The sequence below is a fragment of the Coptis chinensis genome, chromosome 5 (genome assembly GCF_015680905.1).
Source record: "Coptis chinensis isolate HL-2020 chromosome 5, ASM1568090v1, whole genome shotgun sequence".
Lineage (NCBI taxonomy): Eukaryota > Viridiplantae > Streptophyta > Magnoliopsida > Ranunculales > Ranunculaceae > Coptis > Coptis chinensis.
The window spans coordinates 94418162-94562204 of record NC_141460.1 but is presented as its reverse complement, the minus strand read 5'-3'; the positions used below and the strand labels follow the sequence as shown (position 1 = coordinate 94562204).

At 35.4% G+C, this 144043-nt stretch overlaps 9 protein-coding genes, 4 long non-coding RNA genes and 2 pseudogenes across 19 annotated transcripts; 4 read left to right on the top strand and 11 right to left on the bottom strand.

Moving 5' to 3' along the window:
- Window positions 1–7194: 7194 nt before the first annotated feature.
- LOC147500336 (uncharacterized) lies at window positions 7195–9543 on the bottom strand. 2 transcript variants are annotated; one of them, XR_015194667.1, is made up of 4 exons: window positions 9082–9543; window positions 8154–8277; window positions 7666–7750; window positions 7195–7443 (listed from the first exon to the last, which is right to left on the bottom strand). It is a non-coding gene; the product is annotated as an uncharacterized LOC147500336 (long non-coding RNA). The 2 variants fall into 2 exon arrangements; XR_015194666.1 differs by lacking the exon at window positions 9082–9543 and having other exon boundaries at window positions 8154–9025.
- A 557-nt stretch (window positions 9544–10100) lies between these two features.
- On the bottom strand, window positions 10101–10673 carry LOC147500335 (protein FAR1-RELATED SEQUENCE 5-like). The gene has a single exon (XM_086563631.1). It carries the CDS (start codon window positions 10671–10673, stop codon window positions 10101–10103), a length of 573 nt encoding a protein of 190 aa, XP_086419757.1.
- A 4877-nt stretch (window positions 10674–15550) lies between these two features.
- On the bottom strand, window positions 15551–19346 carry LOC147500334 (uncharacterized). 4 transcript variants are annotated; one of them, XR_015194664.1, is made up of 6 exons: window positions 18920–19346; window positions 18659–18825; window positions 18434–18554; window positions 17491–18342; window positions 16337–16378; window positions 15551–15834 (listed from the first exon to the last, which is right to left on the bottom strand). It is a non-coding gene; the product is annotated as an uncharacterized LOC147500334 (long non-coding RNA). The 4 variants fall into 4 exon arrangements; XR_015194665.1 differs by having other exon boundaries at window positions 18073–18342; window positions 18920–19333; XR_015194663.1 differs by having other exon boundaries at window positions 18213–18342; window positions 18920–19325.
- Window positions 19347–33357: 14011 nt separating this feature from the next.
- LOC147500333 (uncharacterized) lies at window positions 33358–37470 on the bottom strand. The gene is made up of 6 exons (XM_086562004.1): window positions 36626–37470; window positions 36453–36527; window positions 35907–36127; window positions 35532–35639; window positions 34266–34487; window positions 33358–33784 (listed from the first exon to the last, which is right to left on the bottom strand). Exons 1-6 carry the CDS (start codon window positions 37144–37146, stop codon window positions 33444–33446), a joined length of 1488 nt encoding a protein of 495 aa, XP_086418130.1. The 5' UTR covers window positions 37147–37470; the 3' UTR covers window positions 33358–33443.
- Window positions 37471–39032: 1562 nt separating this feature from the next.
- Window positions 39033–49175, bottom strand: LOC147500332 (phosphate transporter PHO1-like; annotated as a pseudogene). Its single transcript, XR_015196299.1, has 15 exons — window positions 47884–49175; window positions 46077–46157; window positions 45742–45979; window positions 45195–45536; window positions 44623–44671; window positions 44323–44394; window positions 43452–43581; window positions 41893–42013; window positions 40789–41021; window positions 40545–40649; window positions 40402–40446; window positions 39816–39897; window positions 39380–39739; window positions 39155–39291; window positions 39033–39069 (listed from the first exon to the last, which is right to left on the bottom strand). The product of XR_015196299.1 is annotated as a phosphate transporter PHO1-like (transcript).
- Window positions 49176–53612: 4437 nt separating this feature from the next.
- Window positions 53613–55977, bottom strand: LOC147500331 (putative peroxygenase 3; annotated as a pseudogene). Its single transcript, XR_015196298.1, has 6 exons — window positions 55812–55977; window positions 55023–55127; window positions 54601–54742; window positions 54422–54507; window positions 54194–54288; window positions 53613–54069 (listed from the first exon to the last, which is right to left on the bottom strand). The product of XR_015196298.1 is annotated as a putative peroxygenase 3 (transcript).
- Window positions 55978–61123: 5146 nt separating this feature from the next.
- Window positions 61124–64326, bottom strand: LOC147500330 (peroxygenase-like). The gene is made up of 6 exons (XM_086563630.1): window positions 64215–64326; window positions 63903–64049; window positions 63243–63328; window positions 62994–63088; window positions 62787–62912; window positions 61124–61268 (listed from the first exon to the last, which is right to left on the bottom strand). Exons 1-6 carry the CDS (start codon window positions 64324–64326, stop codon window positions 61124–61126), a joined length of 711 nt encoding a protein of 236 aa, XP_086419756.1.
- Window positions 64327–67209: 2883 nt separating this feature from the next.
- On the bottom strand, window positions 67210–68899 carry LOC147500329 (peroxygenase-like). Its single transcript, XM_086559319.1, has 6 exons — window positions 68662–68899; window positions 68415–68564; window positions 68223–68308; window positions 67867–67961; window positions 67652–67777; window positions 67210–67488 (listed from the first exon to the last, which is right to left on the bottom strand). The coding sequence occupies exons 1-6, from the start codon at window positions 68771–68773 to the stop codon at window positions 67341–67343; spliced, it is 717 nt and encodes a 238-aa protein (XP_086415445.1). The 5' UTR covers window positions 68774–68899; the 3' UTR covers window positions 67210–67340.
- Window positions 68900–73748: 4849 nt separating this feature from the next.
- LOC147500328 (protein PHR1-LIKE 1-like) lies at window positions 73749–78205 on the top strand. Its single transcript, XM_086562002.1, is given in 9 exon segments — window positions 73749–73889; window positions 74811–75470; window positions 75603–75655; window positions 75657–75808; window positions 75897–75973; window positions 76062–76101; window positions 76386–76443; window positions 76969–77038; window positions 77569–78205. Coding segments are annotated over 8 exon segments (1503 nt in total). The 5' UTR covers window positions 73749–73889; window positions 74811–74816; the 3' UTR covers window positions 77968–78205.
- A 191-nt stretch (window positions 78206–78396) lies between these two features.
- On the top strand, window positions 78397–81623 carry LSP1 (Eukaryotic initiation factor 4E protein). Its single transcript, XM_086562003.1, has 5 exons — window positions 78397–78624; window positions 79602–79770; window positions 79872–79997; window positions 81205–81270; window positions 81348–81623. Exons 1-5 carry the CDS (start codon window positions 78449–78451, stop codon window positions 81393–81395), a joined length of 585 nt encoding a protein of 194 aa, XP_086418129.1. The 5' UTR covers window positions 78397–78448; the 3' UTR covers window positions 81396–81623.
- A 506-nt stretch (window positions 81624–82129) lies between these two features.
- LOC147500326 (uncharacterized) lies at window positions 82130–83176 on the bottom strand. The gene is made up of 2 exons (XR_015196297.1): window positions 82600–83176; window positions 82130–82411 (listed from the first exon to the last, which is right to left on the bottom strand). It is a non-coding gene; the product is annotated as an uncharacterized LOC147500326 (long non-coding RNA).
- A 5197-nt stretch (window positions 83177–88373) lies between these two features.
- Window positions 88374–90398, bottom strand: LOC147500325 (1-aminocyclopropane-1-carboxylate oxidase homolog 1-like). Its single transcript, XM_086562001.1, has 3 exons — window positions 89615–90398; window positions 89168–89489; window positions 88374–89042 (listed from the first exon to the last, which is right to left on the bottom strand). Exons 1-3 carry the CDS (start codon window positions 89827–89829, stop codon window positions 88797–88799), a joined length of 783 nt encoding a protein of 260 aa, XP_086418127.1. The 5' UTR covers window positions 89830–90398; the 3' UTR covers window positions 88374–88796.
- Window positions 90399–99770: 9372 nt separating this feature from the next.
- LOC147500324 (putative 2-oxoglutarate-dependent dioxygenase AOP1) lies at window positions 99771–101234 on the top strand. Its single transcript, XM_086562000.1, is given in 4 exon segments — window positions 99771–100290; window positions 100460–100679; window positions 100681–100782; window positions 100891–101234. Coding segments are annotated over 4 exon segments (945 nt in total). The 5' UTR covers window positions 99771–99916; the 3' UTR covers window positions 101140–101234.
- Window positions 101235–108879: 7645 nt separating this feature from the next.
- LOC147500323 (uncharacterized) lies at window positions 108880–120339 on the top strand. Its single transcript, XR_015196295.1, has 3 exons — window positions 108880–109062; window positions 109416–110221; window positions 119755–120339. It is a non-coding gene; the product is annotated as an uncharacterized LOC147500323 (long non-coding RNA).
- A 10363-nt stretch (window positions 120340–130702) lies between these two features.
- Window positions 130703–131858, bottom strand: LOC147500322 (uncharacterized). The gene is made up of 5 exons (XM_086563629.1): window positions 131636–131858; window positions 131467–131551; window positions 131259–131380; window positions 131099–131180; window positions 130703–131018 (listed from the first exon to the last, which is right to left on the bottom strand). The coding sequence occupies exons 1-5, from the start codon at window positions 131856–131858 to the stop codon at window positions 130778–130780; spliced, it is 753 nt and encodes a 250-aa protein (XP_086419755.1). The 3' UTR covers window positions 130703–130777.
- Window positions 131859–144043: the final 12185 nt, after the last annotated feature.

Here is a 144043-nt window from a genome sequence, read left to right as displayed (position 1 = left end):
TAATTATAAATTGGAAACATAATGCAAATGCGTGGAACTAATCTTAAAAACTAATTAACGGGAGATCGGAAACCGGATGCAACTGCATTGAACTAATCTCAAAATATATATTGAATGCAAAACCTCAAGAAATAATTAACGGGAAATCGGAAACTAGATACAAATGCAACTTTATCAAATAATAAATACGAGAAATCGGAAACTGGATGCAAATGTATTAAACTAATCTAACATAATAATTAACGAGAAATCGGAAACTGGATGCAAATGCATTGAACTGACCTCAAAGAACAATTAATAGAAAATTGGGAATTTGATGCAAATGTATTGAACTAACTGAAAAGAAAAATTAACGATAAATCAGAAACTGGATGCAACTGCATTGAACTGATCTCAAAAAATAAATAACGGGAATTGAAAATTGGATGCAACTGCATTGAACTAACTTTAAAATATAAATAACGAAAAATCAGAAACTATATGCAAATGCATTAAACTAACCTCAAAACATAGTTGGATTCTATGTTGTGGGAATGTCTCGATAAGTATAGTTTTGCATTTAAAATGATGTTTATCTTATCTCTCAAGTAGCTTCAATATATATGAACTTCGCCTTATTAGGCAATCTCACAAAACTTCAATCAAACTTCTATTATTAAACAAAAAAATGAAGTTGAAGGATTTTATCAAAGGTGAGTTATTTTTTTTAATGGAGAGTGAGGTTTTCATGTTATAAGAAATTTGGTTGAGTGATCAATATAATATTAATATATAATAGTTATGCATATTTACAAATATTTTTTAGAATAATTAATATAACAACACCCGTTCGTAGATAATCTTTGAAGATTCCACATAGTGAGTCATGCATAATTTAAAGAATAATTAACGAGAAATCGGAAACTGGATAATTTTCGATGATCCCACATAGTAAATTAAGCATAATTTACTTTTTATGTCATGTTTGCAAGGACATTACAGATAGATCAGTAGAAGTTGGTATTACACACCACATTGGATAATTATAATAAAATCGGAAACTGGATTCAAATACATAACTGAGCTCAAGGAGTAATTAACGGGAAATCATAAACTTTATGCAAATTGCATTAAACTAACGACACAGAGTAACTAACGTAAAATTAGAAATTGAATGCAAATCCTTGAAAAATATTTAACGAAAAATTAGAAACGGTATGCAAATACATCAAACAAACCTCAAATAATAATTAATGGAAAACTGGAAATTGGATACAAATGCATTGAACTTAACTCAAAAAATAATTAACATAAAATCAAAAACCGAATGCAACTGCATTGAACTAACCTCATAGAATAATTGGTGGGAAATCGAAAACTAATTGCAAATGCATTGAAATAACCTCAAAGAATTGTTAACGGGAAATCAGAAACCAGATATAATTATATTGAACTAATCTCAAAGCATAAATAATTAGAAACTAGAATGTATTCAACTAACCTTAAAGAGTTATTACCGGAAAATCGAAAACTGAATCCAAATGCAATGAACTAATCTCAAAGACTAATTAATGAAATATTAAAAAATGGATGAAACTACACTGAACTAACCTAAATGAATAATTAACAGAAAATTATAAATTTGATGTAACTGCATTGAACTAACCTCAAAAAATAATTAACGGGAAGTCGGAAACTTGATGCAAATGCATTGAACTAACCTCAAAGAACAATTAACATAAAATTGAAAATTATATGCAACTGTATTGAACTAACCTCAAAGAATAATTAACGAAAAACCAAAAACTGGATGCAATTGCATTAAACTAAAATCAAATATTAACTAACGGGAAATCAGAAATTGGATGCAAATGTATTGAAATAACATCAAAAAATGGTTAACTAGAAATCGGAAGTCGGATGTAACTGCATCGCACTGACCTCAAAGTATAAATATCCACTTTTTTTAGCATTCTCATATGAGTAATTACAAGTAATTAGGAACCCAAAACGAAAGTGAGTTTATACAAACAGACTCTTACATGTATGCAAACTGTATAGAAATTGTAAACTATCGAACTAACCTAGAAAAACAATTAACGGAAAATCAAAAACTGGATGCAAATATATTGAACTAACCTCAAAGAGTAATTAACGGGAGATTGGAACCTGGATGCAAATGCAATGAACTAATCTCAAAGACTAATTAACGAAACATCGAAAACTGGATGCAACTATACGTACTGAATTAACCTTAATGAATAACTAACGAGAAATCATAAAGTGGATGTAATTGCACTGAACTAACCTCAAATAATAATTAACTGAAAATCGGAAACATGATAAAACTGCATTGTACTAACCTCAAAGAATAATTAATGAGAAATTGGAAACGGAATGCAATGTACTACATTAAACTAACCTCAAAGAATAATTAATGGAAAATCAGAAACTTGATGCAAATGCATTGAACTAATAACTCGAAAACATATTTGTATTTTATGTATGGGGAATAAATGTCTCGACAAATATAGTTTTGCATTTTAAGTAGTGTTTATTCTAATTTTTTTTATTGTGATTGGGAATACATTGTTATTCAAGTAGCTTCAATATTATCTTCGCCACATTGGCTATTCTCACAAAACTTCAATCAAACTTCTATTATTAAACCTAACAATAAAAAAGAAAGTCGATTAGTTTTATCAAGGTTTGGTGCTTCCTTTTTATAGAGAGTGGTGCAAGAAATTTAAATGAGTAATTAATATAATTTTCATATATCATAACTATGCATAGTTGCTAATATTTTTTAGAATAATTTAATATAACGACACCCGTTCGTAGGACACGTGCATATGATAAATATTTTCAAGTGAGAGTAGTGTATTCTTTGAGGATAAGGAAACAATCAATCTGTTTTAGTGATTTGTACACATTAGTACGTAAGCCGAACGGTGATGATTTACCGCTAAATCACCATAAATCTAATAAAACTATTATACAAGCTAGATCGAGTTTAAAATAATTCCATTTGAAAATTACAGATTAATATTCTAAACTACAAAGTAAATATGTTATCTCAATTTGATCCCTTAGTTTCCAAGTACTTATGCCCCATAATCGCTGCTCATTAACGTATTTCGGTTTATTTTCAATAAAAATATATTCTGATTCAAAAATTTGCCGCTAAATCACTATAAATCTAAGAAAACTATTATACAAGCTAGATCGAGTTTAATATAATTCTATTTGAAAATTATGGATTAATATCCTAAACCACAAAGTGAATGGGCTATCTCAATTTGATCAATTAGTTTCCAAGTACTTATGCACCATAATCGCTGCTCATTAACGTATTTCGATTTATTTTTAATAAAAATATATTCTGATTCAAAAATTTGCCGCTAAATCACCATAAATATAATAAAACTATAATATAAGCTAGATCGAGTTTAAGATAATTCTATTTGAAAATTACGGATTAATATCCTAAACCACAAAGTGAAGAGGCTATCTCAATTTGATTCTTTAATTAGTTTCCAAGTACTTATGCACCATAATCGTTGGTTATTAACGTATTTCGGTTTATTTTCAATAAAAATATATTATGATTCGAAAATTTGTGTGAGACATTTTGTAAAGCATTTTCAGCACACAAAATATTTAATAGATCCCGGGCGTATGTCCGGGTCCAAAATCTAGTATTGATACTAATAAGGGTCCACAAATGAAGTATTAAAGAATTTAAGATATACCCGTTTCAAGTATCGCGTGCTGGGATCTTTGATAACTAGTAGACAGCGTGATGTTTCCTGGTATATCGTGATACTTTGTACTGTGCATGAACGATACACCTCTCCAATGCCATAGATACAAGTTTCGATATGCCACGCAAAGTTGTAATTGTCGTACAACTACAAAAGTGACCACTGACCAGAAGTGAAGTTCCATAACAAATCCAAAACTAACATCACAAATTCGGAGTTTACAAATCGGTAGCTGAATTTAAACTCGTACCTTCAGTCATTTATATAGCTCTTAAGTATAACTTTCTTACTAAAGAGACACTGAGCGATGTTTTTCCCTCACTGTTGCCCTTGTAGCATTCGAGCTTGTTTGGTAATAATGATGTATTGGGACTATTTGGGAGTAGAAGTACTTTCGGATTCAGCAGGAAATTAAAATTTTAGGTTGTTAAGATATTTGCATTGTCGGACACAAATTGATCTCAATATTCTGTCTAACTAATCAAATGATAGAACTGCGGATGTATAGAGGATTCTTCATATAATGGCAGAGGCCGTACAGCTTTCTGCCACTTGGTTACCATTGCTTAGTTGGTATTCTGCAAGATAAATACATGCGCACCTCTGAATTGGAATCATAGGTTATCCATAATTTAGCTAATGTGGTGTTTGCTGTGAAATTCTGAATTCATTCGAGGCATCGCAATAGTGCAAGCAATGAAGCAAGGCCTACTTTGACACGGAACTTTTATTTTTTGGTTTTAAAACCTGCATGCAATCCTTAAGTTTTCATATTAACTTTGTATTATTCAGAGTAACTTGGCAGTTTTGTGTCAGTGGATTAATTAGATATTAGAGCGAAAAATTTAGTATGTGGGCATGTGGGTCCAATAGTAGATTGTCATGTGTCCACACATATTAACCTTAGTTAATCTATAGTTAGTAAGAGATTTAGCTATAATGGAAAAATAAATATGGTGAATTTTAATTCCAAAATTTTAAGAATATCCCAACAAAAAAGGAAACAAAAATAAATGGGAGGCAAAAAATGAGTACGTGAGATTTTTTCCCTCTTTTTTGTTCTCTCTCTCTTCCCAATCCCTATTTTCCGTCCTCTTATATTAACAAAATCTAATCACTTATAAAAGAAACATTGTATATTCTGAACTTCCATGATAAGGTTTATTTATTGGCTAAAAAATAATGAAATTTTAGTACCTAAACAAACCAAAGGAAAAAAATAAATGAGAAAACAATAATGTAATGGCAAACAAACTAAATAATTGATCCATTATTAAAGTTCAACAAATTCCTGCATAGACAATATTATTATCATTTTGAAAGGAAAAAGAAAGAAAGGGATGTCTAATACTCAATTATTGTTCAAGACTAACCTGGGGAAAAAGATATGAGTCAGTAAAAGGGAGCAATGAAGTGCTTGAAGGATCACTGTGACCATAACTATTAGAAAGTCCATGGAAATTAGATTGAGTTGTATTTTCGAAAAATTGAGGTTCTCGAACAAATCCAAAAGATGATCCACTCCACCCACGTGATATAAATCCATTTGATGGCTCAGTAAGAGGTCCAAGAGTGACTTTAAAAAATATACATATCAATGAAAAAGATTAACTAAATGTTATAGTGTTCTCCAACTTAAACTTCAATAAATAAAAAGTATATATGCAAACCTGTGGAACATGGTCAAGTTTTGAAGATATTAAAGCAGAATTCTCACGTTGTTCCAAAGTCTGGCCATTTTTGCCTACAAGAAATAATGTCAAACAGACATGAACAATTGCAATAAAAAACCACATAAACTACAATACATACAAATTAAATATATTAAAACATGATGCCTCTATGCATTACTAACTTGCTACCTCCTTTTGCTTTTTTTGGTTTAGTCTTGCTATTTTTCTTCATTCTATCGGAAATACCATGGATTCTACCAGTGGGGCCTTTCAATTTTTTCTTACGTGAAGGAGCATGCACAGTTATGTTTGTACCACCATTTTCACTAGTGTTATCATTTGGATCAGTTACGGCCACAATATCTTCAGAGGGTTCTGAACAAGATTGGATATCATCAAGCACTCGCTTTAATCAACGTATGGCTATTTCACTTCGTGCTTTAGTCGACGAACCTGCTGCAACAACATTATGAAATATACTCGATATCTTACTATAGCGCAATGAAAAAGGAGGCTCCAATGTATTTATGTAAGTGTCACTGGAAACATCAGGAATTGCATCCTTGCTTCACCGCTTCAAAAAGTATCGAGAAGAGAGATTGAGAACATTTCTATTGCGGAATACTTTTAGTATGTGTGAACAAAGTATGCCTGTAAACTCAAATTTTTTGCATGAGCACGTTGCTATGTTGTCTGAAGTTACCTATTGAACTGTCTGAGACCTAGCACCGTTATAAGACGATATCTTGTATGTACATATGCCACCATCATCACTAGTTAACTCTTCCTCCAAATCCAAAGCTTTCTTCACCGATTCTTGAAAGCGATTAAATATTTTTTTGGTGTATATTTTTGATGCATGAAGTTCTACAGGCCACTTTGACAATAGAATCGGTGTTGTTGTTTTTGATGTTAGATCAACAATCGCTTCTTTTTGACGTCGATGAGACACTGCTTTATCGTATTGATCCATGAACTATCGAAGAATTTGCTTTCTCTTGAAATACTTTTTAAAGTAATTGTTCATGCTTTTGCTTCTTTGGGTACTTGCCATACCTAACAAAGTTCAAATAAACAAGAAACAGAAAAACGATATCTAATAAAGTTGAATCCATTTGAATCCACATATTAATTACAAAAATATATTAACTCAACAATAAGGGGAGGAAATTAAAGTACCTGCACAAAAATGAACACGTCCATACACTTGTGCCCAAGAACTACAACATAAAGGTTCATTTGCAGCGCCATACCACGTTGCTAATTGTATGAAAAAGCGTCGCAATTGATCAATTGCAACGCCAAACTAGGCGTCGCAAAGGCGCTGCAATAAAGTGGGTCACAAAAGATCAATTGCAACGCAAATAATGGCGTCGCAAAAAAATTTAGTCTTTTGCAACGCCTCACTACGCCGCCAATAATTTATATGCGTCGCTACTTCATTTTCCAAAATGAAATTGTTTTTGAAAATATTTCAAACTATTTGCAACGACTGGCGTCGCAAAAAACATTTTTTAGCAACACCTGATAGCGTTGCAAAATGTTGACTTTTATCAGCACCCTTGGCGTTGCTAAAAGCCAAGTTTTTAGCAACAGTTCAACTTCGTCGCAAATTGTTTAACTCTATTGATATATACATAGCGGTGCAAAGGGGTGTTTTTAATTGTCCAGTAGCGCCTTCTTAGCGTGCCTCTTATGGTCAACAATTGTATTTTACGCAATATATCTTGATTCTACTGAATTTGCAAGAGTTCTTCGAAATGCAATATAATAATAACCCCATTTCATTGCACAATGAATCTGAACAAATTATAATTAATTAACATCATCTATTACAAAAAACATATGAAACATCTACACAATTACGTACTCTTTGCCCATACATAACATCACATATTCTTCAAAGCACTCAACTAACTTATACAAGTTCTTCGAAATTAGGATTTATCAAAATGCACAAATGCCCATAGTCCGTCATTTGAACAACACCCATCCACGTTTTCTTCATTAATCTACCAACAACCAATCTGCTGGTACAACGAATATAGAAAAAAAATAAGTATACTTAACAGAGAATAATGGCTAATAGAAAGAAACAAAAAGAATAGTAAGCCATTGCAATCTATCTAGTCTGTTCATCAAATAATAAAATACGCTTGTGACTGACAATTTTCATATGTAGAACTTAATAATGCTTACTCAAAATTGTGTTAGAAACCGAATTAAAATAAGACTAAAAAGGCTCTAACCAAGGTTCAAAAGGGATTTGAAAAGCACCTACAAAAGCCAAGTCTTTCCCTCGAGGTCCAAATCTTTCACTCATTGATCTGATACCTACAAAAACCAAGCATATCAAGCATAATTGAACACACTTCTTAATTAAACATAGGTAATCTCATTCAAAACATTTATCACACACCAACTCTTTTCAAAGCCTACACTCTACCACATATTACTTAGAAACTACGGAATGAAAATGTCAAAATTCCACCAAAATTTTAAAGCCATGTACAAAACCCATAGCGTCATACCAAGAACACCATTCCTTTACAACACTTAAACTATATATGTTGCATGCATTGTTTACATCTCACACTTACTAGTTTCGAAGTAGTATGTCACAATGTTGATTTGACTTATTTAGTACTTAGTAGTAGAATTATTTTCATAAAAAGTTTCAGTAGATTTACAAATTCAAAAGTCATATAACATATGAACTTGTGGGTATTCAACTTACTGTTAACATGGGGAAGTTGCAGCAGCTACAAGGAACTTCCTAGATAATGCAACCAGCCAACCATGAGAATACTACAAAGATACAAGTGCCTCTCACTATGCACTACATCCGAAAGCCAGATATTCTAGAACACATTGAACAATAAATTCAACACTAATTGGACCAAAGCAGCAGAAAGTTCATCAACGTTCATATCAATAATGAGCAATCGAACCTTATATTTCTCAACAGTAATGCTCAATCAATGAAAATGATATAAAACAAAGAAAAATCTAGAAATCTCAACAAAATTAACTCGAAATGATATCTACTACATTCATTGCTAAAGTACATAAGTAGTTCAATTTTTTTAGGAAGGATGAACTACATAAGAGGCATCCATCTCAACATGCGCCTCAAAATCACTCACCAACACTACTCTTATAAATTGAGCATAATCTAATCACATAGCATGTACAAAGAACACGACATTTGTGCAATGGAGAACCTCATTAAGCCTTTCTAAAATTAGAAGTTATAGTAAACAAAATTCCACAAAAGGGGATAGGACTGAACGCTAAACCTTGGAGTACACAGGTTACATCAATAAATTTTGCTTTCACATCAACACTAAAATACCACAAACATGCATATGAACTAGAACAAATTGTCTAAATCATTGATCAACATATACATTTAAATAATTTAACACATACCAGTATGAAAGAAGTAAATTCTCTTTACATTACCATATCTAAAGAACAACAAAATCTAAAGAAATATGTAATTAAACATCTGTTTACATGTTTAACAGTTTCAGAACTTATAAATCATTCTCTTTCAACAAACTACTGATTTTCATACCACCCCAAAAGTTATAAGAATCTATCTGTCCAACAAAATATAAAACCCCGAACTTTAACTTTCACAGTAAAGAAAAAAGAGCTACCTCAAAAATAACCTCCTGTGATTCCTAAACCTCGAAATAGCCTTCCTTAATTTAAGTCACTGGAAAAACTCCAAACTAGCTGCCGCAGGCGACTTTGGCGAAAACAAGGTAAGGTGAATTTGGTGACAAAACTAGCCCAAACCCCAAAGGCAAATTCAGCATTACAGAATGCCCCGAAACCAAACCCATAGACAAAGGAGTAGACTCTCTAAGGTACTTCATGTAAGTTGAAAATGAGGAATCAGCTACCACATTGGATGGTTAGAAAAAGCAGTAGAGGCGAAAAAAGAGACGTCGACTGCCCACTGTTGGTAGAGATACCTCAACCGATGAAGCCTTCTTGTGGTGACCAACAGATTAAAGGAAAACCAAATTAAGAACGTTGGTCTGTTAAAACATCAAAGACAATAACTTAAATTTGTCTCAAGTGCTGTAATACGAGGTTTCAAAAGAAATCGAAATTAAAGTTTTAAACTGTAATAAAAATAGAGTCAGCGCCCCACTTATTGTCCTCTAGTCGGTATTTTCAAGTAGCTCCTTCCATTGCAAGAAAAATTCTTCCTCTGTTTCAGCTTTATAAATGCAACTCTTGAAGTCAATTCGAAATGAGTCAAATTCATTGAACACATGTGATAAGTTCCTTAAGGCATTTTGATAAATGTGCCATATGCACAAATGATGATGGATTCCCGGTAGCGCTAGTCTTATAGCTTTGCCAATTGCTAATGCTTGGTCTGTGAAAATTGTTTCCATTCTTTTTCCTTCCATTGCCTCTAAAAAAGTTTCAAATACCCACTTGAAAGTTTCAGCTGTCTCGTCACTTATTAAGGCACTAGCAAAAATGACCGTTTGTCCATGGTTATTCACACCAACAATTGGTGCAAATGGCATCTCATATTCATTTGTCTGGTATGTTGTTTCAAAGCATACTATATCGCCGAAACTTTGATAGTTGGATATGGACTTAGCATCACACCAAAAGCAACAACGAATTTGGTTATTATCATACAATGACATCTTTAAAAAAATGATTTATTATCCTTTTCCTTTTGTCTGAAGTAATCAAGTAGAAGCTGACCATCTCCTTCCTTCAAGAATTCTATACGCCTTCTCTGCACCACATTATCACAATCTGACGGTAGAAAATTGAGATTTTGAAACCCCCCTGCTTCCTTGCAAAAGTAAGAATAAATTTTAGAAGATCCCATGCCCACAACAACCATGTTGTTAATGAGGTCTTTTAGGGTTTGAGGAACACTTCGGTGTGACCTCATCATATGTGACTTACTTGGATATGCAAGCTCATGGTTGTGTTGCTCAATAAATTTTGAAACAACATAGTATTCTGCATCTTTCTCTAGTTGGATTTTTACATGAGCTTCACAATTAGTTCTTGTCTGCGCTCGTGGTTTGCTAGGTGTTCCCTTTGAATGCTTTTTACGCCCACCTTGATTTGGACAACAAAATATCCGTGAAAACATTTTTTTATCCTTCTTACTTGTAGTTCTCCAGTGCTTCCGAACACTAAACCCCACAGATCTAGCGTACAAATTGTAGAAATTATACGCTTCATCTTCTGAGTCAAATCTCATACCAATGATTGTTATATTTATTTTTTTATTACTGTGCGCCTCACTTTAATAAGGCGTGCGCCAAGACAGTAACTCAAACTCTCAGTAAAAATATAAAGGTTGCACTCATTGTGACTATTAGCTTCTGCTCAATCAATAATTGAATTCGAATGTTGTTTTAAAACTACAGATATTTTATTTAAGTATGAATGCAAGTTGCTGTTAAAGAATGTGAGTCGGCAAATAAAGTTGCACTAGGACATTTTACATACTTGATAATTCCCAAAGTATGCTTTCTAAAACCAGTTGCACACTTGCACCAAATTAATATTCCCACGTTTTGATGAATTTATTGTAGAATCCCAACATAAGAACTTTGCTGGATACAAAGAAGTTACAGAATGGTCTATGTACAGTGTTACATTGATAAGCACCCAAAAGTGTAGTTTAAACCCCTTAATAGTATTTTATTTAGGCCAATTATGTTTATAATAAGTAAGAGTTAGTAATGTTTACATGTTTTTGTGTATTTCAGGTCTTGAAGTTGTTTATGTGCTTAAAGATGCTATTTTGCATGGAAAACGAGTCAAATTGATTGCTAGAAGAGTTATATGTTTAAAGCCTAAGAATCAAGAAGAAAAAACATTTTCAAGCCTAGTCAAAGCTGGGAAGTCAAAGTCAATTCGGGTAGAAAAAAGACAAAAAGCTAACAGAACTTCAAAAGGGTGTATATTTGGACTCAGGCCTCGAAATTGGGCCTACTTTATGTCAAAACGACCGGCTCGGAATAAGCTTTCTAATGGATTTGGCTTTGCCCCAACAAGAGCTATAAAAGTAGACAAAAAGGGTACTGAAATAATTTCCAATAGAATTGACCATTTTAGACTTGACCTAATGGACTTTGGGCTCACATTAGAGGCCTAAAGTCTAGCCTCCAAGCCCATGCACAAAAATGTAACTCTAACCCTCTCCTATATAAAGAGGGTTAAGGCTAAACAAAACTAGATTACTCCCCTTTTTAGTTTAGTTGTAATTTATGGTTCTCTCTCTTTTTCCTTTTTTAGAATAGTTTAGTTTAGGTTAAGTAGTTTAGTTATAGCCACCATTAAATCCCATTCAATAAATCTTTAGTATTTAATTATCTTTATTCTTATGTTTTTAATTCATTGTTTGGTTAGTATGATTCCAATGACACAAGACTAAACCTCCATTAGAGGGGGTTTATGAAGCCCTGTGAAGATGATTAGATTTTAGTTCTTCATTGTTTTTGTAATAGAGTTTCAAGTCCTTTGTTGTGAGTTTCTTGAGATATAACTCATAACAAAGGGCTAGAGATTAGAAACCCCATCAAAGAGATTTGTAGGGGTGCTAATCTCTCATGCTAGTTAGACAATGACTATAGAGATGTAAGTTGTTTACTAGGGATCAAAGAAAAGCGATTCGATGACTAACTAATAGCCAATTGAATCGCATGGCGGATTAAATCTTCTCTATATCTTTTTCTCATTTTTAAATCACTGTTTTAATAACATAAATTTATTGTTTTAATATTACTCTCATTAGTGCAATAGTTAGTTTAGTCTAGACAAGTATTCAAATACGTGCAAGCAAGAGTGGATCGAACACGTACGACTACACCCATATATCAACATATTTGAAAGTATTATAATAACTTGATATGCATGATTTAGTACTGTAGAAACACTATTTTTACGTCTATCAAATCTTACTTGTCATACATAAGTACATAAACTCTACGCCGAAATACACAAAAACAATAATAAACAATATAACAATTTCTTTAATATATACCTCTGCTTTGCTATAAAGCTGGTTCTCCAATACCTCAATACCGTACCTTAGTGTTTGGTAGTAGTGTACTCCTATATTTTTCAGGTGCTTTACACTACACACATGATACTTCTAAAGTCCAAACATAGGTCTTTCCAACGTCTATTATAACAAAAAACAAATATATAGTAATAATAAAAAAAATTCAAATACTATATGACTAGGCCCAAAATATCGAATTCGGTGAATATTTCGGTGTATCCAAAAACCGATATATATCGGATATATCGAAGATATATTTTTTTTATTGACTAGTCAAAATTTTGTTTTGTATGTCGATATATCAGAAATATCGTCGATTATATCGGAAATAACGTCAATATATCGGTCAAAATCAACAATATTTGGTCAAAGTCAACAATATCGGTCAAAGTCAACAATTTATATCGTATATATCGGTCGATATATATTGTTATATCGAAAATTTCAATATATATCGGAAAAAAAGATTCAATATTCAGTGGATATATATCGAATATATCCATATCGGTGTACCAAAAAAACGATATATATCGGCGATATTTTGGGCCTTGCTTTTGAAGACATCAGTAAAGAAGTTACTAGGATTCTGATGGAGCCTGAAAAGAATTCAAATTGGACCTGGAATGCTATTCTAGAAAGCAATCACACCTTTTTAAGTTATTTTTCGTTTTTTGATTTTAGAACCACTTCTGTAACTGGAAACTCTTGGCCAATAAGTTTGGCTGACTGGGCTAGATCATATGGACCAAAGAACGTTTATATGTATTCTCCGGATGCTATTATGCATGTTTTAATATAAATATATCTATGAAGATTTAAAAAAAAAAAAAAAAAAAAAAAACAACAACAACGCACCCTAATTAGGTCGAGATTGCATCCCACTACTGCCTCCAGCCTCCAAAACACACAAAGCAAATCCAAAATACAAATCCATGGTGACAATCTCTCTTTCTCTTTCTCTTTCTCTTTCTCTTACACTTACACTTTTTTGTTTCTTTGTTTACAGGACCATTGGAGAGCCAGAAAAGATTCTCCAGGACAATCATCAAGGGTAAGTCTAATTGTCCCTCTTAAGTCAATAAAAACACACAACACAAATCCCATGGTGACAATCTTTCTCTGTCGAATAAAAATTATTTGAATAAAAAGTATGTATAATCCCAATAAAAAGTATTTGAATAAAACTCTTTCTCACGTATTTTTCACGCGAATAAAAAGTATTTAAATAAAAGTATTTTGAATAAAAAGTATTTGAATAAAACTCTTTCTCACTTATTTTTCACGCGAATAAAAGTATTTGAATAAAAAGTATATCTAATCCCATGGTGAATAAAAAGTATTTGAATAAAAGTATTTGAATAAAAAGTATGTCTAATTCCATGGTGAATAAAAAGTATTTGAATAAAACTCTTTCTCACGTATTTTTCATGCGAATAAAAGTATTTGAATAAAAAGTATATCTAATCCCATGGTGAATAAAAAGTATTTGAATAAAACTCTTTCTCACGTATTTTTCACGTGAATAAAAGTATTTGAATAAAAAGTATATCTAATCCCATGGTGAATAAAAAGTATTTGAATAAAAAGTATGTCTAATCCCATGATGACAATCTTTCTCTCTCTCGAGAGTATGTTTAATTTTTCCTCTTAAATCAATAAAAAGTCGACTGCCTTTATTATTTTATTTCCTAAAATAGGTTAATTTCCATCTTCATACATAAACATCTTCATCCATACGACACACTTAGCTTGATCACTACATTGTTTGCGTCTACCGGGTCAACTAAATTAATAACAAGGGAGACTTTCGATAAAAGAATCACTTTCACTGACGTAGAGGAGATTTGTGTTGACCGTTGCTTACAACAGAAAAATTTGCACAAATCTCAACAATTAGTTATTTCATATTATCATCTAATTGAAAGAAGGTCTATCACTCTGACTGAAGAATCTTGGAATGATTTTCTGAACCATGGTTGTTTTGTGTTGGCTGAGATCTGTGGTGAGGAGCCGAGGAAACCCATCATAAGTAAGAGCAATGGTCTCTATAATGAGATTCAAAATACGATTATTGAAGAACCGGAGATTGTAGCTGATCGATGTTATTTCTACACTTGATTATCTTCACCACTATTTTGAACTGGAGATTGTCTATTGTGACATAAAGCCAAGCAATGTTCTTCTCGATGATGACACGACTGCTCATGTCGCTAATTTTGGAAGAGCAAAGATGTTTTCTATTACTGGTGATGATTCTTCTCAAAGCTAAATTAGCTCATTTGCAATCAGCAAAGGATCAATTGGTTATGTTGCTCAAGGTAATTGTGAATTCATTATGGGATTTTTTGGGATATTTAATTAGGCTTTGGTCCTATTTATAATAGCGATATCAGACTTTGGTCATAAAATTAATCAAACGTGTAAGACGCAGTGTAAGGGTATTCTAAGTATTAAACAAAATACAAGACAGTCAACGAGTTTGTCTACCAAAAGTTGGACTAAAGTCTAATTTCCAACTATAAATGTATCAAAGCCTAATATCGCTACTATAAATAGGACCAAAACCTAAATACCCCTATTTATAATAAAGAAGCTGCTCTTCTATTGAAGTAGTTCGCAAATGTTAGCAAGTTATTTTTATTCGAAGGCCTTGTGAGTAGATGTGATAACCCCGAAGAAATTAGGAGGGAAGATTTGTTGTATAAAACACTTTTTCTTATAAGCAAAACCAATTTTTTTTTATACCTCGACTTGGATTCCAAAATAAAACACATTTCAACACGATAGGGAACAAAGACTCTAACAAGAAATTCATAAAACCAGTTATTAGACAAATTCACACATTCTGGTTTTTCAGTTACTGACGTGAAAATCCATAAAGCTGCATTCCAAACCTCATTCATCAATTTCACAGAAATAAGGAAGCCTCCATCATTTCCTCATGGGCAATAATGGACAATAGGAAGACAAAAGAGCAACAACACCATTTAAGAGCTGCACCTCGACATACTCCGAAAATAATAGTTATCAAATTCGTTCATCACAACTCAAACCAAAGGGTTAAATAACCTCAAACATCCATATGATAATATAAAACTTCAAAGTATAGACACATTTCTTCTAAAAACTTATAACAAAATTAAACTTGAGATCCGGAACTGGAGAAAACAAACATAATCATCTAACAGAGGACGAAAATATCCCAATAGGTCCAAAGCTAGGCAAAACTAAGAAACAACAAAATCCCTATTAAAACCCTTCAACACTCGGACAATAACATTGGCAGCACTTGCAATCCTTGGCCACAAGTCAGCACATTCCTTCCCGATAGGATCAGTTATAGCAGATACTGCAATAAAATCCCAAAGGAGAACATGAGTAACATCATTCCTAACCCAATAACAAATAAAATTCATGTTAAACATGCCATTACAACACAAGTCTGTATGATTTTTAGGAGAAAAGGGTACCAGATTGGGACCCTAAACAACCAGGATATACACATAAATAATAAGTAATAACGCACTCTAGAGGGACTATTTCTGTATGGTACTAATTGCATGCATCAATGCAATCCTTCAAGTTGTTCCTTTGTTTTATTGAAACAGCTCATAAAGAGTCACAAACCCAAGTTTTAGTGACTTACTCCTCTTCATAATATTATTTTTGCATAACTAAGTTGGATATTTCAGCATTAATACATGCAACCATGGAAGAAATCTTGCAGTGACTTGAATACCTCAACAAAAACTATGTTTTCATTCAGATGTACATCTTATATTCTTATGCTATAATCTAAGAGCTACCAATTAATTGGGCAAGAATCATATCTTCCAAAAAAACCAACACACCTTTTATTTCACCCTTTGGATTCACAATCTCTCCAGCATTGTCTGTAAACAAAACAAAACAGTGAAGAAATGAAAAAAATTCCAACTGTCTCACAAGAAATGCCTGTGTCGCAACTATTTTATACACTGCCGATTTGAAAACCAGTTCAACCACAATTTGATAATTAGATATAATCCGCCAGATTGACTCTTTTTCCCCACCATACAAAACAAAATATAGCATTATTTACTTATCCTTTTATTGCATTGTTAAAATATTGAACTAAATAACATACCATTTTGAACATATATTGTTAATAATATAAATTGTAGCGGTGGAAGCAACACTTAATCAAAATGTACACTGCAAAATCCTAAAAGTCTCACTTTTTATTGAATCTCACTCAATAATTTATAAACACAAAAACAACTAAAACAACTCACTCAAAACCTAAATACAAGTCCTTATTTATAACAACCCTAATGCCAAAGCAAACCAATAGTAACACGCCACGTGGGCAACAACCAAAATTGAATAACTAAATTAGTGGACTCTCGACCCATTGGGCTTGGCCTTGAGTTATAGGCGCACGCCTATAATATGAGAAGAAAACATGGTCGCACGCCTATGTCTTCAAAACGTACAACGAGCTAACCATGGCTACCTGCAGGTTTTCTTTTAGTTCTGCCCTTCCAACTTATCAACTTAACTGAAAGACAACTTCACACATCTATCTTTACAAACTATATTTAATAAAACAGTGTAACAAATTGGAAGGGTAAATGCACACACATAATACTTCTAAAGTGCATTTAAAGGCATTATTTTACAATGAATTCAAAAATTACCAATTATTCACTACAGGAATTCAATCCGTTCAATGTTATGCTCTCTCCTACACCTAGATACTTCCCTAAAAACAGGGTAAAATCAACACTAAAGAGTCGATGAATAACATTAAAAACCATGTCATACGAGAATCCTCGGTCAAACAAAGTACAGACAGGTTTCCAAATCATGATTAACAAAAAAGATGAAGAGCAGCTGTGCACTACTACTATGTCAGATGGTTTGCATACTGACATATTACATATCACCAAATCAACTCAACTGGGAATCCCGAAACAAAATCAACCTCGAGTCCCCTTTTTAAACAAGATTTTAGGCCGCCAACCTTGTGGCGGAAGATTCTGAACAGGAATTTTTCTTGTAGCTTGACTTCGTCAGCTTAATGTATCACCAGAAACAAGCAGCACCATCAATCAACGACTACACCCTGGGTTGCGTGTGCAGATTGGTACTTCAAGGATTGGGGTAGCATGCAATTTATTTGAGTGCCCTCCCCCTACCACACCCACTCCCCGGCCAGTAGTTCAAAGAGGCCTCTCACTGGAGATATTATATTTTTTTTGGCAGAGTGAAGTGTTTGAATCATCATTATTTTCATGTGTCAACACAACAACAGGTGGAACTCAGTTTAAAGTCCTAAAAGACTAAATCAGCAGACAGCAGGTATCAAACTTTTTTAACCTAAAAATGAACGTGCAAGCCACTCTAACTAGATCCAACAAATGGCCAATGCTAAACAAACCATCACCCCCACCCATCCATGCACACTAAACTCCAATCAACACAGCTTATATATCCTAGGGTACACTACTACATTCCTCTCATACCACAAAACTCCACACATTAAGGAACACGTATGAAAGTATGAAATATTAAACCAGGGAACTCCACATATTAAAGAACATACATATTAAAAGAGTAGCAATATTGCACAGATTGATGAATTGCTTTTCTCCAGTAGGGAAGAGTGGCACAATACTAGCTAACAAGTCTGGGATTAAATTAAAGGCACTCTGGCAGGGTTTTATTTGTTGTACGATGACAAACCGGGATTTATCATGCTTTCTTGATAAGGAGTGACAAGTTCAGGCCTTCCCAAAGCCATGCAGATGGAATATTTTTCACCGTCATGACGAGGCCTTCATCAAACAAAGTTCCAAAAGAAGCTTCTGCCAACCTGAACCCAAAAAAAAAACGGGGGGAATGATTAATAGTTCGAGCAAAATAAATATCAAACTCAAGCAAGTAGGCGAATAAAAGATACGTACACTTCAAAACGATCACAAAACGGATGGGTCTTCTCAATACCCGGTGGGCCAAAATTGAAAGCTTGGAAAGAATGCCTGACATTTCGTACTCAAAATCATATCGAGAATAGTTGCTCCCAGTCTGCAAAGGACCAACAACTTTATATTTGAGCTATTATGTCCACAGAAGTAATAATAATAATAATACGTTCATCATAAACTGAAGAGGAAATTAAGATGACTTACCACCAGGGAATGATATCCAGTGTGAGGAGCTCCATTGGGATTTGGTATGGGCGTGAGTATAAGCGTGAATTTGTCACCAATAAGAAGCGGATAAGTCTCAGTGTTGAGTTCAAGCTGCAATAACGTGTCTTGCCAACGCTGTTGACCTCTTGCATAAATGCGGGTGACTGGTCACCGCAAAGAACATAACATTGATTATTACTATCTAGCACAAGCAAAGGGGTATGTAAAAATAGAAGAAGGAATAATAATAATAATTACCGTTGTCAAGAACAGGAGTCAACTCGGTCACTTCGAAAGGACAACAAAAATAAGAAGGTTGTTTACTCTCGAAGGACACAATAAGATATCTTTCGCATCTGGGAAACAACAAAGATAATTTGATTATATCTAGTCGAACGAAAAGAAGAAGAAGAAGAAGACTACTTACCATCTTCCGGTGGAACAATTTCAAAAGAACAATATATTAATCCAGCAGACACTCTTGCGAAAAACGCTTTATCTTCCTCTAGATCTCTAGGTTCGGGACCACCATTCGGCGACTACGGCGGCGGCGACGATTTTTTTGCATGGCTTTAGTTTCCTATTTGTTTAATACTCATCTTCCCTTTTTCATCTCTGGCGGTCTCTACGGACTCGCTATACTCTAGTCGCTTAAAAAATGGGTAGACCGACTAGGTGCATATAGGTGTACCGATTAGGCGGGCTAGGCGACTTTAGGCAGTCCGGTCTATATATATATATATATATATATATTTTATTTTTTTTAATGATTAAAACCCAAAAATAAAAAGGCATGTGTATTTAAGATTTGAATGAGTTTAAAAACCTCAAGTCTAATGTAAATTATATGCCATTATAACAAAGAGTATGTTTTTATGTGAATTTCAATATTCCTCAACTAATACACATTTTTGTAATAATTTAGTATTTTGTTTGTGTTTATTTTTCAGTTATGGTAAATAATTTTATATATTTATATATATAAATAAATATGTATTATTATATATATTAGGAAAAAAAAAACATATATATATTTATAAAATGAATCAAAATAAGCCCATCTAACATATATATTTAGAAATTGCCTAGGGCGCTTTAAACATATATATTTCCCAATCAACTCAATATAGCGTTTTTAGAACACTTTAGTATTTATACAAAAGTAGTTGAGATGATAAGATGAGATCTTAAAAATATTTAAACCCATTTTAAATAGAAAACATATCACGGTTATAGAGGCTTTGGGTTGATGACCCGGCCCATGGGTCGGTTATAACTATCATGTAATATTCGGGTCACGTGTTAGGAGAGCAAACCCAAACCCGACTCAATTACTAATCGTGCCGAATTTGTCAAACTCAAATGACCCAAAAACATTTATAATCCAAACCCATTAATCCACCGGGTCAATTTCGGATCAAATTCACAGATAACCTGTATGCAAAATATTTAGTATTTCACGATTATATATATATATATATATATTAATTCTCAAAAACCATATATAATTCAATTATATTTCAAGAAAAATTGAATAACGAAATATATATTTATGAAATGAATTAATATGACGACCAATCTTTCTCATTTTAGTCGTTTATATTCTTAAGTAGTTGGGATGATGAGATCTTAAAAAATAATGAAACCTATTTTAAAACAGGTTATACAGGTCACAAGTTGATGACCTGACCCATATTTAGACCCGAGAACTAATCGGATCTACTAACGGATTACTCAGGTTAATATATGTGACTTTAACCCAAGCTATTAATTTGACGGGTTCGGGGGGTCATCCCTTAAATGACCCAAAAACATTTTTTTACAATCCAAACCCATTAATTTAGGTACCAATTAGCTCCGATCCACATCAAATTGCCAAATTTAATCACAATCAAGAGTGTGAGCATTATTCTACGCTCGGCAAACCGATTGGTACATTGGTGTACTCTTCTGAATGTCATTCCCAATCCTATTGTCTTGTCTTATGTAAAACACATACAAAACTACTTGGTATAAAGTCTAATTAACTTGTACAGACAAATCCATTATTTTATGTGACCTAATGGCCTATACATAAAGTTGGTAATTTCCATAGCTAATAATATATACTCCGTTTATACACGTCTTTTAATAATCAAGTGAGTGCAAACGTTCTGGGCTGGGAGGGATATGTGGCCCAAAATGTAGTTTTGTTGGTTTATGTTTGTCTGTCCTAATTTTTCTCCACTTTTTCTTCTCTTAGTCAGTAACTCCTCTCTTTTCCTCTCCACTCTCAACGCCCTTTCAATCTCCTTCTCCAATTCTCCATCTCTTGAAATCCCATCTCCAACCCTTTGTCTCCACTTCTCCATCTCTTTAAAAAAAAAAAAAAAAATGGTGGGATGTTTCATCTCTTAGAGTCTATACTAGATCAGCCTCCTTCAATCTAGCCACCCTAAGTAAAAATCGTGGAATAATAGAGCACAATTTTCCTGCAAATTCGTGGTTTATAAGTTTAATAGAGCACGATTTTTAAGTACTAAAAACGTGTTCTTATGCCTCAAGTAAAAAACCACACCATGGTAGAACACAGTTTTAATTTGACTTCAAAGGTGTGCTCTATTACATTTTATCACAGTTTAAAAATGTGATCTACTAGTTTTTATGTAGTAGTGTATGAATGATTTTAGGAACTTGTTTGGGGTAGAAACTATAAACATAATTGCATCTTTGTTAGGGCAAGATAATTTAGTTTGTCTAAAATTTGTATAGTGTTTGCGCAAATCTAGAGAGGAAGAAAAAGTAGGATTTTCATAAATCTTGTTTTGGGAGTTTTATACAAATCCAGAGAAATATGCACACAACAAGTACACTTGTTTGTATCATTTTAGGCACAGAGTTGGTAGACTTTGTTACCGGATCGGTAAGAAAGATTTAGTGTTTAAAAAGAGCGATGTTGCTTTGATTATGGGTCTCAGTGTGAAACCTATTTCAAACTCATTCTACACAATAGGCGTGAAGAAGAAATCAACTGATTTTCGTTCGCGGTTTTTAAAAAGAACTAGAGCTGGTGAGAAAAAAATATTAGCTTGCATGTTCCATTCTGCGACGAGGAATGTGTGGAACTTTTTAGAGCTGTTCTAAGCACTGTGCTCAGGTGTAATATGTTCTTCCTTTATAATTTGTTGCATTTATTTTTAAACATACATTATTTACCCATCCTCCAATTCTTTAATGATGTAACATACTAACATTCATTAAGACATTATTCACAATTCCAGCTTGAGACGACACTAGAATATTTTTCGTTTCTCGACTACAAAGCAATCAAGGCATTGCTTTACCTTCCCGCTATATTGAGAATTGTTGGTGTGTGAACTGTGAAGTGAGTTTGTATTCTTCAATATTTGTAGATTCTAGTATTCTACTCCTATTTTAGTCTACCTGAGTATATCTAATTGGAAACTGTTCGGCTTTTCAGGTGTGTAGCACAGCAAAAGGGGTTGGTGCCCTTAAGGCCTTAACGTGATTGGGACTATCATTCCCTTTACCCTGCTGAATGGGTATGTTGTAGTTTCTTATATGTTTATCGAACTAAATCATGTTTTTTAATTCCTTAGTTGAAAATGCTAAGACAAAGCACATCCATCTGGATTATTACATTCAAAAAGCCTTTTCTGGATAAGAGTTTCAGCAAACGGTTAAACAACAAGCCTTTTTTCCATTTCTCCTCTCAAATCCTCGATCAGAGTTTAGGCCTAAGCTTAGGATCTCATGGTTGCTGGGTGCAGTGTATGAGTATCAATTATAGTTTCATACATTGTCATCATCACAGTGCTCTTTATTCTAATTGTGACACGTGGTTCACCAACAAGTAGGATGCTACAACGTTTCTTCTTCTTCTCTTGCAAAAGAAACTAAATCAATATGGCTAATTGAAATCCACTCCTTACGCTTTCAGGGGTTCGAAAGAAAATAGGAAAAGCTTCGTATGCGTACAGCGATAAAGGAGCGAGAAAGAAAGGTTGTAAGTGACTGTATGTATTCAATCTAAAAGGTTGGCTAAGTGACCGTCGGTGCTGTTATCTTCTAGTAAGAATGCATTCAGTCTTTTAAAGTTGCTTCAAAAGTAAATTCTTGCCACCTTCCATTTTTTTTAGTAAAATTACAAAAACATCAAATATGTCCGATGTATTACGATATTTGATGGAATTCAAAGTATTCAGTTTAGATATTTGATGGAATTCAAAGTATTCAGTTTAGAAAGTTGTGCTGAATATGTGAAGACGGCCTCTGCTCAGCAGAATCATAATAATTTGGCTAAGGCCCAGATGACAACAACTTCATGATAATGAAGAATAGTTTTCTAATATGGATCCTATTTCCATTACGACTAACATGTAACCCCAATAAGGTAGGTAGACAGATGGAACTAGAACAGGGGACTAAGAAATCCTTCAACATATATCCAAAGTGTGCATTGGTCCAAGGACGCAATATTTTTAAAAAAAAACACACGAATACTAACAAATCCTCTAGTGGAAAGGATAGGACAAGTGATTTAATCCCGAAATGGTGTTCAACCAATTTCGTATTTGTTGGTAACTTAAAATACATTATGACTTCATTTACATGCATTAAAAAATGTCACAAGCTGCTCAAGCTCCGATCCCAATATTGTGAATGCTTTATACATTTCAGGGGTCAAAACTTCATTTAGCCTCTCCAAATACAGCTTAAATGCTGCAACAGTTTTCGCTAGCGACGAAGACAATTCCACTTGTTTCATAAAAAACACACGGAGTTGCAGATGCACAGTTGACCCATCATATATCCTTTCGCAGAGGTCAATAATTTCTAAATATCTTGTCTTCTCTTGCTTCAAAACAAACTTCATCTCTCTTATATAAGACACCATGTAAAGCTAGCATCATAGGACAAGGTATCAAGATGAACCATTTCTCCTGAAAAGATATGCCATTTCAGTTTTAGTTGCTAAATTAGAGTTCCAAATGGTTACAATCTTTTACAGAATAAATCCAATACTCAAACTAAATAGAAGTTTAGCATAAAATATTTAACCATGAAGTTTAGGTGTAATATAAATTCAGAATTAAAAAATAAGTTCAATCTCTTTAGTATAAATAATTAAACATAAAAATAGATTAAAGGGTATCTACCCTTTGCATAGATGTATGCGTTTCTCCGACTCATTTTATATTATAAAATCTCAGGGCTGTCCGAATATAAATAAGTGTATTGATTTTTATAAGTTAAAACAACCAGTAAATAATAAGAGGTTTTGTTGTCCTACTTCATTTAGGTAACATGTAAGTTCAATGGTTGAACTGATTCTCATTCTCTAAAGTATAATATGAGACCTAAACATTTAATAAAAAATGCATGGAAACTAAGCAATTATGTAAGTGTAGGCACTCTACCGTTAGTTATCCGGATTCGGACTGGTTTTCAGCGGGTTCGGTTCGGAGTTGGGTATTTTGTTGAGAAGTGTGACCAAATTCTATCCTAACCCTATATTTCGGGTACCCATCGGGCTTGGATTCGGGTATGATAAAACCCAGTATAAATGAAGAAAGAAGACAATAAGAAACCTCATCATTTGAAATATATATCTACATTTTATTCCTTCTTCGGCTATCCACCAATCCTTCAAACAAAATAAAACTTCTAATGAACTTGGAAGTAATTATCACTTATACTCGGACATAATTATTTCATATGCTTTAAAAATAGATTGACTCGGAAGGAACTAGACACATAATCACGTGCAATTGCCAAAAAAATTGAAAATCCCGACATAAAATTTTTCATAATCCAATATATTAAATAACTCATCATTGTAAACATAAATGAGATCATAATCCAAATATTTTGCTAACTCATTCTTTTATATGAGATTAGTTGTAGGCAATTGAAATCGGATTATATGAACGCCCCCAAAAAAAAAAGTCAGCTATACGCCTATATATGGACGCCAAAAAAAGTTACAAAAAAAAAAAAAAAACTATATGCCTATATATGAACGCCAGCTAGTTCGATCGGCCGCCTTATTTTACGTCCAATTTTCGATCTTTAAAAAAAAACACGTTCAATTTTCGATTTGTGCAGTTTGTTGTATCATAGTGCGCCACCTTTCTAGTTAACACATAGGTACATCATGTGTCTTGAGTTATTCTTGACATCTCTCGTGTCTTTGAACAATGAAATATTTGACAGAAGACACTGTAAGCTGGTTATTACTTATTAGTAGTTTGCCCATAAGGATCTACCGCCACCATATTAGGCCTCAAGGGAAAAATTGCAAACTACTAATTTTTTTTTAATAGTATGGTTTGATCACCTGCTTATATTAGGCAGACTTGATTAATGATTTTTAGCCACCAGATATAAGATACTTTTTTTGAGTATTCATTTGGGGTGGGGGTGGGGGTGGGGGTGTGTTTTAAGTTAAAGTAGATCAAGCCCCTATAAACTTTTAGAACATTGAGAAATTGTACGTACCCTTCACCTTCAATGAAATACACGCCACAAAGTAGAGCGTCTATTTCAATCGTATGAATTGAAGGAGGTTCCAACCATCCTGCTTCAATTCCTGCCGTAGGATATCAGTGATCGACGTTTACTTTGGGTATAATTTCTGGCAGTGGTCCAGGTGTAGTACTGGTTGAGCCCATAGTGTTCGGTTTAGAGAAGCCCAATTTTGGCCTTGGACACTAGTTCATACTTCATACTTCATAAGATCACAAGTTCATAGAACCATTGGGGAGGAAAAATGTGGCATTGACAAATGACAAATTTTAAGTAATGCAGGTTAGCCCTTAATCTGATAATGGAAAATTTTAAGTGAAAATCAGGGTTCTGCTTGAAAAACTCTGTCAATAGTCAAAACTGTATCCTATAATTATACGTGTAATGTATTTATTCTTAATTTATCCAGGAGCCTAATCTCTGGCAGTTTAGGTTGATGTCCATGAACTAGATATGCTCTGTTTCAAAAATACAAATTCTTTTCTACTTTCTAATAAAACAATGTAATCTATATTAGCATGAGGTTCTCCATCTGATGATTAAACATGCACTACAGAATGCTTGAACAACACTTGGACAATTAAAACTAAGGACAAGCACGGCCTAAATCCAACCGCAAATAATGGAATATGTATGTATGTAGCTAGCTAGTAGTTTGTTCTTGAAACATTCTTGTTTAACAATGCATGTGGTACGTACTTTCACTTGTTAGTGGACAACTCGGCATTTTTTGTTTATCAATGATTAAAAGAATATTTTCCCTGTGCTCCAATTTGGATGTTGTTTAGAATCTTTTTAGCATGTTTCATTAATTCAGTTTTTTAACAACAGAGAAAGCTAGTAGTAATTTGTTTTTATTAATTTTTCAAAAAAAAGAAAAAAAAGAAAAAGAGGGGGCGATTTTAAGAAGGATGATCTTGGACAGACCTACAAAAATACTCCCGTACCCCAACTTTAAAATAAATAAATAAAATTATTTTAGACATTTATGTTCCTAAATCACCATTTTTTTGTTATGTTATGTGTACCAAAAACAAAATAAATTATTTATTTAATATACATCTATTGTGGGACCCCATATTAAACCCTATATATTATACGTTCAAACTGAAAAAGAACATGTTCTTCTTCTTCTTCTTTAAACAAAAAGTGATATTGGGGTTTTTTTTTTTTTCCAAAAGAAGGGTTATTTAGGCTTTGGTCATACTATTAATAGCGAAATTAGGCTTTGGTCCTACTTTTCAAATTTATTAGGCTTTGGTTCTATTTCTGTTTGTTGACTGTGAGTCAAAATAGTTAACCTTGGTCAATCTGCTTCAATCTATTTGTATTTTCAAAATGGCAACATTACCCTTCAGTGAATACGGTGACAACGAATTCAAATAATTACAAGTTATTGGAAGAGGTTGGATATGGTGACAGTGCTACTACTATTTTCAGAGCGATCTACCTCCTTTCTAATCAACTCGTTGCTGTCAAGTGCTTGGACCTCGAACGATGCCGCACCAATCTGGTCTCTTTTTACTCTCTCCCATTTATTACTGAATTTTTAATATCAAACGCTGTCAATCAAGTGTTCGTTTGATTTGATCATTGACTTATTAGGGTTTTAAGAGGGGTTATTTAGGTTTTGGTCATACTATTAATAGCGAAATTAGGCTTTGGTCCTACTTTTCAAATTTACTCTCGTTATTCACTAATTCCTTGAGATACGCACAACAACAAATTGACGGTCTGATTTTTTAATTCTTTGTAACCAAACCCTATATCGACATGTGGCGAACTGAAAACGTCAACATAAAAGCACGTGACATGCACAAGGAGGGGTATTCTGGCCATTTTGAAATAACAAGTAGCTTGACCAGGGTCAACTATATTAACTCACAATCAATGAAAAAAGTAGGACCAAAGCCTAATTTTGCTATTAATAGTATGACCAAAGCCTAAATAACCCCCAAAAGAACGGCTACCCAAAAGACATGTTTTTTTTAAAAAAATCTTTTTGCCCCTATTGGAAATAACCTAAATTAATTTGGGAGATATTATTGGATTGAAGCGGTTATTGGGGTATGACAAAAACTTAAGTTAGTTATGGGGTACGGGAGTGTTTTAATGGGTGTGTCCAAGATCACCCTTTAAGAATGGATATATAAAGAGAAAAAAATCGCAATTCTTAATAGAAATTGTGAACTATCTGTCTATGAAATAGACCACCTTTTTCATTATCAATTGGAATAATAGAGCACAATTTTCCTGCAAAATCGTGGTTTATAGGCTTAATAGAGCACGATTTTTAAGTACTAAAAACGTGTTCTTATGCCTCAAGTAAAAAACCACACCAGGGTAGAACATGGTTTTAATTTGACTTCAAAAGTGTGCTCTATTACATTTGATCACAGTTTAAAAATGTGATCTACTAGCTTTTATGTAGTAGTGTATGAATGATTTTAGCAACTTGTTTGGGGTAGAAACTATAAACATAATTGCATCTTTGTTAGGGCAAAATAATTTAGTTTGTCTAAAATTTGTTCAGTGATGCGCAAATCTAGGGAGAAAGAAAAAGAGGATTTTTCAGAAATCTTGCTTTGGGAGTTTTATACAAATCCAGAGAAATATGCATGCAACAAGTACACTTGTTTGTGTCATTTCTAGGCACATAGTTGGTAGACTTTGTTATTGGATCGGTAAGAAAGATTTGGTGTTTAAAAAGAGCGATGTTGCTTTGATTATGGGTCTCAGTGTGAAACCTGTTGCAAACTCATTCTACACAATAGACGTGAAGAAGAAATCATCTGATTTTCGTTCGCGGTTTTTAAAAGGAACTAGAACTGGTGAGAAAGAAATATTAGCTTGCATGTTGCATTCTGCAACGAGGAATGTGTGGAACGTTTTTGAGCTGTTCTAAGCACGGTGCTCAGGTGTAATATGTTCTTCCTTTACAATTTGTTGCATTTATTTTTAAACATACATTATTTACCCATCCTCCAATTCTTTAATGATGTAACATACTAACATTCATTAAGACATTATTCACAATTCCAGCTTGAGACGGCACTAGAATATTTTTCGTTTCTCGACTACAAAGCAATCAAGGCATTGCTTTACCTTCCCGCTATATTGAGAATTGTTGGTGTGTGAACTGTGAAGTGAGTTTGTATTCTTCAATATTTGTAGATTCTACTCCTATTTTAGTCTACCTGAGCAAAGGCTCAACTTTATTTTTGTTAGGAATATACAACTTAATTGTACTTACTCTTTACCAATTACCAAACTATACAAACCTTTTGTCTTGTAAGTGTCTTGTACTTCTTAATTAAATCCGAGCCTAGTGTAGATACACTATGTCCTTAAGACAGATTTTCCCCCTCACGGTGCTTGAAGGTTGATGGGAAACTATCTCCCAAGATAGAACGGATTTCCTTCTATAGAAAGCTAGCACTTCAATTCTATAGACTCAGTGAACACAACATAGTATTTGACTAAGAACAGAGGGAGAAGAGAAAGATCAGAACTCTGTGTGATCTGGTGTCTTTTTCTCCAAATTCATCCACTATTTATAGGTGAGTGGTGCCTCTTCGAAAGAACACAGTGACTCTTGGGAAAAAGTAAGCAACTCTTTGAAAAGTCACATGTTTCGAAAAGACACACCATTTCGGCATAAAGCACTGTTTCGAACCAGTGCCTATTTCGAAAGGTCACACCTTTTCGGCATGATGCACTGTTTCGAACCAGTGCACATTTCGAAAAGTCGCACCTTTTCGGCATGATGCACTGTTTCGAACTAGTGCACCATTTCGAAAAGGTTTTTCTCACTTTACGTACTGTTTCAAGATAAAACCCATTTCATCTTAAGTGGGGTAACTTGGGAGACAAACTACTCATTCATATTTAAATGGATTTGAGCAAATCATTTTTCTAACAATCCCCCACATGAATGAAAATTTGGCTTCTTTTATCATAAACATTGGATTTCTGTTCTTTTACAAATGAAAATATACCGCATCAGATCAAGTAGCATGGGAGGCCTTGAACTTGCCTTAGTGAAAGACGATCGGATTTAATTGGACGATCAGTAGACTTCTATTAATGTCCTTGAACGGCCGTTTGTATAAACCTAGACAATCATCTTCACGCAATACCTTCTCGAATACTGTTGGTTCTCACGTTTGTGTTCATTTTGGCCTTGAACACTTCTTGGTTTCAGATAGTGCTTTTGAGACATTTGTCTTTAAAATTCTCATAGAAGCGGCCCCACTTCGCACTAACATAGGTGATTTCTATAAAGAGTATCCTGCAATACTCCACTTGGATAACATAACTTTCCAAGATATAGTAAATCATTAAAAGCTTGACTTATCCTGGTTCTCGCGGCAGATATGCACTGTCTTATATAAGAATGGGTTAGAGTATAATATTACTCTCCAGTGCTAACTGAGTCACAAACATAATTCAGTTGGCCCATTGAACCTAGATCTTGGGATCTCTCCGAATAACTAGGTTGGTTTTTCCATTATGATGACTCTTAGTTGATTATCTCAAAAGCTTTAAGCCCATTCCCCTTGATAATCTTTCTACTTGCTCTCTTGTTAAACCTTTTGTAAGCGGATCCGCAATGTTAACTTTTGACCTTACATAGTCGATTGAGATAACTCCATTTGAGAGCAATTGTCTAACGGTATTATGTCTACGACGATATGTTGAGACTTCCGTTATACATGCTACTACAATTGGCTCTACCAAGATGCTTGATTAGGTCACACGGTGTATACACACCGGCCGGGCGAGTTTTAGCCCAATTTGGAATATCCTCTAAGAAATTTCAAGCCACTCGCTTCTTTCTCCAAATTGTCCAATGCTATGAATTCTGATTCCATAGTGGACCTCGCTATGCACGTTTGTTTTGAGGATTTCCAAGAAATTTATGCATCTCTCCTAGAGTAAAACACCACATGTGATGTCTTTTGAGTAATGCTTCAACAAATTTCCAATTTTTAATTAATTAATTCAAGAAGATACATAATCCCCCACATTTTTCCAATTTCTCATGACAAAGTCAATAAATTGGAAAACCATTTAGATATATGTTTTTCAAGTGAGGCTTCTTGTTAAAGAATGTCATATATCATTCATATAGTGTCGAAAACACTTCTAAGACCTCAATTTTGCTTACAAGTATGCTTATAAAACAATATCTTAAGCAATCTTCTTTATTGACACTCTTTGGCGCAATAGTAAAACACATATATCTTACAAATAATACAATATTTTTAGAACCCTTTTAGCACCCTCCATTCCTAACATCTGGAATGAAGCAAGGATTCTCGGAATCTTGGATCATAATTCCCCCCAAGTGTGGCATTACCACCACCTTGTTTGCTTTCAAGAAGTCCATTCCAAGAATGACTTGAAAATGGTCTAAGCGAGCTACCATTAGGTCTACCTTTCCTCGCCAGGTTCTTAATCTTAATGTCAACTTCCAAAGCGAGTCCTTTCACGGGTTTCGGCTTCTTGGTTCAAGCCTCTCATGAGCCTCAGACATTCTGCTAGTTTCAATCCAATAGCCTCATATACATACTTTCGAGAGATTAACGTATGAGTTGAACCAAGATCTACCATTGCTAGTATACACCAGAGTTATTGAGTTCCACCTACGAACATAAGCAAGGTCGCCATCGGGGGACCAAAATGTTCATACCATTCAACGAACTAGTAGGTCTAACAAATGAAATAGGAACGGCATGAATAGGAGAACACGGTGGTGTTGTCATTTCTATTCTAAAATAGAAACACACCTTCGTTATTTCCTTAAACTAAAAAAGAAAAAGAAAAACAAAACAAATTCGTTGGGTAAAGAAGAAGAAGAAAAAAGGAAATCGCTTTTAAGTTGTTAGGAATATACAACTTAATTGTACTTACTCTTTACCAATTACCAAACTATACAAACCTTTTGTCTTGTAAAGTGTCTTGTACTTTTAATTAAATCCGAGCCTAGTGTAGATACACTATGTCCTTAAGACAGATTTTCCCTCACGGTGCTTGAAGGTTGATGGGAAACTATCTCCCAAGATAGAACGGATTTCCTTCTATGAAAGCTAGCACTTCAATTCTATGGACTCAAAATACAACATAAAGTATTTGACTAAGAACGAGGGAGAAGAGAAAGAACTCGTGTGATCCGGTGTCTTTTTCTCTCAAAATTCATCCACTATTTATAGGTGAGTGGTGCCTCTTGAAAGAACACACGGTGACTCTTGGGAAAAAGTAAGCAACTCTTTGAAAAGTCACATGTTTTGAAAAAGACACACCATTTCGCATAAAGCAATCGTTTCGAACCGGTGCCTATTTCGAAGGTCACACCTTTTCGCATGATGCACCGCTTTTGAACCGGTGCATTTTCGAAAAAAGTCGCACCTTTTTCGCATGATGCAACCGTTTCAACTAGTGCATCATTTCGAAAAAGGTTTTTCTCACTTTACGTAGTGTTTCAAGATAAAACCCATTTCATTTTAAGTGGGGTAACTTGGGAGACAAACTACTCATTCATATTTAAATGGATTTGAGCAAATCATTTTTCTAACAATTTTATCTTAAGTGAGTATATCTGACTGGAAACTGTTCGCCTTTTCAGGTGTGTAGCACAGCAAAAGGGGTTGGTGCCCTTAACGTGATTGAGATATACTATCGTTCCCTTTACCCTGCTGAATGGGTATGATTTTTTGGATGATTATAGATTATTGCAGTTTTCAGAATTGTTTTGAATGCACAATTGCACATGTAGCACTATGTTGTAGTGTCCTATATGTTTGTCGAACTAAATCACGTTTTTTAATTTCTAAGACAATCAAGCATGGCCCAAAATATTGCCGAGATATCCGATATCTCACCGAGATATTTCGGTAAATTGGTACACCGATATCGATATTTCCGATATATATCCACCGAATATTGAACTCTTTTTTTTCCGAGATATATCGGAATTTCCGATATAAAAGTTTATATCGCCGATATAATCGATATTTCCGAAATAATCGATATATATCAGTTGACTTTTTGACTAATTGTTAATAACTTAATATTGAAATTTCCGAAATATCCGAAATATCTGAGATATATCGGTGAGATATCTGAGATATATCGATGAGATATCCGATATTTTAGAAATTTTGGACTGGTCACCAAAAAAACCGAGATATCCGATATATCCAATATATCTCGATTTTTGGGTACACCGATATATTAACCGATATCGAAATTTTGAGCCTTGCAATCAAGCACATCCATCTGGATTATTACATTCGAAAAGCCTTTTCTGGATAAGAGTTTCAGCAAACGGTTAAACAGCAAGCCTTTTTTCCATTTCTCCTCTCAAATCCTGGATCAGGGTTTAGGCCCAAGCTTAAAATCTCATGGTTGCTCGATCAGGGTTTAGGCCCAAGCTTAAAATCTCATGGTTGCTGGGTGTATGAGAGTATCAATTCCAGTTTCATACATTGTCATCATCACAGTGTTCTTTATTCTAATTGTGACATGTGGTTCACCAACAACTAGGATGCTACAACGTTTCTTCTTCTCTTGAAATAGAAACTAAATCAATATGGCTAATTGAAATCCACTCCTTACGCTTTCAGGGGTTGGAAAAAAAATCGGAAAAGCTTGGTATGCTTACAGCGATATAGGAGCGAGAAAGAAAGGTTGTAAGTGACTCTATGTATTCAATCTAAAAGGTTGGCTAAGTGACCGTCAGTGCTGTTACCTTCTAGTAAGAATGCATTCGGTCTTTTAAAGCTGCATCAAAATTCATGCCACCTTTCCATTTTTTTTAGTAAAATTACAAAAACATCAAATTTGTCCGATGTATTACGATATTTGATGGAATTCAAGGTGTTCAGATTAGAAAGTTGAGCTGAATATGAGACCAATAGTATCCCTGTGGACGGACATCACCTTTACCCTGTTGTGATACTGTACTTGGTTTCATGTAAAGACGGCCTCTGCTCAGCAGAATCATAATAATTTGGCTAAGGCCCAGATGACAACAACTTGTTCATGATAATGAAGAATAGTTTTCTAACATGGATCCTATTTCCATTACGGACTAACATGTAACCCCAATAATGGTACGAGAACAGGGGACTAAAAATCCTTCAACATATATCCAAACTGTGCACTGGCCAAGAACGCAATATTTAAAAAAAAAACACACACACACATACGAATACTAACAAATCCTCTAGTGGAAAGATACATTATGAATTCATTCATCTGCATTAAAAAATGTGACAAGCTGCTCAAGCTCCGATCCCAACATTGCGAATGCTTTAGATGATTCAGGGGTCAAAACTTTATTTGGCCTCTCCAAATACAGCTTAAATGCTGCAACAGTTTTTGCTAGCGACAAAGACAATTCAACTTGTTTCATTAAAAACACACGGAGTTGCGGATGCACAGTTGACCCATCATATATCCTTTCGCTGAGGTCAATAATTTCTAAATATCTTGCCTTCTCTTGCTTCAAAAAAAACTTCATCTCTCTTATATAAGACACTATGTAAAGCATAGCATCATAGGACAAGGTATCAAGATGAACCATTTCTCCTGAAAAGATATGCCATTTTAGTTTTAGTTGCTAAATTAGAGTTCCAAATGCTTACAATCTTTTACAGAATGATTAAATCCAATACTCAAACTAAATAGAAGTTTAGCATAAAATATTTAACCATGAAGTTTAGGTGTAATATAAATTCAAAATTAAAAAATAAGTTCGATCTCTTTAGTATAAATAATGAAACATAAAAATAGAATAAAGGGTATCTACCCTTTGCATAGATGTACGCATTTCTCCGACTCATTTTATATTACAAAATCTCAGGGTTGTTCGAATATAAATAAGTGTATTGATTTTTATAAGTTAAAACAACCAGTAAATAATAAGAGGTTTTGTTGTCCTACTTCATTTAGGTAACATGTAAGTTCAATGGTTGAACTGATTCTCATTCTCTAAAGTATAATATGAGACCTAAACATTTAATAAAAAATGCATGGAAACTAAGCAATTATGTAAGTGTAGGCACTCTACCGTTAGTTATGAGCTCCTGCCAAGAAGTTTGAAACTTTGACTTTATCCATTTGTGATGCTCAACAAGGCTGAGTAGCGTTTTCCTTAACACATACTCACATTTAGGAAAGGCTTCACCACCTGCAACCAACTCAGCAGAAAAAACACAGGAAATCCAGTTTATCTTTTCATCTATCTTTGCATTTTCATCTTTGGTCACGATCTTCACATACTCAGGACGAGCTGCTCAAAATAGAAAAAGACGGATCAGAAACAAGTTGAAAAATACAAACATACTGTATAATACAACACGGGGGTATATATTAAAGTTCACAACTTTGAAATTAATATGATAAATACAGAGAGCATACACTATGGGTGCGAACGGATAGCTTTCGGATCATATGTACCATTTACCATACCCGAATCCAAAACATTTGATTCATATCTGACTCCGCATCTGACAAATATCAGGTATATATATTTCGAATTCAAAATCGGTTATCCTATCGGATATCAGATATTATCCGATCTGATTTCTCATCTTCCCACAACTAAAACTAGTTCTTGTTTCCACTGAATTCATTGAAACATCATTACTATTCAACTTCAAAATCACAAAAGCATGAAAACAGGAAAACAGTAAGTTACTAAAAGTTAAGTGCTGCATTGATGGCTCTTAAGCTCTCAAAATAACCATAAATCTTCATCAAAATCATCTTCATCACTTTTTTTCAATAAAAAAATCATGTTTGTGCACCGATTCAAGAGTGACTTGCTTTTTAGAAATCATGAAAAGGTGAGGAAAATGGCACTTTCAAATCTGTTGAAATCATGTTAATAGACTGTTGATTCATAACTATTTAATGGAGTCATGGACCGAAATTAAAGAAAAAGAAAAAAGAAAGAGACAGCTGACAAAGTGACAAGTCTAAGAAATGAAATGGAAATAGGGTTTCTATATATATATAAGTCAACCTTAAATATTTTAAAATGACTATTTTGGCTGTTCAACTTCTAACTATTCACTACATGATACATTGATTTTGGATCGGGTATTATACGGTCAAATACCTTAATATTCGAATTTGTATACGAAATCAAACTGGATAGAAAAAAGTATCCGAAACCGAATCAATATCCAAAATATTTGGGTAATATCCGATTTTTAAATACAAATTAAATCGAATTCGGATTTTCAACTATCCGCTTGCACCCTAGCATACATGTAACTAGATGATATTTCTCTACTTGCTTTCTAAAACAGGTTATACAAAATGAACTCACTTAATCCAATTTCAGATATCGTAGACGGGGTATCCGTTCTGAGTTGTGTCACTATTTCCTCCAGGATGAGCAAAACCCAATTGATGTCCTTGAAAGGTGAGTTTTCCCCTGCAAGGTTTAACGTAATACTCAGTCGAAAAGAATAAATATAAAAGCTAAAGGCCTTACTTCCAAAAACAAAGTAACAAAATAAAAACTGTTTTTTAACCCCAAAGACTCCATTGGGGAGGGGAGTTTGACAAATCCTTAACAGTTTATTAATCATAATAAGTCCCTGAGTAGCTACTTGAATATTGAATTAACTGCTTGGAAAAAAAAAATAGATGTAATAAAAAAAGGTTTTGATTTCATCAATATCAATGATCTATGGATTACCTAGTAGATAAAATTGGTTCTGACACTTCAGAGTCGAGTAGCTGCTTGAACCATCAGCCAATCCATCAATAAGGCAATCAGTAACAATATCATCATTTACATAGTTCACCAGCTCATCTTCCAAAGGCTTAAACTCGGGATAATAATGTAACATCTCAGCAATGGTATTCACTTCTACTATCGAGTGACTAAATAAAGAACCCTTGACTTTGGAGCATAACCTGCATGACAGTGGAAAACCTTAGAAAAGTCATATAAAGGTTTTCAAAAATAGCATAAGAAGCAAGACAAACATTCACTAGCAACGTACGTACTGGTTTTTTCATTCAAGCACAAGGCAATAAAACAAAGTTTAAAACTCAACATCAATACAAATAAATGATATATACAACATGTCATGCATCAAACTAGAACATAAATAAAGTTCCATACTTCTAGCGTCTTATATTGCTTAGTACGAGTTTTATAAGAGCTAGGGTACGTGTGACAATCAATAAGAAATTCAGACACAAGGAAATTAAACAACCAAATAAACGGTTAACTCACCTATCAATTAGTTCATCATTGTAATCATCAGTAATATCGCAATTCCCAGCTTGGTCAAACAGCTCTTCAATGGACCTGAACAGTAAGTAAAGGAGTAAGAAAACACACAAAGGCATATGTATTAGTTAAACTTTGTATTGAACCTATATTATGAGTAACCATTATTGACTAACCTCCTTAATTTCAGAAACTTAGGATCAACAACAACTTCAACTTTACTTTTACTTTTATGCCGTAGCCGACGTTCAAAACAAGTTCTCGCCCGTTTGTGAAAATTTTGAAAATCAGCCTCATCTCGGCTAGATATATCTTGAATAATAGAGAGAAGACGTTCGGCGATATCACTTCCATATAAGTCACGTATGTAATTAACATCTCCAATCATTACATCCATTAGGCACGATCGTCTCTTCCACTTCAGATTGTGAGGTGAAATATCTAGCAGAAAGTCATGAAAAATTTCGATACATGCTAAAGTTTCACTAACAGTTGTCAAACATTCTGCTAGTTGAAGAAATAAACCCAAACAACCGCGATCAATAACTTGGGGTTTAGCAAAGGTTTGATGAAATGCTTTAGCAAAGGTTTCACAAGTAAAATTTGACAAATCAACTTTCTCAATTTTAGCACACTCATTCAACGCTGCTTTATACTGATCCAACACTGCTATATCTAACTCTTTCTCAGCATCCATGACAATTTCTTCGTTTTTTTTTTTCTGGAGAAACCCTAACCCTATTCAAGTAGAAGACGATAATACTTTGAAGTCGGACTGCCAAAATGAGAGAAAAATATAGCGGTCGGCCGTAATAGCCTTGGGCTTTTTAACAACGTCCTTATCTCTATTCCCTTTTAGCAGTGTTCTAAAAAAACGATAGGCGGTAGTCTGGCGGTGGTAGAGCGCCTAGGCAGTGCCTAGACCGGGCGTTAGGGCGGTTTTTTCCCCTAATATATAATACAAGTTTTTTCAAGGCTTTAAACTCGTCGCTCTAACCTATGTCTCGATAGTATGATTTTTTTGAATTTTAGTTTTAATCTAAAAAATAATATAAAAATATTAGGAGGAATTGAATATAATTTCATGAAAGAGATTTTTTAAATTATTTTAAATAATATGAAACTAATTCTAATTTTAGTAAAGTGGGGGAGTTTTTTGCAAATTGTTTAAAAAGAAAATAACTAATTACAAATTTAAAATAATTAAGGGAGATGGCTCTAAAATCTTAAAATAGAGAAATTAGAAAATACACTATTCGGTTGAGAAGTGGGACTCCTAAACACCCTGCTACTATCATATAGTGTAGAGATATATAATAATACACCCATATATTATAAGAAACAAGAAATGAAAAAAATCAATCATTTTGTATTTACAATGTACATTTACATATGGAAATTTAAATTTACACAATATTTTTCGCAATGAAGAAATCTGTAAAATTATATGAGTTAACTAGTATTATCCTCCTATTAGGTTGACCGTGTTTTTTTTTGTGTGTACTCAGAGGGAGACCCTAATTTCTCCATCTACTTAGGGGAAATTCTAATTGACTCATTTAGTATGGGATAATACTAGTTAACCCAAATTATATTTACATAGTTGTTTTGAATAAATTTAAATTTCCACAGGTAAACTTAAATTTACATTGTTGACATCCGCATGTGTTTTTGTTCTAAATCCGTAATTCAAAATTCAGAGCTGACTTGGGAAAAAAATATGGGTACCCAAAAATATTGGAAAATTGGGCTCTCAGCCCAATTACCTGTTCACACGCAACAGTTGGCGCATAATATGGGCCCTCGAAACCAATGTTTAAATAGCATTTTTTAGAGCGATTTTTGATGTGAAGTCATGTTTCCCCAACTCCATTTTAGAAATATTTGGCTGCAAGTTTGCAAATCACAAAAACCAATTTTTAACCTAATTGGCTAATTTTAAGATGTTTCTACTTCCATTCTAGAAATACTTATACCTGATTTTTACTGCAATCGATCATGACGGTCAAATAAAGTGACTCCGGGGCTGTGTTTCTTTTGAGTTTTTGTATCACCGCAACTTTTACGGGGAGCTTTTGTCACATTGGACTATAGCACACTAACATCCTCAAACACCTTAGACTTATATTAGAAATCAACACCAATTACTGAGATGTGGTTTGACAAAATATTCATCTTATTAATATATCAACTCCAATTAGAGCAACATAATATGACAAACCGATATTAGCTTTACGTGGAGTTGGGATGGGAAATAGGATACATTGAGCCAAACCGACGTGACGGAGGTACAGAGGAGATTATAAATTTGATCATCAGTTTGCTAGGCTAGATTTCTTTGCCAAAATCAAGTTACAATTGGTGGCTCATTTAATCAATCAGAATCTAATATTCAGATTCAGGGGTCCTCCATTTTTTAATGCGTTCCGAACCTTGCAGTTCGTCATTGCAGACCATCGACGATGACTGAGGGCTCATGCATTGCTAGAGAACAATTTACACTCTCTCGCCAGCATTGCGCCTAATATTGCTTTCTTCTCCATGTTGCAATTATGTATACATTATTCAACAACTACTTAGTCGTCAGTGTCCAACATTGTTTAAGTGCTCATTCTCCACCCTGTTTGATTACATTGGATTATTGTCACAAGAATGGCACTCTGGCTAATACTCAAAAGAAATAAATGAACTTTAAAAAAATTCACTTGTAAAAATTCCAATGCCCGCGTCGAATTATTTCCAATGAAGCCATGAAAAAGTCAAGCACTCGATACTCAACTGTCCCCATATTAAAATGCATGACTGTTTGCACCCAAACAAGTCTAAGAACAAAGTTGAAAGCCTACAATAACAAGTATTTTTTGTTCATCGTTTAGATATAGTAAATACTCACAATGGAAAATAAGTCGAGTTCTTAGGGAAAAACTCACAATGGAAACATAGTAAATGCTCTTTAGATTAGATCATCTCCAAGCAAAGAATTCTTGGATTTTGTGTTCAGGACTCCCCAGTCTTTAACAAAATCCCAGTATAACTGATACACAATTGCAATTGAGGATGTAATAACCACTATAGCCTGCCCTCGGGCTGCATAGCAAACGTCAACCTTGCACCTGCTGCTAGCATAGTGGAAACATACTTCCCCATGTTAGCCAGATGATCGTTCTCGCCATCATCAAACCATCTTCTTGCACACTTTGTACAGGAAAACAAACACGTAAAATGTTAGTCACCTATCGGCTAGAGGTTACTGAAGGCCTTAACTTACATACGAAGCAAAGTTGAATATTCTTTTAAACGTATAATATGGTTGCCCCTAACTGGCCGAGTTCCACAGTAGTTGATCACAAAATACAATTATAGAACTTGAAGCTTCATATTGGTGTGTCTTGAAACTTCCGGCTAAGAAGTAACAGGCTGTAGACTCCATATGCCTCAGCAAAGGAATCTTTAAGAAAAAGGAAAACCGAAATCAAAATTGTATGTATCAAAAGATATGTACCACGTGAATATAAGATTACATTTCACATCTCCTCTTGATGATATGAGTCAGTTTTGCGTTTAAAGTAATACTACTGGTTCATTTTTTTACACTAACATTTTAGTTAGGGTTAACTAATATTACCTCCCCCCCCCCACTAGATGGGAAATTAGGGTCTCCCTCCTAAATACACACACAAAAAAAGTCAAATTGGGTTGACCGTGTTTTTTTGTGTGTGTATTTGGGGGGAGACCCTAATTTCCCATCTAGTGGGGGGGGGGGGGAGGGGAATCCTCATCTAGTGTGGGGGTAATACTAGTTCACCCTTTAGTTATGCCAAAAGATCGAGAATAGTAGAACTTGTTTACATTAAAAGTAGCATAAGTTTTACCAAGTATCAACTTAATTGGCAAAATGTTCTTTGAGGTTAAATGGAAGTTTATACTGCGTTGCACAGTAAGGGTAGATTACCTGGCTGGTTAACCGATCAGCCATGAAAAAGTCCACCAACACTACCTGGAATATACAATTTTAGATGCATTAGGTTTGTTTGGCTATATGGCTTGTGTCAGCCACAGTCCAGGATATACAGCAGCCTGGAAAAAGAAAATTACCTTGTAAAATGGAGAACAAGCGATGTGACGGATAACCTGAAGGAAACAATAGTGAGTCGACCGATAAAAGATATTGAATGGGCAAATGAGCAATCCTATAGAGACCTGCAAATGGTTCAGGTATGTTAGCTTTTCAAGCCCTAGAAATTGCGTTAATCTGAAAAATGAATACGACATAAATTCAGTTATATCCTTTGTGCCTAATTATACTAAATTATAGGATACTAAGACAAGACTAAATTACCACAAGGAGAATCCCTGGACTGGCATCAACATGATGCGGCACAATATGACTAGATCTCAAGATAAGGTGAATGACTATGGCTCCTACAACTGCTGTCATGAAGGAGGTGCATATTAAGAAAACATCCCTGTACAGAGAATTCAAATATGAAATTGTAGTTGATCCTGGTGCTCTTCCACGTGAAGAGGTTGCATCCATATAAGAACAAGTGCAAGCCAAGCAAAGCAAACATGCTACAAAACAACAGGAAATGGTTATATTAACCATCTGAGAATCTTTATCGTATCCCTTTGTTAATATAATGTACTATTATCTGAAGGATCAACAAACAGGGTAATTTTCTCACATAGCTTATTCCTGGTCTGCTTGTGCCTTTGTAGTAATGAGACATTGTATTTTTGTGGATCAAATTAAGGATTATCAAAGATGTTCCAAATACTTTTTTTAGTCTGAACTTATTTATTTATTTATTATTATTATTTCAATAAGTGGAAATTTTATTGATAATGATAACGAGTTTTACAAATAATTAGGACAGGCGTGCAACAAGCTGTGCCGCAAGTGAGCCCATTAGGCATTAGCCCATATAACTATATAAGTCCCCTTGTTTTCAAACCAGGAATTGTCCTAGTAGCGGGCCTTATGGTGCATGCATGCCTTGGAGGCTTGGAATATTTGAATATGTTTGTTAGGGCGTGCAAGCACTTCTAACTCTCAGTCCTTAAAAAAAACTCAACTCTGATCAGCCTTAATCATTCCTTGTACAATTAAGATTCCAAGAAAGGAGAGGATAAGGTTAGGCACTTTGATTATTGTATGTTGGAAGCATGCCGTTGGCTTTTGAGTTTGTAAACACGAAGGTCTAAGGCAAAGACGGTTCAATGGCCTGTTTGAGGCATCAAATCATCAATAGACGGACCCTTTAAAACAAAGCCAACTCATGTGTCAATGTGTCATTAAATCACTTTAAAGCTGTTTTTTTTAAAAAAGAGTTGAATATGGGACCCATTGACTAAAAAGGCGTAAAGCAAATGCATGAAGTTCTAGAAATGGATTGAACTTTCGAAGTATAAGGTGGTATGAAAATTTTGAAGAGAGTAGTACCTGAAAACAGGGTAAACAGTCTCCATATATCCAACTTCAAATGAGGCTGAGAACATACCAGAAACATGTGCTAACATTGCGTATACGCTGAAAAGTGTTAGAACACAACCTGTGAACAGATCTGCAACATTCCATTCCCTCAAAATATAAATCATGTCTGACCATCAATTCTCTCACCAAAATATAGCATATAATATTGTCTCATCTCAATAATTAGGAAGAGGGCCAGAGGGGACAAGAAGGTTGTTTGGAACTCAGTTGGCAAATATATATGAAAGCCATTTGCAGAAGGTTTTTTACTCTGATGATTTCAGAAGTTATGAATAAAAACTTTTCAGATCAAATGGTTTTGATATGTGAACTAGTTAATGACTAGGTTTCAATCAGGTGAATAATGGACTGATTTTTCAACAATTTCTACTAATATACGATCTTGTAAAAGACACGTTATACAAAAATTTGAGGGGGAGATCAAAGTTTCCAATCAAAACATAGCGTTCAACAAAACAAATCCCTCACCATGCAAGACAAGGGATTATTTGTCCTCACTCCTCGCGACTCTAAATGATGGAGACAGCACTTATCATACTCTGTGGTACTTAGTGACAACAATAAACACCTAAACAGAGTAACCACCACCAAAATATATGGTCTATTTTCCTTCAACACTCCACAGATTTAGCAAGCAGTCCTTACATACTCCTCTAGGTTTTGTATCAATCTATCAAAGTGACTCATCAAGCATAATTTACGCTATACCATATAATAGAAAACGCATTTTGTCCACCATTTATGAAAAGGCTAGTGCTCATTGGTTGGAAATCACTAAAATGCCAATGTGTCTATCCTACCACTGCCCACTAACTCTATTCCAGCTCTGTATAAAATATAGTTAATAGATCAAACTAGATCTTATTCAGAAGACATAGTATTAATTGTTGTATACTCTGCAGATATAGATACTATATACAGTTACAAGACATAATAAGTTTATGAAAATCCCTGTCAACAAATTTCTGAAATATTGCTTCGATCATTTTTAGCACAAGATCATATCTCATCTACAAAAATATCATTGGAAACTATTTTCAAATTAAGAGTGTCTGTTAAAGCAGTACTAAAATGATTATCGAATAACTGAGGGTATTTAACATGGCTCGGTCCCACATCAAAGTACCACTAATCAGCTACCTATTGGACTGTGGGTGTGATCCAGCTTATTTCTCCATATGTATCATGAGTCAATGGCACTACCACTAGCTCTAGCTGATTTGTAATCACAAGAGGGTAGGATTGATGCATTAACAAATGACTCTGGTGCTCATGAGCACAAAGTTCATTTTTGTGGATCCTAACTCAACACATAGGAGAGCGTTTTGATCACCACATAGATAAGGAACCAAAAATAATGTGTTGTCGTCGATTCTTTTGATAATAAGGGTGAGACCCTTTTGAAGGGCCTTTCTGAAATCTTTTTAAAAGAAAAAAAAAGAATATATTGTGATGTTGCAAGTAGCAAATAAAAACCAGCAAAGACAACACATTATTCCTGTCATTGATCACAAGGAAAGTGATCATGTGAGAAGCCTTGTGTGGTTGTGGCCTTAGGTACTTCATCGCCTTTTTCCTGTCATTGTTGGCAAAGTGCTTTGTGAAAATGGACTCCACTTCATCCCCCAGCTTTACCACCTTCATCAGTTATAGACATCAAACAAACATTGCACAGTGCCATTAATAGTATAAAACCATATGAATCTGAGATAACTTATTTTTTTCTTATGTGCTTGTCAAGTTATAGTCCCCCAACCCATCAGCCGATTATGAACTACTTTCAGGTATAAATGGATCTGTAATTGAAGACTCCCATAAACTTTGTTGCTGGTTTTTATATAGAGATAGATAATGTTACTATGTATACATATCTTGGAAAAGCATTGCTCCCCTGGCTCGTATGCTTCACAAAATGTTTAGTAGATATACACCTTGCATTGATATATATTGAGCTTTGTTCATATTCGAAGTCAATCTTGTTCAAAAGGAAACATAAAGCACTTCTCCACTTTCCGACAACTTGAGATACTCTCATGAATATAAATCATTTAATATACGCGTCTCTACAGCAAATCATCGCCTCACAGTACAGCTTCCTTAACTAAATGAATCCAAGAAAACTACCACCTGTCTAAGACTCATGATACTGATTCCTGATCGAGAGCCCTAGAACATCACATTTGGTGCTCTTGTAGGACAGTCAGTCACTTAGTTGTACTGGAATGTGCATATATGCTAACATCCTAAGTTACAACACAGAATATATGCTTTTCTATTTTTTCCGGTTTGTGCTAATACGGAACATATATGTTTGATGGAACATAGTTACATAGAAGGCATCTTATTCTACACACCATATATAGATATATGCAATAATACCTTGTCGGAACTAATGAAATGAGACCTCTTCACAACCTTCAAATAACTTCCTGAAGCTTGCTGTTTTGCAGCCTGTAAGGATAACGTACTTTCAAATTAATAATCTAATTGAAAATAGATAGTTATTAATACAAGAAATCTTAGGAATGATATTGATGTTTGATTCTCTTTCTGGAAATTGTTCATTTTTATTTTTTTACACTATATGTCTGTACATTCACATAACAAAATTTCAAACCAATCAAATGTGAAGATATCATTTTGGACACATCGAATAAAGTACGTACATGATGACTTTACCTTGTCAAACTTTTTAAGTATCTTTGTGAAAGTCACCATATTCAGTGAGCTGTTAGAAAATGTAAAAATGTATCAGTAGTCTCTAACACACACAAAAACAAAGAAAATAAGAAAAATCACAAATGAATTGCAGTTAAAAAAATAATACAAGAAGACAGAACAGTCATTCAACATGCCAAGCCCTTAAACAACTGCTTTGTCCTCAGGGAGACTGATTTCAGTTTACCGTGACTGGAACCCTCAACAAGTTTCATACACCTTTTAAATACTTATCCATGTACAACCATAGCAAAAAGCCTCAATGACCAACTTATCCCTTCTTACGCAACAAACTATCATATCAATATCATTTAAAAGGGCAAAACTAGTCATTTGTACTTCAGCTCTTGATTGTTTTCTGGTATCTATGAAAAGATAGATGAGCAAAGAAACAATAACTTGCAGGACAATTCAAATGAATTATAGTGGAAGAAAGTTCATGGCATGCATTAATTGCAAATTCATAATGCATGCATATTCCATTATCGATCAGAATCACTATGTGAGAAAAATAAACGCGGTTGTAAATTAACCTGTAAGTTTTTAGTAGACCAAAGCCTCGGTAGAGTTCAACAAAAGCGGCTTTAATCATCTTCTCTGCACATTGGATTTTTTCCTGGTAATGCAATCATTTGGAGCATCTTTCTTTGGATTATTTACTAAATCTTCCCAAAGCATGGATGTGACCGAAGTTATAGTTTGGGTTGGATTCGTCGTAGGAATATCAATTCTCATGCACATTTTTGGTTTCCTACTTTTAGTTTTCATTCTCGCCGATCCAATGAAATTTACACCGTTCCTCTCTAGTGCTGCAATCATGTCCTGCTGGTTTGATGATATGTTGGAATTCGTCTCATCGGCATCACTAATACACTCTGCATTATAACCAATCAAGATTAAAAAAAATATATTAGTGATAACGTTCTGTCTATATTGAGCTGATTAAAAATAGTGATAGATGCAAATTATTATGGGTTTTGCATACATATGAACATCACTAAACGTGCACCTCATGCACTGCTAACTATACTAACATGCGAAAGCCGAAAAATAAATGTGAAGGTAATTAATAAGCCCAACCTGAATAGTCAGAGCCCCGAAGCGATGATGAATTCGAACAAGGAAATGATTCTCTACTGTCAGTTCTTAAGAGATGATTTTTTCGTCGACATTCATTTATAATTTGCTTGAGATCAAGCAAAATTTCAAGCTGTTTATTGAGAGTTTCACCTCTATTAAGAAATTCACTCTCTCTCACCCTATAGAAATGATTTACTTTGTTTAGTTCTTCATCCAATTTCTCAAAAAACTCCTTCACCTATATTTTAATTCACAAATAAACATAAACTTGGATCAGATTAAAAAAATTGAATACCAAAGGCCACTTCAATAAATACTATTCATATTCTTTTTACCTCATCTATTTTTGAAAACAACTGACCAAGTTCAGTTTGATATATGTCCTCTTCATTTTCTCCAACAATTGTGCTATTCACCTGTCGTAACAAAGTGAACAAAATTAATAGTAAGCACATGCACTAATACAATTCCTTTCCAAAACATCCAATCTCAAAGTGGCAATCGACTTATTATTTACCTTCTTAATCATCCAAAATTTCACTCAAAATGTGTCTTATACAAAATTACATAAAAAATGTTGTAGACCACTAGAGTACATACATACTACAAACGTTTTGATAAATTTTATATCAGTTCAGTTACAAGTTTTTTTTCTATAAATTTACCAAGTACCCTACTAATGTAAACACATTTTTTTTTTCATTATTTCAAACTCTCGGACCCTTTTATTGGTGCACATTCACGATGGTTTCGTGAATAAAACGACAACCACTTTTCATGAAAAATATAAAATAAATATCATATTATAAGTAAAATTTTGGGGAAAAGAAATAAACCCTAGATCTAAAAACTAGCTATACACATTCAATTATATCTTCATATATAATCAAATTCAAACGAAAAGAAAGAAAAATCACCCGAAAAGAACTTACGATCTTGCGATGGAACAATTTCAATAGGTCCCGAAGATATTATTGCAGCAGACATTCTTGCCAAAAACGCTTTATCGTCCTCTAGATCTCTAGGCGGGGTCAGTTCGGGACTACCAATCGGCGAATACGAGGACGACGACGGCGAAGAAGATTGTTTTTGCATGGCTTTAGTTTCCTCTTTTTTTAATACTCATCTTCCCTTTTTCATCTCTACTAGTTTAACAACAAATCTTAAACCTACAAAATAAATCTAAAACTTGAGCAGCTCATAAGCTGGTCTGGCAAATAGAAAAAGAATCAAATTACTGAGAAGTGACAACCTCATAAAGGGGAACAAACAGAAACAATCCATGATTCATGCATGTCCATGCATAACTATCATGAAAATAAGATGGAAAAGTATAAACCATGTATGTTATATATCATTCTTTCAGATCTGAATGTAACTTACAGAGTTACAGAAGTAGAAAAATGAAAAATGAAAAATGAAAAAAAATGAAAGTGAAAAAGATAAAGCTGCCTAGCAGAATCTTAAATGAATGAAATAGAAATCAAGTGTTTCTTCAGGCCAATAATACCCACTGTCGAAGTGTTGCGGAAGAGCACTTTTGAACGGACATCATTCAGGATGTCCATAATCACTTCAGACTTACTACTAAATTGCTGCAGAAGTTTTCAGTATCTAACCTTTCAAAGCATTCACAACTATATCTTCATTAAATAGACCAAACCATACAAATGGACATTACTGTAGCTATCAATGGTGTGTCATTCCTATATTCCTCTGAATGCATCAATTACTCATTTGTATTGTTAAAGCTTCTCATTCAACATTCACATAACTGCAATGTCGGCAATTCAACTTGTTCATAAAATCCAAATAATACTCGTGGTGTGCTTGTAAGCTTTCCTACTCAATTAACTAAGGTCAGTGATATTATTAATAGATAATATCAAACCATGTAGGCAATGCCACCTGAAGAAGGTGCTTTGCGCACAGTTTTTTGTACCTGAGAAGTATTCTTGAAGTCAAATGAATCATACACAAAATTCTAATTTTTCTCAAGGATTTTAGTTGCCCTCAACTCCACACTATCCGCTTAGGAACTTTCAGTCACACACACACACACAGCACAATTGATTAATTGATGTGGTTGGTACTTGATAGTATCACATATTCAAATACAGGATCACAATGGGAATGTATTACCTTTGCCTTAGTCTTCTGGCAAGAACTCACGAAACATCTCTGCACTTCGTAATTTGGTTCCTCTTTTGCAAGAAGCTCCTCTAACATAGACGTAGTTGCTGCAGTCACCGAAAAATCCCTCCCAACCATTTCGTTTAGAAATTGCGCTGCTTTAGGAATATCTCTTTCCTTGAGAAATCCTTGAATAATGATATTATATGTGAGAACGTCTGGAGCAACACCCTTTTCATCCATCTCTATAAACAAACTTTGAGCCTCATCTAGCAACCGTCTCTTGCAAAAACCATTGATCAACGAGTTAAAGATTATGGTGTCAGGCTGCACATTTTGGGTAGATAAGCTGCAACATATTGTCGATAATGCTATTAAGAATCACAACATTGGCTTTCAATCCATTCTTCTCCATCTTATGAAATAGTTCCATAGCTTCTGAAAAACAATCATTAGCAAACATATGAGATCACATTTGGACTGTTCCCACGAACTCGGATATCCCTAAAAAGTTTCCGTGCATCCTCAACTCTCCCAACCATGCATAACCCAGCAATAATGGTGTTATATGCACAGTTGTCAGGCATCAAGCTCTTTGATCTCATATCTTCAAAAAGTTGCATAGCCTCATCTACTCTCTTAACTTTGCAATAACCATTAATCAAAATATTATATATAACAACATCAGGATGCTCACCTCTCAAAAACCTTAAATGCGTCATCCATCCTCCCCTCTTTACAAAGAGCATCGACTAAAACATTATAAGTCACAACATCTTCAACATCTCATTAAACAAACTCACAGCTCCCATTCGCTTCCCAATACTACACAATCCTCTAGTCAAAGAAGCATAAGTATATACACTCTCCCAACCATTTCTTGAAACAAACTCATTGCTTCACTAACCCGGTCTTCCTTACAAAGTCCGTCGATAATCATATTATACTTGTCAACATCAATCTTAAATCTCTTCCTAAGTGCAGCATCAGCATTCATATCTTTACTTAACCCATTAATAACAGTCCCATAAGTAATATGATCAAATCAATACAATTTTCTCAAGTAAGTAAATTGCCTCCACTGTTTTTCCTTTCAAAGTAAGTCCCTTAAATAAAGTAGTCAACGTAATTTCATCTGCCTCTAACCCAATTTTTAAAACTGCAAAACCATAATCTACACGGCCCATGTGGCAGTAACAATTTATAATGATAGAAATCATACAATGTGTAGCTATATTCGGGTGGACCCCAGCAAAATCCATTTTTTTTTTTAATGAAACTACTCTAGTGTAGTGTTTCATTCTAGTTGAGCGAATGCGTGGTTAGTGTTATTTAAGACAGATTTTCCCCCTCACGGTGCTTGAAGGTTGATGGAAAACTATCTCCCAAGATAGAACGGATTTCTTTCTATAGAAAGCTAGCACTTCAATTCTATAGACTCAGCGAACACAACATAGTATTTGACTAAAAACAGAGGGAGAAGAGAAAGATCAGAACTCTGTGTGATCTGGTGTCTCTTTCTCTCCAAATTCATCCACTATTTATATGTGAGTGGTGCCTTTTCGAAACAACACAGTGACTCTTAGGAAAAAGTAAGCAACTCTTTGAAAAGTCACATGTTTCGAAAGGACACACCATTTCGGCATATAGCATTGTTTCAACCGGTTGCCTATTTCGAAGGTTGCACCTTTTCATGATGATACAATTTCAAACCAAAAGCACATTTCGAAAGGTCGACCTTTTCGGCATAATGCACTGCTTCAAACAAATGCATCATTTTGAAAAGGTTTTTCTCACATTACGCATCTTGTTTTTGAAAAACCCATTTCATCTTAAGTAGGGTAACTTGGGGAGACAAACTACTCATTCATATTTAAATGGATTTGAGCAAATCATTTTTCTAACAAGTTTTTTCGATGGAGGCAAGATTCAGTCCCAAAGACATGATTGGATTGGGAAACAACAAAGATTGTGAGGAGTGGTTCTTTGATCGTAAGCGAATGAAATTCTTATCTGGACCTTTGTTATGTTTAGCTCTAGGCTTTAGACCTCTTTGCTTGAGTAACTTCATTTTTAAGATTGTTACGAAGATCTTAGCAAATAGACTTAATTCTATTGCTAAGAATATCATCAGCTGTGAGCAGCACAGATTCTTGAAGGGTCGAACAGGCAGTACATCCATTGCTATGGCTTCTGAACTTGCAAATGATTTGCACATCAAAAGAAGATGAGGGAATGTAATGCTAAAGCTGGACATCTCACAGGCATTCGACTCACTTAGTTGGGAATTTCTCTTTGATGTTTTGGATAGATTTGGTTTTAGTTCCAATTGGTGTGACATGATAAAATCTATTCTTAGTAGTGCCAAAATCTATATTATAATCGATGGCGGTCCATGTGGCTTCTTTGGTGTTGGCCGAGGTCTTAGACAAGGTGACCCTTTGTCACCTTCACTCTTTGCCATTGCAGAAGATGCCCCGAGTAGAAGCATCAATTGGTTACACTACTGTGGACATGCATGTCACTCTTATGGCATTTGCAGGTGCTGCCCATCTCCATCTCACCTACTTTTTGCGGATGATATTGTCTTATTTATGAATGGAGGAATCAAAGGACTCAGAATCATGAAGGACTTACTAAATTCTTATCAACAAGCAGCAGACCAAATCATCAACAAGAGCAAGAGCAAGCTTCTTCTGGGCAGCATGACTAATACTCGCAAGAAGCGAGTTGAAGATTTGCTTGATATCAAAGAAGGTGACCTGCCAAAGAAGTACTTGGGAGTTCCACTATTCAAAGGCAAAGTTACTAAATCTCATATTCAATCATTGGTGGACAAGATTAAGAAGAGGGCCAGTGGCTGGGCAGGCAAACTCCTTTCGTTTCAAGGGTGAGTGGTGTTGGCACAATCAATTCTTAATAGTATCCCCGTTTACAACATGGGGATTTATAAGTGGCCTAAAAAATGCATTAAAGAAGAGGAGGCAATTATAAGAAACTTCATTTGGTCTGGTAATCCCACTGTGCGGAAAGTCATCACTTTAAAGTGGGAAAAGTCTGTAAACCAAAATTGGAAGGGGGACTTGGTCTGCGATCACTCAAAGAACTCAATCTCTCACACCTCGTGAAACTTGCATGGCAACTGATCACACAGGACAACCCATGGTCAAGGTACATGCTCAATAAGTACAAGAAGAAAAATGGGGACTGGCTGTCTTACTTCAAATGTTCTTCCATCTGGTCAGGTCTCAAATGGGCTCTTAACGAGATGAAACCTCATCTGAAATGGCATATTGGCAATGGCAGTAGTATCGATCTATGAAGGGATGCATGGGTAGGAAATCATTTAGTTTCTGAATTATTACCTAACATAAATTGGAAGGGATTCAAGGCCAGAGTGGCAGACATTATCAATAATGAGCAATGGTCTATACCTAGCCTCCCCAAGTTCTAAATATTTTTGCACATCTTGGAATGGAGTTCACTTCTCTTGAACTGCCGAATCAAGAATTGAAAAACCAATAAAGTTTGGAAACCCGATAGAGAGGGTCTTCTCTTAGTTTTCTCAGCTCATGACACTATAAGAAGAAGGTAAAATAAGGTTCGGTGGCATAAGAAAATATGGAACAACTTTGTTCATCCTAGAGTTGCTGGGTTGGCATGGAAAATACTTCACATGGTGGTTCCCACGGATGACAAAGTCAGAAAAAGAGGAGTTAAAGTTGTCTCAAGATGCTCAGGTTGCAAAGAAGATGAAGAATCTCATATACACTTGTTCTGGTCATGCTCTAACTCTAGGGCACTATGGAGATGGCTTCTCGATCTTTTTCAACTGAGAGTTGATCTGATCACTGAAGACTTGGACATCAAAGCACTTTTCAAAGCAACAAATCACTTGAGTTCGATCATCAATGAACTGTGGATTTTTGCGGTACTGAACATGTTGGTGGCCATATGGAAAATGAGAAATGCTCAGGTTTTCAGAAGTAACAAATTTAGCCCAAATGTCGTAAAAAGGCAAGTTCGGCAAGGCATCCTCACCACAAGCAGGCTAAGTAAGGGCACCATGAATAATTCTGTTTATGGTCTCGTCATTCTTAAACAGCTTGGAATTGAAGGAAGACCAAAACTAGCCACTACCATCAAACAAGTCACTTGGATCCCACCTGACAGAGACACAATCAAGATAAATTGCGACGGTTCGGCTTTGGGAAACCCGGGCAATGGTGGACTCGGTTTAATTTTCTGAGATGAATTCTTGAATCTTAAAGGAATCTACACTCAAGGTCTGGGCATAGTTACAAACTATGAAGCGGGATGCAACGCAGTAGTAAAAGCAGTGGAGTTAGCTATCACTAAGAACTGGCTAAACATTTGGCTTGAAACTGATTCCAAATCAGTCACCCAAGCTTTTAACAATAATGACGCCATCCCATGGAACCTGAAACAAAGATGGATTAGAGCCGCCTCCAAGCTACACCAGTAGAAGCTATCACATAATTGGAGGTAGGCGAATTTCAGCGCGGATTCTGCCGCTAAACATGGTGCTACTCTAAACCAAGGGGAGCATGTATGGAGCGAATGTAGACAATCATTTGCTCCTAGACTAGAAAACCCAAACCAGATCTATTATAGGTTTGTTTAAAACACGTATTTCTTCTGTGTCCATGATGTAAATCAACTTGTATCACATGTACTCTATTTATATTTAATATTATTCACATTTTTCCTGCAAAAAAAGAAGCGTGGTTTTGGGTAAGCACTATCATCTTTCGTCAACGCCATTATAATCTTCATTGTTTTAGTGTGTTCTGATTATATAGTTATGCTTATTGTTGATGGCCTTGTGGCTAGTGCATAATGTGAGACGATCCATTTGATATTTTATTATTGGTTCATATATAATTTGGTGATTTTCAAATTACAGGGGTGAAAAGTTGAACAAGACTTCTTTAGAAGCATGGATGAAAGAAGGCAAGGCCCCAGCTATTTGTCAAACAAGATCTTTTTAATGAGATAAAAGGGAGAGGATTGAAGATATTCTTGATCTCATCAAGAGGGGAGCTACTTGGGGATGCAACCACTGATAACCCTATTAAGGTTGGATAATATTATGGATGAACTGGCCTTCTGTTAAGGTCTGTAACTTTCAGAGTTTCATGTGTTTTTCCTTTATTTTCTAAACTTCAGTTTTTGTTAAAAGTTGATCTCATATTGTGACTTTCTGGTAGAGGGCAAGAGGATGACGGTAAAAATGTGCAAAGTTCCAAGGCAGAGCAGCGAAACGACTGACAGATGGAGGTTATCGCATTTGGGGAATCATCAGAGATCACTGGAGCAGCTTGGAAGGACTTCCTAGTGCCAAAAGAACATTCAAGCTTCCCAATTCTCTATACTATGTTGCATAACTTGTCCATGTCATCAAGGTTTTCTTCTGCTATATAAAATACTTCCATCTCATTTTTTATATTTGTTGTCAACTTGCTTGCAGTATGATTTATTCAACTAAAATGCGTCTGAATACTGGGGCCATTATTAGCGTTCACATATAAACCTTGAATCTGGACTATGAATGATATGATTTTGCTCTCCAGAAAGGTTGACTTATTTTCAAAATCCAGAAAAATGGGTTCTTTGCGGGGAAAGTAAGAAACGCATATGGTGGTGTTTTTAGTTTTTACCAAATAGGTCTCAGTGATATGAGCTGAGTTTACATTAACAACAAAATCCACAATCTGTATGTAGAAGAAACTTTCATAGCTAGGCATATAAGATTTAAGCAGGCTGTCTACACAAGTTCATACAAATAATCAATACATGTACTTGGTTTATCAAACTACATTGATAGGGAGTATATGAAATTAGAGATTCTACGTTCGTTCTTGGAGCCTCCACTTAGCAGTGGCTAGTAGCCTTAGCACCACTTACTGGAAATGTTCACGTCGTACCTTGGCATAATACTCAAACAGGCTACCATCGAAACATCGTCTTACAGCTTCTTTAGACAAGAAACCATCTTCGTCTTTTGCAAGAACATACAGAAATCCCCATTCCATCTTAGCAACAAACCACCCAAAGAAGTCATACGCATTTCGATTGCCTTCAGTCATGTTCCAAAGCTCTATTAGTGTCAGCTTGTCAGGTACGGCACAAGCATATTTACTAAACATATTTTCAAGATTCACCGGAACAAACCTGAAATTAAGAAAGAGAAATACCTAATTGCTACAAGTAATTTTGAATTATGTTCTCTCAAGTACTATACTAATCGTGAAAGATAGATGCTGAGTTTAGCTCCAAAATGAGATGTAGCCCCTACCTTCCCTCAGTATCGTAAATGTCAGTGTCGCTCCCATGTTTACCTTTGTGAACGTTCTCTATGTATATGGGAAACAGAAGAGAAGGTATCCACCCCTGCAAGATTACACACCAATCATACTATATCCACTTTCTATGTTTTCCTCATTGTGTGCGTGTGTTTATGAGCATGCCCTACATCGTGAGGACAAAATTTATGGGATCTGATCCAGTGTAAAGAAAAACTCACAGGCAGACTGGAATAACTGAAGGCTACATTGATAAAGATGGCTGCAATTACGGAAACAATGATGCTGAAACCAACTGAGCGAAATCCTGAAAAAAATAAGTTCAATGAATATGACTAGGTATATTCATGATAAATCTTTGTTACTGTCTTACTGAAGTGATCTTTTGAGGCTTAGTTACCTTTGTAAGTTTCCCAAGGATAAACGATACCATTATTATCCTGATCACACATGCTGCTGAAGAACACTCATGTTCGTATGCTTGTGGCCTTCTGTGCCATTAGGATGCTTTGTATCTGGCGCGACCAAAGCTCTATCCAAATCTGTTGTTAAAGAAACAAGAAAAGAAAATCAAGAAATTAATCATCATCATATTAAACTTCAAGTTCCAAAGAACAAGGCAGGTTTGGACAAACTAAAAATTATTTCTCTGATGAAATCAGATAGCCGGCTGGAGTGCTGGACCCTTGGAGCGAGGGTGTTCCAAGAGGTCTTGCATCTTCGCTCATGCATGAGGTAATAGGGGACCATAGAATAAGACAATTGTCCAGGTTAAGATCAGCGGCCAATTTGGTATTAAAAAAAAATGAAGTGAACACTTACAAGGCTTGGGAAGTGATGTCTCCAAGTCGTTTCGAATTATCCGTTTAGCAGTAACTGGAGCTTTTATGGCTGTTGTGGCTGTTGCATCATCGTTCTTACTTGAATCTGCCATTTGACACTTCTCACGTACTATTGTTACAATATAAACTACGTCTAACACACAACACCAGACAGTAAAAGATCGATAACAGAACAGCTGCTTATATAGAAAATATTCATTCACTTAGTAATAAGATGCAAATTGTGGCTTATGATATGTCTATGCGAGTAAGAAAGTAATAATATATTCCGTCTGAAGTTATACTAAAAATTTTCTTTGTCAAGATTCATCACATCAAGGTAGGCGAATTTTACCATAATCTCTACACATACCTCTGGCTTTTGAGTAAGTGGTCTTCAAGATGGTTAACTACTTGCTAAAAATTAGCATGGAAGAATTCAAGACGTAATTGGAAGAAAAAAAAAATGCAATAACTTAGCTTGGACACCAACCTAAATTTGTTTTTAACTTTATACTGTTTATCAGATTGGTTATCATCATTTCCCTTTATGGTTGATGAAAGAGTAGTACACATTCCTACGTTCTCAAAGTTCAAAAGAACTATCTTGTTTTTGTTTTTTTTTGTTTTTTTGTTTTTTTTTGATAAGTTAATTTTATTGAGGAAAGTGCATAAACACAAAAGAAACTTTCAGATGGTGAGATAGAACAACAGCAGTGAGTGAGATCCTCAGACAAGACTACATACCTACCCAATACATAAAGAAACCCCTTACATCAAACTCACTCACCCAAAATCACCTCAGACCAATGCAAAACAAGATCCCTAAAATGATAATTCCTTCTATCTATATAGGATGACATCCAATACCACACCAAACCCTTCACTTCGAGTATCGCTTCCTTCATGGAGGATGCTTTGCGCTTAAAGATTAGTTTGTTCCTCATCTTCCACAACACCCATATTATAACACCCCGTGTTTTTATTTAATATTTTTCTAGTACAATAAATAATATAAATAATAAAAATAATAATAAGAGATAAAATAAAATAAAATGATAAATATTAGAAAGAGATAAGATAAAGAGGATAAACTTCATTCCCTATTTTTAAAGGGTTTTTGAAGAAAAAAAAAGTATTTACACGGAGAGTTTTAAAACAGTGGAGAGGTAGAATTTTACTTAAAGAAGAAAATGGAGGTTTCTTACTGGGGTGGTTGCGGGATAAAGATTAACCCAGAGATTATTACATCTTTAGACGTGCGGAGCACTCTGGGTAAAGAGTTATCTCTTTACAAACTATCCTTGGTACTGCATCTATCGATATTTACCGTAATAAAAGAACTGGCAGCCAATATTTGAGTCAGGTGCTTAAAGCTAATTTTATCTCTCTCCTCTGTTGCGGTGAGTCTTTTTTTATTTCTATCCTTTTTACTTAGCTTAATAGAAAGGCTCAGCAAATTAAAAATGAACTTGTTCTTGTTTCTATTTACTTTGATTTCCAAAAATTATGATTGTTACCTGAATTACTGAGTGCTGATGTATTATGATTTTGGTTTCAAGGCCATTTCCCATTCAGATCACTTAGATAATATGCGTGCATTTTCTAGCTTGATTATTTTGAAAGTGGCACAAGGAGGTAATTAGAGTACACTCTTGCAAATGTTGGACAATTCATAGACTTACTATGTCACTTGCCTAATGTGGAACTTCTTCTCTTTTAAAATGTAAGTCGCCAAATAAAGTATAAATCAGTTTCCCTTTTGTTGCTGATTAATATTTGATCACTATTTATAAATATTTGACGGTACTATGTTTACATTGTCCTGTTGAATCTCTTTAAGTGTTAGTTCTCTTTTGTATAATGATCCTACTGAGCATGGCCCTTCTATTGATTATGTAAGTACTCATATCCATGGGCACACACTTTGTTGCAAACGGGTGTTTTGCTCATGTTCATGTTCTGAATTTTGTCTTATTTGGAGATGAATTACAGCATATTTAGAGATTGATATAGGTTTTCATTAAAACATGTTAAGTGAGTTTTGTATGTCCTCTTTCAAACGCAAAAAGCCCCATAACATTTCGATTTATGTAGAAGGAGTTACACCCTTCGGAAGCTGGCACATCAGAATTTTCTGATTGTAGAAATCCGGTCTGTGCCTGGTTTGGAATCGAGTTTTCACATAGTTAGAGTCAGATTCAAACTCTCGCGAAAACATGAAAAAATAAGTTTTATGTGTCTGCTTTCCAACTCAATTGGCTTCGTCGTATTCCGAGGTCTGTGGTGGTAGATATGATGTCTGGAAGTTTGGTTGACAGAAAATAGTGCGACAGAAATCAATTTCTGCGCACTGTGTTCAAGTCCAGTTTTAATTTAGTTAGAGTTTGAACTAGATTTTTTTTGAAAACATGAAAAAGTAATATTTGGAAGTCTTCTTTCTATTCCAATTGGCCTCATCGCATTCCAAAGCCTGTGGAATTAATTATGGTGTTTGGAAGTTTGACTGGCAGAAGATAGTGCGTCAGAAATCAGTTTCTGCGCACTGTGTTCGAGCTTAGTTATTGAACATTTAGAATGAGATTGAGTATTTTTGTAAAATATAAGAAAGTAAGTTCTGTGTGTTAGCTTTTCAACGCAAAAAGCCTCGTTGGATTTGGACACCTATAGAAAGCGTTGTGTCATTCGGAAGATAGTCCGTCAGAAATTCTAGTTTGCTGAAAAATTAGGATTTTTACCGTTTTCGACCTAAGTTTTTTTCTAGATGGGCTGAGGTTGGGACTTCGAATTCTACATGAAAAAGTATATTTATATACCTTAGTTTCTAAATAATTAAGTTACATGTCATTTGGATGAATATAGGAAAAATTATAGCATTGACTATGTGGCTGGTAAGAACTACGAAGGCTTGATTCCAATCTTAAAAGATTTGGATATGTAGGCAGCTTTGAGCAAAAGTGCAGCCACTACACTACACTATATCTATAATATATATATTAGTTTGTGTGATAACTATGTGATTGTGTTAGAAATTACTGTTGTTTTAAGACTACATAAATATGTATGCGTGAGATAGAAGTTATCTATGAATATAGACTTTGGTATATGTGGATCTGTTTTGGACATTAGTGTGTGTGGACTTGAATTTGGGCTAATGAACTATTTGTTTATGATATTGTGTAGATATTGTGTGGTTATGTAAATTGTATTTGTTTGATTATAAGTCTGTTTACATTCAATGATATTTAAGTGTTTGATTTGCTTTGACGCACGAAAATGACTCTCTGCATGTGTGGTCTGTTTTGACATGAGTAATGCTAGTATAATTATAAGTGATAATAATGTTTTAATGTGTCGCCCACATCTTTAGAACTCTCCACGCCTCAGGATTTGGTAATGAGATATTATGACTTGTGATGTCATGTGATAGATGGGTATTCATTGAATGTGCCATGAATGACCCAATAGTTTGACCATTTTAGAGAGGAACTAAGGTATTCGCCTTGCGGGTTGGTCGTATTCCTTGAATGTACGGGAATGTAGGTTTGGGTATTCCTTGAATGTGGCGGGAATGACTCAGGGCATTTATTGAATGTGCTATGAATGGCCCGTTAGTGTTATGATGGGTATTCCTTGAATGTGACAGGATGACCCAAGGTATTCATTGAATGTGCCATGAATGACCTGATATTTTGTTATGTCCAAAAGAGGCTTTGTGATTATGTGTATGGAAAGCCCAAAGATGGCTGTGACTCACAAGTTACGAGTTTACAAGATGAAAGTATGTTTTCTGGAGGCGATATCCCGCTTGGGACATATGTCTTGTAGTGGTACTCAGTGTGAGTGAGGCACACAGATATGTGTGATTTGGCAAATGTATGTAATGCAAATCGTGGAGTAGGAACTAAAGATTGGGCTGTGTCTTTTAATAAATGAGTCAACGAGATAATTAATAAGCAAAGTAAAATATTGATTTTTATGTGTGACTGAGTTATTGCATATGAATATTTATGTATTATGATGTACATGATATCTTATGAGAAATGTATACGTGGTTTGTGTGAGTTAATACTCACGAGGGATGAATGTACTCCCTAGTTGTGATATATTTCCTCGTTCTCATAAGTAGACGAGTGTTTTTTAAGAAAAATATTGGCTTTAAGTATGAGCGAGTTGTTGGACTTGAATGTTAATATTGATGATATATTATGTCAGATTGTATATTCTCATGGGTATTATAAGAGAAGTAGATATATGAATTAAATGTTTTGGTTTGGGAAACCTAACTTTGTTTTACAAGAGGGTAGGACTTAATGATATTTTGTGCAAGGATGCTGTCCTACCCTCATACAGAAGGGGATATCGGTAAGATTTAATTCAATTACTAAGTTATTAAAATGAGTTATTATCATGAGTTAATAGAATGGATGTCTTGCTTGGGAAGAAACTATGCCAGTTGAAATGACAGAACTACCTGTCTTCCAAGCTGAGAATGGTTAAGTTATGGGTACATATAAAGTGTTTGTTTGGATAATTAAAGTATGGAATTGTTTTTTTGTTGTTAGTCTACTCATACCAACAAATTCAATTTGTTGACCCATGTTTACTTTGTTTTGCAACGTGGGTGTGTTCTTGGGAACATAGATGGTGGAGTGCAGTGGATGAAGACACGTGACTTGGATTTGCTTTTGGAGTCTTCTGGTTTAAGTTTTTCTAAAGTGTACGGTTTTGAATTGAAACAGATATAATAGAGTTAGTTAGTAAAAAAATTTATTTGTAAATAAAGCGTTGTTCTTTCAATTTTAATTTGATTTCAGATTTTAATATCGTAGTTGATAATATGTTAGTAGGTTTTGTTTCACTCCGGGTTTCCAAATGATTGAATATCAGTTTTTAATTTTTCTGGAAAGTTGGAGTGTGACACATATCACCGCATATGGTAATAGGCGCCATAACTTTGCACCAAAACTGTCACCCCTCCTCTATGGCCATCTAGTCAACAATTCTTCCACCGATTCAACTTGTGCCAACAAAGGAAAAGCCACTTGTATCGGCTGCATCATAAGAGTCCAGAAAAGAAAAGCCAACAAAGGAAAAAAACTATCTCGTTAATTTGTCAAAACAACTAAGTTCATGTTAGTTTTTTGTCTGCTGAGTTTCAATGTTTTGAAAAGGGACCTTATAAGCTACCTTGTATATCCCTTAGATCGGTCATTTAGTACAACAATGTATTTCGAGACAATAAAGCACGTGTTATTAACACTAGCAGGGAAGATTTTCGTGTTCATCTTGCGAAATATGTATTGGGTAGATAGGGAAAGAGAAGTTAGCTCACCTGCCGATCAGAAGACTATTTGAAAAATATTGATCTTGATCTATCTAGTAGACATTACACATAAACTGTTTTAAGTAGAATTGTATCATGTTTTAAGTTATGAGTTCATAGTACAGAATATCATTGAAATCAGATTCTGTGACCAAATCAATCCATACCTAAGAAACAAACCATTCCATCCTAGAAGGCTAGAACTACAAAGCTGGACAGATCCAGCCATCCAGGTTTTGACAGGATCAATCCATCCGATGAACTTAATTGTTCACCTGGAATATCACATAGATCAAAACGAAGAACATTAATTCCAACTTTGCATCATTATAAACTAATCAATGAAGTGCTGTATGCTTTCCCTGTAAATATCTATGCTTATTACATTGCCTTGACATGAAGGGGCTACTATACGTACGTCTGACCCTAAGAATCACCATGTATAGTTTCCCAAAAATCGGCGGCACCCATACAACCTAGATTTACCTTCGGCGTTTTATTGGTAGACAGAAAATTAAAGAAATGGTGTTCCATGCTATTGTGCTTCATGGTAAGGTGTGTCTTTATTAATTTTCTTCTTTCAAAGCAAAGATCTGAAACTTAAAAAATCAGAACTATGGAAGTCATTAAAATATAAAAATGCTCCAGACGAGTGGATGACTACAGAATTGTCTTGTTGAAGTCTTGAGGGTCGCACATATCTCCACATTAACTCACAAATTTACGTACTCCATAGTCCATACAGAGCAGCAGACTACAGCCAGCACTGGCACATATTACTCAAAGTGATTGCTTCGTTTATTTGCAATATACTCGAACAACGTACCATCGTAACATCTCCTTATATCTTCTTTACTTACAAAACCGTCTTCATCCTTTGCAATGAAGTATAACAATGTCCATTCGAACTTAGCAATTACCCTGTTAGCATTAGAATAAGGCAAACCAAAATTAAGCAAATTAACTAAAATTCAGTGTGGGCTTGGTGTAAGTGCACCCTTGGGCCAGATTGTTTTTAAACGTGAAAGCGTGGGGGCGAGCCGGCGAGGCGTTTGACCAATGACCAGCTCATGACGCGAAGGCTAAGCCTCAAGGCCTAAGGGCGTATGGCATTTTCTTAATCCTAAAATTTTCCATTTATGTAAGTATAAAGTTCTAAGTCGTACAAATCAAAAGTGAACAAACAAAAATCAATACAACGAAGTAAACTTTGTGACACACTGATACATCATTATATGCAACAATTTATTCATAAACTTGAGATTTATTTAGAGTTTCATATCATTAAGAGTTTACAATTATACTCCGTTTTGCAAGACGAGAGAATACATAGATAGATTGATTAAAGTTTACAAGTTAAAGTACTTACTACTAAATGTTAAGTATGGATTAGTTTGGTACATCAATTTACTATTTAAAGTTGATGTCTACTTATACTAAAAATTAAAAATCAAAAAAGAAAAGAAAAATGATGGTCTAAATGTTTTGGCGATGGAGGCTTACTGAGGCGTACGCTTCATCAACGCCTCACACACTGAAGAGTACACTTCCATTGCATAAACGCTTTACTCAATGCTTCTAGGGCGTTTTCGTACTCCTCGAGGCGTATACCTCAAATACATTTTAAAACAATCGGCTGCCAGTACCAATAGCTACACGGCTACACTAATACCACCTTAGAGCATCTCTAGGTCGAAGTATCACCTGCACATAGAGCGATCCACAATTCGGAATTTCGCGAAAAACCATCTCTAGGTGGAGGCAAATGTGGAGGTATCACTTGTCTAGCCGTATCTGTGGATGAAAATTTGCGGTTTTGGATGGGGATGCGACGCGACAGTGGTAGTGTTGCGCTGCGCTCCATTGCCAATGTCGCGTGGATTTTTTTTTAATTTTTTTAATTTAGCGTGACAGTGAGAATGTCGCATGAGTTTCTTTTTTTTTTACTTTTTTCAACTTGGGGGGGACATTGGGACCGCGGGTGGTAGGTCCTACTTCAAATTTGTGGCTGTTATTTGCCTCCACCTAGAGTTGGTCAAAATTTGCGGATACTTGCCTCAAATTTCAGCCTCAAACATTGCAGATGATACTACCACCGCCTAAAGATGTTCTTAGCAAGAAAAACTTTAAACTTACACATATCCACAACCACATATCACTTGTAGAAAGTGTGAGAACAGTTAAACTAGCAGTCGGCTCTTTCAAATCATGTAAAACGTAATACTGAAAAGGAGTTCATTGATACATGTTTTAGTTTGTTTCATAAAGGTTTAATTAGTTGATCAACGAATTAATGTTTTGAAAAATAAAAAATGTTTTGAACATTTTGAAGATGTTGATTTCGATCACGAGTTTTGTGATTATATTGCCAAGCACAAACAAAAATTAATTAATGGAAACGGTTGATCAAGCAAGATCGATCGTCAGTTTGAAACATACGCTCCAATGATGTCAAACGCAGAGCGATCCCCTTCAGTCAAGTTCCAAAGCTCCCACGCGGTGAACCTATCTGGAAGATTATGAGCATACTTACTGAACATGTTCTCAAAATTTGATGGAACAAACCTGCACTTGGTGAAGAAGAAAAATAGCCATAATTATATGATGGAAGTTAAAAAGCCAGGCCGGAGGGAACATCATGTATACCTTCCTTCTGTATCGTAGACGCCAGTGTCACTCCCATGTTTACCTTTGTGGACGTTTTTAATGTAAATTGGGAAGAGCAGAGAAGGTATCCACCCCTGCAAAATCATTACATTAACACTCCGTTAACAGTTACATACATACATATACACATAATAATATATCAGGCATCATAAGTTCATGACTAGAATTCAACAGTAAAAGAAAAAAGAGTTGTTTATCTCCGATGGGAGAAATTAACTTAAAACTTACAGGCGAAGTACTGTAACTGAGGCTTGCATTGATTGCAATGCTTATGAGAAGAGAGACAATAGGACAAAAACCAACTGCGCGCATTCCTGCAAAATAAACAAAATATTAAGAAAAATAATTTTAATATCCTTAAGGTCAGTTCTTAGGTTCTGATTAGCATACTTCCATAAGTTTGGTTTTTTTTTTTTTTTTTTTATAGAGGGTCAAGGCCTCACACCGGTTACATCGAAAGACCCTAGCCCGAAAGCTCATCAACCCCAGAGGGACACTAGCCCAAAGGCTTACATTGCCTGAAAGCTCATCCCGAAAAGAACCTAGCCCAAAAGCTCTCGCCGATGCACCATTTTTAATAGACCCAAAATTTTTGTAATTTTCATAAGGTAATTTTCAATCCACTCGATCTTCCCAATTACAAGTTTGAATTATCATGAGAACTCTATGATTTTTGGATTGATTAATTAGTTAGGTGTTAATACTTGATAATTGTTACAAATTTTGAGCACCCGTCACTCCATATTTCTGTTGTTAGCTGCAGAAAAAAAAGGTACCAACAAACAAGAAAAAAATGTTCACTTATGTAGACTGGTGAATAATAACACCCAAGAAAAACTTTCTGTACTTAGTCACTGATTTAATGGAACAAAAGAAAACACAATATACCTTGATAGGTTTCCCAAGGATAAACAATGCCATCATCGTTTCGATCAAAGAAGGCCACATGTTGCTGAAGGACAGTCATGTCATGTTTGAGGGGTTGAGTACCATTAGGGTGCTTTATGTCTGGACAAACTGAGGCTCTTGCCAAATCTAATATGAAGAACACGAAATGAATATCACAAAATTAAATTGAGCTGTATGGGCAGGCGAATAGAGTACATTGCAAACCATGAAAGGTTCCTCTTTAAAAAAAATTGAATTGCAAATAACTTCAGTAAGAAATATCATTTCAAAAGGACAGGACACGTTAATTACAGGGCTTGGGAATAAAGGATTCCAAGTCACTTCGAATTCTGCGCGCTGTTGTAACTGGAGCTTCAGAAGCCACCGTTGCCAAAGGGTCGTCATTCTTCCCTGAACTGTCCATCTCAGTGTACTAAAATGTGCGTTTTATGTTTAGTTTATATATACAATACTACAAGTGCAGTTTTACATTAGTACTTATATAAACGTCTGGAATTTCACATTGGTATTACTAGACCACATGGTTTGGCTGAGTGATAATTTTTCCGTCTAAAACATTGAAATAACCCTAGAAATATTAACAAACATTTGAGGTGAGAAAGATGTGTTACTAAATCTATACACACACAATCCCCATGATACAAACTGTTATCATTGTGCGGTTCGTTGTGCCATGAAAAGTGAACACTCAACACTAGGAAAATAAAACACTAGGAAAAAATGAACGAAAGAAATAAAGTAAATTGCATATACAAAAATAGATTTTAGAGGACCATTTTCGAGAAAAATTTATCTAGAGGATACAGTTTTTTTTAGTAACTCATAAGAACAAATTCCAGTATTAAGTAACCTACGAATTTACAATTTCAATTTTAGTAACCCTCAAGGACAAAATAAGTTGGCACGATTTTTTTACTTTTTTTAAAATACCAGTTTTACCCCTCCGTGTTATTATAGATATAAAGCATATAAATTTTTATTTTTTTTAAATACCAATTTCACCCCGTTACGTTTATAAATCAAAGAAATTTGGTAATTGTTCGTATCCAAATAGGTGAACATATCTCATATACTATGTTGCTACATGAACAATGATTGTTCATACCTAAAATATGTATGAACATTGATTATTCACACTCTAATAGGTGTTCTTACTAATTATACATTATGTTAAGGTATGAACAGTAATTGTGCATAGCTCATATTGAGATATGAACAATGATTGTTCATAGCTCATGTTAAGGTATTTGTTCATATCCCAAATATGTATGAACATTAATTGTTCATAGGTCATGTTTTAGGTATGAACAATGTTGATGTATGAACAATGATTGTTCAAACTCCAAATAGATATTCTTATTGATCATACATTATGTTGAGGTATGAACAATGATTGTTCATAGCTTATGTTGAGACATGAACAATGATTATCCATAGCTTATGTTGAGGTATATACATTAAGTTGTTTCAGTTGGGCTGTGCCATTTATTATTTCGTGTCAGGGGTATACTTGACCTTTCATCTACCCGAACCATTTTTTATTTCGCATTAAGGGTATATTTGACCTCTCATCTATCCCGTCGTCTTTGTAAGTAATTAAAAAAAAAATGTGGTATTGAGAGTTACTTTTTCGGTTGTTTTGTCCTTGAGAGTCACTCCCTGTTGCAGATATGAGTATAATAATTAATTTGGACTTATGTTTGACAAATAATAAGCATTATCATCCCTAACGCAATATTATGCAACGTTAAAACAGATCGCAACAAAGAGCATGGGGAATTTTGGCCTTTTTACATGTTTTTGGCCAACTTTCAAATAAGCCATACCACTCATTTTAATTAAAATGGCCTAAATCCATTTTCATTTAAGTAACCATGACATATCTACATCCCTGAATGTTAAGAAAACAAAGAGAAACAAAAAGAGAGTGTAACACCGAATGTTGATCCATTTTTTAAGATAAAATTTGTAAGTTTTTGGTTTATTATGTGGGAAACAAAAAGAATTACTATTTTAGAGTCAAATTCTCTGTTGGTATGGAAGTTTTGTTTCATAAGAGAAAATTTTCATTTTTAAGTCTTAAACATGCATCGGGTATCTACAAATAGATGCATTAGACTTGCTTTCATCCCCAAGTGTGCATAAAATTCTTTACTTGTACACTTCTTTTATTTGATTGTGGGTGCACTTTTTAGAGTGATTTTTTGCTGCCAGTGATATTGCTCCAAGGCCTCCAAAGGGACTCTAGAGCCAACCACCTGTCCATCATAACTAGAAATCCAGCTTAGCAGTAACCGACTTTCTTTCCAACTTCCTAATTTGTCCCTTACCTTATATCAAAATAAAAATAGAATTTCTCTTCATCTTCTCCACCTGAGTACGTGATTCCGCCATCGAAGTTAGTTTGGCTCTACCTTGTATTCATCATCAAGTTCTGCTCATTCACAACTAAAATCAAACCTTGATTCAGTTTGGTAATTGTGATATTGATATCATATATATTTTTTACTAAATTAAAATTTGTAGTGTTTACTCAAAACAGTGAACAATGCTGTTTCCTCTGGAAAAAAGTAAGGAGGAGGCGAGAAGCCCATCCCCGCACTTTTTCTCTTTTTCATTTTATATTTTATAGGGATAAAATAGGAAGTCAAGATTTTTGATGGTTTTTGGCTATCTGGCTTTCTTATTTTACTGACAGGTAGTTGGCTCTAGAGTCCGCTTGGAGGCCTTGGAGCAATATAGCTGGGAGCAAAAAATCACTCCACTTTTTAGGCTTAATTCCCTTACTTTACAATATAGAGAAGCCGCACATAGCTTTGCAGACTTTGCAGTTCGAACGACAATTAGAGACATGACATTGGTCCAATTCTCTGCAAAATTGATGCCAAGGGCATGCATCACCAATGCCTCCAAATTTGATTATCCCCGGCCTTATAACAACTCATTTGGGTGCTGCAGCGCTTGGCAACACGACGTTTCAGTAACTTTATTGAACTTATAATAAATCATGGCGTTGAGATCTAAGTTCACATTGCAATGTTGCCCGGGACAGAACCAGGATTCAATTTCTAGCTGAGTATACGTCCCCCCCACCAGATTCGTGGCTCCGTCCCTGAATAGAGCTCCTGTAAAAATCTTGAAGGTGCGAATCCTTACAGTCTAGCCATTTCACATTATGTAACCGTACTTTTCCAAATCTTCCGCAACCTTTGTTTTGTCTAGGAATATGGCATCACAGACTGCTCACAAAAATGATAAATTGTAGTAGAAAAGGAAATCAGAGGAATTTTTTGGTAATAAAGATCTTTATTTGATGTCTTCCATTAATACATAATATCTATACATGAAGTCACAAAGCTTAGTTCTGATCATTGAAATCTCAGTCCATAGCAGCCAAATATAGTCCATTAGCGCATCTCACTGACCATGCTGCTTATGTCGCTGGCTTGCAATATTTTCGAACAATGTACCATCATAACATCTTCTTATGTCTTCTTTGCTTACAAAACCATCCTCGTCCTTTACAAGGAAATATAGCAGAGCCCATTCCATCTTATTTCCTAGCCTGTTAGCGTAGAAGTAAAGCAGCACGTTACATAACACAAACAATATAAATCCCAGAGTAAGAAGTACTGGTGAATGTAGGAAGTAATTAAGATTACAAAATCTACGAATAATGAAAAAAGAAGTAATTGAAGATGGTTGATCATGATCAGTTTGAAACAAACCCGCCTATAAAGTCGTATGCTCTTCGATTCCCCTCAGTCATGTTCCATAGCTCTACTGCCGTGAACTTGTCTGGAAATGTACGAGCATACTTACTGAAGATGTTCTCAAAATTTGCGGGAATAAACCTGAATTTCATGGAGTAGGTAATTATCCTTAAATTTGTTAAAGGTTTTTTTTTTTTTAAAGGCCATCTTTTATGAGTATATCCGCTTACCTTCCCTCCATGTCGATTGTCCCAGTGTCACTCCCGTGTATACTTTTGTGTACGTTTTTAATGTAAATAGGAAAGTAAAGAGAAGGCATCCACCCCTACAAAATTATGGCAAACCAAAAATATGCAAAAAATATATAAATACGTCTTCTCGAGACCTATAAAATTTTGCATGAAGTGAATATTAACATCGTCATCCTAGTTAAGACCTATAAAATTCATGGAGATATTGTTTAGATATTAGTTCTTGCTGTATGAGGGAATATATATCTCAAACTCTTTATTGTTTAGCCAGAAAGAAAAAGGTAATTGATTTTTTATCTCGACGTACGTACATGGGAAATTACCCTAAAACTTACAGGCAAAGTTGGGTAACCGAAGACTGGATTCACTATAATGGCCGAAATAGAAGAAATTATAAAACCAAAACCAAGTTTGCGCAATCCTGAAAAATCAAACGCAAATGCAGCAAAGAATAGTTAAGAAAATAACATAATTTTCGACAGGTTTACATGGCTGATATTATGAATGAATTAAACTGATGTACATACCTTCATAGGTTTCCCAAGGATAGATAATGCCATCCCCATCTTGATCAAAGTAGGCCACATGTCGCTGGAGGACACTCATATCAGGATGCTTGAGGGGTGTAGTACCATTAGGATGATCTATATCTGGACAAACCAATGCTCTGGCCAAATCTATGCACAACATAGAATGAAAAAACAACAACAATTAAGTATTGCAACCATTGCAACTTTTTATATCAAAACTTCAAAAGTATAAGACATTAATTACAAGGCTTGGGGATTTTGGATTCCAAGTCACTTCGAACCCTGCGTTCAGCGGTAACTCTAGCTTGAGGAGCCACCGTGGCCATGGCATCCTCTTTCTTTACTGTATCCTCCATCTCCTAGCTTGTACGTACAAAATTGACTTTGCAATATTGAATGTAATCTTGAATTTGTAAATATTGACTAGTTGTACGGTTTGGCTTACATATATATATTAACTAGTAGTTAATTAATCATACTATTTGGCTGAGTGAAATTTTTTGCGTCTAAAACAAAGAAATCCTAACAAACTTTTGAAGTAAGCAAGATGTGTTATACATGTATACGACCCACAATATACATGTGATCGAAACAGTCGTCTTCAAGACTTGAAAATGAAATACATTACGTGCCATGCACTATAATGTCAACTGCAGAAGCAAAACATCTTAAATTTGAAATTTGCATCATTTCTGAAGATCAAACATGTGGCACGCCCGATTTGGTCAAACTAACTGATCAAACATATCTGAAATTTGCATCAGGCATTATAAAAATACTAGAAATTGAACTCCAGACACTATACGTATGTAGTGTGCTTTTTGTATAAGGAAACGCAAACATTTTTCTTTGAATCTACTACAACTTTAGAGCATCTTTAGCAGAGCTACCAAAAAAACACCAAAATTTTGAAAGCAAAAACACCAAACCAAAAAACACCAAGCAATTTTAGGAGTAACATCAAAATTTCACTAAATAACTACACGGTTTTGGCAAAACCGCCTTATATAGCCCACGCAGTTTTGCCAAAACCGCGCCACTAAAGCCCAACTGATAGGCCCAAGCCTACGCTTTTTTCAAAAACCGCCATGTATGTATCGCATAAGTGGGTGTTTGGTTCTCATTTTTCAAAAAGTATTTTTTTTTAAAACACTTTTATGAAAAAGTATTTATTCTAAAAACAGTTTTTCAATAAACATGTTTGGTTGTGACTTTTCTTAAAAGCTATTTTTTTATCAAATCAGATTTCACACTATGTTTCTCGATATATTTTGGCATATATCAAATAAATCACTAAAGTCTAAAACATCCGGGAGTTCATTTGCCTTTAGCTCCAAAAGTGTTTCCTTCAAAGAAAAATAGTTTTTAACTTAAAAACAAGTTTTACCTAATTATCATAAAACAAGTTTTGGGACCAAAAAGTGTTTTTGGATGAAAAACTATTTTTTTTTAATAGAAACCAAACACATTTATTTTTTTCAAAAATGTTTTTCACTAATAAACACTTTTTTTAGAATAAATAAATAGGATCCAAACACCCCTAAACTTTTTTTTTTTTTTTTTTCTTTTTAAATTTCTACAAGCTAGCTTTTGTGAAAACCGGCCATATAAGCCCAATTAGAAGCCCAGCCCACGCGGTGTTGGGAAAACACGTGAAATGATTTGATACAAAGATCAAACCTAGAACCAAATATTGGCCAATTTGGTGTTTGGTTTGGTATTTTTTTTGTTTTCATCAACACGTAGCTCTCCCGAAGTTGAAAAACACCAAATTGTTAGAAATTTGTGTTTTGGTGCTAGGTTTATATCACTCCTAAAGATGCTCTTAGTTACACATAAGTATTGGGCTTGTTGTTTATGGAAAAAAAAGTATTGGGGTTGTTAACTGTTTCAGAAAATTTCTTATTTCTCTATTTTCCCCTTTTTTATTTTCTAACCGCCCAGCTTTTCCACCCAAAAACACAAAAACTATATCCGTAAATACAATTTTTCCCCTCCCAAAATAAATTGAAACGAAAATTTCAAATTTGGCAGTTCAATATTTCATTTTATTGCTGGAGTTTCATAAAAAATCATCTCTTTTTTATATCAATTAATTCGTGATTTTTTTTTTAGATTGTTCATAAACGAACTAATTGCAGTAGCAAAAAATGGAGGTAAACTTATCTACTAACGACAATATCAATCTTTGTGGATTTAAAGCACCGTCTGTTATCATCATCATCATTATCATCTTCTACAGTTCTATGATATAGGGTTGGTTGGTAAGATACTCGATGAAAACAAAAACAGATTTCTTGAGTAAATTAAACTAGCAAAGCGGAGATGATCGACAATGTCTAGCGCGCCATATTTTGGATACACGTTGATTGGGTCAGGTTTTGGTTAGTAGATGAAAGTAGACCCATATTCAAGTTGGGCTGACGTTACGACGATCCATAACTAATTAAGCTTGTAGTTTAGTTGTCCAATTTATAAATTTCATGGTCAATTTGAGACCTCGTCGTTTAAAGCAATGTTTTGAAAACTGAACCGGTAATCGAACCGATTTTTTATTAAAATGGTTCAATCAGGTTCAATCATGGTTCGACTCGATCGGACCGATTGATGTTTATTTAGCAATTTTTTTAATAATTACAATAATAAAATGAATAAATACATGTTTTAATTCAATATTAATTGGTATTATATATCAAAATAAATTTCTTATACAAGAAATACATAGTAATATGTTAGTTTGGAGTTTGGATTATCTTGTTTAGGTGTTAGGTTCAACTCCCCACATTATCAATTTTTCAAAAAAAGAAAAAAGAAAAAATTATATAAGGGTGGTCCGGTTTAGAGCTGAACCGGTTCACCGGTTCAACCACGGTTTAAGCTTAGACCGAGGGTCCAACCATAAACTCAAGTTTTAACTGAACCGAATCGAAAATTTACCGGTTCCGATTGGACCCCGGTTCAACCACCGGTCCGGTCCGGTTTTCTAAACACTAGTTTAAAGTGAAGATGTTTGAAAAATGTGCCTAAAAGAAGAGCCTAGTTTAGTTATATTAGTTAGTGTTTAGTTATATTGGTACTAGTTTAGTTATATTAGTTAGTGTTTAGTTATATTGGTTCCTCAAAATCTTTTGATTTATGAGAAAGTTAGAAGAAGGACGGCAGAGGTCCTCAAAGCTGTGTTTGAAGAACCAAATCATTCCGAAACCAACCTTGAGTGGCCTAGTGTTTAGCTTTTCTGAAAATAGCATAGGAGATGTTTCTTATCATGATTGGTATAAGACTTTTTTTTATGGTGCTTATGACAAGATTATTAGAAGGGGAGCTACTACAGCTGTGTGTTAGGACAAATAAGGGAATTTGATAGGGGACGCATATAGAAGATTCAAGACAACAAATGCTTTGGAGTCAGAATGTGTTGGAGCTAAGATAGCAGCTGAAATGCTTAAGGGTCTGTTGATAGATCGTGTGATTATTTTGGGAGATATTAAATACCTGATGCAAATGCTCAGAAGTAAAGGAGTTGGAGCGGGATGACAATGCAAGGACTCTATAGTAGGAGTGTTTCGTCTCTAAATTATATTTTTTTTGGATACTAATGTACAGTCTATGACTCAATCAAACCTTTAGCAAACATCTAATATAAGTAGGGTTGGGAGATATTCTTCTCCCGCCACTAAAGAACTCTTACAATCTCATTTGCATTTAAAGTTCCATCATGATTCACATCAAACACATGAAGTTTATTGCTCAAAATGTTACACTCGAAAATGTTTAAATGTAAGACTTTAAATAATGTTTCAACATCTCCTAAGCTATTTCGAACCAATATAAAGTTACTAATTCTTAATCCAATTGAAAGTCATAAATCCGCCCATGCATTCCAATATGAGAAGTTACTAAACGGTCAGATGGAAAAGAAACACAAGAGAGAAATAGAATAGATGAGTGCATAAACTTATTAAGTTAGATAGTGAAATAGTGAAAGAAGATGTGGAACAACATAATCAATAGAGTGAAAGACGAGTAAGTTCATGAGAGAGAGAGAGTTTAACAAAAAGTCAAAAAGGACATTGAGAGAGAGAGTCACGAAAGTGGAACAAAAATAAGAAAGATTTGATTTGGCTGTTTTTTACTCACGTGAGATTCCTTTTATAAAGATTTGGCTGTTTTTATTCACGCTATTCTTTTTTTCACTGAAATTTAATGATCAATAGAGGGGTCAAACAGTCATAAAAGAAAATTAGGGCAAAACAATAATTAAAAAAAAAAAAAAAAAAAAAAACTAGGAGCAAAATCGTCACAAAAAGTGAACCACGAATCACACGTAAAAAAAATATTATAGCCGGAATTTGGAAAGTAGTTAAGATATTTGTTAAGGTTTCAACTGCGATATATGATAAGATTTGAAATTTCAATTACAATATATATATGTTAATATTTCATACTTACATCAAAATTTGTTCATCATCAAAATCGATTTTTAAACATATTCCCGGCCATTATAACTCACGGGCAATTATACACATTTGTGGGTAAGAACTTTACTGTGTCTCTTAGTTATTGGTAAGCATACCCATAATCTCATTTACTTCGTAGAATAGACCAAGGCCCAAAATATCGATATCGGTTAATATATCGATATACTCAAAAACCGAGATATATCGGATATATCGGAAATATCGGTTTTTTAATGACCAGTCCAAACTATTTAAAATATCGGATATATCGGAAATATAATATCGGAAATATATCGAAAATATATTGGAAATATCGGATTTATATTTAAAAATAGTCAAAAAATCAACCGATATATATCAATTATATCGAAAATATCGATTATATCGGCGATATAAAGTTTCATATCGAAAATTCCGATATATATCGGAAAAAAGGGGTTCAATATTCGGTGGATATATATCGGAAATATCGATATCAGTGTACCAATTTACCGAGATATATAGGCGAGATATCGGATATCTCGGTGATATTTTGGGCCATGGAATAGACCACAGATATTTTGCACACAACTTTACCCAAATTTTGTCATGTTACATTGTTACCTTATAATCGATACACGGCATCAAAATTCAAAAACAAAACAAATAGAAAAAAAAAAAAAAAAAAAAGATACTTACGGATTGCACGTGTGTCCCAACATAGGAATACGTGAACACTAAATCTAAAGATTCATTAAACATATCAACGGTCCCCATCTTCTAATCTCCCAACATTACGAAACTCGAGGAAGATCCACTTAACAAACTTAACTAACAGTTGTTTACTGAAAAAAAAAACATAATTGAAAGCTGATGTGGAATTGAGAACAACGCCACCCGGCTTTGTCTTCTTCAAAAAAGTAATCTTTTTTATCTCTTACATGCCACTACACAACACACATGCTACAAACAACATCTCTAATTCATCCATTTTGGTGCTTCTGAGGTGTAATTCTTCATACCCTTTGTGTTTTAGGTACCAATATGCAATACCCATGTGTTGAATTTTGTTTCAAGTGTTTAATTCTGTTGTTTGCTTATGTAGTTTGTTGTTGTTGTTTAATTTTGATGCCCATGTTTAGTTTTTTTTTGTCTGTTGAGCTTGAATTTGAGTTGGGCTATTTTATTATGATGGAATATTTTGAGAATATTTCTGTTTGACTTTTTTTTTTGTTGGTTTATTAGATCTTATTCTCAATGGTGAAATATGAAGTAGGGGACTGTTTTTGTGTGTTAGAATAGGTTGTGCACTTTACCATGAAGAATCTTATGTTGGGAATTTTAATTTTGCTCCTAATACATTCTATTTATAGTTGGGAATTTTGTCGAAGCATGTGTTCTAGGATCGAGGAAGAACGTCTGTTTGAATTTACAGATTATGTGGATTTTGCAGCTATTACGAGTTGCTTATGTTTAGGAATTAGGATCTGTATGAGAAGAAATTTAGTGGTGAGAGCGAAAAGTAAACATTGGTTTATTGCTCTTATTAATTTGAAGTAGGACGATGGATTATGATAATTAGAATAATCTTTTAGTTATGTTCATATTATGCAACTGGGATTACAAATTACTGAAGAGGATTCATGCCAAGATTGAAAAACCCTTTGGACATACAATTGATAAGTAACAATTATCCTCCTGCTAGTAGTCTTCTGATGCCGCTGTGGGTTGGTCCAATTTTGTGTACAAACATTTAGAATTTCTGGTTGTCTGTTGTTTCCTTTCTTTCAATCATTTGTTGATCCATTGAGCTGTTGTATTCTTAGTTCCCCCAAATGTGATACAATTTAGTATTTAGGTTAATGATGTTTTCTGAGTAATATGAGTGATCAGAGGTTACACCCTGTTGTTATATAAGTGGTAAAGACTAATACTGGTTGTCATTCTTGGTACATAGAAAGAGATGGAGGCTCACCCTTCTTTAACTATACAGAGATCGGTGACAAAACAGGCCAGGAGCATGGGAGTGTCTGGATTTATGTCGTCATCTTTACCTGTTCTGCCTACTCCTCTGGAAGAGAAGTATCCCAAATTATCACACTCCCAAAAAGTTTGCTTTGATAGAGAATTGACGGCAGACCCTGTAGCTTTACACAGTACTCCATCAGCTTACAACGGTGGGGTTGTAGGCCACTTGCTATCATCAACTTCAGGATTCTCTACAGATCTCCATTCATCTTCTGCTTCAACCCATGAGAGATATTTGACAAAATCACCATTTATTTCACAGTCATCGCAGGATTGTGCATCTTATCCCTTAACCCATTCTTCTCAGTCAGGAATAGTTCAATGTACATCGTCAAGTAATTTTGGCAAAGAAAACAACAATGTATCTTGGAGTTCAGTTACACCACAAAGTGTTCATGACTTCAATGGCAACATCCCAGATCAGAACAGTCAAAATGAAAGTAGTGATCATGCAATACCAACTGAGGATCATAGCTCACAGAGCGATTGGCAGCAATGGGCAGACCAGCTAATAACAGATGAGGATACTTCGCCTCCAGACTGGAATGAGCTTCTCGTTGACACACATATTGTGGATACTCTACCAAAGGTTCGTTCTTGTTGTTTTTAGTTTTAAGAAATCTTCCTATATTGATATGTTTATCTCCTAATTTGATATTACTAACTTATTAGTAAGATACAGTTCATAACTTATATGCAGTTTAAATAACTTTTCACTCAGATGGCACACCAGACACCCAAAAGATCTTCAAAAATCTCTGTCGCCAGCCTGAAATCATCAGCAGCTATCTGTTTCTGAAGAATTATGTGCCGTTGCTTGTCCCTTGTCCTCGATTAGTGGTTCTTCGATCAAGCCATTATCACGGTGGACGCCTGAACTCCATGAATGCTTTGTACAAGCTGTCTCTCAGCTTGGTGGAAGTGAAAGTGGGTAACCCTCTAGACGTTACTTCTGGCCCTAATTTTACCCAGAGAATCACAGGGCTTCTTGTATTTCTATAATTTTGATTTACAGGAGCTACCCCTAAGGGTGTGCTGAAGCTCATGAATGTTAAAGGATTGACCATTTACCATGTCAAAAGCCACCTGCAGGTCTGCTCTATGGTGTTTGCTTAAGAATATTTTAATTAGTGCTTACAGGTTTAATGGTATTTTAACCGAGCTTATGATTGTATTGCAGAAATACAGAACAGCAAGGTACAGGCCCGAGTCATCAGAAGGCGAGTAACAATTTATTCCTTCTTTTGTGTTGGTTGTGCTTACTTCTGTTATATTGGCGGTGGAGAAGTTATTATTATGACCAAAGTAACACATCACCATTATTGATTACTAAAAATTCATTTGACTTATTCCTGAGGCATCTGTCTATATTTTGAATTTTATGTGTATTTCGGAACTTGTTTACTTGTAAACCCTGGTATACGTCATACAATGACTTTTCAACAATTTTTTTTTCCGTTAATCAATTTGGTTCTAAATATGCTTTCTCCTCTTCTTTATACAGGAACATCAGAGAAGAAGACGTCTGCTGCTGAAGAAATGTCATCTGTGCACTCAAAAACGTAAGTTGATTCATGTACTTGAAAGGAACTAAGTTTCGTTTTTCGTTTTAGAGTAGTGTTTCGATGCCCAACAAGAACAAAATTATGGAATTTTTTTTGTCCAACCATAAAAATATGTACAACCAAATTCATCAAATGAAAGTTGTATTTGTTTGTTTCTTTTCTGATTGTTGACTACCAAAGGGTGTAAAAATGGCATCATACTAGGTTAGTAGGCCCTTCTTGAAGTTTGACAGAACACAGGCCAGGAGCGATCCATTTACATTTGTAGAATTAACCCACTTAAAAACTTCTGGAATAGTGAAACAGATAAGTACCTAGTCTTGAAGGGTTGAGTCACACTTCTCTTCTTATTGAACTGCTTAAAACTCGAGTATTTCTTGTTAAAATGAGACGTACTTATATATTTTTTTGGACTTCTTAGCTACGCATGCAAGTCAGTGTAAGATATCTCTATCTTTGTTTGATGAACTTGGTTTGGACTTCGGAGTTGCTAGCTTCATCCATCTGCTTTGGTTTTACCAGGGGTATTGAGATCTCCGAAGCCTTGCGACTCCAAATGGAAGTTCAGAAACGGCTGCATGAACAACTTGAGGTATTCTTTCTTGTAACATAGAGTAGTAGCTCTTTGCAGTTATTTCTCCTCAAGTCATGATAATGGCCTATATTTTGATGCTCTTCGCAGTTATTCCTCCTCTAGTCATAATATGGCCTACATTTTGACATGATTAGGTAGAAATATATTTCTCCTCAAACCAATAAGAAAAGGTCACTGTATATATATTCGTAGTTATGGCATATCAGCTTGATCTTTATTGTGAAAGGCCAGCTGTCGAGTACTCCGGTTTAACTCATAGCCCCATCCATGTTAAACATCAAGTGGTTGAACCTGTTAAAATTAAATTAAGATATAGAATAAAGAAAACCTTTGAATAGATATGATTCTGATTCATCTATAAAAAGTTCAGCATGTATCAAACATATGACTAGTGTTATTTATTGTTCTTAATATGAGCTGTGGTAAGACATGACATAATTATTGAAGTGAAATATTTTTGTTACAAAATGAGGAACTTTTGTAAGAAAAAATTAAAAACAGTATCTTCTTGTCAATTTTTTTAACAGATCCAGAGAAATCTACAGTTGAGAATAGAAGAACAAGGGAAGGTTCTTCAAATGATTTTCGAGCAGCAGTGCAAGGCAGCTGATGACAAGCTCAAGACATCGACGTTGATTCGTGAGGACCCCTCTTCTCTAAATTTGGAGCCGACACAACAACTTCCTAGCACCAAAACTGAAGCAGAAGTCGTTGAGAAGGATCATGATACAGAACATGGCACTGTTGATGTCAAAGACAAGGCCAATGAAAACTCCTCGACATGCACAGAGAAGCAAAAGACACTCACGAGTGAAGTTATTGAGGTCTTTGAACCAGACGTGGATGAAGGGTCTGATGCCCCACCCAAGAAGCGCGCCAAAACAGATGATACAGCCTCACCATCTGCTAAGTTAGGATCAGACTGACATGTCTATACAGTTAGAATTGCAGCTCTCCCAAAGGACCTAGTTGGTAACAAAGATTTAAGCGTGAAGGAAAGAAACTAGCAAAGTTGGAGAGTGTTGGCTATGTGTGAATTCAGCTGTCTGAGTCGAGGATAGAAACTGTGTAAAACAGTAGTTCATTTATAGTATTCTGTGTCTGTAACACCCACACCCATTCCTGAATCTAGTATTGATTATTGAAATTATCCCATTTCATGTCTATCCGCTGTCACAATCTTACATTTTGTCTGAAATTTATCCAACCAAATTATCGTAAAATTTCGAACGTTTTTAATTAGCAAATAAACCGCTACTAAGTGAACTCGTCCGATTTAATCCAGACTCGACTCATACTGGGTCAACTCAAACCGAGTTCTTCAAACTTGTTTTCTTTTCTCAAAAACGAGTGCAAGACTCTTTATTTTTTCTCACTTTGCTAAAAAAAAAAACAGAAGAAGAAAGAATGGCGGAAGAAGTAATCGAAGGAGGAGAAGCAGTGGAGACGAAGGTGCCACATCAGCTAGCACGCAGATGGACATTCTGGTTTGACAACCAATCAAAACAAACGAAACAAGGTGCTGCTTGGGGTTCTTCTCTTCGCAAGATCTATACTTTTGACACTGTTGAAGATTTCTGGTGGTGAGTATCTTTTTTTTTGTTTTTGTTTTATTTAACATGGGTATGTGTTCAAAGATTTAATTTTTACTTATTTGTTTTGCCACTGGTTTCGTTTCTGATGATGGGTGTTTTTCAATTAATGTTAGTTCCTCAAAGTTTCCATCTTTATTGTACTTATACGTTGTTATTATTGTTATTTTCCGAACATATTACTGTTTGATGCATATACAACTATGCTTCTGTTGAATTATGTGTTTGCTAGTGTTGTGGGTAGAATCTATTTTGGCAAATTAACTGATATGTCTAAGACTAAGGGAGTAGATAGGTAGAGGGAAAGAGAGGTTCCCAACCATTGAAGGAATGGGGGTTTTGGAAGCTGTGGGCTGTGCTTGCTGTGTCTTCAGCTTGGATGGCGATAGCTCTGTGTTTGGTGGAGACTAGGAGAGGGAAAGAAGTGTAGTAAGAGTCTTAGGGAGACTGAATTTTACCCTTTACTCACCCTCGCGTCGTCACTTTCTTATGGTTCGATTAACTAGAGACCGCATCTTAATTTTCATTTGTATTCTTTTTGACGATTGTTGAATTAGGTAGTGCCTCCAAAAATGAATTGACCTGCAAATAAATATTACAATTCTCTTAACTGCCTTTATGCTTCTTTTTTCCACACTTATGTAGTCCTTACTCGCATTACCCAATCTGTAAGACTGAAATCTGGGTAAAAGTGTTAATTTTCTTTGGGCTTGGAGCGGTGTCTGGTAGCAAATTTTGATGGCTGATGGTTTTCGTAATTGTACATTTTTTTTTGTTATTTTCTGTATCCTTCACATGACTAATGGTGAATTACTGAATCACCATCTACACATTGGTGTTATGTCCTTTCTCTTAAATGTATTTGGTGCCGTTTCTATCCGTCTCTTTTTTATCTTTTATTTGATTAAAACCTGGTTTCTACTGTGATCTTTTTAGTCTCATGTGCGCTTAAATTTTCTTTCCTGCAGTTTGTATGATCAGATTTTTCGCCCTAGCAAGCTGGTGGCTAATGCTGATTTTCACATGTTCAAAGCTGGGATTGAACCTAAGTGGGAGGATCCTGAGTGTGCTAATGGAGGCAAGTGGACTGTTACTAGCGGCAGAAAGGCCACCCTTGACACAATGTGGCTGGAAACGGTAGACATTTTGTTATAATTATTTCTTTGGATCTCGTGTGGTGTCGTTTAAGAAATCTACTCCTATTTGCTCTAACTAAAGCTAGTCACCTTTGCATATAGCTGATGGCACTTATTGGAGAACAATTTGATGAGAGTGATGAGATCTGTGGTGTGGTGGCAAGTGTGCGTCAGAGGCAGGACAAGCTTGCATTATGGACCAAGAATGCACCAAATGAGGCTGCTCAGGTTCTTTTTAACTCTATAGAAATTAAGTCCCTTGCTTGACTTAAAAGAATAGATACATTCAATGCTTATAGGACAGCCTGATTTAGTCTATCAACTTTCACTGCTTAATAACAGATTGTTCTTTTGGAAATAATACTAGAGAAATCATGTTTCTGTGATTTAATAGACTATATAGATCTTAAAAAAGTGATTTAGATTTTCTCATTGAATTTTTATCTGCATTCTGTTGGAAGCCTTGAGCAGTATCCTCAACTACAGCAGCTTCTTACGAACTAGTCAAGGTTGAAGTCCTCTTGAGTTGCTAGACCCATAGAATCTAGTTATGGCTGTAGACCTTGTCTCTAAGATGTAATCCTCTCACATTTGAAAGTACAAACTCCAAGATGTTTGATGAGACTTAGTTATCGAGCAAACATGTAATTTGAAGTTTGTGAAATCTTGTACACTACTCCACTCCCATGTTATTGTTCAGTAACCCAAAAGCACTAGAGGGCTCTTCAGTTTTGTAAAACATGAGCCTTACAGACATGCGGTTTCCAGTTCAACACAAGTAATAGGCTATAGTTATGAAAATTTAGCAGTTCTAAAATCTCTAGGAATAAAAAGATCATTCTATTTCATACCCACTAGGGAGGTGGACTGTGTACACTTTCACTTGCATTTTTATTTTCTTAACTGGCTTGGTATCGAAAGATTAACTAGGGATTCTTTAAGTAAAAAGGTTGAACGTCGCCAAGCAGAAATTGGTAGCTATCCTCACTGCACATTAAAGATTATAACTTGTTGTTTTGTGAGAAGCATGGTATTTACTTATCCAAAATGGGAAATTTTTTGTGGGTAGATTGTATCCGCATACTTTTCTGACACGGCCCTGCTTGAGAAGTATTTTGAAGAGTTAACAGTAATTTTTCTTTTAGTTTTTTGTTTACCTACTTTATTAAAGTCCAGTAATATGATTTCTTAAGTTGGTCTAATGTTATTATGCAGTGAAATAAGAGACATGTATTTGTAAATTAATAATAAAAAATCTAGGAAATACCAATCTTTGGGTACTTCTGTGAGATGCTTTCACTAGTTCTAGTAGCGTATACTCGGGAAGATTAAAGAGAACGCCGCTAGTAAATGACTAGGAAGAATATTATATTTTTTCCTATATTCTGCTTTTGTGGATTGATGTTTTGTGCGTTTGTACCTTGACATTATTCAGATGAGCATTGGGAGGAAATGGAAAGAAGTCATTGATATTACTGATCGGATCACATACAGCTTCCATGTAAGTATCATTCAATTGATGAACTCAGTGGTTTGTTTATCTCTGAACCTCACTATTTGTTACCTATCTTGTCACAGGATGATTCAAAGAAAGACAAATCAACTAGAAGTCGATACAATGTATGAGGAAGTTTAGATTACATCATTTGGGGAAAAGGCAGCTACTCAATTGGTTTTACAAATTGCAACAATGTTCTGATTATCTTTTATCCTCAAAAACTCCAGCCCTGAGCCAGTACTGAGTACATGAGATACAATCTTGGATGTAACAGGTTTATTAAGAGGAAAGCGATATTGATCGGTTTTGCTATTCACAGTTTTGCGATTGTTAGCATTAAATATTTTATGTGTTCAGTCTTCTTGTTTTGCTGAAATTGCTCTTATTTATATTTTTACCCTTATATTTTACACTGCAAAGGTCGAACTATACAGAAACATAGGTTGTCTGATTTAAATACAGGAGGAATTGACGACTGTTCCAGCGTTTACGTTGAATTTGTCCAATGGTTTCGGATCTGTATGATCGTTTAGTGTTTCTGTTTTAAGTAAGATGGGCTTTTTAGAAAATGGAAAGAAATTTTTTTAGAGCCAAAACCGATTAAAGAATCCTTAATTGCAACATTATACAGTAGTTAGTATCACCCGTGAAGCAAAACTGATTTTTTAAGGACACGAGCTGTGCTAAAAATGTGGTATACAGCTCTTTGCATGCAAGCTGAGCGCTTATGTGATGCTTGGTGTGTGGTGCTCCAAAATCTTTGCCACCGGAAATCATCTGTCAGGTTAGCTGAAAGCCCCAAAGAACTATATAACACATTGTCCAAGAAGGTTTGAGATGCCTAGCCTATGATTCTTCTGAATTAGAAGATAAAATTGACTGATATAATCAAAACAAATTCAGATAGAAGCAGTATATTGGACATACAGAATTTCCCAGTTTACATTTTCTCATCGAAACCCAGACACTGTATATACATCTGAATTCCTTGAAGAAACTAAAATCCATGCATTTCTCATGAATGAATGAAACTATTTCGTCAAGCAAGGAATCCAAGTCTTTCTCCATTCTTCTTCGCTAATCGAATCAGTCCTTGCCTTTGCTTTGCATCAGCTCCAATTGATTTGCAAAATTCAGTAATTACCTATGACAAGGTTGAATCCACCAATATCAACTATCATGAAATCTCTTGCATTTACGTGTGTGTGTGCTGCTCTGTTCTTATATTGCTCTTAGAAAGATATAGAGATTGTAACTTTCATCACGCATCACCAGACTGAAATGTATGTTTAGCTACTGAATGAAGAAAAAAAATGGAGTAAGTAGTTGTACCTGTGAGTGAAGGGCAATTGCCTTGCCTCTAAGTTGATTGAACCGTTTTTTGCCAACAATATCACGAGTGACAACAACTATAGGCGCAAAGAGACCTTTTCCTTCATTAACATTTTTCATCATGGGACTAGACCTTGTTGGTTTGGCAACTCGATTCCATTTTGGAACTGAATTGGCTAACATGATTTGATCTTCTCCATGTACAGAAGTTCCCCAGCTACCACGAAAGGAAGAACATAGCCCTCCTTTTAACACAGTTGCTGACAGTGTAGCCATTGAAGTACACTGAGTAGCAGTTCTTCAGCTCTCCGGATGCAGAGTTCAAATATCTGTTAGAGATGCGTTGCTTTTCAGCTTGTTTCTTTTTTTGCTTATTATTTAGTGTAATATTGATAGCCTTTGGTGTGTATAAGTTTGTAGAAGCAAACTAAGCCACACATTGTTGGCTTGGTTTCTCTAAAAATCTTTTATGGGATTGGAATATTGGATAGTGTAATTTTCTTTAGATACGCATAAAGTTTTGGATCTTGAATCTTACAGAACCATCTAGATGCATAATAAGAAAAACTACAATCACAGAGAACCATACAAGATTTAGGGTGACAACAGACATATCTAAAAGAGTACAGAATTTTGTTTTTCGTAAATACAGAAAAAAACTTGGTTCTTTATGCTATTTTCTAAAAATGCTTAATAGACCTTGCAAGTCGCAACAACAGAGACCTATAAAAAAATCATTCACACAAAAGAAAGGGCATAGTTTAGCACACAATTGTTGGGAGATTTCACTAGAAGGTCACACCTCAATCTAGCTACTTTCTATCCCAAATGATTTCAACTTGGAGATCACACCAAGAAAATCACCCACCCAAGTCTTTGGTAGTTATCACAACAACCTCAACAAAGCAAAACCACTCTTCAGATCATCACAATTCATAAAGAACAATAATAATGGAAGAAATATCTGAAAGAGACAAAAGATTTAGGTGGTTTAGTAAATGTTACCTACATCCACACACAAGAGCCGAAGTTTCCTTTATAACAAAGATTGGAGAGTTTACAAGAGATCAAGAATCAATAAGAAGGGCCTCACTAAAACCCCACAGCTCAATAGAGCTCCCACAATACCCTAGAAATGAATCTCTCAAAGTTCTATATCAAAACCCTAATCTATTACCTTTATATAGGTGTACATAGACAAAGGGGAGAAAAAAATGGGCTTGGGCCGCAATTCTGGAGCATGAGCCTTGGCCCTCTTCATCGAGCATGGTAGCGAGAAAGTGCGCTGTGGATGAGCCGATCAGCGCCCTCTTCATCAGGTTCAGGAGTCGAGAGTGGCAAACGGACACCGGAGCAAAGCTCGACGGTTCCAACAACCCAACAATCTCCCACTTGGAACCTTCGAGATTCTTCATGCACATCACATCTCAATTGTAACAACTCAATCCAAATCCAATATACTAAAGAAAAACACTTTGGCCGTCCATCATGGTCTTCAAGCAAGAAGACCCACCGGTTGAACACAACTTCAACTTCTCGATGAGGGCACGGTCTTGGTCAACATATCCGGCCGGATTCTCACTCCCTCGATCTTCTCAAGTGCGAAAACCTCATCCTCCAACAGATCGGATAAAATGATATCGGAGACCAATGTGCTTGGTCCTAGAATGAAAGGCGGAATTCTTGGCAAGATGTATAGCACTCGACCGTCACCGTGTAACACACTTCTCTCTGCTTCATCCCAAGCTCTTCCATCAATCCCCTCAGAACGGATCATCTCTTTGCTTGCCTCAGTAACGAATCACATACATACTGCTTCTATGGTAGACAAAGCAACAATCTTCAGAATCGAAAATCCAACTCATCGCGGTAGCACCCATCGTAAAGACATAACCAAAGTAGTGCTTCTTCCGCGATCTACTTCTCCCAAAAATCGGCATCCACATACCCCTTGCGGGTTCACAACACCCTTCCATAACATAGGCATTTCTCTCAGTAGTACCTCCTCGGATATCTCAATATCCACTTCACGGCTTCCCAATGTTGCTTGCCGGATTAGACATAAATCTACCGGCTCCCAATCGCTTGGGCTATATCCGACGTGTGCAAACCATGACATACATAAGACTTCCAATGGCGAGGCGCGATGGTACCTTAGCCATGAAGTTTCTTTCCTCAACAGCCTTGGGAGAGTGTTCCTTGGATAACTTGAAGTGGATCGCCAAGGTGTGCAAACCGGTTTCGCGACTACCCATGCCAAACCTCTTCAATACCTTCTCAATATACTTTCGGAGGCAACTCTCGAATACCTTTACGCCTATCTCTTCCGATCCTCATCCCTAGAATCGTTTTCACGCACCCAAGTCCTTCATAGAGAACTCACTTGCTAACTTCTTTCAATCTCCCACTTCGACATATCGAACTCGCTACTAACATATCATCAACATATAGCAACAGATGACGTAGGCTGGAGTCGAACTTCTTGAAGTAGCAACAATGGTCGTTGCACTTATAGTAGCCATTTCCTTGCATGAAGTTATCAAACTTCCCGCACTAACGCCTTTAGGGGCTTGTTTCAAACCATACAAGCTCTTTCCTCGGAGCCCCGCATACCATATTCTCTTTACCTTTCTTGATGAAACCCTCCTGGTTCTTTGATATAAATTTCCTTAACTAGGTTACCATGGAGGAAGGCGGTTTTAACATCCAACCGCCAAGATACAAATCTTCCACAGAACAATACTCAACACCGACCGAATAGTATTCGGTTTCACCACCGGGAGAATATCTCTCGTGGAAGTCAACCGCTTCTTTCTGCTGAAAACCCTTGACTACTAGCCTTGCTTTGTATCTCCGAACCATCATGTTCCTCTTTGACTCTAAACACCCATTTGTTCTCAGAGCCTTCTTGCCCGTGGGTAGTTTGGCTAACTCCCACGCGCCACAAGAGATGAGGGACTTCATCTCATCTTGCATAGCAAGCTCCCACTTGCTTGCATCACTCACCTCCAATGCTTCATCATAGCATTGAGGCTCGCCACCATCGATGAAGTAGCAAGTAATTCCACATAGGTGGAGGGCGGATATCTTGAACTTCGGTACATGTGGCCCGGATGTCTTCCTTGGAGCCGCGAGGTGGAGATGGACTTCGGTGGTGTAGTATCCTCATTATTCTCCGAGTCACTACTATCATCATCATCCTCCGACCGGGGCTCCCACTATACCACGACTTACATCGAAGTCTTCCAACTCAACATATTCTCGTCGCCGCCTCATCACCCGATTCCTTGGTTTGTGCTTCATCTCTCCCTCCCTATACATCACCTTCTCATTAAACACAACATCTCTACTACGAATGATTTTCCGATTTTGATCATCCCGTCAGCGATACCCAAAATCATCACCGCCATAGCCAATGAAGGTGCACTTTAGTGACTTAGCATCAAGCTTGCTTCTAGCTTGGTCACTTATGTGGACATAGGACACACAACCAAACACCTTCAAATGGGAAAGGTTCACATCCTTCCCGCCCACACTTCCTCCCGGAATCTTAAAATCCAAAGGCACCGATGGTCCTCTATCGATCGTAAGCTGCCAGTGCTAACACTTTCTGCCCGTGAACTGCTTGGGCAAGCCCTCTTTAGCTAGTGTCGCGATACACCTAGCTCTCTCTCGCCGTTGTTCTATTCATCCGCTCTGCAACCCCATTCTGGCGAGGTGTCCCCCCTCGCAAAGTCTTTTCCATCTTGATGCCATTGTCGACAAGATTTTAAAACCTGAATCCTCATACTTTCCACCGTTGTCGGATCTCAGCCTTCTTTACTTTCAAGCTTGTCTCATTCTCAACCATGGCCTTCCAAGTCTTGAACACTTCAAATACTTCGACTTGTGTCTCAAGAAATAGACCCACACCTTCCTAGTATGGTCATCAATGAAAGTCACAAAATATGACTTTCCGCCAAGTGAAGAGACATTAGTTGGCCCCGGACATCTCAGATGTATCAACTCAAGCCTTCTAGCTTTGAGTCCGACCCATTCTCTCAAAACTCACCCGCTTCGCTTCCAATACACAGCTTCTCCGAAGTCAATTTCAATCGACCAGAAACTTTGGGAGTTTACCGTAAGAGTGAAGGATTTTCATTCCTTTCACTCATGTGACCAAGTTCGCGGTGCCAAACATTCGATCCTCTTTGCCATGTGCCATGGCAATCGACTCACAACCATGTGCGTCATGTAGAGAGTACCATCTTTCTTACCATTTGCAACAATCAATGAACCCCCGAGACCTTCCAAGTATCACCAAGAAAGATCGTAACAAATCCTTCACTTGCCAATTGCCCCACTGAAATCAAATTCTTCCTCAAATTCGGAACGTGTCTGACGTCCCTCAATAACCATGACGAGCCATTCATCTTGACATGCATGTCACCCTTGCCGACAATGTCACAAGGTTGGTCATCACCGAAAGACCGTTCCAAGGTCACCTTTCGTGTAGTTCTCAAGGAACTCTCGATGTGAGGTAGCATGGAATGATGCGCGAATCAAGTACCCAAGACTCCTTCAGGCTCCAACGAACATATCAAAGCATCTACCATCTCAACAACATTAGCTTCTTGATTCTTTTTCTTGTTCTTATTAATGTTGTTGTTGTTTCTTGGTGCCGCAATTGGGGCTATAGTGCCGGCCTACCACAATTATAGCACACCACTTCACTTATGTCTCGAGGTTTGTGTTCAACGCTTTGCAATTGGGAGGCTTGAGATTTCGATCTCCCCCTCCACTTTTTCTTACTACGACTCCTGTTTGACTTTCTTCCCCTACTTTCAGTGCTCAATGCCGACCACTCGGTTGATCCCGAAGATGACGGACAATCCTCGCCTCCGGATTTCCTCGCTTAGTACCATACTAACAACGTGCTCAAACTTCAACTTGGTCATTCCCCACTAGAGCCACTAATAGCCGCCATAGTCGCCTTCCAACTTGGAGGTAATTGTCCAAGTATCGCCAAAGTTAGCACCTCATCACTAAATGTAATCTCAACCGACTCCAATTGGTCCTTAGTTTGGTTGAATTCATTTAGGTGATCCTCAAGGAGGTCCCTCCAACATTTTCATACTAAATAGCTTGGTGATCAAATAGACTTTGTTCGCGGCGAGGGTTGTTCATACATCGTAGTAAAGTGCCTCCATGAGAGACTTCGCCGTCTTCTCAGTCTTAATATTGAAGGCTACCGACTTCGAAAGACTCAATCGGATTGTGGCCAAGGCCTTTCTATCTTGCAAATCCCATTTATCTTGCGGAATCTCCTCAGGCTTCTCACTTATCAACGTTTCCATCAAATCCTTTTGATAGAGAACATCCTCAATTTGCATCTTCCAATAGCCGAAGTTTGTGCCATCAAACTTCTCTATCTTGTAGCTTTCTTTGTCGGTCATCATGACTTTACTGAATCAAAAAACCACGGTGGAGAACCTCTCAGAGGAATTTCCTCAAACACCCTCATAGCTCGACACGCCCCGATGCTCGATACCACTTTGTTGAGATTTCACTAGAAGGTCACACCTCAATCTAGCTACTTTCTATCCCAAATGATTTCAACTTGAGATTACACCAAGGAAATCACCCACCCAAGTCTTTTTGGTAGTTATCACAACAACCTCAACAAAGCAAAACCACTCATCAGATCATCACAATTCATAAGAACAATAATAATGGAAGTAAATATGCAAAGAGACACAAAGATTTAGGTGGTTCGGTAAAAGTTACCTACATCCACACACAAGAGCCGAGTTTCCTTTATAACAAAGATTGGAGAGTTTACAAGAGATCAAGAATCAATAAGAAGAGGCCTCACTCAAACCCTAGCTCAATAGAGCTCCCACAATACCCTAGAAATGAATCTCTCAAAGTTCTACCTCAAAACCCTAATCTATTACCTTTATATAGGTGTACATAGACAAAGGGGAGAAAAAATGGGCTTGGGCCGCAATTCTGGAGCATGAGCGCGAGCGCGCCTATAGGTGAGCGCGAGCGCCCTCTTCATCAGAGCATGAGCGCGAGTGCGCCTGTGGATGAGCGCGATCGCGCCCTCTTCATCAGGTTCAGGAGTCGAGAGTGGCAAACGGACACCGGAGCAAAGCTCGACGGTTCCAACAACCCAACAACAATTGCCATTTTAACTGTTAAAATCTCACTAGTCACACTTTGAAATTTTCGAGGCCGATCTTTCCATCAAGTCCTTCAGAGAAGAAAAATTGAACATACTCTTTCATAGAGAAATCTCTGTATAGAGGGCCACTTTCGTCTGAAATCAATTCCTTGAATGGTCCACGAGGTTTTGTATCAAAATGATATTTAAAAAAGCATGAAGCTGATATTCTTGGTCCGAGACGGTTGGCTAGTACCCTATGCTCTATGCTTTTAAGCTTGTCATTGGAGGCAATCTGCATGAAAATGAAACCATTAGAGTTAGAGATAGTACAATCTTAAAATTTTAAACCCAAAAAACAACCTTAAAGTCTACTACAGGGATCAGATATAGTACCAATTAATGCCACACTAAATATACCTGGAGAAGATCACCGATGTTCACCACCAGAGATCCTGGAAGAGGATGCACATCAACCCAATGATCTTTATGACGAACTTGGAGGCCGTCAATGTCATTTTGGAGAAGAATAGCGAAAAAAGCAGGATCTGTATGCTTTGCATTTCCTAATACTAGTTCTGGCTCCGGACATGCTGGGTAGTAATGAGAGACTAAGGTGCATGCTTCACCACAATTCATATTCTTCAGATGATCTGCTTTGAGCCCAAGACTCTCTGAAAATAACTGAAACAATGTATCTCCTAAGATAGCAAGTTGCTTTCCGAATTCGATGATTATGTCTCTACAAATTTAAAATGTATGCAACCGTCAACGTAACATATAAGACAATGACCAAAGCTTAATAGGATATACTGATATAACCTGTGTACAATAGAAAATGTCTCCGAAGCTAGTAAATCTCAATACCTGCAAACGGCTGGCAATTCGTCGTGATCTTTAGAAAGGTCAGAAAGATCTGCCGGCGAGGTCTCATAGAGCAAACTGTCTCTCCACTGAGCAGCTTTAGATTTAAATAGATCAAAATTACTATTATAATACAATTTTCTGTTTGTATCACGAGTGTAGTAACGTTTTTTGACCTCGACATCTTGGTCATAAAATCTAATCACCCCTTTAATCATCTCATCCAACACACTTGAAGGCACTCCATGATTCACAACTATAAAGATCCCCCATGTCTCTGATGCTTGTTTTATTTCATCGACAACTTCTGATGTTCACCTCGAAGGTCTATGACTGGAACTTGGAACTGGGGTACATTGTGATCTGATTTGTAATTAACTTCATTTGGTGGCCTGATGAACATTTTTGGCACTTTCAGTATGCCAGAGTCAATTAGCCCTTTAACACCAGCTTTTGTATCATCAAAGGCTTTGAGTTCTTCAACTCTGTTGTATTCTAACTCGTTTCTTGTAGAACTCATGGCCTCTATTTTCCTTTTTTCTTGTTTATGTGTAGAGATTGGAATATTGACTACCAATCAATTGAGATTAGAGAGCAATGCTATATATGAACCAAGAAGTTTGTAGCGAAAAAAATAATAATATATGAACCAACAACTTACTATAGGCTAAGAGTTGCATTATGCATATCGTTTAATATACTTGCTCAATTCAATGGAGCACATGATGCTGAATTATTGAAATCCCTAGCTAACATAAAATGAATGAGATATTTTTTTTATAGTTTGTGGCTTGAATTAATTTTATGCCTGCTAATACGTTTTTAAAGGCAAAGACTTGCTTAATATATATTTAATAACTTTGTCTATGTCAGTGGAACACAAGATGCTGAGTTATTTTAAGGGGAGAAAAAGTCTGATGAACATTTTTGGTGCTTTTAATATACCAAAGTCAACTAGTAGAAGACTCGAAGCTAGGGGGATCAGCTCTGTTGTGATATGACTCAGTTGTTATACCAACAAAATAAATAAATAAAAACTCGTACGTGGATACATTCATGCGACGTCATTGTACTTTAGTAATGGTGTGATTTTGATCAAACAGATAGATTGATCAAAAGTTTTTACGCACGTGGATACACGCTGTGATTCATGTGGTCATCCATTAATATAATTTGACTCTTCTCGCGGGTTGATCTCAAATATATGTGCAATTGCATTGTGATTTGTGAGGACCAGTTTATACTTAGGTCCCTATACTTGTTAGCTCACAAGTTAAAGATGACTCACAATATATGTACAATTTCATTGTGAGGAATTCACAGTTCATTTCTTGAGATGTTCATTCAGTAATCACGGATATCAAATAGCTACTAGCAGCAAACATAAGTTTTAAACTTAACTGGAGCTATAGAGTAATTTTGTGGCTGATAAGTTTGCAAAAATTGGTTCAGATGGATGATAATTGGTGGACAAATCCTATTCCTATTTGGGAGAGATTACCTAAAGCTTTGTCTCAACTGTCGTTGGGATATATATCGTTATGGTGTAATACAACACCTATCACTGTGTCTACTTTACTGCTTAATCTCAAATATATTGCTCTACATATATAAATGCAAAAATTCAAAATTACGCTGTTAATCAAACAATACAAACTAAATGTCTAAATCTCACTAGATCTGAGGTAGGATTATGTATCGGCCTAATTCGTGACCATCAAGATGACATGTCTTCGGGACCGAGACAGCGTAAGGTAGAAGAAAGAGGGAGCACGCGGATCCAAATCCCCCGAATCATGTAAGGGGCACGGAATCCGAGGGGCATAGGGACCAGGTGTGGTTTTCAATGACCCAAAGGGAGGCGTAGATAGTGAAGGGCATAACGGAGAACGATAACAAAGCCGATATATATCAAGAGATAGTTGGACAATTAGTGGTCGTGGAACTAGAAAGAAGATCGTGGGATAAAGGAGCGGTTAGCGGTTAGAGAGAGGGGTGGTTAGAAGATATATAAAAGAGGAAAGAACCAGAGGAGAGAGAGAGAGAGAGGGAGAATCCAAGAGTGGAGAGAGAGAGAATTACGGCACAACTTGATCCTCCCTGAAGGGGGTACGTAGGCAGCCCTAAATGGGTTCAGTTGAAAGGTTCAAAAGAGGGAGTCTCATCTTTGAGAAGAGACAGAGGAGAGTGGAGGTGTGAAGTTAAAGGGTACTAACTGGGTTCACACAAATGGCGCCGTCTGTGGGGACCGATGAGTAGAAAGAGGTGGGTGAAAAAAAAAAATGTGGCCGCCAACGCTATTTGAAAAACCAGAGAAAGGGCTATGAGGAGGTGGATTCACCTAAAGGTATCGACTTTGAAGGGAAACAAGATTGGAGATGTGAAGATAATCATTTTGGGTTGGGTTCTAAGCAGTTTAGAGGGAATAATAGTGAATTGGATTGCGAAAATGGTATGGAAGAGGAGGTGTGTACTACTGAAGCAAATGTTTCATCAATTTTTACTATCCAGCAGTGGGTTTTCTACTGTCAAATGATAAAAAGAAATGATTTTTTGATCGTTAGGAGTGATGGGTATTAGTTTATTTCATTTGTAATGGAGTTTTGAGATCACGCACCATAGGCAGTTATTTAACCAATACGCCCTTCCTAGTTGATCAGCAATTGGTAAAAGATGCATTTGTAAGATGGGTGATCAACGCAAAATACGGAACTGTGATGGACCAAAAAAGTGTCTCAATCTCATGGATGCGGTATGTGATTGCATCTTGAGTGCTCTTCCTTGCTTTATAGATGGAATTACTTGCAGTGTGGGCAGTGGTAGCCAGGTCCGCTTCGGGATGGATGGATTATTGGAAGGGCGACACCTCATTGTATGAAAGATTACCACTGGGTTTTCAGGCTTCTACTCCAAGAAACTGCCTTGTATCTGAGATTGGCGCTAGAAGAAGGGGAGAGAATCAAATGGAATCTTCATCTTAGAAGACCAAGTAATGACTGGGAGTTGCGTTGAACCGGTTGATATTGCTGTGAAAGCGTGTCTCTTAACAAAGAAAATGATTTTCGCTCCAAATGATTGCATTACTAGGAAAAAATCCAATGTGCAGAGAAGATGATTAAAGCCACTTTTGTTGAACTCTACCGAGGCTTTGGTCTACTAAAAACTTACAGCTCACTGAATATGGTGACTTTCACAAAGATACTTAAAAAGTTTGACAAGCCTGCAAAACAGCAAGCTTCAGGAAGTTATTTGAAGGTTGTGAAGAGGTTTCATTTCATTAGTTCCGACAAGGTGGTAAAGCTGGGGGATGAAGTGGAGTCCATTTTCACAAAGCACTTTGCCAACAATGACAGGAAAAAGGCGATGAAGTACCTAAGGCCACAACCACACAAGGCTTCTCACATGATCACTTTCCTTGTTGATCTGTTCACAGGTTGTGTTCTAACACTTTTCAGCGTATACGCAATGTTAGCACATGTTTCTGGTATGTTCTCAGCCTCATTTGAAGTTGGATATATGGAGACTGTTTACCCTGTTTTCAGCATGTTTGCTTTGCTTGGCTTGCACTTGTTCCTATATGGATGCAACCTCTTCACGTGGAAGAGCACCAGGATCAACTACAATTTCATATTTGAATTCTCTGTACAGGGATGTTTTCTTAATATGCACCTCCTTCACAACAGCAGCTGTAGGAGCCATGGTCATTCACCTTATCTTGAGATCTAGTCATATTGTGCCGCATCATGTTGATGCCAGTCCAGGGATTCTCCTTGTGGTCTCTATAGGATTGCTCATTTGCCCATTCAATATCTTTTATCGGTCGACTCACTATTGTTTCCTTCAGGTTATCCGTAACATCGCAGTTCTCGCATTTTACCACTCCTAGCGGTGCTCTTGCGTACTAGTATGCTTATCAGTGATGGTATTTTGGCCCCATCAATCTCTGTCCTTTCTACAGCTGATATTATATGGAACAAATAGTCGTCAACTCGATTGCCGCGATAGTGTTGATGGTGTCTACCCAACTTTTAGAAATAAGTTTTACTACAGCAAGAAGTGATTGCTGAGTTATGCATTGTTTCGAGGCAGAGGAACAAGGAGATCCAGAGTTTAAGACTGAGATCGACAGATTAGAGCATCCGAATACGAATGGTAAGATAAATGGTAATATAATTACAGAAGAGAGGCATAGACATACCGCGGCAGGTAACTTCTTATTTTGCTGTCATGAACATAATAGACGGATGAGTGGTGACTCAGTCGTAGACCAGTGTTGCACTGGGGGCAGACAAGTCTTGTCCCTATCTTTGATAGAGATATATGTGGGGATAAAGTTGGGTTATCCCCGGAACCTCGTGATATTCCGCAGACCTGGTAGCGCTAAGTTTTCTAGGTGTTCGCGGACCGGATGGGTAATATGGCCGTACACCTCAGGACAAGATGGATTATACATAGGATCGAGCATATGATCGTTGTTATTTCTTGTATACATACACTTCTGCTGAATATTTTCATTAAAACTCACGTGTTCTATGTGCAAAACTCAAATATGAAAGTTTCAGGTTGCAGAGAAAGAGAAAGAATTGCACTACCGTGGAACCGAGCGGAGTTTGAGCTGGTATTAGGAGATGGATCCATCTCACCTCATTTACTACCTTATTTGCTTACACTATATTATCATCAAAGAGTTTACTATCTGCATTAAATATATATTGCATGTTATAACATTGAGTAAGACCAGAGTCGAGCCCCGTACTAGCTATACGGGGAACCTCGGAGTTTTTGTTTAGTTTTTCAATTAAAAGGGAGGAAGCTTGTTTTTAGATATTGCTAAATGAGCTGAGGAATGATAGTTTGTGTTAAATGTTGTATCAATGAAATAGAGAGCATACTTCTTCAAATTGTTTAATGAGTATTGGACTATGAACGAAAAATAACGTGGGGGCAAACTGAGCTGCCCTCATCAGGCTTCACAGCTGACCAAAGACAGCTAGGGGGAATGAGCCCTTCGTGGACTAGATGTCCGAGTCAAACTTAGGGGCAAATTGAAATGCCTAAGCCGGAGCGGGGGATGAGCCGCCTTCGTGGACCGCAGATGGCCGAAGTCAAACTTAGGGGCAAATTGAGCTGCCTCTAAGCCAGAGAGCGGGGGGGATGAGCCCTTCGTGGACCGCAGATGTCCGAGTCAAACTTAGGGGCAAATTGAGCTGCCTCTAAGCCGAGAGCCGGGGATGAGCCGCCGTGGACCGCAGATGTCCGAATCAAGCTTGGGGCAAAATGAGCCTATATAAGCGAGAGCGGGGATGAGCCCCCGTGGACTAGATGTCCGAATCAAACTTAGGGGCAAATTGAAACCTTCTAAGCCGAGAGCGGGGGATGAGCCCTTCGTGGACCGCAGATGTCCGAATCAAACTTAGGGGCAAATTGAGCTGCCTCTAAGCCAGAGAGCGGGGGGGATGAGCCCTTCGTGGACCGCAGATGTCCGAATCAAGCTTGGGGCAAAATGAGCTGCCTATAAGCCAGAGAGCGGGGGGGATGAGCCCTTCGCGGACTAGATGTCCGAATCAAACTTGGGGGCAACCCTAACAAGCTTCACAGCTGATCAAAGAAAGCGGGGGGGATGAGCCCTTCGCGACTAGATGTCCCAATCAAACTTGGGGCAACCCGCCTAACAAGCTTCACAAAACGATCAAAGACAAATGGGGGATGAGCCCTTCATGGATCAGATGTCCGAATCAACTTATGCAGTGAGTTCTTTGAAAGAGAGTTGATGGCGGGGATGAGACATATCACGGACATAGTAGTGAGCTATGTGAAGGAGAGTTGATGGCTGAGATGAGACACATCACAAAGATAGTAGTGAGTTATGTGAAGGAGAGTTGATGGTTGGGTTGAGACACATCGCGGACATGCTAGTGAGTTCAATAAAGGAGAGCAGGGGCAAGTAACGGTAACGCGAGAGCAAACCGAGTCACTGTTGATGACACCGCCTAGTTCAAGGCCATGGAAAAACAAATCGGGGGCAAGCTATCTGAGTATATTCCTTGCTATATGAGTGGAGCAAGTGGGAGGAGCCATCCGTGGACCCTCTTGTCCAAAACAAGCGTTGGTTGAACACACCCTTAAACTAGTAGGGGCGAAAACTTTAAGAGATGAGCTGAGAAAATATCAATATGAGCCAGAATGACATAAATGGAGACATATTCAAACTATTAGATAATTCGAGATGGCACAGAGCTAGTGCTAGAGGATTACACAAAATTATGAGATCACGTCATGATACTGCGAAGGTTTGGAATTCAAGTACGTATACATGGGACGTCAAGGTCTTCTCGGGTCCACCGTCTTCGTCGACGGACCCGGAGGGGCATCTATGTATCGCCTAATTCGCGGACCATCAAGATGACATGTCTTCGGAACCGAGACAGCGTAAGGTAGAAGAAAGAGGGAGCACGTGATCCAGTCCCCGAATCATGTAAGGGGCACGGAATCTGGAGGGGCATAGGGACCAGTGTGGTTTCAATGACCCAAAGGGAGGCAGAATAGTGAAGGGGCATACGGGAGTACGATAACAAAGCCGCGATATATCAAGAGATAGTTGGACAATTAGTGGTCGTGGAACTAGAAAGAAGATCGTGGGATAAAGGAGCGGTTAGCGGTTAGAGAGAGGGGGTGGTTAGAAGATATATAAAAGAGGAAAGAACCAGAGGAGAGAGAGAGAGAGAGGGAGAATCCAAGAGTGGAGAGAGAGAGAACTACGGCACAACTTGATCCTCCCTGAAGGGGGTACGTAGGCAGCCCTAAATGGGTTCAGTTGAAAGGTTCAAAAGAGGGGAGTCTCATCTTTGAGAAGAGACAGAGGAGAGTGGAGGTGTGAAGTTAAAGGGTACTAACTGGGTTCACACAGATTACTTGCCCTTCTTTTTGGCAAGAATTCTTTCTACTTGTGTTTGTCCTAAAATGATTATTTTCAAATTAGAATTATTACTTATTAAAAATTTGAAATATTTGATATTTTCTATTTAGAATTTAATTAGATTTAGAATATAAGATAAATATATATCATTATGATAAAGCTTTAGGTGTTGTATAAGATAAAGCTTCCTATTCGGGAGGGATTACCTAAAGCTTTGTCTCAACTGTCGCTTCGTTATGGTGTAATACAACACCTACCACTGTGTCTACTTTACGCTTAATGATATAACTGCTGTATATACATTTAGAAATATAAGATAAATAAATTGCAGTTACAAAAACAATCTCAAATATATTACTCTATAGATATAAATGCAAAAATTCAAAATTACGCTATTAATCAAACAATACAAACTAAATGTCTAAATCTCACCAGAAAAGAGTTACATTAATTATATAATTTTGTAAGAAATTTGAGGTAGGATTACTAGCCCTTCTTTTTTGGCAAGAATTCCTTCTACTTGTGTTTGTGCTAAAATGATTATTTTCAAATTAGAATTATTATTTATTAGGAATTGAAATATTTGATATTTTCTATTTAGAGTTTAATTAGATTTAGAAGTATATGTTAGATTTAGAAGTTCAGGTATCTTAGTTATCAAGTACATATGGTTTATCTATATAAGGAGATCACTAGCTTTCGAACCCGTCCTATGAACGGGTGCCATTATATTAAATTATTGTAAAAATATTAGCAAACTATACATAGCTACTTAGATATGAAAATTATATTAATCACCATTCAAATTTATTGCACCACTATCTATAAAAAGAAAGCATCAAACCTTGATAAAACTCATTGACTTCTTTTTGTTGTTAGATTTAATAATAGAAGTTTGATTGAAGTTTTGTGAGAATTCTCAATGTGACGAAGATAATATTGAAGCTACTTGAATAACATGACATTCTTAATCATAATAACAAAATTATGATAAACACTACTTAAAATGCAAAACTATATTTGTCGAGACATTTATTCCCCCTACATATAATACAAACATGTTTTAAGGTTATTAGTTTAATGTATTTGCATCAAGTTTATGATTTTCCATTAATTATTCTTTGAGGTTAGTTCAATGTAGTACATTGCATTCAGTTTTCAATTTCTCATTAATTATTCTTTCAGGTTAGTTCAATGCAGTTACATCAAGTTTCCAATTTTCCATTAATTATTATTTGAGATTAGTTCAGTGCAATTGCATCCACTTTATAATTTCCCGTTAGTTATTCATTAAGGTTAATTCAGTACAGTTGCATCCAGTTTTTGATGTTTCATTAATTAGTATTTGAGATTATGCATTTGTATCCAGGTTCCAATCTCCCGTTAATTACTCTTTGAGATTAGTTCAATACATCTGCATCCAGTTTCTGATTTTCCGTTATTTATATTTTGAGGTTAGTTGAATGCAGTTGTATCCAATTTCCAATTCCCGTTATTTAATTTTTGAGGTTAGTTCAATGCAGTTGCATCCAGCTTCCGATTTCTTATTAATTATTATTTGTGGTTAGTTCAATACATTTGCATCCAATTTTCAATTTCATGTTAATTGTTCTTTGAGATAAGTTCAATGCATTTGCATCCAGTTTATGATTTCCGATTAATTATTCTGTGAGATTAGTTTAATGCATTTGCATCAAGTTTCCGATTTATCGTTTATTATTTGATGAGATTGCATTTGTATCTAGTTCCCGATTTCCAGTTAATTATTGTTTGATGTTAGTTCAATAAATTTGCATCCAGTTTCTAATTTTCCGCTAATTATTTCTTGAGGTTAGTTCAATGCATTTGTATCCAATTTATTATTTATGCTTTGAGGTTAGTTCGATGCAATTACATCCAGTTTCTGATTTCCTGTTAACTATTCTTTGAGGTTATTTTAATGCATATTTGCATTTAGTTTCTGATTTCCTACCAATTATTCTATGAGGTTAGTTCAATGCAGTTATCTTCGATTTTTGATTTTCTCAAATTATTTTTTTGAGTTTAATTCAATGCATTTGCATCCAGTTTTGGTTTCCTATTAATTATTATTTGAGGTTTATTTAATATATTTGCATACCGTTTAAGATTTTCCATTAAATATTTTTCAAGGATTTGCATCCAATTTCTAATTTTCCGTTAGTTATTATCTGACGTTAGTTTAATGCAATTGTATCTAGTTTTCGATTTCTAGTTAATTACTTTTTGAGTTTAGTTTATTGCATTTGCATAAAATTTTCGATTTCCTGTTAATTACTCTTTTAGCTTAGTTATGTATTTGAATCTAGTTTTCGATTTCCTTTTAATTATCCAGTGTGGTGTGTAATACAAACTTATATTGATCCATTTGTAGTGTTCTTGCAAACATGACATAAAAAATAAATTATGTTTGATTTACTATATTGGATCATCAAAGATTATCCAGTTCCCGATTTCCCGTTAATTATTCTTTAAATTATGCATGACTTACTATGTGAAATCTGCAAAGATTATCTACGAACGGGTGTTGTTATATTAATTATTCTAAAAAATATTTGGAAATATGCAGAACTATTATATTGATCACTCATCCAAATTTCTTATAATGTGAAAACCTCACTTTCTATTAAAGAAAAACTCACATTTGATAAAACCTTTCAACTTCATTTGGTTGTTTAATAATAGAAGTTTGATTGAAGTTTTGTGAGATTGCCTAATAAGGCGAAGTTCATATATATTGCAGTTTTTTTTTTTTTTTTTTTTTTTTTTTTTTTTTTTTTTTTTTTTTTAATTTTTATCAAAAAATATAAGTCAGAAAAAAAGAAAATTTTAGTACAAGCCATTTTTTATTTCTTCTTCTAGAAAAAAAACGTAAAACTTTGATCGCCATGAAAGAATATACAAAACAATGTCAACTTTGATCCCCATGAAACATTTGTTGTTGTTAATAGTGGATATTACAATTGTTCCATCCAGAAATTGCTCGTACGTCCATAAGGCTGTCTTACGAAACACAAGTCCAAAAATCAATCATATCACCGATACGTACTAGCTAGTCATTAGTCAACGATATGCATATATTCAAAACCATGCACTTGGTGAATGAATGAGTCCGCTATTGTCTCTTATTTACTTGTCTTTTGCTCACTACTAACTTGCCCCAACATTAAACTACTTGCTTAAACCTCCCAATTTGGCGTAATCGAAGGCTTGGTCAGTTATGAAAGTGTAAAAACCGTTCTGAAGCATCAGGTGAACTATATAAAGGGGTCATTCAAGATATCTCCAACCACAATAAACTGCTACGTACTCGACCTTTATAGAGACAAGTCTTCCTAAAAATTTCTAGTCAAGTATACGTACTAAGAAAAATGGGCTCTGAATCTCCTCTTAGACTTCCCACAATAGATTTCTCTAATGTAGATTTGAAACCTGGAACTATTGTGTGGAACTCAGTGAAGCTGCAAGTTAAGGAAGCATTAGAAGAGTTTGGTTGCTTTGAGGCAGTGTATAACCAAGTCCCTGCCGAGCTTCACAAGGCACTATTTAGCTCATTAGAAGAGTTATTTGATCTACCTTTACAAACCAAGCTCCAAAACAGGTCTTCAAAGCCTTTCCACGGTTACGTCGGACAGTATCCAATGATCCCTCTCTATGAAAGCATGGGTATCGAGGACGCGCCAACCCTTGAAATAGCTGAAAACTTCACGAATATGATGTGGCCGGAAGGAAATGCTAACTTCTGGTATGATATACACTTCATACATATGTGCCTAATGTAGCACTTTCATCGTTTCATTGGCATGACGGCCCAATGAGTTTCTCAATCCCAGTCTGTATTAGCATAGTATTCTGGGCTTTGTAGGTATGGAGGTCCAAGAATATTTTAATTCATGTTTGTTCTTGTTTTGCAGCAAAACCGTGTACTCTTATTCAAAGCAAGTAGCAGAGTTGGATCAAGTGGTCAGGAGGATGGTGTTGGAGAGCTTGGGCGTCGAAAAGTACTATGACGAACACGTCGAGTCTACGACCTATCTTCTTCGTGTTATGAAGTACAAAGGACCTCAGACTAATGAGACCAAACTTGGTCTAAATTCTCATACTGATAAAAACATTGTAACAATATTGTCGCAAAAATCAAGTTCATGGACTAGAAGTCCAGACAAAGGATGGCGAATGGATAGATGTCAAAGTCTCTCCCAACTCTTTCGTTGTTGTGATTGGAGATTCTTTCTTGGTAGGCTACTTCCTCTCCTAAATTCTAGTCATATCTAATTCGTATCAAATTTGCATTAAGTAGCACTTCAAGTGAAATATGTTATGTATTAACTTTGATGTTTTATAGGCATGGACTAATGGTAGACTACATTCACCGCATCATCGAGTAATGATGACTGGAAATGAAGCAAGATACTCGACAGGGCTGTTTTCGTTTCCTAAGGCTGGCTACATAGTGAAGGCCCCAGAAGAGCTAGTAGATGAAGATCACCCATTGCTCTTTAAACCATTTGACCATGTTGAATTCTTTAGTTTTTATTACACAGAAGAGGGTCAAATGTGCAAATCAGCCTTGAAGACTTACTGTGGTGTTTGAGTCCAATGCAGATAATGGTGGCATGGGGACATCGTGTGTACTGTTTCTCAAGGTTTTTCGTTTTTTGTATACGTATTAGCTTCTTTATTGCGAAATCTACTATCTATATACTAAAGCAGAGACCTTTAAAGAAGGATTTTCTCTCTCCTATGTGGCACTCTAATATGAGAGTTAGCTTTTTTTTCTATCTTATGTGGCACTCTAATACGAAAGATAATATTTTCTAATAGTCCCACGCATACGGGAACTCTTTTGAGAGTTTGAGTGTATTTCTAATTCTTATATTTTGAGAGTTTAAGTGTATTTTCAATTCTTATATATTTGATCAAATAAAAAAAAATTACTAAAAAAAATAGGTGATTTGTAGAAATACGAATCAAACACTTTTAGTGTTCCAATTCTTATATATTTGATCAAATAAAAAAAAATGCTAAAAAATAGGTGATTTGTATAAATTAATTTCCTATTACAAATCATACAATTTTAGTATCTATGATAAAACACCAACTTATTTCGAATATATCCTTAACATGGCTTCAAAACATAGTTAAAAACAATTATACAAAATATATAATAGAAAATGAAAAAAAAATAATGGCAAAGCAATAATGATAAATATTTTAAAATATATATAATATTGAATGAAACTAACGACAAAAAACAATTAATGGGGAACGGAAAACTGGATACAAATGCATCGAACTAACCTCAAATAATATTTAACGGGAAATCGAAAACTGGATGCAAATGCAAGCATTAAACTAATCTTAAAAAGTAATTAATAGAAAATCAAAATATGGATACAACTGCATTAAACTAATCTCAAAGAATAATTAACAGAAAATCAAAACTTGGATACAAATACATCAAACTAACATCAAAAAATAATTGTCGGAAAATCGAAACCGGATGCAAATGCATTGAGCTAACCCTCAAAGATTAAATTAACGGAAATCGAAAAAACCGATGAAATCAGATTGAACTAACCTCAAAGAAAAATTAATTATAAATTGGGAACATAATGCAAATGCGTGGAACTAATCTTAAAAATAATTAACGGAAATCGAAAATCGGATGCAACCGCATTGAACTAATCTCAAAAATATATTGGATGCAAAACCTCAAGAAATAATTAACGGAAATCGAAACCTGGATGCAAACTCATTGAACAAACCTCAAACAATAATTAACGGAAATCGAAAACTAAATGCAAATGCAACTTTATCAAATAATAAACACGAAATCGAAAACTTGATGCAAATACATTAAACTAATCTCACGTATAATTAACGGAAATCGAAACCTGGATGCAAATGCATTGAATCCGACCTCAAAGAACAATTAATTGAAAATTGGGAATTTGATGCAAATGTATTGAACTAACCGAAAAAGAATAATTAACGATCAATCGAACCGATGCAACCAGAATGAACCGATCTCAAAAAATAAATAATGGGAATTGAAAATTGGATGCAACTGCATTGAACTAACCTCAAAATATAAATAACGAAAAATCAGAAACTAGATGCAAATGCATTAAACTAACCTCAAAACATAGTTGGGTTATATGTTGTGGGAATGTCTCGATAAGTATAGTTTTGCATTTAAAATGATGTTTATCTTATCTCTTTCCGTATGATTAGGAACTCCTTGCGCGCTATTCAAGTAGCTTCAATATATATGAACTTCGCCTTATTAGGCAATCTCACAAAAATTCAATTAAACTTTTATTATTAAACAAAACAAATGAAGTTGAAGAATTTTATCAAAGGTGAGTTTTTGTTTTAATGGAGAGTGAGGTTTTCACGTTGTAAGAAATTTGGTTGAGTGATCAATATAATATTAATATATAATAGTTATGCATATTTGCAAATATTTTTTAGAATAATTAATATAACAACACCCATTCGTTGATAATCTTTAAAGATTCCACATAGTGAGTCCTGCATAATTTAAAGAATAATTAACGAGAAATCGGAAACTAGATAATCTTCGATGATCCCACATAGTAAATTAAGCATAATTTACTTTTTATGTCATGTTTTCAAGGACACTACAGATGGATCAATAGAAGTTGGTATTACACACCACATTGGATAATTATAAGGAAATTGGAAATTTGATTCAAATACATAACTGAGCTCAAGGAGTAATTAATGGGAAATCATAAAGTTTATGCAAATTGCATTAAACTAATGACAGAGAGTAACTAACGGATAATTAGAAATTGAATGCAAATCCTTGAAAAATATTTATCGGAAAATTGGAAACGGTATGCAAATACATCAAACAAACCTCAAATAATAATTAATGAGAAACTGAAACCAATGCTAATGCATTGAACTTTACTCAAAAAATAATTAACATAAAATCAAAACCGAATGCAACCGCATTGAACTAACCTCATAAAAATAATTGGTGGAAATCGAAAACTAAATGCAAATGCATTGAAATAACCTCAAAGAATAGTTAACGGAAAATAAAAACTGGATATAATTATATCGAACTAACCTCAAAGCATAAATAATCGAAACTAGATGCATGTATTAAGCTAACCTTAAAGAGTTATTAACGGAAATCGAAACTGGATCCAAATGCAATGAACTAATCTCAAAGACTAATTAATGAAACATTAAAAAATGGATGAAACTGCACTGAACTAACCTAAATGAATAATTAACGGAAAATTATAAATTTGATGTAACTGCATTGAACTAACCTAAAAAAATAATTAACTGGAAATCAGAAACTTGATGCAAATGCATTGAACTAACCTCAAAGAACAATTAACATAAAATCTAAAATTATATGCAACTGCATTGAACTAATATAAAAGAATAATTAACGGAAAACTAAAACTTGATGCAACCGCATTAAACTAAAATCGATATTAACTAACGGAAATCAAAAATTGATGCAAATGCATTGAAATAACATAAAAAATGGTTAACTAGAAATCGAAGTCGGATGTAATCAGATCGCACCGACCTCAAGGCATAAATATCCACTTTTTTAGCCTTCTCATATGAATAATTACAAGTAATTATGAACCCAAAATAAAAGTGAGTTTATAAAAACAGACTCTTACATGTATGCAAACTGTATAGAAATTGTAAACTATCGAACTAACCTAGAAAAACAATTAACAGGAAATTAGAAATTGGATGCAAATATATTGAACTAACCTCAAAGAGTAATTAACGGGAGATTGGAACCTGGATGCAAATGCAATGAACTAATCTCAAAGACTAATTAACGAAACATCAAAAACTGGATGCAACTGTACGTACTAAAATTAACTTTAATGAATAACTAATGGGAAATCATAAAGTGGATGTAATTGCACTGTACTAACCTCAAATAATAATTAACGGGAAATCGAAAACTTGATGCATTCGCATTGTACTAACTTCAAAGAATAATTAATGAGAAATTAGAAACGGGATGCAACATACTATATTAAACTAACCTCAAAGAATAATTAATGGAAAATCATAAACTTGGTGCAAATGCATTGAATTAATAACCCTAAAACATATTTGTATTTTATGTAGGGGGAGTAAATGTCTCGACAAATATAGTTTTGCATTTTAAGCAGTGTTTATTATAATTATTTTTATTGTGATTGGGAATACCTTGCTATTCAAGTATCTTCAATATTATCTTCGCCGCATTGGGCATTCTCACAAAACTTTAATTATTAAACCTAACAATAAAAATAAAAAAAAAAATCGATTAGTTTTATCAAGATTTGGTGCTTCCTTTTTATAGAGAGTGGTGCAAGAAATTTAAATGAGTAATTAATATAATTTTCATATCTCATAACTATGCATAGTTGCTAATATTTTTTTATAATAATTTAATATAACGGCACCCGCTCAGAGGGACACGCTCATATGATAAATCTTTTCAAGTGGGAGTAGTGTATTATTTGAGGATATGGAAATAATCAATCTGTTTTAGTGATTTGTACACATTAGTACGTAAGCCGAACGGTGATGATTTACCGCTAAATCACCATAAATCTAATAAAACTATTATACAAGCTAGATCGAGTTTAAAATAATTTTATTTGAAAATTACAGATTAATATTATAAACCACAAAGTGAATAGACTATCTCAATTTGATCCCTTAGTTTCCAAGTACTTATGCACCATAATCGCTGTTCATTAACGTATTTCGGTTTATTTTCAATAAAAATATATTCTGATTCAAAAATTTGCCGCTAAATCACCATAAATCTAAGAAAACTATTATACAAGCTAGATTGAATTTAATATAATTCTATTTGAAAATTATGGATTAATATCCTAAACCACAAAGTGAATAGGCTATCTCAATTTGATCCCTTAGTTTCCAAGTACTTATGTATCATAATCATTTGCTCATTAACGTATTTCGGTTTATTTTTAATAAAAATATATTATGATTCAAAAATTTGCCGCTAAATCACCATAAATATAATAAAACTATTATACAAGATAGATCGAGTTTAAGATAATTCTATTTGAAAATTACGAATTAATATCCTAAACCACAAAGTGATAAGACTATCTTAATTTGATCTCTTAATTAGTTTCCAAGTACTTATGTACCATAATCGTTGGTCATTAATGTATTTCGGTTTATTTTCAATAAAAATATATTCTTATTCGAAAATGTGTGTGAGGCATTTTGTAAAGCATTTTCAGCCCACAAAATATTTAATAGATCCCGGGCGTATGTCCGGGTCCAAAATCTAGTCTATGCTATTACAAGAGAAACTGCTTGGGCATTGGTTTCAATTACTATCATGCTCTATTTACCTAATATTCTAAAATAGACAAAAACCTCCAAAACCTATTTAGCTAATACTAAAGTGTCTGCTTGAAGAGTCCTATTTACATAATACTCTAAAATAGGTAAAAACATCCAAATTATATTAAACCTCCAAAACCCGACTAAAAACCTCCAAAACCCCTTTTTTTCATGCAAACTCCTATTTTTTTCAGGCAAACAGGTGTAGTTATTTCACATATTAAATTATATAATTGTTTCATTGTTTAAATACCTCTATAGCTTCTTCTACCGTTTGAGAAATGTGTATAAACTCAATATGGATTACACAAGGAATTAACAGTTAAAGTTGTCTACGTACACTCCACTTCTGGATAAACAAATTGTTCTCAATACAAATACTTGGCTAAGATGATTTTCTAACGCATATTCAGTTAAGGGTATCACAATGACACTAACAAGTTCAATTTATATGTCAAAGAAAAAAAAATGATAATTCTACTGTAAAAGTTAAATTTACGTGTATTCATTTAATTATGACTCGAGTGGAGTCCTATTTACCTAATACTCTAAAATAGACAAAAACCTCCAAAACCTATTTACCTAATACTAAAGTGTCTGCTTGAAGAGTCTTATTTACCCAATACTCTAAAATAGGCAAAAACCTCCAAAACATACTAAACCTCCAGAACCCCGACTAAAAACCTCCAAAACCCACCCCTTTTCTTCACGCAAACTCCCCTTTTCTTCACACAAACAGGTGTAGTAATACAAAACAACTCCGTTTTTAAATAAGTTATAAGGACTTAAGTGGTGGTCCTGATTTTCTCGGGATTTGTGCTAATGTTTGAAGAGTGCTATTTACCTAATACTAAAGAGTCTGTTTGAAGAGTCCTATTTACCTAATACTAAAGTGTCTGCTTGAAGAGTCCTATTTACCTAATACTCTCAAATAGACAAAAACATCTAAAACCTATTTTCTTCACGCAAACTCCTCTTTTCTTCACACAAACAGGTGTAGTTATTTCACATATTAAATTATATAATTGTTTCATTGTTTAAATACCCCTATATCTTTTCCTACTGAGAAACGTGTATAAATTGAATATGGATTACACAAGAAATGAACATTTAAAGTTGTCTACGTACACTCCGCTTCTGGATGAACACATTGTTCTCAATATATATACTCGGCTAAGACGATTTTCTAAGGCATATTCAGTTAAGGGTATCACAATGACACTACCAAGTTCAATTTAAATGTCAAAGAAAAAAAAATGATAATTATACTGTAAAAGTTAAATTTACGTGTATTCATTTAATTATGACTCAAGTGGCGCAGCCACGGGTTAAATTCTAGTCTATAATACAAAACAACTCAGTTTTTAACCAGAGTTATAAGGGCTTAAGTGGTGGTCCTGATTTTCTCGGGATTTGTGCTAAAAATACTTTAAATATCCCACAAATGTTTCTAAGGAATTTGTGAATGTTTAGAGGTGTCTTTGAGGCAAGAGTGGCGTAGCCACGTGTTATAGCCAATATATGTATATGTCAAATCCAATTAAATTTTGTTGTTTGGACTTCGGAGTAAATAGGGGAGTTAGCTCCATTTTAGACTCTCTTTGATAGAGATTATGGAGAGGGACAAGCTGGACAACTTATCTAGGCTATACAATTCCTTTCAACCAAACAATATACCTAGAGATGAACATGGAACATGAGGATGTGTATTGGTGCACCGTGCACCAGGTTGACGCTGAACTTTCCCGTATCAAAGTACTGCTCATACATTACAAGCTACGACAAGTGAGCTTTCAGTACGTCTAAATTCCATTTCTAAACTATTACTACTACTAAAATTAACCTATCTGATTAAAGATTTAATAAGCAAATTGATTGATTGCTTTGACTAACAATTGACTATTGATTTGATTGCAAAAAGGAATAAAGAAATCAACCACGTGGGCTGCAAAGAAATGACTGATTGACTGAATCACACACTCTTCCTTTGACTCTTCATCACTCTCGGTTTCACATTAACAAAAGTTTGCAAGCTGGTCATCACTCTCTCTCACCAAATCACCATCATCTTTAATAAAAACGACTTTTTTTTTTTTTTTCAAAAATATAAGTCAGAAAAAAAAAAAATTTTAGTACAAGCCATTTTTTATTTCTTCTTCTAGAAAAAAAACGTCAAACTTTGATCGCCATGAAAGAATATACAAAACAGCTCAGTTTTTAACCAGAGTTATAAGGGCTTAAGTGGTGGTCCTGATTTTTTCGGAATTTGTGCTAAAAATACTTTAAATATCCCACAAATGTTTCTAAGAAATTTGTGGATGTTTAGAGGTGTCTTTGAGACAAGAGTGGCGTAGCCACGGGTTATAGCTAGTATATGTATATGTCAAATCCAATTAAATTTTGTTGTTTGGACTTCGGAGTAAATAGGGGAGTTAGCTCCATTTTAGACTATCTTTGATAGAGATTATGGAGAGGGACAAGCTGGACAACTTATCTAGGCTATAAAATTCCTTTCAACCAAACAATATACCTCGAGATGAACATGCAACATGAGGATGTGTATTGGTGCACCGTGCACCAGGTTGGCGCTGAACTTTCCCGTATCAAAGTACTGCTCATGCATTACAAGCTACGACAAGTGAGCTTTCAGTACGTCTAAATTCCATTTCTAAACTATTACTACTACTAAAATTAACCTATCTGATTAAGGATTTAATAATCAAATTGACTGATTACTTCGACTAACAATTGACTATTGATTTGATTGCAAAAGGAATCAAGAAATCAACCACGTGGGCTGCAAAGAAATGACTGATTGACTGAATCACACACTCTTCCTTTGACTCTTCATCACTCCCGGTTTCACATATATTAACAAAAGTTTGCAAGCTGGTCATCAGTCTCTCTCACCAAATCACCATCATCTTTAATAAAAAAAACGACTTTTTTTTTTTGATCAAAAAATATAAGTCAGAACAAAAAAAAAAATTTAGTACAAGCCATTTTTTATTTCTTCTTCTAGAAAAAAAGCGTCAAACTTTGATCGCCGCCATGAAAGAATATCCTTTCAAACTTTGCACTTGAATCTTGCACTCTCTCTCTTCCATCGCCTCATTTCCAGCTGGTAACTTAACTTCTTTCCACTGAAGACTCATTCTTTATATACCACTTTCATTGACTATATATCTATAGATTAAAATTTTTGATGTTTTTAACTTCATTTTGAGCTAAATCTAAGATGGGATTTATGTTTCAACACTATTCATGCTATAGTTAGTTTCGTTAACTTGTCGTTTAATATACTTGCTCAATTCAATGGAGCACATGATGCTGAATTATTGAAATCCCTAGCTAACATAAAATGAATGAGATATTTTTTTTTTATAGTTTGTGGCTTGAATTAATTTTATGCCTGGTAATACGTTTTTAAAGGCAAAGACTTGCTTACTATATATTTAATAACTTTGTCTATGTCAGTGGAACACAAGATGCTGAGTTATTTTAAGGGGAGAAAAAGTCTGATGAACATTTTTGGTGCTTTTAATATACCAAAGTCAACTAGTAGAAGACTCGAAGCTAGGGGGATCAGCTCTGTTGTGATCTGACTCAGTTGTTATACCAACAAAATAAATAAAAACTCGTACTACACCCTTGTGTGAATAAATTCATGCGACGTCATTATATTTTAGTAATGGTGTGATTTTGATCAAACAGATAGATTGATCAAAAGTTTTTACGCACGTGGATACACGCTGTGATTCATGTGGTCATCCATTAATATAATTTGACTCTTCTCGCGGGTTGATCTCAAATATATGTACAATTGCATTGTGATTTGTGCGGACCAGTTTATACTTAGGTCCCTATACTTATTAGCTCACAAGTTAAAGATGACTCACAATATATGTACAATTTCGTTGTGAGGAATTCACAGTTCATTTCTTGAGATGTTCATTCAGTAATCACGGATATCAAAGAGCTACTAGCAGCAAACATAAGTTTTAAACTTAACTTGAGCTATCGCTGGGATATATATCGTTATGGTGTAATACAACACCTATCACTGTGTCTACTTTACTGCTTAATGATATATCTTCTGTATGTATATTTAGAAATAAAAGATAAATAAATTGCAGTTACCAAAAAAAATCTCAAATATATTGCTCTACATATATAAATGCAAAAATTCAAAATTACGCTGTTAATCAAACAATACAAACTAAATGTCTAAATCTCACTAGAAAAGAGTTACATTAATTATATAATTTGGTAAGAAATCTGAGGTAGGATTACTACCCCTTTTTTTTGGCATGAATTCCTTCTACTTGTGTTTGTGCTAAAATGATTATTTTCAAATTAGAATTATTACTTATTAGGAATTTGAAATATTTAATATTTTCTATTTAGAATTTAATTAGATTTAGAATATAAGATAAATATATATCGTTATGATAAAGCTTTAGGTGTTGTATAAGATAAAGCTTCCTATTCAGGAGGGATTACCTAAAGCTTTGTCTCAACTGTCGCTGGGATATATATCGTTATGGTGTAATACAACACCTATCACTGTGTGTACTTTACGCTTAATGATATAACTGCTGTATGTACATTTAGAAATATAAGATAAATAAATTGCAGTTACCAAAAAAAATCTCAAAGATATTGTTCTACAGATATAAATGCAAAAATTCAAAATTACGCTATTAATCAAACAATACAAACTAAATGTCTAAATCTCACCAGAAAAGAGTTACATTAATTATACTAGTAAACGGGCACGTGCGTTGCACGTGCTAGGAAAGAAAATTAGAGTGGAAAAAATTGGAATGTACCTCACCACAGACAATAATCATCCTCATCAGGGAATAAAATAAACATACTCAGGTGAAATTGTATTCTGTAATACATATAAGAGTACCAATCTGGTAAAGATATAAGTATCTTTGATAATATAACGATCCAATGGAATTATCTCCCCTCAATTTGTTTGCGGATGTAGTCGCGATTCAATAAAAATTCATCAGTTGAATGATAAAAACTCTAATTCTCTAGTCTCAATTATGTCTATATTGTGATACACGACAATAAAGGTAATCAAATCCTATAATACATGCCATACTTTTCCAGAGACGCATTTCCTAATACATGTTCAAATCATATAATAACAGTGACTCTCCTATTCTGTACTTTTTTCTTTTTGGAAAGGTACTAAGGTGGATTTTTAATAAGGTTTTGTAGTTCACTCTATCTCATGTTGAAGAGGTCTTTGTATTATCGAAGAATGTACACCCATTTTATTTTCTACGTATAGACCAACTCATCAGTCTGGCTAAACTTCCATCCCATTATATGTTTCATAATAATAAAGTTCTTGATTCCAAAACTTTATTGGTCTTACTTTTAGCTAAAAAAAAAAAAAAAAAAAAAAAACACAACTAATACAATATCCACCAGCAACCATCTCCATGGTTAATGGGTCAAAATCTATTATGCCACTTTCACCACAATTACCTTTCATCTATTTACAACATTTTTTACATTATCAAAACTTAGCAATTTAGCATGCAAACTATAGAATTTTCACCTGCTACCTATAGGGAATTTACAGTTTACAATCATATTATTAAAAAACAATGGTACCCCGCCACCAATACAGCTCACAACACACTTATATACACACAGACAACCAATAGGAACACCACTACCTATACAACAAAAGCAAAAGATAACGTAATACACTTTGTCGTACTATGCGAGGTTATTTTGTTACGTGTATACGGCACGAATAAAATCTATAAACATTGAATCCATCTCTGAGCAAGAATGAAAAGTATACGGACAAATAAATCCGATTAAATGATGAACTTTTAAGTTCCATGGAAAAGAAAAAGTTGTTATCCTAATGAATCATGAATATGTGATGTCATATTGAATCGGACAGAGCAAGTTTGTTTGGATAACTTCCACAATATTGTGTTGACCCAAACATAATGATGCAAAAAAATAGACTGTATTTCCGTTTTTCGAAACTCTAAAACAAATAACAGTACCATGCCACTTCCAATACAGTTGAGTAGATGATATAAAGCAAACCAAACCACACATGCATCATCTTTGTTTCCAGTCTTTGTTTTTACTCAACTACTTGTATCTGTGGATCTACTCAACTACAATGTCCAATCTCCTGCAAACTCATAAAAACTAACAAATCCTAGCACAATAGGGTACCAACCGGGATTCACATGTATATTCTCGTCTGACTCATAATATAGTTGTATCCTTGACAATGAGATAATCTAAGTATACCCTAGCTCTTCCAAAGAATGGTAGTCATGCAAAAACAATATGATTCCAAGTCCCAACTTTATCACGGTGAAGGCAAACAAATGCCAACAAAATATTTGTTGAGCACATTCAAATCTTCAACTTCCTAGCAACCAAGGGAAGACAAATCAATACTGCCGCAATAATGACACGGACTGATGCATTCATGCGCCTAAACAAAATACACGATTCTTTGATTGGGCTAGAGTCTAAAATGGTTTTTTCACCAAACTTTGCTTCTTTGAGTTGGAGGGCTTTGGGTCATTCTGTTTGGGTACATTGTGTCTTTTTGATCCCATCTATTTAGATCCCGCGAAGAATTACACCTTGTGATAACATCATTTGATGGAAACCCGATCATCCAGTTATTCCTGTATTTTCCGAGAGGCTTCTTTATGAAGGAGCGTGTTCAAATCTTGAGGAAATGCGGTGGCGCTTTAGTATAATATGTTTCATTCTAGAGGGTCTTATCGCTTGCAATGATTTTGTTGTACCACCGAGGAACTTCTCTTATTCCGGCTCTCAGAGTTTGGTGCGGGTCTTCACTCATCACCCCAAATGCCTCATCCATGGGTTCATTTGTCGGGTAGTCGGGCTAGCATGGATTCATAATGCAAAGTCGGAAGTGTGTAAAAAGCCAGGGCAGTTTTGCACCAATCAGTAGCAACAAAGAAGATTACTCATCCGCCTCGCAGAAGTATAGGACATAGCAAAGGCTACGGAAGCCACGAAAATACAGCAATAAATCCTGCCTCGGTCACTCCACCACCACCCCCCAAGGACAACATCTTAATCAAAGGGGTATCTTTGGGAAGACGCAGAGCTCCTCAAGCAAATGGCCTAGAACCAACACCTCAAGCCCTTTGTCTTCCACGATTGTATATTACCCTGTTTCAAAAAATAGGTTTAAAAATTGCATCTTTGCACACATATAAATGACTTCATTGAACCAGTCTCTCGTTAATCAGTGAAGCACTTTGACTAAAACCACTAATTATTGTATATGACAATAGGGTATGGTGTATTTTGTTCCTACCATCTGTGTTGAAACTCAACTTATTTTTCCTTTTTGTTTGAGAAGACCTTGTGACTTTGGAGAACAGTGCCATCTGAAGAACAGCAGAAACATATTTTGTACTTAAAGGCTTCAGGTTAGTTGGGTCTGAGACAACAATCAATTATCAAAAAAGACTATAACAGTATACCACCGCTCATATGTTATGGCAGTAAATTCTTAAGATGTATTTTCTCAATGGAAGATGAAAAGGAAATAAAAATAGAAAGGAGTGTGCTTGTTTATGAAGAAGGATTGCCTGCAAATTGGAAACAAAGACTAACAAATTAGGAATTCAGTGAATTAGCGAAATCACTGAATGCACCTAAAAATATCTTATGAGCAAAATACAAATGTACTGCTCTTCTGTTTTCAGGCTCGGATTCTAGATTCTTGCAGTGATTAATAGGAGCTAACGTCAGATGTTAAACATCTGCTGAAATCAGTGGATATCTATAATGAGTAAGCTCCCCCTGGAGCTTAGCCGGGCCGTCCTGCAACAAACCAAGTGGCGCCACTATTTGACCAACCTGGAACAAAACGCTTAGGGTATTTGGAGATTAACTTCAGTGATGTCCATATTTGATCCTTTTTTAAACTTACTTCCATTCTATCATTATCGCATTGATAATATTCTGGATCAGGGATGTCAACCGGCCAAATTTCTTGGTTTTTCTTGTGATTAAGCATGATTTTTTATGCGAAATGTGCTTCAGTGATAACATATTTACCTACAGCTGTTGAGGATGTGTCCGTTCCATAGACTTCAAAGTCTCTTGGCGAGTCATAATCAAAGTCCTTGGAAGAGCTGAACGCTGATCCATTTCCACAGTCAACTTTCCATCTCTCTGGCACTGGTGTCAGTACTCTGTCATTGAAATTCGCAGACTCCTTAAAGAGCTTAGCAAAGTGAGGCTTGCGATCTGAAAACCCGCTTCCTAGAGAGTTTTATTGGTTCCCTGGCTCAACTCCTATTTTATGTTTGGCTTATACTCATCAGATACAGATCACAACAACAAAAACAGCAAAAAACATAACATTCTCTGTATAGAGCTCAGATATGGTTATTTACAGGGTTTCCTGCTCAAAGTAAAATATAGTTTCTCTACATTAGCTGGAGCACAGGAGAGCTATGGAATACATAACAATTATATCATTTCCCCTAATCTTCGAAAACCAGTCAAACTAATAATATCGTCAGCGATTTAGCAACAGTCCAACACCATATTCATTAAAAATTATATACTGGTGACCAAACCAATAGCAGGAGATGATACAATAGAATATAGATTACCAAAACGAACAACCCCAGTTAATTTTTTTTTTATCAAGCTAGAACATTAGGTAGAACATCTAGCACATAAGTCATGTTAGACATATAGCCAAAACTATATTGAAGCAAAAAATAGCCAAAAGTAGGAGGTAGGTTCTACGCACTTTTTATCGTCCTATATATCATAGATGCAGTTATAGCTATTTTAGTAAAATCGAAGTATATATATATAATATATGGATATTGTCCCCACTGATTTCGATGAAAAGGATGAAGCATTCTAGCATTCCATCTTTGCATGAGCTTCCTTAGTCATGCAACATTGAAATATCACCATTTGAAAGTGGATTTCATAATTGAAAAAACAAAACCTTCAAAGTGTTAAAACTCAACCTGATGAGTCGTATTGAAGGTCCTTCTTCGAGCTATAGCCACTTTGACCTCTAGAGGTAAACACATACAAACAAAATGATAAATATATGTACACATAAAATTAAATATGGAGAAGATGGCCAAATTAAGCAAGAACGGGAATTAGGGAGGAACTTATAGTGAAATGACATTGGACTTATGGAGAATCTACACTGGAATACAAATGTACATTACATGATTGGAGAACGTCTTTGTAGACAACATTTCTTGTAAATGCGCCTTCGAAACCACTTAAGACTCCTTTCTACACCTGAAAGGGCAAAGTAGAAAAAAAAAAATCAGAGAATTAACATAGAATAAATTAAACATCAAATGAAACAACAAATCATAAGAGCTGATACTACAGGAGGGAAAAGCCGGGTTTTTTTTTTATAGAAAACCACTTTCAATAGCATGAATTCAGACTACTAATTGATCCATAAATCTAGAAATTTTGGAAAGGAAAAATATAAAGTTGATTTGCGACTTACGGTTGGAACCCTTGATCCAGATAACCAGAGCAATCGAATCTTTCAATCTTCAAGAACTTCTCGCAAGTTTATTGGGAAGAATCGAAGAAACTGGACGGAAATTGTGATTTGAGTATTTGGGAATACGGAGGAGACGCACTGTTTGGATTAGCAAAAAATTGTTGTACATAAAATGACCAACATACGCGGCACTTCTGATTTGAACTTTCAAACTTAACGGCTTTTAATTGGGAATATCAGGAACGGAGAGAAGAAACCGGATGAAAATAGTGAGTTGGGAAAATGAAAACAGGGTTTAAATTTATGTTTCGTTGGTTGGCAAAGTGTTTGTATCTACTACTATTCCTAAAATAACCTTATCATTGAATCAATTCCCCAACACATAATCAGCCTAAAAGAAGCATTGCACGTTAGGATGGTTAGATGGTGTTATAAAGAAATGTGGCCAATATAACTTGTCTATATACAACTCTTCGGAAACAAAGACCTGTGTTAATTCATAGGTGAGGGAGGGGTGGTAGACGGCTGAGGTTTTGCGCTTTAAGGATTTACATCAGCTAAAATTTGGAATGGAATCCAATACTCACCCCTACTTTGTGTACGTACAAATGACACACCACATAACCCTCTTTGCAATCAATTACCGGTCACCCGCAGGCTGGACTTGGTATACTCTGGTTCCATGATAGAAACATACTTTTATTATATTTTTCAAAACATAAGAAATGTTTCACTCATTGAAAATTTTATCTACAAAAGAAGGTCAACAGGCATATACTAAAGTAGCGCTCACTGACACCTGCTTCTACGTAAGGTTCTGGCCAAAGTTCAAACGGATTCTTTTTGTTAAAAAATAAGCATGGTCAAATTAAAACCTGCTGTTGGGGGATAAAGGATAGATGCTTTACATTATGGGCAATTTTTTAGTAACGTGCAGACAATCTAATGCTCTGATTCTAAAGGAGAGCGCCATTTTTACTATGGTCCAAAATAATAGTGCATGTTGAGTGGATGTGGGAATCATCATATAGTTCAACCCCCTCCCCCCTCCCCCCTCCCCCACCCTAAAGACCCTGTCAAGTGATAATATATGAGCTCTTCTTCTATTTGTATTGGTGTTGGATAGTACCTCTGAAATGGCAAAGTTCCAAAGATTTGCATATGTGTAGGTCTTTCCATTACAATATAGGGCAGCTGTTTGGGATGAAAGCATGTAATCATCAGAAAGAACGGCAAGAAATGCCGAGCCAACAATTAATGCTGCGCAGAGCATTCCATTGATCGACCCATATCATACCACCTGCAAGTTGGTAAGAATCTGGAGGTCTTGAGAACAATGTTGTACATATTCCTCCTAATCATTCTTGGTTTATATGTAAAAACAGTTCTTAGCTCAATAGCCAATAACAAACTACGAATGGACATGTTAGCTGGATTATAACTGACGAAATTTCCTTAATAAATGAATTGGTCTATGTTTGGACATGTAAAAGATTACCACCGCTTACGTTACGGTGAGGCTAGGGGAATCGGTAGAAAGTGCACATGAGAGCCTCGGTTATTATACATACATTTGGAGTCCGATGCTATCGACATCTGAAATCTCTTTTCCACCAAAGAAACTTACCCCGACACGGTAGAACCTACTCCAAAATTGCAGATTTACGTGATTGTTACAGATTATTCCTTAAGCGTTATCAACACCTACAACAACTCTCTGCTTTATAAGGTGAGGTATTCTTTTTTGTTTTTTAACTGTTTTTTATAGTTAATTATTTTTACAAATATGTTTAAATTGTTAAGAGTCTTATCAGTAGGTGTAGAGATTTAATGTTCCTTTATAACACATTACTTTTGAATATCTGAGAAATGACTACGGAATTATTAGGTGTAAATTACTTTCGTTTTATTGAAACTCAAGATGTTGTTATTAGTAGTAGCCGTTGTACATATATGTCACTATGTAGTAAGAGAAGTCAGTTGACTAACATGATCAGATGAAAATTAAATGCAAAGTGTTTACAGTATATCTTGCATTTGGCAATAACACGTATACGAGTTCCAAATGCTTGCTATCCCAACTAAACCATGTTGGATTGCCCCGATGTTGGCAAATTCTTTTCCATTTTCCCCTATCGGATACTTGAGACATGAATTTTCCCTTGTCGCATGGTAGAGGCAAGAAGCGGCCCACGAAGTTCATCTCCATATCCCGTAGAGTTGTAGTAAGTTTGAACTTTGGGGATACTAACACCTTGTAAGAGCCTCTATAGGTATCGTTGAAAGTGAAAATCTGTTATGCATGCTTAAGAAGCATACATGAATATGTTGAGTTGATTTTCTTAAAGACCAGTGAAGCCGATGACAGCGTCACTGGTGTTTCTTCAGCAACCTCTGTCCCTGGAAAAGACACAGCTGAATGTTGCGATATGATTTTTAATTGTTAAGCTTTCATGCATGTAATAAGGTGCCAATTTTCCATTTACCAACAACTAACTTAAAACAACATTTGAAACTAAAAAACTACAAAAGTTTCCCTTCAAACCTATTTTAGATACTTAATTACGCCGTCATGGATGTCATCGAATACGAATCTGAAATTCAAAGTACGATACTCAAAATGCAGACCTATATTCAGGAATGATCATCGAAACAAAGACATAAAAAGTTGCGAGCTGCGTGAATGGTACTTCTAGTACTCTTTGCTTTGGCATGAATTAAAATTAGGAAAATTGTGCTTGGTATTAACTTATTATTGATAGAAAATGTGTGAAAGCGGAGGGGGGGGGGGGGTGTATGTTATGTCATCAATTCTACGTGACTCGTTCGTATGCTTTTCCCTTTTCTTAAACTTGTAAGGCCAATGAGTACACAGTATTTGCAGAGAACACAAATGATTCCAAAATACTGATTAGCGAACAGAGAGAATGTGAAACTATAATCTAAGAAAAAGAAGAATTAAGAGGGGGGAAAACAAACAATCAGAAAGATGTGAAAGATGTGAAATAAGTCCATCACTTACCAGACCTGGCATGAGAAACATAGGGCCACCATAATCCCCTAGCCAATGCCCATCATGTCCCTGGATAGTTGAGTAATAGCTCAAATCCCTTCTTAAAGTGGTCCCTTCTTAAAGTGGTTGTTACTGCCTCGTCTGTAACTTCTTTTGTATCATGTCCCTGGATACTGAGGAGAGTGATTTAAAATGCATAAACGAATGTAAAATGCAAACCACTAAAACATATGTTACCCAGTTGTTTCTAAATTCCTTGTGAACATCAAGAGTCGGTTCCATTATGTACAATAAAAAAGACTACATTGCGGCCAAAGAGAAACTGTACAACTAATCCGATTTCAAAAGGCAAGCAAGATGAGGGGTTCGAAGAGCAATATGTGGACCAAGTGATGAAAACTGTTGTTGCCAGAACCAAAATATGAAAAAATTCCATATAAAAACCCACATGCTAAAATTCAATGGAGGAACATAATTCACTCGTCTAACTCTCAAACATTTGGTCGAAAGCATTATTAGTCATTGTCAATGTTCTGAGATAATCAAAACTTAATAATTGAGTACTACCAAAACAAAGCTTAGTACTGGTATTTTATTTTTTTCTTGCAGAAACACAAAATCCACTTCAATTCAATTCTACTTAATACCATGTCCAAATAAACGAGTTTGCGAAAGTACCTGAAGCCTCATAAGTAGATCTGAACTATGTTTCTTCTCAAACCGATAACCTATAACCTTGGAAACAGAGAATTGTATCGAAGAATAATCTGATTGTTTGTAAAATCTGGAAATGGTGTTGAAACGGTGCAAAAAATTAGTGTGGTTTCCTACAAATTGGAAACAGAGAATTGTATCGAAGAGTTTTATTTACTCACTTGCATCTATAGCGAAGCAAAGAATCCCACAGGAATAATCGACTGGTTTCAGAATTTTTCTGATCGACTGGTTGCAAAGTGTTTGAAACGGGTTTTAATTGGGAAGGAACGGAGAAGACGAACTAACGGGTTTTTTTTTTGTTGGGAAACCGCGAAACGGTGTCTCTATCTGTTTTCACGTTGAGTTTTATAGTCATGGGAAATGATTTAGATTACCAATTTACCCTTCGAACGTGAAGTATAGAAAATTTGGTGGGTGAAACTTTTGGGTACCCTTTTGGACCAAAACATTGGGTTAAAACCGAGAATACAGGGACTAATAAACGGCGGCTAGTTTTCCCATTATATATAAGATAATTTTGTAAGAAATCTGAGGTAGGATTACTAGTCCCTCTTTTTGGCAAGAATTCCTTCGTGCTAAAATGATTATTTTCAAATTAGAATTACTAGTAAACGGGCACGTACGTTGCACGTGCTAGGAATGAAAAATGGGGCGGAAAAAATGAAAGGAAAGAATTATGTATTATGTATAATGTAAAATATTACATATTAAATTTGTCTGAATGAAACTTCAATAAGCGAAAAAAAAAAAACACTTGAATACGTTAGTTTTATTTTTGCTGTTTTGCCATGCTGCGAATAAATATATTTGAAGAGGTATTTAACCGCCTTTAATTTAGTTAGTATGTAATTAGTATTGTATATGCCACAAACTAATTTACCTAAAAAATGGATATTATGTTGAGGAAATTCACCTTTGTGCTGCTAGTTGTGTAATTCTCTTGTCGAGCATTTATATGTGATGGAGGAACATTGTTGGATTCATATGAGTGTACTACCTGTAAGATATAAGAATACTACATCATGTTGTGCAACATAATGTGTATTCTTAACTGAAGATTAAAATATCTAAAGAAAAATGCAAGAAGAATAACCTTTTTCTTATTATTGTCTTCAAAATGATCTAGCGAATCCATTAGCAATTGTTTTTTTGTCGTTGAATATTTTGGTATGATTAAATAAGTACGTAGGTTGGATAGAGAAAGAAAATGTTGCTAGCTAAAAAAAGCCATTTTTTTTTAAAATTTAGAAACGTTCACATTTAAGTCGGATATAATATGTGGACTGAATTGAATGTGTAAATAATAGCTTTCGATAAGATGACTATGTGGTAAGATGGCTATGTGGCAAGATTGAATGATTCAAATGATGGAGGGTTGAATTTTTTCAATCCATTTGTATGGAGGCACACAGAAATAAGAAATTATGGATTCTAGCTGCTTCGTTGAATTACATCTAGAGTAAGCGGCATATCACTGGGACTGATTCCAAATATTTCAAGTTAGTACTCAATATCTGTATCAGCAGCAGTGGTTTCAAAATAAATTTAGCAAGATCTTGCCATCTTTGGAACCCTCGTTGTCGATCGCCATTTGGCGGTGACGTTGTGACTTGGTTGGCGACATGGGTTTGTACTTGGTAGTGTGTTTTGGTTTTCCGAGGAGCATTGTGTATTGATTGCATTGGATGAATGGTCGTTTTATGCAACATTGATTTTAGATATTGAGTACTAACTAATTAACCTACGAATAATCTCTTGACATGGGCTGACAGTAGCATGGACAATGGTAATGATGCAGAGAATTATATAAATATTGAGCCAAATGGTAGTCTCGTTGAACAGTTTCGTCAAGAGAATGGAGGCAAAATATTAACTTTTCCATTAACATTACCATTACGTTGTTCCCTATTTGGTAATCGTTTGGTTTCATGCCATTTATGAGTATCTAATCCTTCATTCCTGAAACTTTTTAATTTTTCTTAGCCATTTTGCTTTGAGCTACCAAGGCATGACACACCCAACAAAAACTTGAACTGCAAGTTGATTGTGAATTAGGTTAAACTATATGATTCCTCACATACGGAAAAATTGCAATATGCATTATATTTTGTTTGTTTTATGTAATATATGTTTCCTAGGGGAAATGGGAAAAAGTTATTCATAACTGTCAATATTTCATAGACGTCAGGATAAAAAAATTCATAGTGCTCCTCACGACTGGTGAACCTCCGTATTCGTTCAGACAAAGCAGGAGCATCCAATCCACACACGTGGTATAGTCTATATATGCACTGGAGGAAAAGTGGGAATACTATGATAGTGGGTGCACATTTGTTATTGGCACTGTGTTGCTCTCCTCGTACTACATGGGATGATGGGAAATGGAGTTTGAATCTTGATGGCATGATGATGATTGCGTTTATAACGACCTGAGGAGACACCAATGGTTGGACACTAATTAGGAATTCGATAGTCACTTCCCAAGTTCTAATTAAAAGGTCGAGAACATGCTATAAGGGCATAAGTTAAAACAGATTTAAGGCTCTGATTATGTGCGGCAGAAAGCGGCTATTCAGAGAGGAAACACTCATACCTGCGCAGAGATACACTGCATGATAATAAAATGAAACAATAAAAAACATGATATTAACTCAAACAATGATTTTGAACAAAATTTTCAGCTGTGTGCAGTCAAAGAAGCTAGATAGAAACGAGCTCTAACGCAAAGCGAATGGACTAATTTCCCCAATATTATCTAAGTTAAAGGATTCAGCCAAAGGGAGCATCTAAAGCACAGCTGAAGTGCATCTTCGTATTAAAGCGTTGCAATGGTAGACTGTTCCTTGCATTTTGTTCAGTCTGAAGCACAATCCATATCCCATACTTTGCGACACCAATGATTCTATTGGCCTCGTCAGAGTCGCAATCCATTGTAAGCAGGTCAGGCGGACTGACCTGCTTATTTTGAACAAACTGCGCAAAGTTTAAAAGAAAGAGGTTAAGACGTGGAGAATATAAGGAAAGCTGGTCAGATGATGTGCCAATAGAACTATACTAATTTGGGCTCCAAAAGAGGTCAGTCCACATTTCGCAGGGAATCTGCATAGATCAATTTAAAAAAAAAGTCTTGTACAGAGTTAAATTCTTAATTAAAATTTGATCAAAGGGTAAAGGGTTTTCTCTTTCCTCCTCTGTGAACTCCTTAGTTGAGTTATTTTTACCCCCAATTACTCTATATTATCGAAGCAAAATCTGAATATTTGTTGCTCCACCATTAAACAATGTTGATAACTTAAGGCAATATATTTTGATATATTCAATAGAACAGTAACAGACTACGAAGTGCATCCCCCAAACTTGAAAAAATTTATATATGTAGCCCAAGTATCTAGAAGAAGAGGCAATAATGTGAAAAAACAATACATGCACATGCAGAACATACATAGACAAAGAAATTGTAATCCGAAAGATGCATAGGCAGAACAAATACAAACCAATGTATTTATTATGCATCTATTCCAAAAATACAAAAACACAAACAAATTTTATTTTAAAATGAAAGACACTTAGTATTACAAAAAGCATGACCCTTGGAGTCTATAAACAAAAGGTTAAAAAGAGCAACAAAGAACATCACCAAAATGAGCAACTAATAGAACCCAATATTTTTCATGCTCATTAGTAAACATCCATAGAAACCAAAGACGATTGGGATTTAGTAAAACCTTAAGAAGGTGCTGCAGAAGAAATCATCCCAGTCTTCCTAGCATAAGTTTAAAATCCCACCAAAGATCAATAATAGACCCCGTGATCTCCGATAGGCTTCAACTTATATTCCTTTCCAAAGAGTATGATTAATCGGAAGGTTCTCCGCAAGCTCAACAAGAACAACATCACCAATAGAACACTCATCACACAACCTCCCCTCGATTCCAAAAGAGTAGAACACTCATCGCAAATCTGAATTCTTAAAGAATATCCTTGCATAAGACTCCTCCACAAACCGCCTTGACCCCTGCAGCACCAAGTGCAACAGGGCATGTTCCCTCGATGACCCACAACCAAAATTCTCTCGGCCCAATTTAGATTTGAATTAACCTTGTTTCAATGAATCGAAGTTTCATAAGTAAAGGGAAGACCAATGAGGGCATGAGATCCAAGCTTGCGACATCGCGATGGTTCTTTCGGTGCTTATTTGAAGTTAATCTTTGGATTGAAAACTGAAACCGGTCGAGTAGTCGCCATCGATTGATCGCTTGACAACGAAATGAACTTTTCTTTCACTCGTCTACAAACCTTTTGAAAAAATTAAGTATAAAAAGCAATGCTCAAGGAACAATGTTAGCTTTGTTAGACAAACAAAAAAGAAAAACATAATACATGCCCAATATGCATCGAATACATTGCCCCAAACTTTGTCAACAAAGTTATGTGGAAATATATGGAAAAAGAAAGGCATGCACAACGCCTTAACTTTTAAGCATATTCTCTAAAGCTTACCAAAACTGCTACACAAAAGTTTTAGTACCTATTACACCTATACATTAGCATATCGATATGGTAGGTGGGATCGACCAATTCAATATTGAATTGAATTTAAGTAGTCACTACTTACTCATTTTTCTTTCTTAATAATCTAGTGATTCAGTCTTCACATGGGCAAGATACCCTTGAATTTGTTTAGGAAATGAAAAAAAAAACCAATAAGGTAAACCAAGTATTGATAAGGTGAGAAAATTTGTACTTTGTACTTGATCATCGACAATGTATTGATAGGTTCTTCTTTAATAGTGATTATCCCCTATGATTCTGTTCTTGTTGAGCATCATGCATCGCTCATTATCGACGCCTGCTTTTGCTTATTATTTCTCGTTCTCTGGTACTGCTAATAAGAAAGCCAAACCTTTATGAGAACGAATTCAAAGCACGACAAAACTAATACCAAAAAACTAATTGCAACCAATATATTAGAATAGAACAGTAAGACTTGATTTAATATATAAGACTTGATATATAAGACTTGATTGCAACCAAGTTAAGAAGCAAGTATCGGCTTTATACATAAGACTTGATTTAATTCTTCTTAGCTTCATAATCTAGTCACAACAAATTGCAAAGATATTGTATGGATATTGTGCTCATTGAATGTCTTTCAAAGAAAATGTAGCATTATTTAAATTGAAACAATCCCTTAAAAACTAAACTCACCTTGGAGTATGATATCGAAAATGAAGCGCGAACCACACAGTAACCCTCAGAACATGCGAGTAGCGATATTAGCGAATACTTAAGATGGGAAAAGAAGCAAAAAATAAAACCAAAAAGAAAAAAAAAAAAAAAAAATCAGAGCAGTGAAATACCTGTATGAGGAAAGCGAGATTATAACACCCGGCTATTTCTATTTATTATTTTTATAATATATGATTAATATTAATAATAAGAATAAATAAAATAAAATAAAAATGATAATTATTAGAAGGAGATAGGGTAAAGAGGATAAACCCAATTCCCTATTTTTCAGGGGTTTTGAAAAAAAAGGGAGGAGGAGTTTTACTGAGAGAGAAAAAGGGAGGCTTTTTACTGGAGATACGGAGAGCGTATAACGGTTTTTCGATGATTTGTTGGGTTGAAGGGTGTTTACACGAAGTGGCTAGATTGTTGGACTTGGGATCGGCTTCATAAGCGTTACTGGTTCTTCGTGGCATATATTCCACGTACAAGTGATATAGCGATACACTGTCATAGATGTTACAGATCTTCTATTAATTTTGGCTCTCAAGGTGCAAGGCAAATATCTAGTGAATTGTCACAAAGGAATTTAACGTTGTTTCGTGATGTTATACCCCGTTGGCAAAATATTCACCTGATTCGATTTTCGATTTTAGTGATTGGTTCTAACCCGGCTGATGCATTGACTCATGTTTACTGAGTTACAGTGTTAAAGCTTCCATTTGCAAGTTGTATATAAATCACGAATCACTGTAGAGATTCTTTGGTTTAAACTTTACCTTGTGAGCATTCATCATCTTTGACGGTCCAGATACTTAAATGATTAGCTAATCAAAGTATAGGTGTATGTGTGCCATCCACATATGATTAGTTGTTTTGAATTTTGCTGAAAACGTAAGAAGAAAACTGAGTTCCAAACAACCAACCTGCTATTGAAGTCAACATCACATGCCTTAGGAAGGTGAACAGATTCGGACCATGATTTTACTTCTAAGTTCCAAGTTAACGAATTGCCACCACTGCTCATATGTTATACTTTATGTTGATGGTCTCCGAGTTTACAAGTCATTGTTTCATTGAAACATACATGGAGTTTGGTACTCAATGGATTTTCGTCTCACTTATGGGTTTCCTGCTAACCGTGTGATTGGGTCGGGTACAAATTTTGATTCTTCGAGGTTTCGTTTTCTTATTGTTGGTCAGCTTGATGTTAATGCCCAGGATGTTCAGGTACGTTTTAAATTTATTATATTTAGTTGATTACTTTTTTCTAAGTGCAAGATAGTGATTATTGAAATTAGTTAAAAGTATATATTACTGCTGAATGTGGCCTTCGCTTTAGGTTGACTATGCTATGTAGTCCGTATATCAATTTGCCATATGCTCAGCACAACGAAACGTATTGGTGACAATTCTATACGTCAGAAATTCTATTCGTCAGAAAACAGTTTTCTGTATAGGGTTTGATCACAAATTGCATAAAGCTAGGGGGAGAGTTAGAGTTTTTGTAAAACATAAAAAAGTGAGTTTTATGAGTCTTCTTTCTAACTCAATTAGCCTTGTCAAATTCCGAGTCCTATGGAGACAGCTATAATGTCTGGAAGTTTGGTTGACAGAAAACAGTGTGGCAGAATTCAGTTTCTGCACAGTGTGTTCGAGTCCAGTTTTCATATAGTTAGAGTGAGAGTTAGTATTTTTGTAAAACATGAAAGAGTAATTTCTGAAAGTCTTCCTTTCAACGCAAAAAGCCTTGTAACGTTTGGACACTTGTAGAAAGAGTTGTGGTCTTCGGAAGATAGTCCGTCAGAAATCTCGTTTGCTGAAAAAAAATTAGGATTTTTACCGTTTTCAACTTAAGTTTTCTTCTAGATGGGCTGAGGTTGGGACTTCGAGTTCTACATGAAAAAGTATGTCTACATACCCTAGTTTCTAAATAATTAAGTTACATGTCCTTTGGATGAATGTAGGAAAAACTATAGCATTGACTATGTGGCTGGTAAGAACTACGAAGGCTTGATTCCAATCTTAAAAGATTTGGATACGTAGGCAGCTTTGAGCAAAAGTGCAGCCACTACACTACACTATATCTATAATATATATATTAGTTTGTGTGATAACTATGTGATTGTGTTAGAAATTATTGTTGTTTTGAGACTACATAAATATATATGTGTGAGATAGAAGTTGTATATGAATATAGACTTTAGTATATGTGGATATGTTTTGGACATTAGTGTGTGTGGACTTGAATTTAGGCTAATGAACTATTTGTTTACGATATTGTGTATATGAGTGTGGTTATGTAAATTGTATTTGTTTGATTATAAGTCTGTTTACATTCAATGATATTTAAGTGTTTGATTTGCCTTGACGCGCGAAAATGACTCTCTGCATGTGTGGTCTGTTTTGACATGAGTAATGGTAGTATAATTATAAGTGATAATAATGTTTTAATGTGTCGCCCACATCTTTAAAACTCTCCACGCCTCAGGATTTGGTAATGAGATATTATGACTTGTGATGTCATGTGATAGATGAGTATTCATTGAATGTGTCATGAATGACCCGGGTATTCATTGAATGTGTCATGGATAAGCAAAATGAAATATTGATTTTACGTGTGATGGAGTTATTGCATATGAGGTATATGATTTCTTATGAGAAATGTTTACGTGGTTTGTATGAGTTGATACTCACAAGGGATGAATGTACTCCTTAGGTGTGATATTTTTCCATTCTCATAATTAGACGAGTGGATTTTAAGTAAAAGTATATGAATTGTGTAATGTTATGGATGTGAGGTGTGACTGTGAATAATATTAGTAAATGATTGTAATTTCTATGTGACTGCGAAATGACTATAACTTGATATGTTATTACAAAAATATTAATGACTTGTGATAGTCTGAGATCTATGGTTATGCAAGCAGAAACCTTATGATGTAATGATGTCATATGAATGACTACCCTGGATATAGGATTATGATAAGTGGTATTCTCCGAATATGCGGGACGAACCAAGTTATATCAATTAGAATTAAATGTCTTAAATGAGGTTTGGTTATGAAATGGAAATTTGACTGGCTGAGATAAATCATTTTATTTTGATGTCTAACTCTGTTTTGCAGGAGGGTAGGATCTATTAATTCTTTTTGCAGGGACGTAAACATCCTACCCTAAGACGACGTGTTGGCTTAAAGGTAAGGTGTATCAAACTCGTATTTAATTAGGTTATTATATGTGTATTTAATAAGTGGAATATAAGTGGTATTTATGGTGTAAGTTATTTTGGGAAAGTGAGAATGATGAGTACTGTTATATGAGTTAATCTTGGAAAATGGGAATGTATATTGGGATTGAAATCTTACTTGGTAAGAAACTACCTGCCGTTTTGAGAAAATGGAACTAACTTGTCTTCCAAGTCGAAATGATGGTAATATTTTTATATGTGAATTAAGAGTGGTTCTTTTGGTTTTAATTTGATCTCATATTTTAATATCGTGGTTGATAATGAGTTATTAGGGTTTGGTTTCATCCTGAATTTTCAGAAGATGGAATAGGGTGTGAATAATTCCCTATTTTAAATTTTCTGGAAAATTTGGGACAAATGTAGATGATTACCTAGATCCTTGCAGTGATTAATAGAGTCGATGTAAGATCCCATCTAAACTCGAAACCAAATCGGAACCCCGACTAAACATCTGCTGAAATTAGTGGACTTCAACAATGAGAAAGCTCCCATCGCCTCCTTGATCCGGTCCGTCGACCCGACTGACATGAATAGAACGCCGGGTACTAAGAGGCTCGATAGAGCAAAGACGAAGATATTGCAACATGTCTTGTCTAAGAATTCGAATACAAATTGGGTTGCCTCCATAATATCTCCTACCACCTTTTCTTGCAAGTGGGGAAGTGTGCACATTCTCGCATATGAGGCATGACATAGTGGAAGCATTTGTGTCCCTTCTAGCATGTCGAAATTGGAAAACTTGTCCGCCAAGTATCTTGGATCTTTATCACTTAAATCTTGAGTGGAATTCGTGGTGAAGTCAGTAGTTATTTTTAATCACATTATACCGTGAACTTGTAGTTCTTGCTACTGCCATGGTGTCCGTGAACTCGGATAGTTGAGACGGTGTTAGAATATTGGAACTGCCATGGATCCACAGAGATATGTATGAAAGCGTTGCAATGGTAGACTGTTCCTTGCATTTTGTTCAGTCTGAAAGCACAATCCATATCCCATACTCTGCGACACCAATGATTCTATTGGCCTCGTCAGAGTCGCAATTCATTGTTAAGGGAAAAAAAGTCAGGCGGACTGACCTGCTTATTTTGAACAAACTGCGCAAAGTTTAAAAGAAAGAGGTTAAGACGTGGAGAATATATGGAAAGCTGGTCAGATGATGTGACAATAGAACTATACTAATTCAGTAGTGCAACACACGGTGTTCATATGCATGGTACATCACTGTGGCCCACATGCAAATTGACTTTAAACCGTAGTTATTGCTGCATTTAGAGATCTTTTGTGCCAATAGATAGGCTTTTGGAAGACTGGAGACGTCGGGTCCTCCAAAATCCTTCAACACTGCCAGTGAGATTGCTAGATTAATTAAAGTTGTGCGATGAGTTCGACAATCGCATACCTTGATAAACAACTACCTCTGCCGCAATAGTGCCTCCAGTGACTCTAATGATTCAAAGAAAGAACATGGCTATTTTGGAATCATCTCTCGATGGGGTTTGATACAAAATAAAATGAACCATTGAACCCCCTTTTATTAATAAAATTGGCATACAACAATAACACAACAATAATCTTTTTTGTTATAAATCTAAACAAGCATTACACAAAGACACATATATCGTAATAAAAGAACATCAACCATCAAAGGAGTTTTTGTAGTCTAATCTAATAAGTAAATATTAGGATGTAAAATTAAATAAAATGGAAAACGGACGATGTCGCTATTGATCCTAATCTTAATCGGTAATTGCCTAAGAATTATTTGATCGACTTCAATCTTCATCCTATAAACAAAGTGAATTTGGATATTGTTTTAGTTAGTACTTAATAATCATGTAGAATAATAGTGGAATGATATATATATATATATATATATATTATCTTAAGTCAAGTTTTAATACCTTAGATTCTTTTTACCTTAAGCAAGTTTTAATACCTTTTTTTAGAAGGAGTTGTTATAAGGTTGTTATAGAAGTCCGGGAAGGTTCATTTGATATGCCAATCGAGTATGCCTTTGACAAATAAATAGAAAGAGTATAAGCGAATGTTTTTTTTTTGTTTAAAAAAGGAAAATATGTATAGAAGTAACATACCATAGAAGCTTGCTTCTTGTACTTTCTCTTAGACCATTTTTCTTTATTTGAGGGTTTAGGAATATCGGTTGACTTTTCCAAAGAAAGCTCCTGCTATACAAATGTTTAGAATTAGTATAAATCAGTGAAGCAAGGAAATTGGAAGCGAATATATACTTTTTAGTCTGTGGCAGTAGAATTAAGGTAAATGAGCACATTTTTTTTCAGCAGATCTGCAACATTCTCATTCAAGCTGTTAGGTGTATGTTCTTGGAAAGTACAATCAACAATTTGTGATGCATCTGTCACCTGAGTGCACATCATAAGATTATGTAAATCTAAATTAATGTATGTAATGGCTGCCAATGTTTAATAAGCATGTAATTGAAAGCTAGTGTAATAAATCTTATTAACCTGTTTCTATCCGATCCGGTACTTGGTCATACTCAAGTGTGTAATCCACCGGAAGACCTTTGTTAGTCAGTAAAGCCATCTGCCTTGACTTTGAAGGTTGTATTGGCTAATTTTTATCTCAAATACCATTGAAGAACCGATAATGGCATTTATTATGGCCTTAACAGTCTCAATACCATTTGTCTAATTCAATAAAAGAGAATTAGTATGTCACAATTATTTATTTGTAATGTAAAACTATAATGTCGTAATGGCTAGACCCGATTTTATAAGCTTTTCCAACTTCAATTTGGATGTTTTAGTAATGCTTCAAATTTCTTCGCCAAATATTGTTATGAGGGAACTTTGTGTGTCATCTCGAATCGAGCTTTCAATTGATATCTAAAATAAATGGCTATCGAGTAAGTTCATAAATAACAAAGATGTTAAACTAATAGTATGGTAAAAAATATTAATTCATACCTCACATCTGGAGATCGAATACTGTTATTGCAATTACCACACCAATAGTGATCATCTCTATCTATCAATTTCTTCCGACAACCAGTTTTGGTGCAAGACATATAGAACGGTTGATAATCATGAACGATATCATAAATGATTGTTTTGCATGTGCAAATCTGTCCCTGCACGGAGCGTAAGTACAGTGAGAAAATTTAAATTAAAGTTAGACATTAGACAAATGTATAGTAAACTTACAACAAACTCTGCGTTCAACATCTGAATAACTTGTGAAAGAGTTTTTCTGTTTCTCAATGATATGTCCTTCATATTACGTTCAATCGATGATGACCCTTGTAGCATCGCAATACTTCTCTCTTCAAAAGTGGAGCTAAAAAAAATATAAAACATTTTGTTAAACTTAAGCAATGTATAGTTAATGGAAGTGTTTTTTTTTTTTTTTTAAATCACCTAGTTTGCAAATCCGATACTTCTGGAATGTCCAAGTTGACATAGATTTGCGTTGTGCTTGTTGAATTAAGGAAACAGTTATCTAACAAAGAAAAAAATTTAAGATTCAATAACCTAGGAAAAAATGTGCTATATAGATTAAAATATCCAATATAATCACCGTAATAGTTCCCAACAGTTAACGAAGTGACAACCAACACCGGTACGCTCTTTGCATACTTAATCACATTATCAAACAATTGTATTGCATTTTCCCAGAGATTTATTTTCAATTCAGTTCCACTGCATAGATGATATAATGTTGTGTTAATATATAGATTTGGTTATGATTTTTTTAAATTCTAAATGAGCATACATAAAATGAAAACCTAACATTCTTCAAGAAGATCTCTTTCAGCATGAGTCCTTTTCGAAACATCAACTCTGAAGCACCATCAAGTGCCCCAAACGCATCTACCACAAAATATTTAACAATTAGTTATTTCTAATGGAATTTGCTGAAGTAATTGAAGTAGTTATATTGTTGCAATTGATTACCTTTAAGATTTGTATTTGCTTTCGAAAGCAGCCTAACATTGTCAAACTCAACGAAATCAAATTTGTATAGCGGAATTTCCGGGTGAGCTTCGGAAGATCCCTTGATAATAGTGTCCCATCTGATAAGTATAATAAATTCATGTTGAATCGGGCGATATGAATCTCTTCCGTTTGCACAATGCGAAGTTTTCAATATGATATAATGGTCCTTCGTGAAGAACATTTAAGAATGTGTTTGAATGGTTTTAGGAACAATTGTTTGAATCGATCTCCCCGGCAAAAATCGAGAGCATTAAAGGCGGTTTCATATCATGGAAAACTTAATGTGCGCGAAAATGCAAACTACTCGACGACTTACTCGCTCATCAATTAGGACAACATCAAATCTCTTCCGCTTATCTTGAGTCTCTTTCTGCCTATTGGTTCCCATCTTCTCGATTACCTAACTTTAACTTGACACTTTAGAGTTTTGTCACAATTGATTACTCGAACATATTCTTCTATGGCCATGTCTAATTGCACCTCAAAGAATTAGCAGTGAAGCGAATTAGCATAGAGGAAAAATAAATAATGAATTAGCAAGGGGAAAACTTTTTGTTCTTCGCGAAGGATGCAATTGGAAATGGAAAGGCAGCCAAGAAGAGAGGGATTTGAAAGTAATGTGATCATCAATTTGTGGTACGAACGGTTCGTGTTCAACGGATGTATATCTGTTCAAATGTAGAAAACTGAAACCTCGATTCTTGGCTTTAAGGGATGTAGTTAAGCAACCGCCTTTAGATACTCTAGAAGAAAAAAGTTTGGTCGGCCTCAGATCCAAATTTTTATTTTTTCCGGATAAAACGAAAAAGTATCCACCATTTGCTTCCAAAAGATTTTTTTTGTTGTTAGGAAAATATTACTAAATAATCGGCGAATAACCTCTATAAATTTGATTCCAAAATGAATTATTACTGATTAAATACAAATAAATGTGAAAAAATATAATTCGAAAGTAATGAAATGGTTCACAAAAGCAAAAAATAGCTTATAATCAAAGGTCTCGCCTAATTTCAAGAAAAAGTTGCAGCGAAAGAAAATAAATCTAATATTGTGTTGAACGCTTTGTGAGAGAGCATCCTCGCCCAATAGTCGCAAGGAAGCCGCATCGATAGCTCTTTGATGAAAATTTGGTACCCGTGGCGGTGAAATGAACATCGGATTAGCCGCCAGCCTAGAAGCATTTTCAGCGCAGTTGTTGCCGGATATGGCGGTTATGTTGGCCTTCATATGTTGTTATCACAATTGATGGATTATGAAATGATCTCTACACGCTTCTTCATAGTGCTCTTCGGCTAGTGCATCCGTAATAGTACCGCAAGGCTAAAACAAAGGGCCCATTATAGACAATTAAATGAACAACAAAAAAATAAATAAGGAAGAGAGGAATTGTAGGGTACATTCTTAGTGGCTCAAGTCATCTAACCGAAGTTTCATTAACTTGTTGAAGAATCTATGATATGATGTAATGCAATTCTAGCTAGCATCGGACTATCAATCATAGTGTTTGCATTCACATTAAAGCATATAGAGAGGTATATATATATAAAATTAGATAAGGAATGAAGTTTATTGATGGATGATCTTACATCCATTTTAGAAAGTGTAAACACTACATATATATCAAGCTGAAATTTTACTAATAACCATAACAGCTTATAAACGGGCACATGGTTTCACTATATGGATCAAATTCATCATTATTTCAAGGGAAAAACGTAAGTATTCGCCGAGATGGAAATCATACCTTTGATCATGTAAACTTTATCGAATTGCTTAATGCTTTTGACATCTTGATCAAGCACCTTCATCATATGGTATATTGGTAGTCACCGCCTTGAAACCGAAGAACTTCAAATAATTGTTCGTAAACAGAAATCTTGAAGATGTTGATCCAAGTTCTCTCGTGCTATCCAAATTTTGACATCAATAAGTCGTGAAGACAAATTCATCGCCTTCCCTCCAAGGTTGATCCTCATTTCCATCGGTCCTCACTTTAGTGTTAGGTTGCAAAGAGCATGGTGACGCGTGCTATTATCCTAATCTTGAAGAAAACGACTCGTTGTACTTCGGCTGGCATCATCACTTAAATCTACAACAGAGGCTTTAACTTAAGTGACTCGACGCAAAAGATTGATTTCAAGGTATTCAAATATTTATTAGTTTACCAATCAAAGATACTAACGTAAGTCAAAATCCCACCTTCTTCGGTTCATACAGAATCGAGGAATTCCACTTTTACTACATTCTATATATGACACGTGTTCCTTTGGAGTTGGTTATGTCAAGTTCCATTCTTCTTTGCCTTGTTAGCATCGCTTAACGGTGCCTCTGCCTAAACTCTTGTTAGCTATGGCAAGCTCATTCAACATTGATCCCTAAACACAATGACATTCTTTGGAATGAGAGACTATCGAGTCATGAAAAAAAATTAATTTGCCAATTAGTATGCAAGAGTATTGAACATGACTTGCTAGGTTCTTCTATCAACAAAGAATAGCAAGATTTTCCTTTTCCATAGAACATTCATAGAAACCAAAGAATCCAAAATAACATAGTAATCATGCTTATAATGCCAGCTGTTTACTTTTCTCATAGTAATAATGCTTAATTTTGGAGTTCTTACTTGTTGTTTAGGGATGTTATTACTGCCACTTTCTTTCCTTTCCCAAGTTCGTGATTGATACAAAAGAAATGTGAACATAATAGTATAGTCATTTTGGATAACATCGAAAGTGTGAAAGATCCCTCCAAAGATTAGCAAGTCGGTTGCATGTGGGATATCATTTAGAGGAACATAATGATAGTTTACTCGATTACATGAGAATGCTCTTTAACAAAATGGGTAGTCAGAATACTCTAATTGCAAACAACCCGGTTTAAGCGGCTAGTCGGACATGTGATATTCTTTTGAAGTTCGCCATTAGGTTGAATGAGCTGATCCTTGTACATACAGATTACAATTTTAACCGTGAGCACCAAAATAAGATGTTTTTCCTTAAAACTCTACTTCTACCGTAAGGATCCGGATACTCAATAGTGTGTTTTAGCAAGTTAGGTTTAAACCGATACTAAGTGGTTCAAGTGTTTAACAAATAAATGAACTTCGGCTAGTCAGTACTATAATAGCAATTTCTATAATCAAACCGGTTCCACCATGTTACCTAGCTACCAAATGACCCTTGTTAGTATCAAATCTTATGCTCTCATTTGGTAGAAAGACAAAAAATGACGCCTGCACAATCTACTTTCTTTGGTGTAGTACAATGAATAATTCCAATTAAAGACAACCTTTTCCAAGTTAATCTAATCTAATTTTATGAACTAAAATTTCCAACATAACAACAATAGAAAAAAAGAGAAGCAGGAGAAAGAAAACAACAAAATAAATATAAAATGTGTAAACCAAGAACAAATGATAGTAGATGTAAAATGCATCATGGCATCTTTCAACAACACCCTATTCATGTTGAAAGGTTTCTTAATTCTATTTTATACTTTTTAAAACTTCTTGTGGCTGGATGTGATGTTGATAGATACCGTAATCTAAGGTCATTATAATGGCGGGTTTTTGAGGATTTCTAGAGCTTGGAAAGAAAGGTTAAAGTGCCGCCTGATTTTTATTGTTATCTTAGGTTTCTCCAAGCCAAAGAAAATGGGCCATTTCAACGCAAAAACACCGGCCCAATTTCAAGACTCGGAAGGATGTCCCCTGACCAAATCAAGGTTATGATATGGAAGCTTGTTACGGTCTGTTTCGTGCTTCTTTCGGTGTGACCTCTTACTATTCCAATTACCATATATTTTATTGATCTAGTGTTTTGAAAACAAAATTATTATAATCGTCTCTTCGACCTACAAAACTCAAATCCTCCAAAGAATTAATAAACAAAGGAGAGAGTTCAAGAGCAAACTTCGGTCTAAACATTATGATAAATATGATGTAGACTTGGAAATACAGTTTCAAAGATTTAAAAAAGAAGCATAAATCCAAAGTTTACCTCCTGCTTCCTTTACCCTCATCTCGAAGGTTTCTTTTTCGGTCTCCTCTCGCAAACACAAATGTCCGCTCCCGCCATGAAGAACTTGTCCATCCATTTGATATTTTGCTTCCGCAACATCATCGATCCACATATGGAACAAAACCAAAGCCACGCGGCTCCTCAAGGCAAAGTAAAATTTAGCAACAATAGACACTATTGAATCAACAATACATATGATCGCAAAGTAACTTCTAACGCTTAAGATAAAACAAATGAGCCCGAATATGGGAGGGTCCAGATGATGCACGTGAAGCTATTGGTATTTTATTATAAGTTCAAAAGTAAAAGCAATCATCTACCGACCTTGCAAATGTAGTGTTTTAAGATAACTAGTGTTTTATGACATGAACATCTCAAGTTTTTTAAAATGCATCCTTGTAACAACACAAAAGCGATAATTTATTTCTCGCGACTCCAATTTTGCTTTCCTAGCAATTGATGGATAAAAGGGCATAATAACGTGCAAGAATGTGCACCAATTTTCTTCAAAAAATGGTCATCGAAATAAGAGAGTTAAAGTGACCTAGAGACATCATGTGACTGTGTGTGCATCTTTGAAGTGTGACAGGGTTTACACTCAACTACTCTTCACAAACAGGTAAAGGTCAGATAATAACCTAGCTAATCATCTGAGAAGAAGAGATCTCGATCCGGAACCAGAAGAAGAGTAATCAGAGGGGCCACCACATCTAACCTTTGCTGGGAATAGGGATGAATTCTGATCCAAACAAATCGAATAGTTTCCCAAAATCTATTGAGAGGTTTTTTTTCTCCGCTTTATCTTTTGTGTCCTTCAATTGATTCGAAGTTTGCGGAACATTCAACCATTTCACGGATAATTCCGGGGAAAACCTCTAATGCTAAACATCTGCTGAAATCAGTCGACATCTCCAATGAGAAGCCCCCACGGAGCTAAAACGGATGTTCGAAATAACCATGTGTGACCACTATCCGATGAATATGGATCAAATTGCTTTAGCGGCGACGGGAGATCATTTTCAATGACATCCATAGCAGTTTTAAAATGCTGTGGGTATTGTCCTCAATCCAGATCTGATCCTTTGCGCTGATTAATAGCAGTTGACGCCGATCCGTTCTAAACCGAAAGTGAATCAAATCACTTGACATCTACAATACGCTCAAATACATTCTATCATTATCGAATTTGATATAATTCCCTCGAGTTTGGACTCTTGAGCATATTCCCTCGCCCCCAAGATCATCCACCAAGTTCAAATTTGATCCAAAATAGTTAGATGGTAGCCACCATACCTTTTTCAACATTGTGTTGCAGAGTCGCATTTCTTTGAAATTTCTCTTAAATATCTCCTCTCTATCATAAAGTCATATTAATTTATCCGCGTATTGAGGATGTGCTCCATAGCCTTAAAAGTCTCGGCTTAACCTTCCCCTATATCCCCAGCTTTGATTCCTTTGTCAAGCACCGAGCCCCTACGAGCTTGAAGTTACAATTGAGGCATGAGCCATGTAGTCCAAAGCAATGGCATGGACACCAAAATGCATGAGCGGGCAGTGATTGTCATGAGCTCACGACCAAACATCATATTACCATGAATTCTCACTTGCCCCAGACAAAGAAATTGAGAGCAACTTGTAAGTTTGTAACTTCAGGTGGTCAAGGAATTCACTAAGAAGAGAATTGCATGGGAACATTAGGGCAAATGCCTCATACAACCATAGCCTAAACCATCTCATGAGCTTTATCAGCTTTTCCAGCCTTTCCCCATAAATCTAACAGAGACCGCATTACTGTGTTCATTTGGATCCCAATTGCTTCTTTTTCATATCTTCAAAACAGCTTTTGCTTCATCAGATAACCACAATGGCCAAGGACTTCCATCACAATGTCAGATTTGTTTATGGCTATGGCTATGTCTATGTCCTAAGCGACCGGTATCATTGCTCAATTGAAACTACCGCCCGAGGCCAAATGCGAAAGTGTTAAGTAACTGATAATCACATTTTTACCATATGAAGTCGCGAACCGCGGTCAATAGCTTTCCATATGACTAACGGTATGGGACGATGACCTGGTAGTTTTGCATGCCTAATAGCTGAGATGGTGTTAGGCTCGAATCCAATACATGCATAACATGGTTGTAGGAGTAGTATTGTTTCTACTTGCGTATCTTGCATTGATTAGGTATCTTGCATTGATTGCCATGCCAATGTGTATCGATGATATAATTCATGTTAGCAATGCCGCGATTCTCGCTAAGTCTGAAAAACACAACCGTGATCCCATCCCTCTCGGCCACCATTGACTCTATTGGCCTCTTCAGAGTCACAATCAATTGTTAATGTAACAAAAGGCGATGTGATGACTTGTATATCTTGAACAAAATCTGCAAGCTAATTTAAAAGTAAGAGGTAATCACGGGAGAATATAAAGAAAACTTATTAGATGATGGGCAAATAGAACTATACACAATTTGAATTCCAAAAGGACAATCTATCGATCGTGATGGAAACGATAAATCAAATCCGAATACACATCAACGGGTTTGTTCGGTGAAGCATAACAAATTTTGCTCTAACGATATATCTAATGGGTTATATATGCTCAGACATCACAACTCTTGCACAACACACATATCAAAACAAATCATGAACCATAGCAACAAACCTAGGAAAATACAGATCAAAGTTTTAAAAATAGCATAAATCCTAAGTTTACCCCTCGCTGCTCCGTTGTCTCTCATCTCACCGTGTTTTCCTCAAGAAACACAATCACAACTCCCTCGACATGAAGAACTTGTCCATCCATTTTGTTTAGGTCCTCCCCCTTTGAAAGAAGTATAATGCAATTAATCAACACATAATAACTTACAAAAAAGAAATCGATCCGGTTTAAGATGCTACCATAGAACTAACCCGGTTTAGTAGGTCATGTTCCTTTCAATGCAAATACCAGATAGCTTTCTCAATCAATCTATTGATATGTTTATTTTGAGACTCTAACTTGTACTATGTACGTGCACACACACAGTTCAAGAACCATTAAGCTTAAAATACTAATCACAATCACAGTTATAAGCTGATTGGAAGAAATATGATAGCCTAACATGAAAACTATATCTTGGGATAGCCCACACTTGCATGTTGAGTTGGTCTAATTTGATTTTTTTCCATCAGAAATGTGTAGTTGAAAAGCCGTAACAACAACATCGAAAGTTGTTACAGTGCACACCAACCATAGATACCATTTTGATGTATAGAAAAGCATAGTAAAGTTGTTTTCCCTCCTCCTTTATCCGGCTTGGACCAAAGAATGCAAGAACGGATTTTGCATCGGGCGGAGCTAAAAACTTTTTATATTAATTATGGTGATAGTCATGGGTTAAATGTTTTACAAATGAGACATATAGGAATAAATACATGCAATCTTCTCTGAGCTAAATTCACGAAAGAGAGCACATTATATTTCATATAGTAAAAGGTAGGGAAAAAAAGTAGAAGAATAAATAATAAAACAGGGAAAAAGTAATAATGATACAAACTATCAGAGGAACTGCGTAGAATTTAAATATTAAGAATTGCTAGTGTCATTATCTAAAAGTAGTACATTATGGGAAGAAATATTATGTAGTCATGGGTGAAATGTAAACGTTAAGAAGACACATAGGAATCATTGCATACAATTAAATATAGAAGCTAGCAGAGGAATAAACATTATTTTCTTGCAATATTAATCACTCATATCATCATCTTCTGAAAGCAACACGTCACGATACACTATATTTCTGGTATAAGTTCCAACACGCCTATTTAAGGATCCATTTTTACCAATATCTTAATGTTATTCCGTGAAACACACCTTAACAACTAACATATAGCTGCCCATGGAGAAAAACATGATCGAAGATATATACCTACGCTTCAATAGTTTGTCCTTGTGATTTATTAATAGTTAAAGCAAAACTAAGTTTTATTGAAATTGTTTTCTAGTAAAACTAAATGGCATCTGCTTCATTCACATTTGGTTTTAGAGGTATACGCTGGTATAAACTCTCGCTACCTCTAAACCGTCTCGATGAAATCTCAAAGATATATAGTATTATCATAAAAAGCCGCAGACAAATTAATCTTGTGCCATTACTGCATCCTATACTTGGATTAATATTCCTAAGAAGCATGATTGGACAACCTTTTTAAGAGTTAAACGATGCGTGGCAGGCCTCCCGTGCAATTGAATTTAAAAATTTTTGTTGATATAAGTTTTGAAGATCAGCGAACAATATCAAATGAGTAATAAGTCTTTTTCTTCCGTGGAAAAGCCCTATCACCTTATTATTAAGTTTATCAACAATATCATTTCTGTTAAAATAGCTCATTAATAATGTAATTTCATTACATCCATTAATACTTTAATGAAGGATAAACAAAATCTATTAAATCATTTATTGATTGTTCACTAGTCCAAGGCATGACAATATCATCAAAGCAATCTAATCATATTATCATCATCAATATATGGCTCATTACCATTGTCAATACGCTAAAAAAGGAAATCAAAGAAACATTGGATCGGGCTTTGCACGATATTTTGTGTTAAAGAAATTACCTCTACTTTTGTCCAAAACGATGACTTGACAACACATGCTTATCTCTTTGAGCTCTAGTAGATCAAGGACAACAGAAGAGTCCGACTTAAAATCACCACCAAGAACAATAACTTTTCCGCCAAAAGGGAGATTAGAGTCGGTGATATCTTTTAAGGTTCTATCTAACGCTTCAAATGCATGTCTATGAGCCATAGTCGCTTCATCCCATATAAGTATATCTGCATAACACAAAAGCTTGGCAAGCGCAGACCGTTTAGAAATGTTACACATTGACAATGAATCAATATTTATCGGGATGCTAAATCTCGAATGTGTAGTTCTTCCCCCAGGTAATGCAATGGCTGCAATTCCCGATGACGCTGTTGCTATTGCAATATGGTTATCATTCCTTAGAGATGCAAGAAGTACTCTATATAAGAATGTTTTACCTGTGCCTCCTGGACCATCAATGAAAAAAATAGAATCTTGTTTCTGCTGAACAACCGAACGATCTTATCAAAAGCTTGCTTTTGTTCAACATTAAGGTCCCTGCCATGAGGTCTTCATTAGGGATTTGTATAGATCTCTCCTCAATAATAAGCCGTTTAATTCAATATCTCCATCAATGTCCCCCGGCCATTTCCGCAAATCAAAATCAGAAGTGCTTTTTGTTTTTCGACAAAATATGATCAAGGTCCTTTAGAAGACGATTAATGAATAATTCAAGATACCATTTCTATTATTGGCGGAGAGTGAAGTCTTCAATCATAAATGGGTAGAATTCATCCCAAAGTTGCCTTTACTCCACTCGGGTTGACAAGAAATAAGAATGGTGGCAAACAATCTTCTTTAAAGAAAGAGGCATATGTGTACTTGCAGCCTCTCTTAAACAACTTCTAATGCTGCCATCGCGCTCAAGCAAACCCCTTCTTTCAGCCGATTTTTAAAAGTACCAACAGACACACCATTAAATGTTAGCAAATCATTGAAAGAAGTTGGACCTCTCACATGTAACAATAACAGACGAATAATATCGCTCTCCTTCCATAGGAGAAACCGTGGGTAATCCTTCCAATTGTTCTAATGCTTATTACTTCTACTTAACCCATTCTCTACGAAAGTGGAATTCCAATAAAAGTATTCGAAACTCTAAGTAAAGATATTACGCGCTTCCTCATTAATAAGATTGGTTTTGAAAAACTCAAGAAGCATGGTTTTCAACTGCGGTTCATCATCTAATATATCTTCAATAAGTTCACCACTATAATAAGAAACTTGTTGCCTATTTGGCAAATGTATCCGCAAGGCAACAACCTAAGGAAACATGCCATTTAAAGGAAACTTATACAATCGCCAAAAAGCCTCGGGGCGTGATCCATCCGGCATTTACAAACTGTGAAATCTCATCCTCATTTGATATGGTTTAGTACTAACTCCAAATGACACTCGATCGTCCTTTATAAACATATTTATACAAATATTTAACCAAGTGATGCTTGAACAAATCTCAACATTAATATGACAGCTTATATTTTAATAGCAAATAAGGATTGTACGAACAACATTACGGTTGTCTAATGTGTATTTTCCTATACCAACATGTCTTCCATTATCACTTCATGTATGTAGCATACGACCCAGTACCATGCTAAGTCGAGAGGGTGCAAAATGACTTAGGAAATCCACTCCTACATCTACCATCTTTCATACAAACTCAAGGCCCTATTAATAGCCCACATGCATTATGCATCATATGATTTTTTACTGCACTATACAAATCAGGTTCAGTTTTGGGATCGGGAATTTCAGCAGAGACAATTTTTTCTATATCCTCAGGATTGTGTATTTTATCATTTTCATGTAGGATGATCAGAAAATGAGCATGAGGCAGACCTCTTTTCTGAAATTCTATAACATGAACTTGTGCAATAACTCGACCCAAAATATGTCTCCGAAACAAATCAAGCTTAAGTTCTTCTAAAATAGAATGGAATGTTCTAGTGGCTAAATCAGGTCTATCTTGTGTACGCTAACCAACTTCTGCTTCTCGAAAGTAATTGCATGCCAAGATGAGTTACACGCTACGCTTATAAATAAATCTGGTTTCCCATACCTCCTTACCAACGCCATTGCATCCTCGATAGCGCGATGCATATCCCGAGGGCTACCAATATGAGAAGGTGGGAGTATTATCCTTTGCCAATGTTGCCTATTCATAATAAGTGAATATTCTTAAGTTTTAAATAAATCGGCTATGTAAAATGAAGAAACCAATGTGAAGATGATGTTATTATAGAGATGAAAATATAAGGTACCTACATGTGTCTCCCCGAGTTTAGTGCATCCCCAATGCCCTGGTACAACTCGACCTAATAGTTTGTCGATTATCCCGATAAAATCTCATTTTCATCGCCTCAATTTTGACACACATGTCAACTATAAACTGTTGTAGAAGGCTTACATCCCAAAAGAAACAATGAGACTTCGTAACCGAATCTGAAAGTAGCAAATAACATGAGAATTTAGAATTTGTAATACACGGGCAATACTAATGAGCAAAAGACATCAGATAATTTAAACTGTTGATATTCTCCAACAAAAATCCTTGATAATTTGAAATTTAAAAACAAAAATCATTTCCAAATGAGAATAATGCAAAACATCATATGATTATATCAAAATAAATGATAAACCCAAGAACTCCAAAACGGGTTTCGCTTTTAACAGAGAAATGAAACTGCGCTTTGCCTATAATCCAACAAATTCCACAACAAATTCAATCCATATCTCAAAAAAGTAAACAAAGAACATTCAGCCGTATACAAAGGCATATAAAAAATTAAGGAAAAAAAAAAAGCTTTTATAAGCAAATGTAATGAACTATGGAAATTGACCGAAAAGTGTCCTTTTCTCTTCCAATCAACCCTTCCGAACACGCTTTCCACCAATTTTTAAAAAGAAATTTAATAGCAGGATGTGAATTTTAGAACATATCAACTTATTAAAACATTTTAAGTTAATTCTTATTTTAAAAAGTAAAGTCGCCAAATCATGTATATTCTTAAAATTATGACGAACCAATGAAAATAGGTCGATTGAACGCTCTCTTCTTTGATAGGAAGGATTCTAACAAATGAAAGTAATAAAAGTTAGTTGTCTAACAACAATAACATATACCACCATAGTATTGTTAAAACCAAAATGTAGCAAACCAACACAATCAAAATATCAAAGCCAAGCACATAGCTTATTTGGTTTTATGAAGTCTATACATACCGCAAAATATAATGATAGTAATCAAGGGATAACTTATTCTTCTTGTATTGCTACGATGCACACCCAAGTCCCAACCATATTCACCAAAAGGCAACATTAAAGGATATTGTAACGGATCATAATATCCAAATGTATCCTCGATTTGTCTGAGCTGGCCCCGATTGTTTTGAACAATAATATCTCTTGGCTCCAATCCTTCCGATCATTATCTCCAATCAATATTGCAGCGACTTGGCGATGCCGCTGGTAATGCATGATCTCGGCGATCGGGCTTCAACTCTTTATAATAAGTCGACAATTTTGGTAAATCATCTCTTTGGCCGAAGTTGTCCAACACGCCCAACAAAGGGTTATTACAGCTTGTCAAGGATATTTGTTAGCGATATATAACATTCGCTCGCGCCGAAGGCTTGGTTTTCAAAGATGCCGATTTTCTACCTCATGATCAATGTCGATATATACATCCGTAGAAATACCTTGGCCTT

What these genes read in the sequence shown, in the direction of transcription:
- LOC147500335 (XM_086563631.1), bottom strand. Translation starts at nt 10,673, where the DNA reads ATGAGATTTGACTCAGAAGATGAAGCGTATAATTTCTACAATTTGTAC.
- LOC147500333 (XM_086562004.1), bottom strand. Translation starts at nt 37,146, where the DNA reads ATGGATGCTGAGAAAGAGTTAGATATAGCAGTGTTGGATCAGTATAAA. An exon ending in GAACCAATTTTATCTACTAG is followed by an intron (nt 35,640 to 35,906) that starts GTAATCCATAGA and finishes TAAACCTTGCAG; the next exon opens with GGGAAAACTCACCTTTCAAG. An exon ending in GATATCTGAAATTGGATTAA is followed by an intron (nt 34,488 to 35,531) that starts GTGAGTTCATTT and finishes TATTTTGAGCAG; the next exon opens with CTCGTCCTGAGTATGTGAAG.
- LOC147500330 (XM_086563630.1), bottom strand. Translation starts at nt 64,326, where the DNA reads ATGGACAGTTCAGGGAAGAATGACGACCCTTTGGCAACGGTGGCTTCT. An exon ending in ATCCTTTATTCCCAAGCCCT is followed by an intron (nt 64,050 to 64,214) that starts GTAATTAACGTG and finishes TCTTCATATTAG; the next exon opens with ATTTGGCAAGAGCCTCAGTT. An exon ending in GCGTTTGACATCATTGGAGC is followed by an intron (nt 61,269 to 62,786) that starts GTATGTTTCAAA and finishes TAATGCTAACAG; the next exon opens with GGTAATTGCTAAGTTCGAAT.
- LOC147500329 (XM_086559319.1), bottom strand. Translation starts at nt 68,773, where the DNA reads ATGGAGGATACAGTAAAGAAAGAGGATGCCATGGCCACGGTGGCTCCT. An exon ending in TCCTTGGGAAACCTATGAAG is followed by an intron (nt 68,309 to 68,414) that starts GTATGTACATCA and finishes TTGATTTTTCAG; the next exon opens with GATTGCGCAAACTTGGTTTT. An exon ending in GCATACGACTTTATAGGCGG is followed by an intron (nt 67,489 to 67,651) that starts GTTTGTTTCAAA and finishes CTACGCTAACAG; the next exon opens with GCTAGGAAATAAGATGGAAT.
- LSP1 (XM_086562003.1), top strand. Translation starts at nt 78,449, where the DNA reads ATGGCGGAAGAAGTAATCGAAGGAGGAGAAGCAGTGGAGACGAAGGTG. An exon ending in ACACAATGTGGCTGGAAACG is followed by an intron (nt 79,771 to 79,871) that starts GTAGACATTTTG and finishes CTTTGCATATAG; the next exon opens with CTGATGGCACTTATTGGAGA. An exon ending in GGATCACATACAGCTTCCAT is followed by an intron (nt 81,271 to 81,347) that starts GTAAGTATCATT and finishes ATCTTGTCACAG; the next exon opens with GATGATTCAAAGAAAGACAA.
- LOC147500325 (XM_086562001.1), bottom strand. Translation starts at nt 89,829, where the DNA reads ATGATTAAAGGGGTGATTAGATTTTATGACCAAGATGTCGAGGTCAAA. An exon ending in GAATTGCCAGCCGTTTGCAG is followed by an intron (nt 89,490 to 89,614) that starts GTATTGAGATTT and finishes TTAAATTTGTAG; the next exon opens with AGACATAATCATCGAATTCG. An exon ending in ACATCGGTGATCTTCTCCAG is followed by an intron (nt 89,043 to 89,167) that starts GTATATTTAGTG and finishes ATTTTCATGCAG; the next exon opens with ATTGCCTCCAATGACAAGCT.
- LOC147500322 (XM_086563629.1), bottom strand. Translation starts at nt 131,858, where the DNA reads ATGTTCTTCACGAAGGACCATTATATCATATTGAAAACTTCGCATTGT. An exon ending in ATCTTCTTGAAGAATGTTAG is followed by an intron (nt 131,381 to 131,466) that starts GTTTTCATTTTA and finishes TCATCTATGCAG; the next exon opens with TGGAACTGAATTGAAAATAA. An exon ending in AACTGTTGGGAACTATTACG is followed by an intron (nt 131,181 to 131,258) that starts GTGATTATATTG and finishes TTTCTTTGTTAG; the next exon opens with ATAACTGTTTCCTTAATTCA.